Raw genomic sequence first — 144,179 nt, 5'->3', positions numbered from 1 at the left:
AGAATGGAGCATTCCTATGGTTTTGAACTTGGGCCAGGTTCCCTGAGTCTGTTGGTCTCTGAGTCCTGTAATTCCAATGCCATTCAGTAACATGTGGCCATAGGATGTTTCTCTGCACCACTTGATGTTTTTAGATGGAGCAAACGATGCTGTTACTTAGCATACTCTTCTACAAAGTTGGAGAGCTGTTTTATGTTTTCTTTTCTTCAGATTTAACTGTTAACATTTTCCCTCAATTCAACAAAACTTACGAAGTCATATTTATATTTAAATATTTTTTTCAATCAAGTGTCTATTAAATTCTTAGACACATGGGTGAGAAATATTAGGTTGCTCACTGTCTCCCATGTAAATGTTATTCTAGGAGTATAATGTTTACCTGTGGGCATAATTTCTGAGGCTCTTTTGCCCCCCAGCTATAAGATGATATAGATAGACAGAGCTCTCCAGGTGTTCTGTTATTTTAGGATGTCCTGGATATCAGAAACCTTCACTGGTGTCCCAGCCTTCTAAGGGAAGTGGAGAAAATGCACATCCAAGCAATACCCAATTTGGAATTCCCAGGTAGTGGGACAGAGGACAACCATGTGACAACCCAGCTCTAGGCCCTCACATCCCCAAATGATGTGACTTCTGAAAACATGACTTGCTTTGAAAGAGACATCTCTCTCTTCTTCTCTGATACTTGAATTTTTTCCCTACTGGGTTAACATTTGCTGTTCTGCAGTGGTATGCCAAGCTTAAATGTGGTGATCCATGGGGAGAAAACTTACTGTTTTACACTTAGACTATAGTTAGAAGGTCTCAGAAGAGAGTCTGATGGTTTAAGTGGATATTCTGGGAGGAAAATGGGTTTAAAGAAAAGGAGATATGAAGAGATATTTTAGAACTGGGCTGTCCAGTATAGGGACTGCTTGCCACATGCGGCTATTGAGTCCTTGAAATGGGACTAATTTAAATTGAGACACAGTCTTAAGAATAAAATAAACAATAGATTTCTAAAGTTTTGTATAAAAAAGTAAAATATCTAATAACATTTTGATTACATATTGAAGTAATTATGTTTTGAATATATTGTTAGATAAAATATATTATAAAGTCAATTTCACTAATTTCTTTTTACTTTTGTGATATGGCTATTAGAAAACAAACTTACATATACGGCTCGCATTTGGCATTTGCAGTCTGTTACTATTGGGTAGCACTGCTTTAGAATGCTGTCCATGGACAACCTTGCCTACCAGAGCACATTTCTGTGGCCTAAAGGTGAATTTGGCCTAAATTTAAAATTTTCCGGTTTTGCTTACATAAACAGTACCATAATTTCAAGTTCTATAAGCAGTAAATTCCAATGTAACATTAAAGTCTTAGAATAGGTGTTTCTTTTATGTAATCAAGTCTTCATAAGGGTCAGCAAGTAGATGTGGCTGTATCTCTAAAAACTTTTAAAATTAAATGCAATGTTTTGAGTGTGTGTGAATCCCACTGGGGAGTGTCTTCTGACTTTCCTAAGGACTCCTGACTAAACTCTGTGTTGTGTATTTATAGGGTACCACTGTTGCTTAGGACTGAATGGTGGTGAACCATATAGAACTGAAAAGCTGGGCAAGGTGGTGGCGTCGCCTTGATCCCGGACAGTTCCAGAGCTCTCACCCATGGCTAGGAGTCTGGGAGTGGCCCTATCACTCTTTTGTTCCTTAGTGCTACATGGCTTACTATTGCCTTTAGAATAAAGTTCCCATTTTGCAGGATGGCATCAAAGCCCATTTATATGTGAATTGTTTTCTAGTACATATCCCTGTGTGTGTACTATGCTCGTCGCTCGGTTGTGTCTGACTCTCTGCAGCCCCGTGGACTGCAGCCTGCCAGATTCCTCTCTCCATGGAATTTTTCAGGCAAGAATACTGGAGCCAGCTGCTATTTCTTACTCCAGGAGATCTTCCTGACCCAGGGATCAAATCTGTGTCTCTTATCTCCTGCACTGCAGGCAGAGTTTTTTTTTTTACCACCAGCGCCACCTGGAAGTCCCCATGTTTGTTCCACCAACAAAATCTTCTCCAAAATCTGAGTTCCATTAAAAGCCATGACTTTTCCTATGCTGTTCCCTCTTTGAAATTCCACCAAACTTTTGTACATCTAAATTCTACTTAACATTAAAATCAGCTATAAGACAGGATGGGGAGAATGTATTTACTTATTTCCTATAGAACCAATATATCAAACATGTAAGGACTTCCACAAATTAGTAATTAAAGAAATAAATACATTGGGAATATAGACAAAGATAAAAATAAATTCAAGGAATAGCAAATTATGATCAGTAACGTGAAACAATGCTCCATCAGTAAGAACACCTTATTTAAATTTTGATGTGCTAGATACTGTTTAAAACCCTTTCCATGGGCTAATCATTTAATCTCAATATTCATTCCCACTCATATTTAAATAAACACAAATAATAATAATAACAAATGCTACTATTGGTGATATAGGAGAAATGAACTCTCTCATATATAATCAGTGGGCTAAAATTGTGCAAATTTTTTGAAAGCTCTTTTGGTACTGCTTCCCTAGTGGCTCAGATGGTAAAGAAGCTGCCTGCAGTGTGGGAGTCCTGAGTTCTATCCCTGGGTTGGGAAGATTCCCTGGAGAAGGGAATGGCAACCCATTCCAGTATTCTTGCCTGGAGAATTCCATGGACAGAGGAGCCTGGCGGGCTACAACCATGGGATCGAAGAGTTGGGCACGACTGAGCAACTAACACTTCTGATCAAAAATTTAAATGTGCACATTCTGTGACTTAGAAACCACACTTCTAGGACCCTAGAATATTTGTCCTATACAAATATTAGGAGGAATGCAAAAAAGTGTAGATACAAGGTGTTCTCAGTAATGATCTGGATTGATTAAATTCTGGAATAATTCTGTTATAAAGTCATTGAAGTGGAATCAAATTGGCTAGTATGTGAACAGAGGTATATGCATTATTAATTGGAAAGCATACACAGTGTAAGATATATAGCTTGATTTTACTTTTTAAAATAAAGTATATGTGTGTATATGTAGTAGTACTACTGCTATATTTATTGACTACTTAAAACTGTGGTCCAGGAACTGTTTATATTCATTTTTTCATTTAATCCTTAAAATAGATCTAGACTAAATAACACAGAGATAAGGTAAGTAATTAGCCTAAGGTCACACAGCTAGTTGGTGGTTGAGCTGTGACTTGAAACCAGCCAGTTAGATTTCAGAGTTAGTTTTCTTAACCTCTGTGCTTGTCTTGGTAGAGAAGGTGGAATGGCACATTTATATAGGGGAGCAGCTTGTAAGTGTCAAAGCTTAGGCACTGCATTGTTAACCCTTTATAAACTGGGATTGGAAGCAGGGAGGAAGTATATAAAACTTTCTTTGTTTTATACATTTCAGTAGAAGAAAAAGAAATGAAGTCTAGATTCAGGGTGATTTTTTCTACTTTGTCAATTGAATATTGAACATGTGATGCGTTTGTCTTTGGGAGCATATCTCTAAGTGCTGGCAAAAAGTTTTAAGACTCTGTTTAGTCTTTTATTTTTAATAGTTGCTTTTTAAAATTTTTTAAATGGAGGGTATTTGCTTTACAATGTTGTATTAGTTTCTGCTGTACAACAATGTGGATCAGCTATAAGTGGGGTTTTGCTGGTGGCTCAGATGGTAAAGAATCATTCCTGCAATGCAGGAGACCCAGGTTTGATCCCTGGGTCAGGAAAATCCTCTGGAGAAGGGAATGGCTACCCACTCCAGTATTACTGCCTGGGAAATTCCATGGACAGAGGAGACTGGAGGGCTATATTCCATAGGGTCCTAAAGAGTTGGACACAACTGAGCAATAACACAAATAAACATACATATATCCCTTCCTCCTTGATCCTTCCACTCCCTTATTCCACCCCGCTAGGTCATCACAGAGCACCAGGCTGAGCTTCCTGTGTTATGCAGCAACTTCCCTCTGGCTATTTTACACATGCAGTGTATATATGTCAATGCTACTCTCTCAGTTCATCTCACCTTCTATCCCCCACTAAGTTCACAAGCCCGTCCTCTATGTCTGCATCTGTGCAGCCTTTCTATAGCCTTTCCCAATGTTTTTAGTAAGAATCAACAGTATTCTGGTCTGTACTCCCTTCAGAACTTTTCCTTGCTATGCTTTGTCTTATATTTGTTTTATGTCTTTCTCCTGCCCTAGGTGGCTGGATAGCTTCACCAACTCAATGGACATGAACTTGGCAAACTCCAGGAGATAGTGAGGGACAGGGAGGCCTGGCGTACTGTAGTCCATGGGGTCACAAAGAGTTGGACACAGCTTAGCAATGAATAACAAGCTGCCATAGACAGAAAGCTAGTTGAAGACAGGGATGGCATGTAGTAGGCATTCAGGTGTTGTTGGTTGAATGGATGGATGTCTGGGTGAATGGATAGGATGAAAAAGGCATGGGTTCCATGAGGGAGTTGCACCTAGAGCGTCAGCTTCCTTGCTGTGTTATGACCACAACAGGCAGCACGGCTGGCACCTCTCTGACTCACCGTGAGTGGTGTGCAGTCTGATGCCAGGATGAAGTAGGGCCAAATATGACAAGTGCTAGTTAATTTGATTTTCCTGGCACAATGTTGGGCTTAATAATAGGAAGAATGTGGCAAATAAATTGCTTGAAAATTTATCAGTCTTGGGTGGAGATTATGAGAAATGGCTTATTCACAGCAGGAAAAAAAAAAAAAAAGAAATTTAGGAGCAGCCTTAAAGCTCAACTCTTAAATTACAGCCTCCTCTGAAGATGAAACAATCCCTGATAAAATAAGAAAGTGTGTTGTAAGCTGTCAGTACAGTCCCTGGCACTTAGTAGGTATTCAGAAAAGGTACCAATGTATATACCTAACAAAGGAATATAGTTTTCATCAATTCTTACCATAATCCTGGGAAGGAGAGGAAAAAGTTCATAGGAAAAATTTATTAGCTTATGTGATTTGAAAATTTATTCAAGAAAACAACTATAATCTATAAGAAAGGAAGGAAAAAAAGAAATGGAACTCACTTGATTATTGATCTGCTTCTATATTCTTTCTCTGTCTCTACCCTTAAAGATAAGGGATTGATTAGTTAACTGGGGAAGCAATCATACTTCTGAATTATCAGTTTGATGCCACTGTAAACTTGGAGTGACCATTTCTTACAAATAACTGTGCTAAGTTGAAAGTACAGGCTGTGTCTACAGCCCTCAGCAACAGACTTGACTGGTGGTAGCCACAGGCAGAATTGGCCTCCTTGGCTTGCTGATCCTGGCTTAACCCTTTGAAGGCCCAGCTGATTTTTAGGAGATGTGCTGAGTGATGGTGCTTTCAGGGCTATTCCTTGTATGTATGCTTTCTGTGGGATCACTCAATTAATTATAATTGTCCTGCCCTAGAGAACATGGTCCTTGGCAGACTAGAGGGTGTGACCCTCCAGGGGTTTTATTTTAAGCCTTATTTTACAGAGGGCAAGTCAATCCACGGACTCTCTTCCTCAATATTTAATCAGTTGACAGGAGTATCAGTGTCATAGGATCTCGGTCTTCACTACAGAGTTACTGAGTCCTTGTGGTTTCCCTCAAAGAGAAGAAAGCAAGCTGTTCTTGCAGGTCAAGAGTAAGCAGGGTAGATGTTACCCCCACCCCAACGCTCCTCTCACTTCATCAAGGGCCAGGGTATTTTTTGTGGGCTAATTGTTCAAACCCAGGATCAGGAAATCTATTCGTAGCATCTGTTTTGATGTAAGTTATTTGTGGGGGAAAAACATCAATGGATGAGATGAAGAAAGAGGATAAAGAGATGGAGGAAGTGGAACACATAGTGGGGGAGGGGAAAGAGACAACTGGATGATGACCACTCTAATCAGAATCATCTCTAGATATTTTGAGCTATCCTCTGAGCAGGTACAGAGCTCAAAGCAAAAAGTGCATTGCCATCCTCTCCCCATCAGCCCCCAGATCTCTGCCATTTTACACAAGGAAAAGGATGCTGAATGTCAGGCAAGTCCTTATAAGAGACAGAGCATCAAAGGGTGGAACGTGCATGTCTGTAAGGATGGAAGAGACTTTCTTGGTGGTGGTGAGGAAAGGGGTTTCTGGATTGCTTTTGTTTATATGTATACAGGTCTTAGGTCATTTTTGAAGCCTTATGGAGAGCGACTTTCTTTCCACAATCCCTCCGGGAGCCATTCAAACTGATGATCCTCATTACTCCAGCCTTAGGAACAATTCTAGCTCTGGGCATTTGCTGAAGACCATTCCTTGGTCCTTCAGTTGTCCAGAATAATTTCCTCATAAATATAGAGATAGAGTTTATAAGGACCATCATGAGTTTTTGAGCACATCCTATATTTTTGTATCCAGATGCTGTCCAGAATATAAAAAAAGTTCAGAATCCTTGGCCTCAACTGATTCACTACCTAGTCATTAGCCAAGATTTTCCTGTAAGATAAATTCTTCAGTCATTCAAGCATATATGTTTTGGGGAGCCATTTGTGAAACACATAAATTGCCTGGTACTGGGCTAGGCAGTAAGGCTTAATAATAAATAAAGCTTTTTTCCCTTGAAGAGGCTGGTGGAGAGAGTAAATATTAAATTGTGCTGCATGCACTGTGAGACCATCAAAATTAAGAAGACTGAAGGATCAGGATAGATTTTACAAAGCCATGGAGACCAGAGCAAACTCCTAATAAATCCCCTTTGAGTGGCCCAATCTCAATGAGCATGTGCATTCTTTTGGTAAATCTTTGGAGAGTAGGACAGGTGTTTCAGCTTGAATATGACCCCCTGGATAAGAGTCCAATGGCCAGACAGGAAGGGAAACTTTAGAAGAGGGGCTACATGAATAGACAGATAACTAGGCATTCCAGAAGATTCCTGCTTATCCTCCTATTTCATAGATGAGAAACTAGGGCCAGCTAGAGGAAAAGAACTTGAATTCAGGACTGGCATCCTGGAAAACAGCAACCCCTTTCCAGGTCCTAAGGATTCCTTCTGCCTTTAGAATGGAGCACTGCACTCTCTGAGCACAGAGGAAAACTGGGGGCTTCCAGGGACAGAAACCTTGATGCAGTCCATTCTGGACATTGAAAATGATAGCAGCTTGGCGTATATCAAACAGTGGATGAAGATGAAGAAGGAAAAGAAGAGGGAAGCGAAGGAAGGGAAAGGAGGAAGCTATATGTGTATCATGGACCAGACACTCTGCTAAGCTCAATAAGTGAATTGTCTCCTTTAATCATCATATCAGTCCTGTGTGCAAGGTGGATATTGGCCCCCGGCCTTTGCACATGAAGGCACTGGGGCTCAGGATAGTTCTTTATCTTGCCCAGGCTCACCCAACCAGTGGCGAGACCTAGGACCAACCTCACATGTATCAGACTCCTGAGTTTGTGCTCTAATAGGGCTTGCCTGGTGGCTCAGTGAAGAATCTGCCTGCCAATGCAGGAGACACTTGTTCGACCCCTCTGTAGGGAATATCCTCTAGAGGTGGAAATGGCAACCCATTCCAGTACTCTTGCCTGAAAAATTCCATGGACAGAAGAGCCTGGTGGGCTGCAGTCCATTGGGTGGCAAAGGGTCAGATATGGCTAAATAACAACAACAACTGCATTGACTGTAAGAGGAGAGTGCCCAGATGACATTGTATTTTGACCCATGTGGTGCTGTCCTTCCTGCTAAGTATTTTGAAGGGATGTGAAAGTTCCAGGTGTCACAATTTCTCACTTGAAACTTCACTTAATCTTCATCTCTCTCTAAGGTTATTATTGGAGAAGGCAATGGCAACCCACTCCAATACTCTTGCCTGGAAAATCCCATGGACGGAGGAGCCTGGTAGGCTGCAGTCCATGGGGTCACGAAGAGTTGGACATGACTGAGTGACTTCACTTTCACTCTTCACTTTCCTGAATTGGAGAAGGAAATGGCAACCCACTCCAGTGTTCTTGGCTGGAGAATCCCAGGGACGGGGGAGCCTGGTGGGCTGCCGTCTATGGGATCGCACAGAGTCGGACACTACTGAAGTGACTTAGCAGCAGCAGCAACAGCAGCAAAGTTATTATTATAAGTCCTGTTTTCACAGAACAGGAAACTAGGGAGCTCAAGCAAGTAGATTCAAGTCATCCAGCTTGTCAAGGACAGAGCCGATATTCAAACCAGATATTTAACTCCAAGTCTGAGCTATCTCTTTTACAACAGGAATTTCCATGCCATGGAAGAGAAGTCCTTGCAGGTATCTGAGGGCAACTCTAGCATGTCTCCCATTTCCAGCTTGAGATGGAGCCCAGAACCTAAGAATCTTACCAGCTTTATTTTTCCACCTACCTTCACATTCTTCTCTTGTGTTTTATCTTAGAGTCAGTTTTTAGGATTTGAATATCACCCTTAATTCAAGAACAAGATTCCCAGGCTCCACATGTCCTGCTAAAAACTCAACTTCATAGAGGTGTCTAGGCTATGCAATCTGTCTGCATAGCTTTTCCTTTGTAGAGAAAGATATCAGGAAAATGATGACTCTCTAATGGCAAAGGACAGGACAGGCACCTCTGTTATCATATGATAACCATCTGCTTAAGGAGTTAGAGCTACTAATTGGTCTCTCACCTTCAATATAAAAAATGTGCCTCCAACGTGGGGTTATTGTACAGTTCACCCATCAAAATCTACATTAAATGAAACTTCAAGCTGTGGCACAGACCACAACTTCTTTTTTTTTTTTTCCCCTCTGTCATGGAAATTGAAATGACTGCCAGGAAGACATGGAGAAAGCTTCTGCGACAGATGGAGGGATTTCTGAGGCCAGGAAAGTCTGTACTTTATATTTCTTAGGGCTAGTTTGAAGCACTCTCCAAAGAGCCAGACTGAAATGCTTTAGGAGGTCAGTCAGCGAGTTGCTAAATATAGTCTGACAGCTTTAGGATGTAATGATCAGATGAAATCCTTGTCCTCATGAAACTTACACTTTTCCATGTCTTTACCTGTCTATGTCAAGATGGATTCTGAGATAACGGTTAGATTTATAAATAGGAAGACAAAATGCTATTCACGTAGAATAATTTACAAAGTCTGTCCCCCTCCAAATAACTATTCTGTCAGCTTGCTATAGTGCATGAAATTTCATCATTAGAAAATCATTGCTGTTCTGAATTTTGAATTTAAAAATTATCCTTTACTGAAATGCACACATTCTTCAACGTGTATTTCTTTGTTTTTCTTCCCAGTACAGACTTCTTCTAGGTAGCAGTGGTGATGCAATTGGAAAGACACTTTAGGGAGGTAATGATAGTAAAAATGAAATGGTTCACAGTTTTGTTGAGGTTGGACCTTCACTCAGGATTGATAGGGAGCATGTTTTTTAGCTTCTAAGCCATGTTGTAGGGACACAGCTTCATGTAGAAAACCTTACGGGCCAGAGAGTTATTAATCTATATGAAGAAGATGCCAGTTTGCTTCTGTAATCAGGAGGGTCCAAGATCACTCCCTTTCATTCTCCATTGCTCCCTGAAAATCTGTAGAATTAACTATAGTCACAACTGCTGTGACCAACTAAGTAATCACCCTGCTAAAAGTATGTTCTTGTTTCTCCAGAGCCACTTGTCTAGTGGAAATCCATTTGCTACTTAGGTCTTCAGTTTTCTATTGTTGGACCAATGAGGGAGATGAAGATCACAGAAAAAAAAGACATAAAAATTTCTACCAAGCCACGACTAAAGTAATGAACAGCAAAGCTTGCCTGACCTCAGGATTGTTTGCTTCTATTTCTTCAAGTGACTTAAAGGCAATGACCTAATTTATGGGCTCTCATCCTGACACATTCCTAGTTGAAATGTCCTTCATCATCTTTTCTAATCATTTAAATCCCCCAGTGCCTTCCATGTGTAGAACAAGATTCATGTTCTCTGTAAAGCATTCCCTTTCCATTCTTGTCTACATAGTCCATACTGCTGACCTCTTATTGCTCTTAGCATCTCCTTAGACTGTTACCATTTTATTATTTTGCAGTATTATGTATCAAGTTCACAGGCATTCATTGTATCTCTCTAACCAACTGTAAGCCCCTTAAAGAGAGGAATGGTATCTTGTAGATTTCCTGTGCTTAATGAATCACGCTTAATGGCACTATAGCACTTTTTGCCCTGGAGGAGGGCATGGCAACCCACTCCAGTATTCTTGCCTGGAGAATTCCATGGACAGGGGAGCTTGGTGGGCTACAGTTCACAGGGTCGCAAAAAGTCAAACATAGCTGAAGTGACTGAGCATGCACGCATGAATAGCACTTTTTGAATTTAATTGAATCAACCCATTTATCCCCAATTCAGCTGTGATGCTAAGTTTCCAGCCTTGAGTTGGAATGAACAGTGTCAAAAGGAAAATATTAATGTTGATCAAGTCTTCAGTAGAACAGCTCCACTAGAAACCATAAATTCCCTCTAAAAATTGGATGGAGAATGTGCTTTGAATACATAACCCTGATCAGTGTGAGACACCAAGTGAAAAAAGGTGAAGTGTGATTTAGAGGAAAGAAAGAAAAAAATTTAAAAAGATTAGGGAATCTGGAAACTATATTTTGAGACTATAACCAAGAGAACAGTTAATCATCGTGTCTTTCCAAGACACGATGTCTTGTAGTAAAGGGTGCTTTTAGAGGAAAATCACTGAGACAGAGAAGAGGTTGTTGAGTTGATGATAAATGAGCTCCTGGAAATAACTGAGACAGAAGAACAGATCTAGAACTGGATAAACACAGTTGAAGAAATGAGAAAAATGGATTGGAGACCCCTGGTCTAGAGACTGGAAAATTTAGGGCACACTTTGGATTAAAAATTGTACAGAGCCAGCCAGGGTGTATCTTAAAGACTATCCCAGAGAGTTGTGCAGTTACCCACAGTATGCATGGGCCTTTGGAGGTCTTGACTCCATTTCTTGTTCAAGAAGGAAGTGGAGAATCTCAAGGGGTGGGATGTGAGGGAAATGAGACTGTTGAGAGTTTATTTCAGTCAAGGGTTGATTATCAGCTTCCATGACCCATGTTAAGGCTCTAGTTCATCAATCCCAGTGGGGCAGGTTGTCCCTTGGCTAAAGACAAGATTGGGCTTTGGAAAAGAAAGGGCAAGTGAAGAACAAATCTTTGCCCCTCCACTCCCCAAGTCATTCCATAAGCATTCAAGAGTTTGGTTGTCCCTACAGGGTGTGTCAAATGGATTACTTCTTTTCGGTTGTATTTACCTGTCCTGAAGTTTGCTTGTTTCTAAGGATGAGATTTGTTCTTCCTGCTGGAAAGAAAATGGTCTGAACTTGGGAAAGGTACAGGAGTCCAGGTAATGCTTTCATTCTCTCTCTGGGGCTGATTCCTACCCATGTCCTTGGGCAAGACACTCTGCTTTCCCATCTCTAAAATGGGATAATAACTGCTTTAACAGAGATATCATGGGAATATATCTATTTGCCAGGCCTCTCCCTTTGAAGTCTACAAGGATGTATTATCATTGCTATAACCACCCTAACCCTCTCCCTTTGAAGACACAGGCATAAACCTGGAAGCATCTCAAATACATTTAATTGAGTCCATTTTTCACCCAGCAGAATTATAAGAAGGAGGACAAAAACATTTGAGTAGGAAGAGGTGACCATGTGGGTGGAAGAAGCATAAAATGGTAAGGGAAGATCTTTACAATCCTAAAGATAGTCAGAAGCCCAGTAATAATGATGTTAATCAGGAGCACCGCCTGACTGTTGTTTTTTTTCAATATAAAGACCCTCCGGAGGGTGTTGTAAACATCAATGAAAAATGCGAGTTGCCTTTGGGGCTGGAAGCTGAATTCAGAGGCACAGTTTACAGGTGGGGAAAAGGAGCCACTATCAGAAGTCAAATGAGGAGTGAAAAGAGGGAGAAATTTGCCTCCTCGGGCAGGTTTCAGGTTTGTAGCCCACACATCCTACTTTAGTGACAAAACGGTAATTCCAAAGCGAGTTCCAACTTTCAGCTGCAAGCCTTTATTATTCAAGATTCAACCTCAGTGCAAAACCTGTGGGTGATATTTCCCTCTTTCTCTCTCTCTCTTTTTTTTCTTTTTACTCTTTCTGGACTGATTCTATTAATTTCCCCCAATGGCACGTGCAGCCCGGCACTGACGCTGCCATTGATGATCTTCTTATTCATCTTGTAGCAGAGAGGCCATTTGGATGAATATATGTTCCCCATTTTCTTTGCATTATAAATTCAGTGTTGTGGGAAAAGGAGCGAAATGTAATGGCAAGGCCTCCACAGAGAAATGTCCCTATTTGAGAAGAGGAGTTTTATAGGGGGGAACAATTGACAGCCTCTCAGTACAGTGGGCACATTTTTCTGTACAACTGCATCACCACTAATGATAAATGATGAATGTTTGATAGCTGGCTCCGTTGTCTGACAGCTACAGTTTTGGCCAGAGGGCCGTGGCAGGCTTTAGACTTCTGTTCAAAATGAGTTAAACATATTAGGCATTATGAAGGCTTGGAAGCCTCGAGAATGAATGCTGAAATGAGTGATCCGGGTAGGCTCCTGGGTACACAACTTGCAAAGCAGATGTCATTCTAATAATGTGTGATATAGAACATGCCTGGCCTAAACCCTGCTGGATGAAATATGAAGCCCCGTTGGTGATATTTAATACCATTTTATGAGGTGCCATCTTATAAAGACAATGCCCGCCGTATGTGGAATGCTTAAGGTATTTTGCCAAAGGCACGGGGAGGTATCTGGAGTAAGTAGAATTTTTATTATTTTATAAGCCTTTACTTTGTAATATTTCTGTTTCCACATTATTGTGGGGGCTTGCTGCCCTAACCCTTCATCGAGTGAATTTGAGGAGCGGCTTGCTGGTAGATTGACAGATAGCCCTTGATGCTTCTGGAAGAAAAGGTTGGTAGCTCCTACCTAAATGCATGCTTCAGAAAGCCCTCAAGGAGGAAATATAGCTTTGCTACAAGCATTCTTTGAGCAGGGACTTTGAGGCCAGCATACAAAAATATTGCCATTTTTCAAGTGGACCATTTCAAGGGTAATAGATTAGTGTGCAGTGCAGCTGCCCAGACTCATTTCCTGCCTCCTCTAGGCATCAGCTTCTGATGCTGTGGACCCACCAAACCTGCCGATTTTGGGGTCCCTTTTAGGCCATTCTAAGGTTGATCAGGCTTGTGAATCTTAACCACAGCATCCATGTGGATCTTGCTGCCCCTGAACTCCTAGAAAATCTAAGCTTATGAACAGCGATGGCCCAGGGCTGGAAGTGATTCTTAGGACTGCAATGTGTGGTGCAGAGAGAGGAAGGTCATTGTTGAAGATCATGAAGTGATAATAAGAGTAGCAAACTTAAAATGCAGCATACTCTACATTTGTTTTCTAACTGCATTCACAGTTACAACTCACATACCCCATAAGGCATTCTAGAAGTTGTGCTAAGTACTAAGTCACTTCAGTTGTGTCTGACTCTTTGCAACTCTATGGACCGTAGCTCGCCAGGCTCCTCTGTTTGTGGGATTCTCCAGGCAAGAATATTGGAGTGGGTTGCCATTTCCTCCTCCAGGGGATCTTCCCAACCCAAGAACTGAACCCGCATTGGCAGGCAGGTTCTTTACAACTAGCGTCACCTTAAGAACCACGTATTTGACTAGACTCAGGACACTTAAGAAAACCACCACATGTTACATTTCTGAAGCAGTGTTTGTTCCCCTCATCCTGATGTTCTGCTGCTGCTGCTGCTAAGGCGTTTCAGTCGTGTCCGACTCTGTGTGACCCCATAGACAGCAGCCCACCAGGCTCCCCGTCCCTGGGACTCTCCAGGCAAGAACACTGGAGTGGGTTGCCATTTCCTTCTCCAATGCATGAAAGTGGAAAGTGAAAGTGAAGTCGCTCGGTCGTGTCCAGATCTTCGCGACTCTATGGACTGTAGCCTACCAGGCTCCTCCGTCCATGGGGTTTTCCAGGCAAGAGTACTGGAGTGGGTTGCCATTTCCTTCTCTGTCTGATGTTCTGGGAAGTGCCATTTGTTGAAGGATCTTTTAGAGAAGGGTCTCATATTCATTATTAATTAATGATAAAAAGAGGTAAAGTTTAAAATTTTTTTCTTTCTTTCTTTTTGGTGGCAGGGCTTGTCAGATGTTATTTCCTCCTACCAGGGCTTGAGTCCACACTCTCTCCAGTGAAAGCTTGGAGTCTCAACCATTGGCTGCCGGGGAATTCCCTATTTTTTTTTTTTTAATAAAGGAATTCTTTCATTTTTTTGAGAGCTTGGAGTAATAGAAACTGGATCAATGAAACAACTTCTCAGCACATCTGCAAAGTAACATAACCAAGGTTATGGTTATGTTAACCAATGTAACATAACCAATTCTGAATTACTTCAGAATTCAGGACTAGTTCTTTGGACAGATCTCTGGCTCACAGCCTGTGAGATTTAGCAGTGTCCACTGTCAACTGTAAATGGTCTGGATGATACCCACAGCCTGCTGTATGTGTGTGGCTAGGAAGACTACTCTTTCACATGCAATTCCCTTTCTGCCACCATCAGTGACACCATATGCTAACACACAGGCTGATGGGTTTGTTTTCCAATTGGTTTATGTATATATTTTCTGTTATTGTGTGATTTAGTTGAATATTTAGTAATTAATAAAATAGGACTGCAAAAAGCAGGGAGTTGTTCCTCTGTTATTGAAATGTATGCTTTGGGATCATTTGATGAAAGCAAGACACTGAAAAAAGAAGTATGCTGTTGAATTAGGCATGTGGAAGACATCTGCAAAGGATTGGGGGAAGATCATAAAAATTAAGAGCACTTTACATTCATATTGCTTTGCAAGTGTTTTAGTTCTTACCCCACCGTAAAGAAACAAATTTGAAATTGTAGCTGATGGGTGCCATTGGTATGGTTTATGCAAGAAAGATGACTTGAACTCCAAATAGCTGATTCAAAGACAAAGCTTTAGCCTAGATGAGAAAATTATCTACTTTTATAAGTTTTAAGCTAAAATAAATATTTTAATCCTATAAAGATGATTTTTGCAGTTCACACTTTAACAGACTTTTCCTTTCATCATCCCACTCTAGGTCCTCATTGAAGAGACCCTGATCTGTTTGAGTTCAAACTGTTGAAGAAATGCCAGGCATAATGATTACCTTCTTCAATGAGGTGAAGTTTTACTCCTATCTTTAGGTAAATAAAGGAAACTGGAAAAGTTTGGTATGAGAAATGGAAGGACAGTGTTACAGAGTAGGAGCAAGAACGTAAGATTTGGAACTTGATGACCCAGCTCTGTTACTTAGTACAAATAACCTTGAGGAGGTACGTCACTTAACCTTTCTGGACCTATTTCCTCATCTATAAAATGAAGATCATAATTTTCTTCTCTATCTACCTTGCATCATTGCTCTGGCTAGCAAAAGCTATAATGTGAAACCTTTTAAACATCATCTATGACTATGAGTCACCCCTGTGGCTGCTACTAATGCCACTTTTACCACTGCCGTTCCTACTGCTATAGCTACTGCCCGGCACCCAGTTATTCGTACTAGGGGCTAAGGCAACTAGGGAGAGTGGGTACTGGTTCTCCTCAATCCCCCTGATCTTTTCTGCAAGAACAGCTTTGCTGAAGAGAAGGGGGAGTGTTTGATTATGGTTTGGAAGGCCATTTCCTAGTTTCCTCCTTGCCAGTCACCCCACGTGGGACTCTGGAGAAGGCATCTCAGCTCTTACTTGTGTGAAATGAGGGGGATGCTACTAATTAGCAGTTTCAAGCAGTTTTTCTTTAGGACCTAGGTATCTGCTTCCATCCCATCATTAAGTTAAGTCGCTCGCTCAGTCATGTCTGACTCTTTGCGACCCAGTGGACTGTAGCCCACCAGGCTCCTCCATCCATGGGATTCTCCTGGCAAGAATATTGGAGTGGGTTGCCATTTCCTTCTTCAGGGGATCTTCCCAACCCAGGGATCGAACCCAGGTCTCCTGCATTGCAGACAGATGCTTTAACCTTTGAGCCACCAGGTAAGCCCCAATAATCCCATCATTATTTCATTATTATGTGATTTTATATAATATTTCTATGTAAAATGTTGTTTAAAGATGAAAATAAGTTACTATTAAAAGGGACTTAACAATCCACTGGGTTAGAGGTCCGTAATGTCTCTTTTGGGTATGAAACTTTTCCATTGGTCATTCTGTTAATAATTATGATCCCCATACCCTGATTCTCAGATGCTGTGGTTACTTAATTTCCAACTCGATCACCAGAGCCAACAAGAACAAATTGTCCAAGCAATTAAGTATTTTGCATATGTGTAAGTGCCAGCTTTCAGCATGTGGTCTGGCCCTTCCTTTGTGGACAATGGCAGGCTCAAAGTCCATATGACAATATTTTCTATGCCAGACCTCCGGTCTGTCCTTTAAATGGGACCTGATACCCCCTCACACTTCTCAAGAAAAGTCAAGGGATTGGCAGATTGATGATTATCTATCATTTTAAACTAAGGTGTTCTGAAGGTCTGTAGGCCCCTCCCCCAAATATAGGCATTAAAGGAAAAGAATGAGTGACTGCTATGAATCCCTTATTTAAGTCTCTTCGTATAAAATCCTGATTGATCGTTCTTTAACTGTATATATCTTGATAAATCAATTAGGGGAGAAATTGCTGAGGAACAGAGAAGTTGTGATTAGATGTTATCATAAGATCTAGACTTTGCCACAGAAAAAGTATTAAAAGGAATCAGATTACTTCTCTCTTTCCAACCCTTTGCTGGAAGGTTCTAAGACTGTTTCTCCAAAGCATTCACTATAGGCTGTGATCAAGGCCCTTCTGTTGCAAGCCCCACTTCCTGATGAGCCCCTTGTGACTCTGAGTACAAAATTTCTATGTCCATTGAAGACTCCCTCACCTAGAGTGGGTCACAATTTGATTACTTGGTGTGGGGAATTAGGGGGTACTGAAACTTCTTGATTGGACTCTTTCTCTTGAGTCCCATAATATCCAGCTCATTGTGATCAAAAGAATCTTACTGAGGCCAGAGAAGTGAAGCATCCCTAATTTTCATAGGTTTCTGAAACAATTTTTTTTTTATTGGAATATAATTGTTTACAAAGTGGTGTTGGTTTCTGCTGTACAACAATGTGATCAGCCATATGTATACACATGTCCCCTCTTTCTTGAGCCCCCCTCCCCTCTACACCATCCCACTGCTCTAGGTCATCACTGAGCACTGAGCTGAACTCCCTGTGCTATGTAGTAGCTTCCCCCCAGCTACTGAGTGCTGATACCAACAGGCTCATGGTTCTCAATTATGTTTTGTGAATGTTCACCAAGGATATAGGAGACTCCTCATTCTGATCTGCATTTGTAGTGAAAAAGGAAGTTTTGCTCTATTGCTGGCCAGTATAGAGGTCCCATTTTTCCTACAGTAGGGTACAGATTTTTGCCAGAAGGGTCAGATACCTGAATGAGTGAGGTAAACAATATTTTGGTTGTTGGATGGTTATGACAGGTACCACGTACATGGTTATTATTTTCAATGCTTTAGAATTCACTACTTAATTTTTGGAATAATTAATTTATGGAACATAACTGTATGAGATACATACCATTGCCAGTACTTAGGAGTTACAGATATCTATCTTTTGTTGTTGTTCAGCCGCCCAGTTGTGTCCTACTCTTTGTGACCCAATGGACTGCAGCACTCCAGGCCTCTCTGTCCCTCACCATCTCCTGAAGTTTGCCCAAGTTCATGTCCACTGAAATGGTGATGCTATCCAGCCATATCATCCTCTAATGCCTTCTTCACCTTCTGCCTTCAATCCTTCCCAGCATCAGAGACTTTTCTAATGAGTCAGTTCTTAGCATCTGATGGCCAAAATACTGGAGTTTCAGCTTCAGGTTGATTTTCCTTAAAAGATTGACTGTTTGATCTCCTTGCTGTCCAAGGGACTCTCAGGAGTTCCTATCTAGGAACATATAAATAAGAACAAAAAGAATTTCTCCTGAGGGTTAATCTCTAAAGTCAACATCCACTGGGTCAGAGCATAGACAAGTAAAACCTCCTCTTTAGACAAATGATGGAATGAATTTCTTCTTCAAAAACACCTGGCTTCAAATCAAGTCACTAAAGTGGCAGAGCTGTATAAATAAATGTTTACCAGAGAAGGGACTAATCAAATATAAAGGTAGAAAAAGAGGAGGATCCCAGCTGTAAACCATGGCTCATCAAATTGCCATCCAGGGTAGAAGGAGTCTGAGTTTGTTAATGTCATGCTGTGGGCAAAATAGATATGTTAGGTGATGCCATCTACATGCCACACATATAACTGATTTTTCTTGTTCTGTCTTATGCAAACTTCTGATGAGAGTTCACCTAACCATGAGGCTCTAGCCTTGGGAAGAATACTACCTGGGCAGTCATACTCGAGGATTTTGGTCTAAGTGAGAGTAATATTTCTCACTATAAGCGAATAAATGAACACTTAGGTTTTATAATTCTCTTGAGCTTGTCTTGCATGAGTCAGCTAGTAAAAGATGGACTGTTCTTGGTGCTGACAAATCAGCTTCCAAATGGTGTCAGAAATTCAGATTAGACCTTAATTAACCATGGATGTAGTTGCCTGTAGGCTTCCAGGTGGCTCATTGGTAAAGAATCTGCCTGTCAATGCAGGAGCCACAGGGGATATGGGTTGGGAAGAGTCCCTGGAGGAGGAAATGGCAACCCACTCCAGTATTCTTGCCACAAAAATCCCATGGACAGAGGATGGGGTTGCAAAGAGTCAGATGTGACTGAGCACACACACAGCTGCCTGTGTCCATCAGAGTAAATACATCAGCAAAGTGAATATGGCCCTGGGAGGCCTCATGGCAGACAGCTTTTTGGCCCTCTCATGTAGGCATACCCTTCTGAATATCTGCATTGTGACACCATTTTCTCTAATTGGACAGGGGGCAAAAGACAAAAGAACTATTGAGCACTCAAGTCTATAGTTTAACATCTTCAGTTTTGTTATTTGTCTTGCTTGGACCTTGAACACTGGGTCTAGCCTTGGGTTTGCCTTTTCTTTTTCTTTCTTTCTTTTTTTTTAATTTGAGAGTTTTATTGAGGTTTAATTGTCATATAAACCCACTAAGCTCTTAGGCAACCACTGATGGGCTTTCATCCCTAGCCCCTTGTCTTTTTTTTGTTTATTTTGTTGAAGCATGGTTGATTTACAATGTTATGCTAATTTCTACTGTACAGCAAAGTAACTCTGTTTTATATATAAATACATACTTTTCATATTCTTTTCTATTATGGTTTTCACAAAATGTTCAATATAGTTTCCCCTTCTATACAGTAGGACCTGTCATTTAATCATTCTATATAGAATAGTTTGCATCTGCTAATCTCAAACTCCCAATCCATCCCTCCCCAAACCCTCTTCTTTTGGCAATCAAATTCTGTTCTCTACACCTATGAGTCTGTTTCTGGTTCACAGATAAGTTCACTGGTGTCATTTTAGATTCCACATATATCATATGGTATTTGTCTTTCTGTTTCTTCATTTAGTATGATAATTTCTAGATCCATACATGTTGTTACAAATGGCCATATTCCATTCTTTTTTTGTGCCTAGCCTTGTCTTTTTATTTTTTTTTTTTTTTGTTTTTTTTTTTTTTTTTTTTTTTTGTTTTTTTGTTTTTTTTTTTTTTTTAATTTTATTTTATTTTTAAACTTTACATAACTGTATTAGATTTGCCAAATATCAAAATGAATCCGCCACAGGTTTACATGTGTTCCCCATCCTGAACCCTCCTCCCTCCTCCCTCCCCATTCCATCCCTCTGGGTCGTCCCAGTGCACCAGCCCCAAGCATCCAGTATCGTGCATCGAACCTGGACTGGCAACTCATTTCATACATGATATTTACATGTTTCAATGCCATTCTCCCAAATCTTCCCACCCTCTCCCTCTCCCACAGAGTCCATAAGACTGTTCTATACATCAGTGTCTCTTTTGCTGTCTCGTACACAGGGTTATTGTTACCATCTTTCTAAATTCCATATATATGCGTTAGTATACTGTATTGGTGTTTTTCTTTCTGGCTTACTTCACTCTGTATAATAGGCTCCAGTTTCATCCACCTCATTAGAACTGATTCAAATGTATTCTTTTTAATGGCTGAATAATACTCCATTGTGTATATGTACCACAGCTTTCTTATCCATTCATCTGCTGATGGACATCTAGGTTGCTTCCATGTCCTGGCTATTATAAAGAGTGCTGCGATGAACATTGGGGTACTCGTGTCTCTTTCCCTTCTGGTTTTCTCAGTGTGTATGCCCAGCAGTGGGATTGCTGGATCATAAGGCATGTCTATTTCCAGTTTTTTAAGGAATCTCCACACTGTTCTCCATAGTGGCTGCACTAGTTTGCATTCCCACCAACAGTGTAAGAGGGTTCCCTTTTCTCCACACCCTCTCCAGCATTTATTACTTGTAGACTTTTGGATTGCAGCCATTCTGACTGGTGTGAAATGGTACCTCATAGTGGTTTTGATTTGCATTTCTCTGATAATGAGTGATGTTGAGCATCTTTTCATGTGTTTGTTAGCCATCTTTATGTCTTCTTTGGAGAAATGTCTATTTAGTTCTTTGGCCCATTTTTTGATTGGGTCATTTATTTTTCTGGAGTTGAGCTGTAGGAGTTGCTTGTATATTCTCGAGATTAGTTGTTTGTCAGTTGCTTCATTTGCTATTATCTTCTCCCATTCTGAAGGCTGTCTTTTCACCTTGCTAATAGTTTCCTTTGATGTGCAGAAGCTTTTAAGGTTAATTAGGTCCCATTTGTTTATTTTTGCTTTTATTTCCAATATTCTGGGAGGTGGGTCATAGAGGATCCTGCTGTGATGTATGTCAGAGAGTGTTTTGCCTATGTTCTCCTCTAGGAGTTTTATAGTTTCTGGTCTTACGTTTAGATCTTTAATCCATTTTGAGTTTATTTTTGTGTATGGTGTTAGAAAGTGTTCTAGTTTCATTCTTTTACAAGTGGTTGACCAGATTTTCCAGCACCACTTGTTAAAGAGATTGTCTTTAATCCATTGTATATTCTTGCCTCCTTTGTCGAAGATAAGGTGTCCATATGTGCGTGGATTTATCTCTGGGCTTTCTATTTTGTTCCATTGATCTATATTTCTGTCTTTGTGCCAGTACCATACTGTCTTGATAACTGTAGCCTTGTCTTTTTAAAACAACCTCTTGTTTGTACTAGTAACTAAGAACCTCTTATTACCATCTTCAAACCAGTTGCCTACATCAACTTTTCAAGCTCTGTTGGAGACTAGTGCCTGCATTTCACTTCTTACTGGAAGAATTTCCTATTAAAAAGGACATCCTTGTCTGAGCTGTGTTCTGTAGTGTGCTGCTATGATCATGGTATTTCACCTTCCTGTGGGACTGTCTACCTATGAACCCTCTTGTGTCCTGATACCAACCCACCATCAACTAGTTTCCAACTTTATTGGCTACCAGGCTCTGCAAGGCAAATAACTTTGTACTGCCATTGCTCCACTATAATGATAATCTCTGGTGTCCACTTGGCTACATGTCTTTCTTGCCTGCTCCTGGAAATGTCCCTGAACAGTTGCTTGAAGCCACTGGTTTAACTAGTTTTTGGCTTTTGGTGATTCTACAACTAATCTGTATCATCATCAGTTCACTACAGTACTCCCAAGAAAGCTTTTAATACTAAAATTAAGCCAAGCTTATTTTGATTATTTCCTGATTCAGAAAGCTCCTTAGAATCACAGAGTATCTTAGTGCACCATTATGGATACCATTGGCCTGCAGGTAGGTTAAATTGTTTTACTGGTTAGTAGCAAATTCTGGGTTATGGAAAAAAGGATAAATTGTGATAGTGACTAGATTCCAGCTGATAAGAAGAGTCAAGGAAAGAAAGTCATTGCAAGAGCCATGGGTCAATTTTCAGCATGTTACCATGATTTCTATCTAGTGTTTGAATACTGAATTTTTTTTTTTAGGGGAAGAAACTCAAAAGGGCAAAAGGTAATTCCGGCTTCTGAAATTACTCTAAAAAAAATACCTGCTTGATTATTCTAGTCCCAGCAACACTCCTGGAACTTTGATGCTTCCCTCACTGGTGACAGTGGGTCTGTTTCAGGTATACCACTTAGTCAGCTCATTAGGATTGGGATGATGGGAGAAATGCTCTTCTCTGAAGAACCTGAAATTGCATGGCTTGTAGCTAGTTATAAAGGTGGCACTGTGATAAAGAATCTGCCTGCAATGCAGGAAACGAAGGAGAAGAGTGTTCAATCCCTGATCGGGAAGATCCCCTAGAATAGGAAATGGCAACCTGCTCCAGTATTCTTGCATGGAAAATTCCATGGAAGATTGAGTGAGCATGCACAAACACACACGTGCACACACAAAAAGACTCATAAAGTCTTTAGTCTCTCATTTATTTACTAGTACCCTCATTTATTATTCCTACCTATGCTACATCTGAATACCTTGAGCTGTCTCAGAGTTCCTAATGTGCCCCCAAACACAATTAATTTAAATTAATGTATCTCATAAGCTCATGCTATATAACTAAGAGAAGAGTATTGCCCGAAACTTCAAAAATGATTGAGAATGCCAATTTTAAATATAGTGACAATAGCTGATATGTATCTAAATAAGGCTTCCAATAGACAAAGTTGTTATAAGACCAGTTAGCTTAAAATAAATATATTCTGGTACTTATGTACAGCTTGGCAACTATTGTTAATAATGCTGTATTGCATATTTGGGAGTTGCTAATTTAAAAGCTGTCATTACAAGAAAAAAATGTAACTATTTGTGGTGACAGACGCTAACTAGATTTAGTGTGGTTATAGTTTTGTAATATATACAAATATCAAATCATTATGTTGTACAACTAAAACTAATATAATGTTATTTGCCAGTTGTACCTCTTTAATAAAAAAAAATGCCAGTTAGCTTTGCACAGAGTAAATCTCTATATAAATTGTAAAATTTCTAGCCTTAGTTTAGCCTTTTATTCCTTTCTGTGATGGAGTTGATTGTGTGTGTGTGTGTGTGTTTTATAAGCTTGTGTTTTGAGGAGGTGAGTGGAGAATAGACATGAAAATGAAAAAAAGTTATTAATAGTACAAATCCTCCTCACAGCTGATAATGGTAAATCAGCAACATGGTCATTACATACAAGCAAATGCATTTTGATTTCTTTACCCTTTCAGGAAATTAAATTAGTTCTCTTCTTTTAGGTTTTTCTCTTGACCAGAATTTTAGGGAAATTGGGTAATAGTGAAAGTTAGGGGAACATTACATTAATATCTCCTTGAACGATGAAATAAGAATAAAGATGATATAATAACCTGCGCAAGTGCACCTAATTATGAACCATTAGCTTGTTTCACTCATGCACTCAGCACCTGCTTACTGAGCACTGGGCACTGTTGGGCAGACACTGTGGCTGTTGGGGACTAACATGAACTTGGCAGTCTCTTCTCGCATTGTGGCCAATGATGAACCTTATTTTTTGAAACAATGAAATGATTCTCCCAGCGTAAAACCTGTCTCATAGGCTCTGTTCCATTATGTGGTTACTGAAAAAAGTCATTGTTTCCCAAAGTGTGCTCTGCGGAACACCAGCCTGGAAGTGCTCTGGGGAAAAACAATGAGGAAGAGATTCCTGGTCAAAATGTTTGGAAAATAGTAGCTAGTATTTTTATCTCTTGAGGATTCAGAAAGCACAGTTCTATATTTAAGGCTCTGAGAATTTTATTTAATCCAGCATTTCCAAAACTCATTTAATTGGGATACCTTTTTTTAAGTAAACTTAATAACCCCCAAGGAACACATGTTAGGGAATACCAGGCTAAATGAAAGTGAAAATCAATGTTAAAAAGACCTCTAATAGTTTAAACAAGGCATGGAAACCTTCAGTTCCTCCCCTGACTGCATGACTGAGGCCCCATCCCTCTGGGGCCTCATTATTGTCTTCTTGACTTAGTGCAGAAGAGAAATGTTGACTGAGTGTTAATAGTAATATTGGAATATATATACACACACACACACATATGTATGGACATATATAAAACATGCATATACACATATATGTATATAATGCATATATATGCACATACATATTCATATATATATATATATAGTTTACAAAGCAAAACATCACTAGACAAAAACACACCAGTCTTAAAAACCACCCCCATTGTAGTTCTTATGGAATCACACTTCAAACAAATTCTAGATATATTTCTATCCCAAGTCACCTCTACAATTTTTATATTATTAACCACATGAGTAGAATTTAATGGGAATAACTCAAATGAAACTTGCCCTCACACTACCTTTGATTGTCAGTTTCCTTTGCCTGAGTGGCATTGATAGGGGCTCTACTTGAAATCCTTCCGAAGTCTTTGAGGATTGCTTCTGTGTTTAAGACGTATGAATCAAGGTTAATTGAAGAAAAATGAGAGAAAATGTGTTTTTATGTTACTCTGATAAATCTGTGGCCAGGTAGTAATTGCAAAACAATACATAGGTGAGAAATAGGAGCTGACAACTCAAAGTTGTGAACGCTGACTGTATGGGATTACATTATCGCATGGATAACTCAGCCCCCTGTCTATCACATGCTTCCTTGGGAAATACTTGGAAACCAGGTGCATATTTCTGTATCTATTATTTTAGTTATACAGGTAGTTTGTTGAACAGGACTTTTATTTTTGGCTCCCAAAGTTGACTTCATTCCCTGAGCAGTGTGACTTGAGTTTCTTTCATGTATAGCCCTGTTAGAGGCTCCATGAAATTTTTCCTTTTTTTCCTTTCCTTCTGGATATTGTTGCCATCATCAAATGGGAAATACATAGAAATAGGAGATTAAAAATGTAAATTTTATAAACAGAAATCAAAGGTCCTAAATCCTTAGCAAAGAAAAGCCAACATAAGTAGAACATTAAAAAACATACATAAATAGTGCTTCCAGGCTGAATATGTTAAATAATTCAACAGTTAAGTCATAAGCGTTCTTAAACTTAAGTATAAAAATGCCCTTGACAATATTTCACAGCCGTGCATTTCTTTAAAATATTTAGCATTCTCATTAAAGAGAATGACTTTAGTTTATATATTAGTTACACTCCTGCTTGTTAATATGAAGGAATTTAGGAGCAAAAAGCATTCTTATGTATATAAGCAAAAGGCAATTTACACACAAAGTTGGACAACTATTCACTTTTTTTTTTCTCGTTTCATACATGATATTTTACATGTTTCAATGCCATTCTCCCAAATCTTCCCACCCTCTCCCTCTCCCACAGAGTCCATAAGACTGTTCTATACATCTGGATCATCAGCATCTACATATAGCTATACAGCATTTAAACAAATTTGTTTCTTAATGTGCAGTATTAATATTCTCTGCCCCAAAGTGCCATTTGCTAATGCCATTGTGAAGACAGGTTCCTTCAAAGCTACACGGAAGTCCCTGCTTTAGAAAGACTTAATGAACCTTACATTTTTTGGAATACTGCACAGTGTAATGCCTATTACATATTCATTGCTAGAATGGAAGATTTCCTTTAACTCTGAGCTTCCTGGTCTAGTTCTCTGTAAAACATTGTCAAAAGTCACCAGAGACTTTCATGGAAAATTGTGACTCTTGATAGCAGGATGTAATGGGGAAGTTTAGAGTAGAGAAGCCAGGAGCCGATTGCCCCACAGGGAGACGTTCTGACAGACAAATGGATGGATAATACAATTTTTGACATAATGGGATGAAAAAGTTTATGCCAGAAAGAACTGAATTAAAGTTATTACTTTCAAAGAAAGTCTGAAGTTTGAAATCATCAGAATTTCCAATATGTGCTTCATTTTACTGCTTATATGCAGAAAAGATTTTAAAACAGAGATGCTGTTAACTGATTTATAGAGTTTACTAACAAGGCGGCCATAAAATTTTAGTTACCTCTTTGGAAATATTCACAACAATAAATACGATGTTCCTTTTTCCTCTCTCATATTTTTAATAAAGAAAATCTAACATTGTTCTTTTATATTTCTACTTTCTCATTATAAAATTCAACAGATATTATTCAGAGCTGGGGGGATACACTTCTGGGGCATAGAAGAATGGGAGATACCATGGTGTGGCTGTTTACCTTTTTTGAAAGATGCATTATAATATGATGAGGGAATTGGAAATCAGCAGTAATGACTGGGTAGCAGGCCTCTGCAGGTGTGGTGAAGACTGATTTAAGAGTTACCACCTATCTCTCCTTTATATTTACTCTGTGTGACTCTAGGGTGCCAGCACCAAGAAGTAGCAGCAAATACAGCCACCCCTAACAGTCAGCTCTGAATAATTGGAAAGATAATGCTACCTTCATTCTCCTAATGTTCTCCGTTTTATTTCAGATGCTTTAAAAAATCACATAACCCCATAACTGGCTTTCATTATACTCTATCTTGTTCAGGTTTAAATTAGATCATACTATCTTTCATATTCAAAAAACTAAGATCATGGCATCTGGTCCCATCACTTCATGGCAAATAGATGACAATGGAAACAGTGAGAAACTTTGTTTTCTTGGGCTTCAAAATCATTGCAGATGGTGACTGCAGACATGAATTTAAAAGACATTTGCTCCTTGGAAGAAAAGCTATGACCAACCTAGACAGCATATTAAAAAGCAGAGACATTCCTTTGCCAACAAATGTCTGTCTAGTCAAAACTATGGTTTTCCCAGTAGTCATGTATAGATGTGAGAGTTGGATCATAAAGAAAGCTGAGTGCCAAAGAATTAATTCTTTTGAACTGTGGTGTTGGGGAAGACTCTTCAGAGTCCCTTGGACTGCAAGGAGATCTAAGCAGTCAATCCTAAAGGAAATCAGTCCTGGATATTCATTAGAAGGACTGATGCTGAAGCTCCACTACTTTGGCCATCTGATGTGAAGAACTGACTCATTGGAAAAGACCCTGGTGCTGGGAAAGATGGAAGGCAGGAGGAGAAGGGGATGACAAAGGATGAGATGGTTGGATGGTATCACTGACTCAATGGACATGAGTTTGAGCAAGCCCTGGGAGATAGTGATGGACGCCAAACCTGGCGTCCTGCAGTCCATGGGGTATCAAAGAGTCGGACTGAGCAACTGAACTGAACTGATCATTTCACCAAGCACAGTACTTTGTGCCTACCTCTATTTACTTCTTACTTTGTATGGGTTTTATTCATTTAGTTTCTGTCTCCTTTCTGAGGGGTTCTATGAGAGTCACACTATGCCCTTTTTTCTTATCAGTGCCCACTACCCTGGGATTAGGGAGACATATACTCTCAGCATTGAGTAAGAGAGTGTGTCTTTCATTTTGCACCCTGCATGCCTCATTTATCTCATGGGACCTTTGATCCTGGTGGTATCAGGCATATAACTAGAGCTCAATATATACTTGGCAAATGCCAAAATGCCTTTCTAGATGAGTAAAATTTAAAGCATAATATCTATTGTTAGAGTAAAAGTGTTAGTTGCTCAGTCATGTCCAACTCCTCAGTCCATGGAATTCTCCAGGCAAGTATACTGGAATGGGTTGCCATTTTCTTCTCCAAGGTAACTTCCCAATCCAGGGACTGAACCCAGGTTTCCTGCATTAGAGGCAGATCCTTTACCATCTGAGCCACCAGGAAAACCATTGTTGGAGTAAACCCCTTAATAAAATTGTTCTCTTGCCCTCAACATTTTAGAAGGTAGATAATCATCACCATATTGTGTCTACCAAAAATATGTCTCATTTAATTACACAGGAAAAGGGAACACTCCAAGTTAGTGAGGAGGTGTATCTTAAACAGTAGAAAGCATTTGCCACTCTTGGACTCAGACAGTAGAGCTCTTATGATCCAAAGTAAGAGTTGCTTCCTAAGTAGTGGCTTAAAAAGCATAGTTCTCTAAAATTAAGTATATGGAATTATGAATATCAAAAGAAAACAGGAAAGGAAAATCAAGGGAAAAAAGATAGAAAATAAAAGGATGCAGAGGAAAGAGCAAAGATTCATGAATTCATAAACTGGCTGTGTGTATGACAAGATAATCCAGTGGCATGTATGTTAGCAAGAAATATTCTGACAGTTCAGTGACTAGAAAGCACTTGTGTAGACTCACAGTGCTTACCTTTAATAGGGAAGGGGAGAAAAACGTAGATCCTGGGAAAGCAGTTCTGTTTAAAATAATATAGGAAATGATAGTGTGATGCCATTTGATTTTTTTTTCCCTATCCAAAATAACATTATTCTAGCCAAAATAACCCTAGGCTCAAAATGCCCATCAGATGAATAGATTCTAATTTTTCAATTTGAGGATCACCTGTCAACTTTGATTCTTAAGCCTTCATTGAAAAGGGGGTTTCAGTTCATGACAGTGATATTTAAGAAAAAAATGTTTTTAATATTTGAATTAGAAATATCTTCTTGGGAATAAGATGGTAAGAGTGATGATGATCAACATACAGTAATTTTTACAGTGTTTTATTAAATGCATTCTCCAGATTTACTTCATTTGATTCCCATAGGAATCCTGTGGCATGTAGGCACTGAAACAGTCAGAATAACAAAAAGGAAACAGAGGTTCGCAGAAGCCCAGCAACTTAGCTGAGGTCAACTGGTGAGTACACAGGCTCAGCCACTTAGTCTTAAAACCAAATGGAAAGAGCATTCCTTTCAGGGCTGTCATTTAAATGTATCTCAGATCACATCACACAGTTGAAACCACTATTGAGTTATTCTATAAAGAGCTACAGGCCTGCCTTATGATATTTTAATTTCATATGTGTGCCTTAACACATCATATCCATTAAAAATACTTTAGGGGGTTATTTGATGCTTGCTAGGGTGCCTTCCTGGTTTTAAAAGGACACAGCTTGTGTGAATGGAATTCATACCAATATTTGAGATGACTGAAGAACAGACAACCTAATGTGAGCTCTTTTGTATGGAAAAAAAAAATGCCATGTTCTCCTAATTATGACAGGTACAAAAACCACTGTTTTTAGTCAATGCTGCTTGAGTCAGAATGTCACAAAAGAATGGCTGGACAAGCCAGCAGCTACCAAGGAGAGGCATTGGGCATCTACTGGGGCTGGAGGACAGGTTGGCACATTGCTCAGCAGTGTACTGGGTATATTTGGATGGCATTTATTGGAAAATGATCCAGTAATGACCTGCCAAAGCCCTTAAACAAAAGTCCTTGTGCCCGGTATCAACTGTTCAGCCTCTAACTGTTCAGTGGACATTCTCTCTGGGATTAGTTTCAGCCATGTCAGCCCCCACAGTGCAGTGAACAAAACCACAAGGTGTGAGAGAGACACACAAAATCATGTGACTGCAGAGCATCAAAGGGAAGTAACACCATGAACAAGAGATTGCCAAGGGTGGCCTAACAATATAGTAAAGGCTGCCCACAGGGATGCTGTTGCTGTTCACAAACAGTTGACATCTGCCACCTAGACCAGAAATCATTTGGAGACCCCACAGCACAGTAGCAACAGAATGGTATGCCAAAAAAGTCAGGGGAAGAATCTTGGATTCCAAGAGAGAAAAAGAATTAGAAGGCTCATAGTATCTCAACAGTCTCTCTCTCTCTCTGTAGCTCTCTTTCCCTCACTTTCTATCCCCCCAGTCAGGTGCGCATATACCTGCTTGTATAAATTTATGTGTACTCAAGTATGTATGAAGAGAAAAGCATACAAGCTAGAAAACAAGTTGCACCTATCCAGTGCCAAGCAACTATGTGGTTAACTGCTTTTGGATTTCATGTCCTATGTTTGGGGAAAACTAAATCAGTTTTCACTGGATTTTTAAAGCCATGTACTACTAACAGGGAGCATCACAACCCACAAAAATCAGACTCAAAGTGGCCCCTTATTTGAAGACTTGGTCCAGTACATGGACATTATGTTGTCCACATGCAGAGATGCATCCCAATTGGTCCCTTGGCAACTCTTTACCCTTGTGGTCCTGAGAAATTTAAATTTTGTCCAGAAGGGGAATCTGGAAACCCCTTGATGTAGTAAATTATTGAAAGTGAAAGTGAAAGTCACTCAGTCATGTCCAACTCTTTGTGACCCTATGGACTATACAGTCCATAGAATTCTCCAGGCCAGAATGCTGGAGTGGGTAGTCTTTCCCAACCCAGGAATAGAACCGAGGTCTCCTGCATTGCAGGTGGATTGTTTACCAGCTGAGCTATCAGGGAAGCCCATTACCTGGTTTAGAAATAGCACTGCTTAAGATGACAAGCAATGTCTGTGTGTTGGGTTCCAGGAGTCTTTCAATAGAAGCAAGTCCATCATATGACAGCAAGCTGTTTATGAGAGATGCAGGCTAAGAAACCACACAAGGGAGGCACCAGCGACCCAGCTCCATAGAGAAAAGTTGAGTCCAGGCGAAGTCCTAGAGAACCAGATTTGAAGACTAGCATACGTGTACCTAGTGGAAATTCCATGTAAGACCTGTGTTTCACCCTTCTAATGCTTTGGAAGCACAAACCTCCCTTCACTTGGGAACTTCTGCATTCCCAAGTCTTTTTCATTCTTGGTAGGTTTTTATTTACTTTGTTGATTATTAGGTGTTTTCTGAGACCTTTACTATGATGTTAGATGACTATGTTTGGCTGAGAAGAGTGCCTAGAATCAAACTGACTTCATGAGAACCATAAAAACATCCCTGAGTGGCCTCAGTGAGGATACTGAGTCTTCTTCCTCAATCCTTGGGAAAGGGCAGGCTACTCCCTGGGCCTTAGGGCACATGCCCCTTTACTCTCTGTTTTCATCAGTCCTTCTCTATAGCAGGGATAGGGGTAAAAATTGTTCATGAGATGCCAGCTGGGCTCTGCCAGCCTGACACTGTGAGGCACTCGCTCACACTGTCTATGCCTGGGCTTCTCTGGCAGAAAATGGGAAGGAACTGTAGTTTTCTAAGCTCCTGGGTGTTCTCCTATTCTGCCTCCTATGCTATCTGAGCCAGTTTTATTTAAAACATTCCTGATACCAAATGTGTAGGCCTTTCCATACTAACAACCAATCCTCCAATTCTCCTGAATAAACTGCATGCCCAACAATTCAGTTCCATTTAGTTCTGACACTGTGGTTAGTAGATGCCCACAGGTTCAGGGCTCAGTCCCATAGACTATCCTTGCTTCTGACCTTCCAATCCCAATCCCAATACTTCTGACCAACTGACTATACAGTCAGGGGGGTCCTGTGACCCCCACTTAAGGTTTGATAATTCCTTAGAATTACTCACAGACTTCATGCATGCCTGCTAAGTTGCTTCAGTCTCGTCTGACTCTTTGTGACCCTATGGATTGTAGCCCACCAGCCTTCTCTGTCCATGGGATTCTCCAGGCAAGAATACTGGAGAGGGTTGCCATACCTTTCTCCAAGGGATCTTCCCAACCAGGGATTTAACTCACATCTCTTACTTCTCCAGCATTGGCAGGCAGGTTCTTTTTTTTTTTTATTTTATTTTTATTTTTTATTTTTTTTAAATTTTATTTTATTTTTAAACTTTACATAACTGTATTAGTTTTGCCAAATATCAAAATGAATCCGCCACAGGTATACATGTGTTCCCCATCCTGAACCCTCCTCCCTCCTCCCGCCCCATTCCATCCCTCTGGGTCGTCCCAGTGCACCAGCCCCAAGCATCCAGTATCGTGCATCGAACCTGGACTGGCAACTCGTTTCATACATGATATTTTACATGTTTCAATGCCATTCTCCCAAATCTTCCCACCCTCTCCCTCTCTCACAGAGTCCATAAGACTGTTCTATACATCAGTGTCTCTTTTGCTGTCTCGTACACTGGGTTATTGTTACCATCTTTCTAAATTCCATATATATGCATTAGTATACTGTATTGGTGTTTTTCTTTCTGGCTTACTTCACTCTGTATAATAGGCTCCAGTTTCATCCACCTCATTAGAACTGATTCAAATGTATTCTTTTTAATGGCTGAATAATACTCCATTGTGTATATGTACCACAGCTTTCTTATCCATTCATCGGCTGATGGACATCTAGGCAGGTTCTTTACCACTAGTGCCACCTGGGAAGCCCCAAACCCCTCAAAGAAGTGCTTGATTTGCTCTTCTTGCTTTAGTATCAAGGATACAAGAACTGCCAGTGGCTGGGAGATGGGGGTGGGGGTGGGAACAGCGCACATGGAGCTTCCCTTCTCATTGGTGTGCAACTCTCCAAGCACCTCACTGTGTTCACCAACCCAAAAGCTCTCTAAATCCTGTCATTTAGAGGTTTTATATAGGTTCTCTTTTGTGGACATGATTGATTAATTCACTGGCCTTTTGGGATGAACTCAATCTCCAGCCTCTCTCCCTTCCTCTGAGGTCCTGAGGTGAGGCAGAAAGGATTGGCCTTTCTCGTGACAGCCCCCATCTGAAGCCATCTAGAAGCATCCAGAGCATCTCATTCGCATATCAATGACACTATCAGTCCTGAGATTTCAAGGGTTTTAAGAGCTGTGTGTAAGGAGATGCCAAAGACAAAAACCGAATACTTACTTGTTCTACCACACTACCCATTGAAGAAACTCCTCCCACATGACTACCTTTTTCACCTTCTATTGCATGCCCTGTGTTGTTAGAACGTCCTTGAATTCAGCTACACTTCTGGGTCCTCTTTCTGAGTGTTCTACCTCAGCACTGCATTCCTCCTGTCCCCTTTGTCTCTGGGCAGGAGGACAGTGACTCCATGCCATGACTCACAGCCCAGTCTTGCAAAAGTCTCCCAGATTGGCTTTCAGAGGGCTAGTGCATCACAGCAGGAGATGGGAAAGAGAGCAATGAACAGAGGGAAGTCTTCTCTTCTGTCATTACCAGAGGCATCATCAGTCTCAAACAATTGAGAAGGGTGTGACCCTCAGTCTGGCACTACTGAAAAAGTTTCTCAAAAGCCTTGCTTCTGCCCTCTGGGGGCACAGACAACAGGTAATAGCACAAGTAACACAGATAGGGAACATACACACACAGTCAACAGCAGTTGTATAAGCATCAAATAATTAACCACATTACTAAACAGGCTTAAAATAACAGTTGACGAAACACAGGCCAAGACTCTGGATCAGGGGGTGCTCTGTGACTAAAGGGAATAAATCACTTAGCCCTTCTGTGATTTTGTGAAATGAGGACAATGATAACCCCATATCAGAGCCCAAAGATAAAGAATAAGAGCACACCAGGACAGGTGGCCACGAAGTACTAGATGATATGAAGGACATCTTGGCTCTGGGAGAAGAGTACTGAGCACTTGTGACAGGTACTGTGTTGGTTCGGAACATGGTGGGTGATTTTGGAGAAGGGCAGACATGGATACACAGGTTACTACTGTGAGGCAAGATGGGAGTCAGTCTTGAGTGGGGGATACCGAAGTCCTCTGTGTCATTGATTCGTCACCTATCTCCATCCTCCTTGGCCTCTCTGTCTCGTTATTGCACTGAGGCCCCCTCTCCCTGGCAATCTCTCTCCTCTTATTTCCATATCATGACAATGTCTTGATTTTCCTAGCTCTCACTTTCAAGCTAGGTAGTATAAGTAGTAGTATACTACTATAAGTAGTATAAGTAGTTTTTTAAAACTGTGGACACATATTCTTTGTAATTATAATATGTAAATGGGTGAATAATGCTCTGTGATGTGCATACATTGTGCTTTATGTAACCATTCTTGTGGGTAGGTATTTAGGTTGATTCTGTTTTCACTCCTTCAATAGGTGAACAGGTTAGAGAATATGCAATGTTTTGTGCAGTGCAGGGGTCTGAAACCTTTATCCCTTATGGCTAGTCACATGTAAGAACTGTTCCATCACCTCCCTAACTTCATCTATGTCATTTGTCAGTGCTTCTTGCTCCCACTCTTCTATGTCATCCCTCAAAATCTGGACCTCCATCTTATTTCTTTTTTACTGTGATTCTATTCCAAATGGACTCTAGAGGCCTCAAAAGCAACTCAGCTGAGGGCTCTCAAATATTAATAGATACCTGTCCCTGAAATCCCATTTAGCCATCCAGACTACCATCCATCCATCCATCTATCCACCCGTCAATTATGGGGCCCCACAACATACCCCATTTATGTGCTTTTCCCAGATATACCAAGATGAAGACATGGCTTCCGTCCTCAGGATATAAATTGACTAGTGGGAGATGAGGTAGGAGATAGACACACAAACATGTAATTAAGTACATTTATCTAAAGTGGATGGGTGTTCCTGGCTGGGGCTTCCAGCTTGATGTGGAAAATGGAGGGATGTGAGGGACAGTTTCTCCCGGATGACAGGTTTCTCAGGTGACATCCAGCTTGAGTTCTGAAAGATGCCTGAGCATTAATCAGGTTATAAAGGATAACAGAATGTTTTGGTCCGAAAAATAGCAAGAGAAAGAGAAAGGAAGAGAGAGAGAGAAAGGGTGTATTTGGGGAACTGTGAGCAGGTCAGTAAGCTTGTGCATGCATGTGTGTGTTTGTGTGTGTGTGTACACGTGTATATGTGTGAAAAGCCAGTAGAACCCTGAAAGGAACTGTAGAATGGAATCTCTTGTTTGTCACACTAAAATTTAGATTTTACTCAGAGGTAGTGGAAAACAAAGGGTTTTAAGTGGAAGAATAACATAGCCAGGTTTGCTTTTGAGAAAGACTGTTCTTCCTCAAATGTCCTGCAACCTGGCAGGACGGAGGCAAGAAGAGGAGTTACGTATGTGATAAAAGAGGTGATGAGGACTTAAGTTAGGTGATAGTGAGGATGTAGGAAAGGGAGGAAATACAAAAGCTATTAAGGAGATAGAAGTGAGAGAATAATTGATTGACAATTTGAGAAGACAGGGTTTGGTGAGGAATGAACAGGAAGCCTTAGTGACTCCCAGGTGGTTGTCTGGTTGGCTAACCTTCAGTATAGTTTGGACCAGCTGAGATCATTCAAGGAAAGTTGGTCAACCATGAGACAAGAGGAGGGTCAAGGGCAGAACCCTGAAGATCACTAGTATTTGCATGGCAGCTCTTCCTCACAAAGGATGCTAAATTTACAAGGGCCCCAAAACAAAAGCTTCCATCATTAATTCAACAATACCCTCTAGCATTAAATAGTACTATAGCAAATGCTAAAATTCTTGACATTTGTTAAGTGTCAATAATGGTGTAAAGCAGGCTCTATTAATCTTTTATTGATGACAAATAGGGAGGTTAAAATAACATCTTCAAGTTTATAAGCTGAGAAGAGAAAGGATAAAATTCTGGCCCATGTCCGTCTAATTCCCAAATCATGCTTCAAGTGTGTCACACTCTGGACACCTTGAGGTGGTCACTCCAGTCCAACATGCTAGCCCTGTCTATAATGCTCTTTGGCTTTATTTCCATCAATTCACACTCCAACTTTCTCCAAGAAACCACACCTCTTCCTCTAAACCATTCTTCCTGACTATTCTTTATCCTCTATTTCTCATCTCCTCCATCATTTTTTTTTTTTATGCAGTTTGTTCTTTATAGTTTAGATTTTGGAGCAATTCAGCCAGAATATATTGAATGCTAATTGTATGCCCAATGTGACATTAAGCACTTTAATATGTCACACTTTACTAGTGTGTGAGATGAGTGAAATTGTGTGGTAGTTTGAGCATTCTTTGGCATTGCCTTTCTTTGGGATTGGAATGAAAACTGACTTTTTCCAGTCCTGTGGCCACTGCTGAGTTTTCCAACAGCATCATCTTTCAGGATTTGAAATAGCTCAATTGGAATTCCATCACCTCCACTAGCTTTGTTCGTAGTGATGCTTTCTAAGGCCCACTTGACTTCACATTCCAGGATGTCTGGCTCTAGGTGAGTGATCACACCATTGTGATTATCTGGGTCGTGAAGCTCTTTTTTGTACAGTTCTTCTGTGTATTCTTGCCACCTCTTCTTAATATCTTCTGCTTCAGTTAGGTCTGTACCATTTCTGTCCTTTATCAAGCACATCTTTGCATGAAATGTTCCCTTGGTATCTCTAATTGTCTTGAAGAGATCTCTAGTTGTTCCCATTCTGTTGTTTTCCTCTATTTCTTTGCTTTGATCGCTGAGGAAGGCTTTCTTATTACTTCTTGCTATTCTTTGGAACTCTGCATTCAGATGCTTATATCTTTCCTTTTCTCCTTTGCTTTTTGCTTCTCTTCTTTTTACAGCTATTTGTAAGGCCTCCCCAGACAGCCATTTTGCTTTTTAGCATTTCTTTTCCATGGGAATGGTCTCAATCCCTGTCTCCTGTACAATGTCATGAACCTCTGTCCATAGTTCATCAGGCACTCTGTCTATCAGATCTAGTCCCTTAAATCTATTTCTCACTTCCACTGTATAATGGTAAGGGATTTGATTTAGGTCATACCTGAATGGTCTAGCGGTTTTCCCCACTTTCTTCAATTTAAGTCTGAATTTAGCAATAAGGAGTTCATTATCTGAGCCACAGTCATCTCCCAGTCTTGTTTTTGCTGACTGTATAGAGCTTCTCCATCTTTGGCTGCAAAGAATATAATCAATCTGATTTTGGTGTTTATGCTAGTAAAGTAATGCTCAAAATTCTCCAAGCCAGGCTTCAGCAGTACATGAACCGTGAACTTCCAAATGTTCAAGCTGGTTTTAGAAAAGGCAGAGGAACCAGAAATCAAATTGCCAACATCCGCTGGATCATCAAAAAAGCAAGAGAGTTCCAGAAAAACATCTATTTCTGCTTTATTGACTATGCCAAAGCCTTTGACTGTGTGGATCACAATAAACTGTGGAAAATTCTTCAAAAGATGGGAATAGCAGACCACCTGACCTGCCTCTTGAGAAACCTGTATGCAGGTCAGGAAGCAACAGTTAGAACTGGACATGGAACAACAGACTGGTTCCAAATAGGAAAAGGAGTACATCAAGGCTGTATATTGTCACCCTGCTTATTTAATTTATATACAGAGTACATCATGAGAAACACTGGGCTGGGTGAATCACAAGCTGGAATCAAGTTTGCTGGGAGAAATATCAATAACCTCAGATATGCAGATGACATCATCCTTATGGCAGAAAGTGAAGAGGAACTAAAAAGCCTCCTGATGAAAGTGAAAGAGGAGAGTGAAAAAGTTAGCTTAAAGCTCAACATTCAGAAAACTAAAACCATGGCATCTGGTCCCATCACTTCATGGGAAATAGATGGAGAAACAGTGGAAACAGTATCAGACTTTATTTTTGGGGGGCTCTGAAATCACTGCAGATGGTGATTGCAACCATGAAATTAAAAGACACTTACTCCTTGGAAGGAAAATTATGACCAACCTAGATAGTATATTGAAAAGCAGAGATATTACTTTGCCAACAAAGGTCCATCTAGTCAAGGCTATGGTTTTTCCAGTGGTCATGTATGGATGTGAGAGTTGGACTGTGAAGAAAGCTGAGTGCCAAAGAATTGATGCTTTTGAACTGTGGTGTTGGAAAAGACCCTTGAGAGACCCTTGGATTGCAAGGAGATCCAACCATTCCATCCTAAAGGAGATTAGTCCTGGGTGTTCATTGGAAGTACTGATGCTGATGCTGAAACTCCAATACTTTGGCCACCTCATGTGAAGAGTTGTCTCATTGGAAAAGCCCCTGATGCTGGGAGGGATTGCGGGCCGGAGGAGAAGGGGATGACAGAGGATGAGACATTTGGATGGCATCACCGACTCGATGGACATGAGTTTGAGTGAACTCTGGGAGCTGGTGATGGACAGGGAGGCCTGGCATGCTGCAGTTCATGGGGTTGCAAAGAGTCAGACACGACTGAGTGACTGAACTGAACTGAACTGAACAGTGACCTAGATCTTGGTCATGTGCATACTACTCCTTGATGAAATAAAAATCCTCAAGCATGTGACTTCCATCTCCTTTTCAGGTTCTATGTTAGTAACATAGACCTGATCATGTATTGTTGCTTGAAAAGTGCTCTATAGGGATGAATACAATCAAGCTTTATTAAGCACTTCATGTTTATCACTATGCTAAAGAGAGTAAAGTACAAGTAACACAGGAATAAATATATCTATATCTTTGTTTGTTGCTGTTCAGTCATTAAGTCATGTCCTATTCTTTGGGACTTCCCTGGTGGCTCAAATGGCAAAGCATCTGCTTACAATGCGGGAGACCTGGGTTCAATCCCTGGGTTGGGAAGATCTCCTCGAGAAGAAAATGGCAACCCACTCCAGTATTCTTGCCTGGAAAATCCCATGGACAGAGAAACCTGGTAGGCTACAGTCCATGGGGTCACAAAGAGTCTGACATGACTGAGTGACTTTACTTACCTCACTTACCTTACCTTATTCTTTGTAACCCCATGAACTGCAGCATGCCAGGCTCTCCCCTGTCCTCAACTATCTCCCAGAATTTGCTGCAGCAGCAGCAGCATATCCATTGAGTCAGTGATGTTATCTAACCATTTCATCCTCTACTACCACCTTCTCCTTTTGCCTTCAATCTTTCTCAGCATCAAGCTCTTTTCCAATGAGTTGACTCTGCATCAGATGGCCAAAGTATTGGAACTTCAGCTTCAGCATCAATCCTTCAAATGAGTATTCAGGATTGATTTCCTTTAGTATTGACTGGTTTGATCTCCTTGCAGTCCAAGGGAATCTGAAGAGTCTTCTCCAACACCACATTTCAAAAGCATCAATTCTTCAGTGCTCAGCTTTCTTTATGGTCCAACTCTCACATCCATACATGACTACTGGAAAAATCCATAGCTTTGACTATAAAGACCTTAGTTGGCAAAGTGATGTTTCTTCTGTTTACACTGTCTAGGTTTGTCATTGTTTTTCTTCCAAGGAGCAAGTATCTTTTAATTTCATGGTTGCAGTCACAGTCTGCAGTGATTATGGAGCCCAAGAAAATAAAAAAAACATTGATCTCTTTACCTATAATTAAATCTATATCCATCCATTCATTTGGCTATCATTTACTGAGAACATTCTGCCTGCCTAACACACCACACAAAAGTTAAAATATATCCCAAATGGCTACTCTTATCTCTAATTCAAATGGGCTTCCCTGGTGACTCAGAGGTTAAAGCATCTGCCTGCAATGTGGGAGACCTGGGTTCAGTTCCTGGGTTGGGAAGATCCCCTGGAGAAGGAAATGGCAACCCACTCCAGTATTCTTGACTGGAGAATCCCATGGACGGAGGAGCCTGGTGGGCTGCAGTCCATGGGGTCGCAACGAGCCGGACACGACTGAGCGACTTCACTTTCTTTATCTCTAATTCATAGGTGAGGAAATAGACTCATGGAAATCCTGTGTCTTGCCCATGGAAGCACAGCTTCTGATGACAACGTTGGGATTGGAACTGTGGTCTATCAGGTCCCCAAGTCTGGGAGAGAGAAAGGAAGGAAGGAGAGAGGGAAGGAAAGAGGGAGATGAGAAAAAAGGCATATAAAATTTTAAATTAAAAAATACATATAATACAGGTAATCAATTTAGGAAACAGACATTTGGACTTGCATGGGTGTTGAGAAGGGTGTCAGGCAAACACAGACTAAATGTGGTCACAGAAACTCACATTTTCTTTCATTGCCTAAAGAGAGGGAAAGCTTCTTACAAATGTGACTTGTTCTAGAGCACATCACAGCCCTTTAAAAACCTCAGTAAGAGAAATATCCTGGAAGATAAAATCCATGTAACCAATGGGTAGCCAACCTTTCTCAGAGGTACTACAATTGAGGCTTCATTGACATGGCACACAGAGCAGAACATCTGATAATAGCAGATGAGCTGGGAAACCTGACAGTCACTTGGCTCTACTGTACAAATATATAAAGGTATCAAAGTTAACAACTTATATAATAATACAGAATAAGATAACGCCAGATGTGGGAGCTGATTTACTCCCAGGTCCTGCTTTGGGGGGCACTAAGATCTCTGCTACCCTGTTCTATTAACGTGGTTGTTCACTTAACAGAACCAAATGCTCAATGCTTTCTTTCCCTGACATTCAATGTCTCAGTGAGACAAGTGGCACCCAATTTCCTCTCATCTCTGTGTATAGCAAAGCCACATGTGAAGCTGTGCTTGGCAAATTTTTGTCTCTAAATGGTCAGATAGTAAATATTTTAGGCTTTGGGGGCTATTTAGTCTCTGATGCAACTATTCAATTTTGCTGTTTAGAGTGTGAAAGCAGCTACAAATAAAAAATAAAGAATAAGTGTGTCTGTGTTCCATAAACTTTATTTATAGGCACAGAAATTTGAATTTAATAACATTTTCATGTGTCAAAAAAAAAACAGAATTCTTTTGATTTCTTGAACTTAAAGATGTAAAAACTCTTCTTAACTTTGAACGAGCTGTGGGCTGGATTTGGCTAGGGTCTGGCTGACCCCTGCACTACAGCTCAGGAATCTTAGGGTGCTCAGACTCTTCTCTGTACTTAGGACAGCTTTCCAGACGGAAGTGGTTAGCTAACTCCATTAGTGCCTCTGAGCTTCAACTATTAATTGACATTATTTCTTAATTCCCAGCTATATTTTAAGGTATGAACCTAAGGAATTTTAAAGTCATTATGTGGGTGAGGGACTGTTAAAAATAAATCCTTCAGGTTTAGAAGTGGTAGAGAGGGAATAGAAGGTGTTAGCAGATGCAGGGATTTTCAGGCAAGCAGCTCAGAAAGCATCGAGGTGGGCCACGAGTGGCGCTAAAGGTCATGGATAGCACTTTGTGTCTTCTCTTTATGTACTTTATGCCTCTCATAAAATAAAGTTAAAGCAGTTTAATTTAACAGTCTAATTAGTAATGAATTTTTCATTTTATCTTTTTGTCTACCTGACACAAAGTTGAGACCTGGATTTGACTGTGGCTGGGAAAGGATATGTATATATATTAGTTTAAATGAGGGCTTTCGGACAGCAGCATCTAGATGGAAAGGTATTTGTTTGGTTGCTAGAGAGTTGGTGGGTGGGAGGAGATAGAGCTGTATATCTTCTCCAAAGAAGAGGTCCTGGAATTGGGGTTCCTGTTGAGTCTCACTTCAACATCATGCGTTGCCATAATGATTTCATACCTGGTCAACAGACAGGGTAAAATCATGGTTGTATAGGCTGTATCCAGGTGTGGAGGTGCTGAGTTTATGTGTCTCCACTAACATTTGTTCTTCTTTGTAACACTGTTCCCTGTGGGCTAAGCATGAGTTCCTTTTCTTTTTTCTACTCTTTTACATTGGAAATGGGGCAGGGGGGAGCTTGCCCAACAGATCTAGAAATCTAACACCTTGGGATTCATTTTCTTAATTGGTTTTACACCTCTGAGCTACAGCATCAGGGGCTGGGGCAAAGATGAAGCCTGGAGTAAAGACTTGATCTTGAAACTTGACCAAGAATTGAGAGAGCCATCACCCCAGGGAACTCAGTGATACTATACAGGTGCCCTCATTTTAGAACTGGAAGGATGGGAGACAGGCTAAAGGACCATGGTCAATTCATACTTTTCCTGTACAAGCCAGAGAAGTGACTACTTTTAAATCCAACTTTGTGATTTAATCCCTCTAGAATCATTTAATCCTCTTCCTCAACTCCAAGTGATCAGCCCCCAAACAGCAAAGAATATCCTCATAGATGCAACAGTTATCAGAGAACATACAGCTTTTCAAGCTGAAAATAAGATTTTTTTTTTCCTAATGGGCAATCTTGTCAAAACACATAGTAACTCCCTCAACTCATCACAAAGAAAAAAAAAAATCCTTAGAAAGTCCATGTTTCCATTCATGCTGGAACAAATCTGTCCATTTGGGAGGATCTCTAATTTATTTAAAAATAAGGTGCCAATAATTTCCTAAGCTCTATTTTGTAAGGTAGCAGTAATAGACAAATATATTTTTTAGCATTTTAGTAAAGACAAAAAAAAATATGTCTCCTTTGGAAAACAAGTTGTTTTCCAATGATGTACATTCATTTATGTTTTGAAAAACAGTACTTCTAATTCTAAAAAGCAGACCTCTCCATACAGCAGAGTGTGTGCAGAGCTCAGTCTCCACTGGCCCTCCTTCCATGTTTTAGAGAAGAAGGCTTCCACTTCCAGCACAGGGGTGTTCGGTTTAAAGGTTCTGTGACAGTTCTGAGTTCTGCTTCTGCTCCAGCCTTAAGGTGGGCTTCTTCTTCAGCTCACTGGGGATTGCAACCCTAAAGTCCTAGAGCCAGTCAGCATCTCAGGCTAATTGTAGGAGTTGTCTTTCTCCACCCACAGAGATGAACACAGAGAAGTCAGTTTGGCAGTTACTCTGCCTCCTGGTGCCCTCCAGAACTGCTCCAAGAATCAACTAAGACAAGGGGTTGTTGTTGTTCAATCACTCAGTCGTGTCCGACTCTTTGCAACCCCATGGACTACAGCACACCAGGCTTCCCTGTCCTTCACCAACTCCCAGAGCTTGCTCAAACTCATGTCCATTGAATCGGTGATGCCACCCAAATACCTTGTCCTCTGACATCCCCTTCTCCTCCTGCCTTCAGTCTTTCCCAGCATCAGGGTCTTTTCTAATGTCAGCTCTTCATATCAGGTGGCCAAAATATTGGAGCTTCAGCATCAGTCCTTCCAATGAGTATACAGGATTGATTTCCTTTAGAATCGACTGGTTTGATCTCCTTGCAGTCCAAGGGACTCTGAAGAGTCTTCTCCAACATCGCAGTTCAAAAGCATCAATTCTTCGGCACTCAGACTTCTTTATGGTCCAGCTCTCACATCCATACATGACTGGAAAAACCATAGCTTTAACTATATGGACCTTTGTTGACGAAGTAATGTATCTGCTTTTTAATATGCTGTCTAGGTTGGTCATAGCTTTTCTTCCAAGGAGCAGGTGTCTTTTAATTTCATGGCTGCAGTAACCATCTGCAGTGATTACTGAGTCCAAGAAAATAAAGTCTGTCACTATTTCCATTGTTTCCCATCTATTTGCCATAAAGTGATGGGACCAGATGTCATGATCTTCATTTTTTGATTGTTGAATTTTAAGTGAGCTTTTTCACTCTCCTTTTTCACTTTCATCAAAAGTTCTTTAGTTCTTCTTTGCTTTTTGCCATAAGGGTGGTGTCATCTGCATATCTAAGTGATATTTCTGGTGATATTGCTGGTGATATTTCTCCCAGCAATCTTGATTCCAGCTTGTGCTTCCTCCAGCCCAGCATTTCTCATGATGCACTCTGCATATAAGTTAAATAAGCAAAATGACAATATACAGCCTTGACATACTTCTTTTCCTATTTGGAACCAGTCCATTGTTTCATGTCCAGCTGTATTGCTTCTTGACCTGCATACAGGTTTCTCAGGAGGCAGGAAAGATGGTCTGGTATTCCCATCTCTTGAAGAATTTTCCACAGTTTGTTATGATCCACACAGGCAAAGGCTTTGGCGTAGTCAATAAAGCAGAAGTAGATTTTTTTCTTTACTCTCTCTTTTTTTTCTAATTCTCTCTTTTTTTCCCCTATGAGCCAACAGATGTTGGCAATTTGATCTCTAGTTCCTCTGCCTTTTCTAAATCCAGCTTTAACATCTGGAAGTTCACAGTTCACATACTATTGAAGCCTAGCTTGGAGAATTTTGAGCATTATTTTGCTAGCGAGTGAGATGAGTGCAATTGTTTGGTAGTTTTAACAGTCTTTGGCATTGCCTTTCTTTGGGACTGAAATAAAAACTGACCTTTTCCAGTCCTGTGGCCACTGATGAGTTTTCCAGATTTGCTGTCATATTGAGTGCAGCACTTTCACAGCATCATCTTTCAGGATTTGAAATAGCTCAGCTGGAATTCCATCACCTCCACTAGCTTTGTTTGTAGTGATGCTTTCTAAGGCCCACTTGACTTTACACTCCAGGATGTCTGGCTCTAGGGGAGTGATCTAACCATCGTGGTTATCTGGGTCATGAAGATCTTTTTTGTATAGTTCTTCTGTGTATTCTTGCCACCTCTTCTTAATATCTTCTGCTTCTGTTAGGTCCATATCATTTCTGTCCTTTATTAAAGTGTCCATCTTTGCATGAAATGGTCCCTTGGTATCTCTTGGAAAGATCTCTAGTCTTTTCTGTTCAATTGTTTTCCTCTATTTCTTGCATTGTTTACTTGGGAAGGCTTTTTTTTTTTTAAATCTCTTCTTGCTATTCTTTGGAACTCTGCATTCAGATGGGTATATCTTTCTTTTTCTCCTTTGCCTTTCAGTTCACTTCTTTTCTCAGCTATTTGTAAGCCCCCCTCAGACAACCATTTTGCCTTTTTTGCATTTCTTTTTCTTGGGGATGGTTTTGATCACTGCCTCTTGTACAATGTTACAAACTTTGTCCAAGGTTCTTCAGGTACTCTGTCTATCAGATCTAATCCCTTGAATCTATTTGCCACTTCCACTATATAATGGTAAGGGATTTGATTTAGCTCATACCTGAACAGCCTAGTGGTTTTCCCTGCTTTCTTAAAGTCTGAATTTTGTAGTAAGGAGTTCATGATCTGAGCCACAGTCAGCTCCTGGTCTTGTTTTTCTGACTCTATAGAGCTTTTCCATCTTCAGCTGCAAAGAATATAATCAATCTGATTTTGATATTGACCATCTGGTGATGTCTATGTGTCAAGTTGTCTTTTGTGTTGTTGGAAGAGGGTGTTTGCTAAGACAAGGGGATACTTACCCAAATCTTGGTGGAAGAATTATTTACATAACTGGGTACTGGCTTCTCATAACTGAGTCTCTTTTTGAGGATGCAGGATCTGGGAAATGAGAGGACAGGCAGAGAAAGGAAGTGGTCCTGTATGTGAGGGGAGTGGGTGGAGTGCAGGGCAGGGTACTGCTGTGTTCTTCCAGGTGAAATTAATTGGATACTGTAACTGGCAGAAACTGAGGCTTCAGATGGCTGCACCCACTCTGGCTGAATCTTTTAATTGTTTGGACAGAGACTTGACTGTGGTTTTTTGTACCAGGCATCCTCCTGTCTGTAAGTTTGGGTTACAGTGGTCTTCCCTTTGCTGCTGGGTGGGCTCATGTGGTTCAGAAACTGCAAGGCTTAGGGACTCATTTCCAGACGAGCATGTCTTCAGAGAGACAAAGGGTAGAGGGAAATTGAGACACTGAAGTGGTTACATCCTTGCAGGCTCTTTGGGTTGCGTGGAATGGGCTGTGTTGCAGCCAAAAGGGAAACAAAGGATGGCCCAGAGTAAGCAGGTTCACTCAGAGACGAACCCTTGCTTCCTTGGGGAAGGTAAAGAAAGGGCACAGAATGGGGTGTAAGGGACCACTGGCACCTGTTATCGGTCATTAACAAACAACCATGTACTGCTAATCTGTGATCATAAAAAGGCCATCTGCTAATGCTCAAAGGTCATTAAGATGCCAGCCGTATTTACTCTGTTCTCATTGGTTGGGCCAGCCATTTCTAAGAAAAAGGGAGTTTAAATGGTTATTGTGGTGGGGCCTGCTAATGCTGCTCTAGTTACAGGCCTGTCCGTGTTTTCATTATAAACCCCTGCTCTTGGTGATTTAAAATACAGCAACAAGAATGACAGGTTGATTGTATATGCATGCATGTGCACACATATGTACATGTTCTTTTTCTCTGCACAGAGAGGAGAAAACGAGGTGTACCATCTTGACTTTATCCATGTTTAAAGATATTCATTAGAAAAGAAAGGTCATTTCTTCATTTGGAATCTTTTTTTCTTAACCTGACCCGTGGATCTATTTTAGAGATTATAGTCTGCCTGCACTCCCTATAATAAAATTAAACATCTTCCCAAAGAATAACCATTATCCCAATTTGACAGAAATTTTTGGCTCTTCCATGCTGTTGAGAGAATTGGATTACATGCGGATTGACCGAAACTGGGATTACAGTGTTGGGAATGCTCTCCATTGAGGGAACCTACTGAATTGAAGCTCACTTACTTCCCTTTCTGCATGCTTCTCTTGTCTTCCCAAAAGTTATCAGAAGGGTTACCCAATTTATTTTGTTTCTCTGACCTTTTCGAAAGGATTTGTGTAAGTAGTTCTCTCTGAGGAGGAGAGTGGAGATGATTTCCTTTTTCTTTTTTTCAAGATACTAGTGAATTCACAGGAACTTGTCAGGGTGATAGGAACATGTTGAATGTTCAAAGGTATTGATAATATTAAAGCAGCTAGCCAGAGCTAAGTAATCTAATTTTTATATATGTATACATTGCAAGTGTGATAGGTATCTCTCTAGAACTCTAAGAAACTGCTTGTTTTTCTCTTGCTCCTTCCTTCTGTTCTTTCTCTTTCTTTTCTTCTTCCTTATATATTTTCTTGTCTCCTTTTCTAGAAGTCTCCTGGAAAAGAAAAGATAAAAACAAAGCTCTGTGTGTAAACTAATGGACCAAAGGACTACAGGGCAAGTTATGTAATTCTGAAATCCCATTTGCTTGTGACTGGTGGTAAAGGTGGCTCTTATCACTGGGTAGGAGAAGCCAATGGCACCCCACTCCAGTACTCTCGCCTGGAAAATCCCATGGATGGAGGAGCCTGGTAGGCTGCAGTCCATGGGGTTGCGAAGAGTCGGACACAACTAAGTGACTTCACTTTCACTTTTCACTTTCATGCATTGGAGAAGGAAATGGCAACCCACTCCAGTGTTCTTGCCTGGAGAATCCCAGGGACGGGGAGCCTGGTGGGCTGCCGTCTGTGGGGTCGCAAAGAGTCGGACACGACTGAAGCGACTTCGCAGCAGCAGCAGCATCACTGAGGAGCCTGACAGACCATATGTTGACTACCTGACCATAGCAGGTGGGAAAGACAGAGTCCACTTGTAAAAATAGGAGTTTTAGCAATAATCTATGTGTGTGTGCATGTACATGTGAAATAAGGGGTGAAATAAGAAAGGATGGTCAGACTTTCAAGGTTATATCAACATAGACCTGTTTGCCTAAGTATGATTTTCAAAACTCCAAGCAGTTTTATGTCTTCTGAGATTCTTTAGTTACGGAGACCAAGATTGGTGTTCTGATTTTTCTTCCTTCATTTGTGATAAACCACCATTTCTCATCATATCCTTGCCTTTCATCTCTGCCAATTAACTAAGTAGCCAGAGCCTTGTTGTGAAAAGTTCTGAGTAGTTAGTAAGCTCTTTTTCTTCTGAGCCAAGTCAACGTGTCCTCTGGAGGCCTCTGAATGAGGGGTCTGTCCACTGCCCCACCCCTGTCTGCCTGTTAGTGCAGGCCTGGGCTTAATCTTTCGTATTCAGCGAGTTGCAAGGGGGGGAGGTGGTGGGAGTTATAGCATAGGGGGTGGGGTGGTGACCGCAGGTGGCTAAAGAAAGAGGGTCTTGTTCTCATGATGCTAAATGGCTGGTTAGCACTGCTTTTACTGTGAAATTCAGCTTCTGTCACTTCATGGCTAATTGCTTTATTATTCTCAGATCCAGATTGGACCTGATTTAGTTCTATCAGGAGCCATGACTCTCCCTGGCATTTGGCCAGGATCCTTTCGATCCTTTGATCTGAGGTTTTATAATCACATTACCGTTTAGACTGAGGCAGGAGGCACTGCAGCTTTGCTGCTGCTTTCTGCTTACAAGGGCACAGGTTTGCTCTGTAGGCAGATGGAGTGTGGCTCCGACCTGGGCAGGGTTTGAGGAGTGGCATCTTCTCTGGAGCTCAGTTTCTCCTGCTTGATCCTAGGTATCAGGAGCTTAATTTGCTTTCCTCCCTCCAATCAGCCCCAAATGCACTTGCCCCTTCTTCCAGGGGGTTTATTTTCGGCCATCTCAACATTGAACTGTAGGTCAGGTTTTGCTCTTCTCTCTTGCCAAAGCTTTTTCTGCCCCAGCTGGCTGGCCTTAACGTGAAACAAGTCAACAGGTAGTTAAAGTGACCTCTCGTAATTGTCCGCAGAGGCTGACTGGCCCTGGTCGACTGTTCTGGGATCCAGATGCCAGGGCTGAACACGTCCAGCGGCGCACAGGCTATGTCGTTAGAGTGCCTGGTGAGGGCGAGGGGCTGGGGAAGCTCCGGCCTGCGATTTTTAATAGGCTGGGCTGTAAAATGTCGGCCAGGCCCAAGTCCCAGATGCACCACAGAGCTGTTTTAGGCCCTTATTCCAATGCTCCACTTGTAACTATTTTTAACCTTATTAAAAAGGAGCAAACTGCTTCAGCCTCACAAGCGCATGCTAGAGTCTTGCAGTAAATTTCTTTGCTTTATAACTCCACCTTTGATTCAGAAGGCCAGCGGGCATGAGAACTTGGATAAACATAAATCTCCTCCAGATCTCCTCCAGGGATCCAGACGCCGTTAGGGACGTGCTGGAGACAGTCCCTGGGTCTCCAGCTGGAGCAGAGGGGACAGAGACGCTCCCCTCCTCGGAGTTTCAGGCAGCTCAATCTTCAATTCAATCTTGCAGAGACAGAATTTGTGGCATTTGTGTAATAGAAACACAGACAAAAGTCAGAAGCATACACCCAGGCAGGTGAAGTTTGATAACTTGAGCCCCACGTGACCAGTTTTCCAGCACAAGGTCAGCAGACCCGGGGAAGCCAACTGCGGGAGCGGGAGGTAGAAACCAGGCTAGCGTTATATGACTGAGGGATTTCTGTGTCTTTCCCTCCCACACCCACCCCCCTCCCCGTTCTCACATGGCAGCTCCTCTTCTATCAGTGCTAAGACCTAAAAATCTCATTTAGAATTTCTTTTAAGCTTTCTAGTTTGGAAAGTCTTGCTAACTTTTGAAAGGACTTTTGGGAGCTTGGCATAATTTTGGTCTGAAGTACCTGCATGGGTCTCTCTTTTGTCACAATTCAAAACAAAGAGATTCTTGCCTGCCATAATGCTTTGGGTTCAGGTACCCACTAGATGAAGAAGCCCAAACTGGACTAAGTTTCAGATTGTCAGCAAGGGGCCTGAGATGAGCTGATGTGATAGCAGAAGTTTTTGGCTTGGAACCTTAACAGTCATTGCAGAGTGTCTGTCCCATGCACTGCAAGAATGGAAGGAACATTGCAGAGGACCAATAACACAAGACTTCTGTCCTCTGGTAGCTTATCCTCTTATTAGTGATGTCACATTCAGTTATGGAACTGTGTGGGACAGTGTGCTAGACAGCTAACACCTGTGGAGATCAGAGAAGAAAATATTTGTGGAACCAAGATAGGTCAAGAAAGACTGATGAGAACAGATCAGATCAGATCAGTCGCTCAGTCGTGTCCGACTCTTTGCAACCCATGAATCGCAGCACACCAGGCCTCCCTGTCCCTCACCAACTCCCAGAGTTCACTCAGACTCACGTCCATCGAGTCAGTGATGCCATCCAGCCATCTCATCCTCTGTCGTCCCCTTCTCCTCCTGCCCCCAATCCCTCCCAGCATCAGAGTCTTTTCCAATGAGTCAACTCTTTGCATGAGGTGGCCAAAGTACTGGAGTTTCAGCTTTAGCATCATTCCTTCCAAAGAAATCCCAGGGCTGATCTCCTTCAGAATGGACTGGCTGCATCTCCTTGCAGTCCAAGGGACTCTCAAGAGTCTTCTCCAACACCACAGTTCAAAAGCATCAATTCTTCGGCGCTCAGCCTTATTCACAGCCCAACTCTCACATCCGTACATGACCACAGGAAAAACCATAGCCTTGACTAGACGAACCTTTGTTGGCAAAGTAATGTCTCAGCTTTTGAATATGCTATCTAGGTTGGTCATAACTTTCCTTCCAAGGAGTAAGCGTCTTTTAATTTCATGGCTGCAGTCACCATCTGTAGTGATTTTGGAGCCCAGAAAAATAAAGTCTGACACTATTTCCACTGTTTCCCCATCTATTTCCCATGAAGTGGTGGGACTGGATGCCATGATCTTCGTTTTCTAAATGTTGAGCTTTAAGCCCACTTTTTCACTGTCCACTTTCACTTTCATCAAGAGGCTTTTGAGTTCCTCTTCACTTTCTGCCATAAGGGTGGTGTCATCTGCATATCTGAGGTTATTGATATTTCTCCCTGCAATCTTGATTCCAGCTTGTGTTTCTTCCAGTCCAGCGTTTCTCATGATGTACTCTGCATATAAGTTAAATAAACAGGGTAACAATATACAGCCTTGATGATCTCCTTTTCCTATTTGGAACCAGTCTGTTGTTCCATGTCCAGTTCTAACTGTTGCTTCCTGACCTGTATACAAATTTCTCAAGATGATGAGAACAGGGACACCTCAATTCTCAGCTACTGTTAAGTGTAGACTGCAATGAGCATCTGGTACTTTTGACTTTAAGGATTACTTCTCTCTATTCACTTCTGGCAATCACATTCTTTTTACTGCGGGGGTGGGGTGAGGGGGTGGGGGAATAAATTCACATAATTGGTTCAACTTGGCTGCCCCACCCACCACAGGACTGGGCATGTGACTGAGGCCTTGTCAATCTCACCCTGGAGGCTGTACTGATTGGTTCAAGGATGGACACCTGACTCAATCTGACCAATCATAATCTTGAGACTTTCTTTACAGAGCTGTAGAGAAGGCTTGTTCTTTCCTCTGGATTTGCTAGACTGGGAATGTGTGAGTAAGGTGTTGTTAGCAGTTCTGACAGGGTGTGAAGAGAGTCAGTTTAAGCTCAACAGAGATAAGCAGAGCCGAGAGATGGAAAGATAAACAGACACCTTTTGGTAACATCATTTGGGCTTTCATATCTAGCTATGTCTGAAGACAGTTATATGGGATGATCATTTCTTATATCCCTGCTAACTTGAGTCAGGTTCTTTAGCTTATTACTGGGATTTGATAATAGAAATGTTTCAAGGAATCAGAGTATGGTTTCTGTGTTAGTACTGATGGCTCATAAACAGGATAACTTTACCCAAAACAAAACAGCATCAACAGAATCTGTCACTCTGGCCAGCTCTTCTCTCTTGAAGACCAGCTACATGATAATGTATAGAATCAAAGCAAGATGAAATGTTTATTAGTACTGGACCCTGTGCTTCCATTTTTAGAAATGTATTTATCAGGTTGAGTCCCTCTTCAGACCTTCCCACAGAACCCTCATTATTGCCATATATTCTGCCTAGAACACACTTTGAAATATGATACTTGGACCAGAACATTCAATTCAATAAATATGAACTCTGTGAGTCAGGCACTGTGCAAGGTCTGGGGGATATATTGATAGACAAGACAGACATGGTCTCTGCCCTCACAGAACATATGGACTCAGTAAAATAGCATAAGCTGGTATTATTTAATCAGAGAAATTTTTCTGTGGAGTTAAATTTGTTAAGCACTCAGTGTCCAAGATCTCTCTCAAGGCTTTGTTTATCCACTGGGCCTCAGGACAGACTTGTCTTAAATATTGGTGATCCCTTATTTCTTCTTAGGGTTTGTCTGCTAGGGTAGCTGTGCTTGGTGTCATAAGCCATTGGCCTTGATTAATTTAAGTGTTAAACTCCTAAAGGTTGGACCATTTCTTTTACCTTGTTTTGTACAATGCTGACTGGAGGGTTAAGCCCCAATTAAAAGGAAAAAAAAGATTAAAAAGAAAGGAAGAAAAATAAAGAAATACTGTGCCAATTCCAGGTGAATTAGATCTAATGTCCTGTGTTCCCCTTACAATATTCTCCCCATGTTCTGTATTGACCTAGAAAGTAAAAATTGTACCATTGTTGTGTGCACGTTTATACTTTTAAGTAATGCTACACTCATGGTAGCAGAATAGGCTAGGCCAGGGTCCACAGTCCATGCTGGTCTGCGTCTCCTCTCATTTGTAAGAGTTGCAGAGTCAGACTGTGATCCAAACTCTGGCTCTATCAGTTAGTAGCTGTATTCTGATAGAGCTCTATCACTTAGTAGTCCTAGGTTGAGTTGCTTAATCACTCTGAACTTCAGATTCCTCAGTAAGAATTAAATGAAATAATGCATGAAAAATGTGTATCAAAGTGCTGGCATATAAAAAAAATCTATAAAGGATGCTAAAATTAATATGTGGATGTATGATGAAAAACAGAATATTTACCATCTCTAAGTACATTCAAAAAACTAAGATCATGGCATCCAGTCCCATGACTTCATGGCAAATAGATAGCAAAACAATGGAAACAGTGACAGGCTTTATTTTCTTGGGCTCCAAAATCACTGCAGATGATGACTGCAGCCATGAAATTAAAAGATGCTTGCTCCTTGGAAGAAAAGCTATGACCAACCTAGACAGCATATTAAAAAGCAGAGACATTACTTTGTGGACAAAGGTCCATCTAGTCAAAGCTATGATTTTTCCAGTAGTCATGTATGGATGTGAGAGTTGGACTATAAAGAAAATTGAGCACTGAAGAATTGATGCTTTTAAATTATGGTGCCGGAGAAGACTCATGAGAGCCCTTTGGACCTCAAGGAAATCAAACCAGTCAATCCTAAAGGAAATTAGTCCTGTATATTCTTTGGAAGGACTGATGCTGAAGCTGAAGCTCCAATACTTTGGCCACCTGATGTGAAGAACTGACTCATTGGAAAAGACCCTGATGCTGGGAAGGATTGAAGGCAGGAGGAGAAGGGGACAACAGAGAATGAGATGGTTGGGTGGCATCACCGACTCAGTGGACATGAGTTTGAGCAAGCTTTGGGAGTTGGTGAAGGATAGGAAAGTCTAGCGTGCTACAGTCCATCAGGTTTCAAAGAGTCAGACACAACTGAGAGACTGAACTGAAGTACCTCCCCAAGATACATGTAAGTTAAAGAGGGAAAAATAGAAATTTTACATTGGAAAATCCTGATAAATAGCACCTTTATCATGTGATCAAAGTTATCAGCATAATAATGATGTTTGTTATATATGAGTGGGTCAAATCTAAATCATGTGCCTCCCGATATGATTCACTGAGAAGGACAAAGCAGCATTTGTGATACTCTTGTTTGAGTTTTATCTTCAGGAAGCAAGATTTCGGGGCAAACCCAAATTGGGGGACACTTCAGAAAATAACTGGCCTTTACTCCAAAAGTATCAAGGTCATAAATGTTAAAAGACAAACTGAAGAACTGCCTAAATGCAATATCAAATCCAGGATTAGATACTGGACCAGATAAAAAGATCTAAGTATGATTATAGGTAAAATTTGAATATAGTCTTCAAATATAATTGTAACATTGTTTCAATGTTAATTTCATGTCTTATGTAACTGTATAATGGTTTTGTAAGACGTTAAGAGCTGAGGAATCTGGATGAAGGGTGTATGAACTCTTTGTGCTGATTTTATACCATTTTGAAGCCTGAAATTATTTCAAAATGATGCAGGTAGTGGGCATTCAATAAGCCATGTTGTGACTGAGGAAATCATCCTGTATCTGGGCCAGCAATTTAGATAAGGTTGGCAGTTTTGCGGGCTTCCCTGGTGACTCAGAAGGTTAAGAATCTGCTGCAATGCAGGAGACTTGGGTCCAATCCCTGGGTCAGGAATATCCCCTGGAGGAAAGCATAGCAACCCACTCAAATATTCTTCCCTGGAGAATCCCATGGACAGAGGAGCCTGGTGGCCTACAGTCCATACGGCCACAATTGAATGCTGTGTTTGTAAATTCCTCTGTTGAAAGGTCTGGTAGCTCTGTGAGGTTTTGCAAGGATGTTCCTAGGCAGATCTCTGTCTGGTTCTCTCCCTAAAGTATGTCCTTCATCACTACAGCTCCTTTGAGGAAGAAGTTACTCTCGGACAGTTTTCGGAAATGGGGATCTCCTTTTAAGTCAGTGAGATTGTCCAGTTGACAAAAGATTCACCCAGAGCTCTCTCTGTAACTCAGCTACTAATTTTGTTCTGGAATCTGCAATCATTCTTTCAATTGCTTGACCTTGCCTCTCGATCACTGGAAATGAGAAATAATTATGGACGTATAACAATTAAAAATAGAACTACCATATGATCCAGCAATCCCACTCCTGGGCGTGTATCTGGAGAAAACCATAATTGGAAAAGATTCACACACCCCAGTGTTCTTTGCAGCGACTGCAGTGCTATTTGCAATAGGCAGGTCATGGGAGCAACCTAGATGTCCTTCGACAAGGAATGGATAAAGAAGGTGTGATATATATAATGTACTACATATATACAATGAAATACTACTCAGCCATAAAAAGAATGAAATAATACCATTTGCAGCAACATAGATGGACCTAGACATTAACTCTCAGGTGGCAGGCACAAAAGACAAGTGAAACTATGAACAGTGGAGTTATCAGTGAGGAGCCTGGCCATTCCCTAGGCATCTTCAATGTGTTTGTTAAGAGTTGCATCCAAAACGCTGCAATTTTCTGATTCTTCATTTTGCTCATGTCCATTGAACATGGACTGCCCTGTAAGTGTGAGTCAGTGGTGATGGTCTCACAAGGAATGTTGCGAGGTTAATCAATACAATTTGTAATGTGCACTGCAAGTATGAAGTGCCATAAAAATGCTAATGAATGGTAATGCCTGTCCACTCGTTAGCGGCTGGCGCAACAGGCCAAAGATAACAATAAAGAGAGACTCCTTTTGAACACACAAATGCAGTCCTATTCATCTGGCCTCATGCCTGCCACCATGGGCGTCTCCTGCTCAGCCGTCATTATTCACCCAACAACTTCCTTTCCTTCTCTGTCTGGGTCTGCAAGCTGCATTCTGAGCAAAGAAAGATTCCCTGAAACCTTTTGGTGCCATCAACAACAGCAGCAGCGATGAAAGTTTGGCTTGAAAAATATATTCAAAGAATGAAAAAATGAAATGGAAATCTATCATTATGGATGTTTGGGAGAGAGAAAGGGGGGGAAAAAAAAAAGACCTGGGCTTTGTTTTGCATTTTGGTAAGAAATGATATATAGCTACATGGTAAAAACAGTTTTATTAAAAAGATCCTCTAGCCCTGAATTCCAAATACGAATTGTACCCTCTTATCATCCAGTCACTTTAGAATGAAAGTTAAAAATGCTGATACTGTGGAACTAGCCCTTGGTATTATATCTCATAGCTGATATATTTGTCTAATACTTTGGTTTTTGAAGGCCCATTACTCAGGCCCAGTGCGCAGGGCTGTTCATTTTAATCCTTTCTGGTTAGTGAAAGCAGGGATGCTAGGAAGAGCTTATAGATAAGACTGCATCCTCTTCTTTTGTATGTAGGTAGGTAGTGGGGTATAAACTAGATAGCAAAACAAAGGGAATTTTCATCACCCTGAGAAAAGGGTTTTGACCTCAGATTTGTGGGCTTTTGTTTAGGGGGACCCTGCTAAAAATGAGGTTCTATGTTGGTCAGAAGGAATCCTTGCTTTTGCAGAGTGGAAAAACTTAACAGCCCAATAAGGGTTCACCTATATGTATAACTGAGAGTTCAGGGACTTTGATCACTTTAGGTTTGCAATAGAGCAGATGTAGGATTGTATCATGTTTATTCTGTCCTCTTAAAAGGATCCTCTTTTTTCATTTAAGCAATATATCGAGGACCAGTCAGAGGGCTTGGGCTTCCTGTGCTGTCCTGTGCTGTGAAACACGGGACAGTTACAGGGTTTTTACTCAATGGTTCCTTCTGGGCTCCATGAATAGTTCAAAAGGAGGGTGGCTAAGTGATCTACACTAAGCTGTTTAACAGGGCTAATACTGGTTTGGTTTACACAAAGCCGTCCAGCAATTATATTGATGCTTGACAGTGTTATCATCATTATTTATTTTGCTATAAGCTAGATTTATAGCATTTGTAATACTAAGCATAAGAAACATTAATAGCTTTACTAATTATATCACTACTTTACAGATATAAATAGCGATAAAAATGCCAAGCAAAGTGAACTAGTAAAACATTTTTAAGAGAATTTTAAAATCGGTTGCTGATTGACGACTTCTTTGGTGAGCCTTGAGGCTTAAACGGAGAAGAGAGCCTTCTTTGGAGATTTAAGTCCACTTTCCTGCCTGTTCATAATGACCAGAAAGTAATTCTGCCTTAACCTGATTGTAATCAACTGAATCATGTGTTTAGGGTGGGGTCAGCAAAATAAATTTTGTTTTGGATCAGAGCAAAATGAAAATCCAAGTATGGAGAAGGAAAGAGTGAGGGACAGACAGACAGAGATGATCACATGTGGGGTGGGGGATTAAAGAGAACAGAATAGCTAACATCATGCATCTCCCCATTCTGGTATTGACCTCGCCCTGTGTTCTCGCCGTGTTCTCTCTTGTAAATGAGGATATCAAGTAAAGGAGTTAAATCCACTGCCTTTGCCACAATTGCTAGAGGAAATCCATGAGCAGTTTAAGTTCTGGACAAATACAAAGACCAAACTGAGAATGGAGGGCCTTGTGGATAAGGTTGGGTAGGCAGCATGTCTGATCTGCGAGCTGAAACAGTGGGCAACAACATGTGATGCGTTGCACCTTTTAGAATTCCTGAGGTCCTGTCGATTTACATAGCAGTTCTGCTCCCAAAATGCCTCAGCCTACAACAGGGGCTGCCTGCTTTTGTAAAGTTACTGGAAGGTAGCCACACCCATTGAAGTATTGTCTATGGCTGCTTTTGTGTTACCACATGGAGTTGGGTAGTTGCAACAGAGGCCTTATGGCCCACAAAGCTGAAAATTACTATTTGACTATTAAAAAAAAAAAAAAAGATTGCTCTAAAGTGTCCATTTTTCTAATTAATTTTCACTGGAATTCAATAGATGTGCCTGTTTCAGAAATTTTCCTTGCCTATCCTAAGGCTATCTGAGCATCAGAAGACTAAGATGGAGTTGGTGGGTGGCTATGAAAAAGAAGCCCCTTCTGTTTGTGCAAAACAAGAAGTGTGATCCTTCAAGAAAGGGCCTTAGGTTGCATTAGATAATTCTGATTTTTAAATGTCTAATCTTAAAGCTATAACTCAGGGATAAAAGAGTGTGAGTATTTTTATTTGTGGTTTGTGGAGGGTCTTATTGCATTTCTCCATCTTCTTAGAGCTAGCCAAGAGGTTCATAGTAGAGAATAGCTCACCTAAGCCAATTTGAATGAATTCTCCATCACCACCTCCCCGAAAAAAATTCCTAACATGGAAATTCATTTCATCAGGAGAGGTCTCTACTTTTGAAATGTTTTGACCTGATTTAGAGGCTAGATATAAATAAAAAGGAGGGAGCTGTGTAGTCACTAAACTTATGATAAAATATTGGAGAGCTCACACATACTGGATGCAATCTAATAATATTTGCAAAGTAGACATTGTATTTCTCTTGCTTTCATTTTCCTCTTAACAGTTGTTGAGTTTTGCATCACACCTGATCTCACGGTTGCCCCTGTAGAATTCTGAACTCTGTAAAGTCTAGTTGAAGTTTTACTGCTTTCATGACTAGTCCTTAACCAACTCAGCTGAGGATAGTGTAGAACTTTAAGGCTTTGCAATCCTCTAGATACTCCAAAATTCACATCCTGGTTTATCCATGGCTTGGGGTGGGCAATGAACAATTGACTGATCTCATCTAAGTTTTCAGTTCCTTCTTTGTAAATGAATAACAAGTTCAAGTCTCAGAGTTGTTATGAAGATTAAATGCGGTGGTGCCAGAAAAGGGTTTGGTGTTGTGTGTGTGTGTTTTTTTAGTTGCTTAATTTATGTATTGGCTGCACTGAATCTTCCTTGTTGCCTGAAGGCTTTTCTCTAGTTGCAGTGAGTGAGGCTACCCTTGGTTGCATTGTTCTGGCTTCTCATTGCAGAAGCTTGCTGTGGAGCCTGGGTTCTAGGGCACCTGGGCTTCAGTAGTTATGGTGCATAGGCTCAGTTGCCCCAGGGCATGTGGAATCTTCCCAGACCAGGGGTTGAACCTGCATCCCCTGCATTGACAAGTGGATTCTTAATCATTAGACTGCCAGGGAAGTCCAGGCTTGGTGGTTTATAATGAATGATGAGAATAAGTATCCATTTTTTTAGGTTCAGAGCTTCTGTTTTAAATGACAATTGCCTGTACCAATTAAGTGACACTTTCTGTATACTGCACTATGTTTTTAGTTTCTCTTTTCATTTACCTATGTCTTCTACCTAGTTGAATTCTGAGCTTTTAAGAATAAGCGTCCCATTTGTGTGTCTGTTCAAGTGTGGTACTTAATGTATATTTGGGTTGATTCTGGGTCTTTTATATATTGGATGAATGTGGTGGGAAACCTAGCAGAGACTATGTGTATTCTGCAAGCTCTCTATATTGAGACTGCCCTGGTGATGGTCAGGGCACAGAGAGCCCTGCCTTGTCGAGGTGTGATGAAATAGTCAGGTGTCTACATTTGCAAAATGGGAGAGATGTATAAGATGGAGATCATTTTGAAATGTATGGTCCTAGTAATGAGGGCCTGAATCTCTGGTCTTTTCTCTGTCCACAGCCTGGTGAAGATACTGCTTTCCCATACAACCCTGAGATTAGGCTATCAGTGAAGATAGATCACTTAACAAATTAATTATTCCTTCAGTAGGGAAGACAGTACTAAAATTAATTTTTAAAATCTATTATCTTTAGATTCCCATTCTCATCCATGAATATATCAATATTTCAGTAAACATCTTTTGAAATATAGCTTACATATAATAAAATTCACTTTTTTAGGTATATAGTTCTAAGAATTTTGACAAACTTATGCAATGCATAACCTTTACTACAATTAAGATAGAGTGTTTCCATAATTCCCTAAATTTTCTCATTCCTCTTTGTAGCCTGTTTCTCTCTTTCCATCCATGTCTCTGGAAGTCTCTGATCCTATTATTGGCCCTGTAATTTTGAGAATGAATCACACATGTGTCTTTTTGAATCTGACTCCTTTCAAGTATTTCAGAAATGCTTTTGAATTTGATTTATTTATGCATTCACCACTTAGACATTTGGGTAGTTTCCAGCTTTTAATAATTATAAATGAAAGTTGCCTTAAATATGTGTGCACAGGTTTGTATATGTTCCTATATGAAGACATGGGTGTGGAATTCACTTGAATCTGGGTATATGAGTCTGGGTATATGACCCAGCATACTGGGTCATAATGTAAATGTATGTTTAATTTATAAAAACCTATAAAATCATACTCCAGACTGGTTTTCACATTTCCCATTTCTTTCAGAAATATATGAACATTCCAGTGGCTCCACATCTTTCTTAGCATTCTGAATTGTCAGTTAAATTAAAAAAAAAAAAAGAGCAGTTATAATAAGTGTCTCAGTATCTCATAGATTTAATTTGCATTTCCCTGATGGCTATTACGTTGAGCAACTTTTCATGTGTTTCATTTCATATGTCTTCTTTGGTGAAGTGTCTGTTCAAATATTTTGCTTATTTTTTTTTTCTTTTTTTGTTTTATTTTGGGGGGAAGGAGGAGAGTGTCATTTGTGTTTGCAATAGGCATGTTTAATTGTACCATATTTTTGTAGTCAAAACATACAATTTCATAACAAGAAATCACAGCAAATCAGTCAACCCCCCCACCCCACCCCTCATCCCTTTGGAATCTTCCTTTCAGTACTCCATATATGTAAACTTCATTAGAAGCAAATTACCTAAACATCTAGGGTAAGTTACCGCTAAGACTTTCTTTTTTTTTTTTTTTGGTTAATTTTATTTTATTTAACTTTACAATATTGTATTGGTTTTTGCCATATATCAAAATGAATCTGCCACAGGTATACATGTGTTCCCCATCCTGAGCCCTCTTCCCTCCTCCCTCCCCATACCATCCCTCTGAGTCGTCCCAGTGCACCAGCCCCAAGCATCCAGTATTGTGCCTTGAACCTGGACTGGCGTCTCGTTTCATATATGATATTATACATATTTCAATGCCATTCTCCCAAATCATCCCACCCTCTCCCTCTCCCACAGAGTCCAAAAGAATGTTCTATACATCAGTGTCTCTTTTGCTGCCTCATATACAGGGTTATTGTTACTATCTTTCTAAATTCCATATATATATGCGTTCAGATCAGATCAGATCAGATCATTTGCTCAGTCGTGTCCAACTCTTTGCGACCCCATGAATCGCAGCACGCCAGGCCTCCCTGTCCATCACCAACTCCCGGAGTTCACTCAGACTCACGTCCATCGAGTCAGTGATGCCATCCAGCCATCTCATCCTCTGTCGTCCCCTTCTCCTCCTGCCCCCAATCCCTCCCAGCATCAGAGTCTTTTCCAATGAGTCAACTCTTTGCATGAGGTGGCCAAGTACTGGAGTTTCAGCTTTAGCATCATTCCTTCCAAAGAAATCCCAGGGCTGGTCTCCTTCAGAATGGACTGGCTGCATCTCCTTGCAGTCCAAGGGACTCTCAAGAGTCTTCTCCAACACCACAGTTCAAAAGCGTCAATTCTTCGGCGCTCAGCCTTCTTCACAGTCCAACTCTCACATCCATACATGACCACAGGAAAACGCATAGCCTTGACTAGACGAACCTTTGTTGGCAAAGTAATGTCTCAGCTTTTGAATATGCTATCTAGGTTGGTCATAACTTTCCTTCCAAGGAGTAAGCGTCTTTTAATTTCATGGCTGCAGTCACCATCTGTAGTGATTTTGGAGCCCAGAAAAATAAAGTCTGACAGTTTCCACCATTTCCCCATCTATTTCCCATGAAGTGATGGGACCAGATGCCATGATCTTCGTTTTCTGAATGTTGAGCTTTAAGCCCACTTTTTCACTGTCCACTTTCACTTTCATCAAGAGGCTTTTGAGTTCCTCTTCACTTTCTGCCATAAGGGTGGTGTCATCTGCATATCCGAGGTTATTGATATTTCTCCCGGCAATATTGATTCCAACTTGTGTTTCTCCCAGTCCAGCGTTTCTCATGATGTACTCTGCATATAAGTTAAATAAGCAAGGTGACAATATACAGCCTTGATGAACTCCTTTTCCTATTTGGAACCAGTCTGTTGTTCCATGTCCAGTTCTAACTGTTGCTTCCTGACCTGTATACAGATTTCTCAAGAGGCAGGTCAGGTGGTCTGGTATTCCCATCTCTTTCAGAATTTTCCACAGTTTATCGTGATCCACACAGTCAAAGGCTTTGGCATAGTCAATAAAGCAGAAATAAATGTTTTTCTGGAAGTCTCTTGCTTTTTCCATGATCCAGCAGATGTTGGCAATTTGATCTCTGGTTCCTCTGCCTTTTCTAAAACCAGCTTGAACATCAGGAAGTTCACGGTTCACATATTGCTGAAGCCTGGCTTGGAGAATTTTGAGCATTACTTTACTAGCGTGTGAGATAAGGGCAATTGTGCGATAGTTTGAGCATTCTTTGGCATTGCCTTTCTTTGGGATTGGAATGAAAACTGACCTTTTCCAGTACTGTATTTTCAGCTTCCTGATAAAATGCCCTACATGATCTAGCCCTTCATCTATTGTCTCAAATACCATCTCCCCCTTCAACTCCATGCTTACTCTTCCTCATCCTTGTCTCCTTCTTGGAGATGAGGACACATTCCAAACATACTCTTGCCTCAGGGCTTTTGACATAGGGCTCACTTTACCTGGTGAACTCTTTCCTTATAAAACTGCATGATTATTGCATGGCTCCCTCCTTCACTTCCTTCAGGTTTCTTAAGTTCTTGCATGTGTGCTTAGTCATGTCCAACCCCTTGCAATCCTATGGACTCTAGCTTGCCAGAGTCCTCTGTCCGAGGCATTTCCCAGGCAAGAATACTGGAGTGGGTTGCCATTTCCTTCTCCAGGGTATCTTCCCAACCCAGGGGTTGAACCTGCATGTTCTGTGTCTCCTGAATTGCAGGCGGATTCTTTACTGCTTGAGACATCGAAGAAGCCCAGTTTCTAAACTAATGTCACCTTATTGAGTAGGCCTTCACTGACCAGCCTTGGTAAAATACATCTAGTTCCTCCATGTCCTCTGCCTTATATTACTTTGCAACATTTATCACTACCTCATACACTAAATTTTATACACTTATTTTATTTATTGCCTGTCTCCTCCCACTGAAATGTAAAATCTGTGAAAGTAGAAACATATAGAAACATGACCTGTTTTGTTTCTCTGCTCAATTCAATAATCGGGAAAACTACCAAGGATATAGCAGACATTCAATAAATTGTGGGTAAAATGAATAAATCTTAAGGAGAAAGGTAAGAAAAATGCTAATTAGTTTGAGTTTTCAGACAGGCCCGTGTATCTTTCCAGATCTGGTCTGCTCCCGGTACTTAAAAGTTTATTAAGCTTTTCTGTCTTGGCCCAGGTGAGCTCCTAAACTGAGCTTCCTTAGCCTAAAGCTGTGTAGCATTTCCAAATAGAGGCAATGATCCTTTTCAAAGCAGCCCCAAGATGGCAGCAAACAGAGGTGGCAGTGGCTGCCTTTGTTTCAGGCTCACTGCCTGGTTTCTTTTGCTTCTGACTGGTTTATTGATACCAAGAAGCAAAAGGCTCCTTGAATCTGAGGATTCTGGCTCAGGTACACTTTGTGCATGGGTTCAGACTCCTCTTTCTGGGGCTACTCCAGGCTTATATTTTACTTGCCCTTGCTTTCTCCTGTTGCACATTCAGACAGGACATTTAACTGCTTGCTTTTCCCTAGGGCTTTTCTGAGTAGACTGGAGGAGCCTTGAGGAATGGTGGTTTTCCATCATGCCGTTGGGTAGGCTGTCCTTGATCGATAGTTCTCCCAGGTGAGAAACTTTAAGAAGTGCCCCTCTTCTCTGGGGGGACTTAGATCATAGTGGAGTCAAGGTGGCTTCTCCATTCTTCCCCATGCTTCTGTGTTCCTGCTCATAAAGTGTTTTCCATACCTGGTTCATATCTACAGACCTTCCTGAGTGTGAATATGCCAGAACCTACTCTGGTTGGGACTAATTGGGGGAAATAGAAAAATTCTTAGGAAAAATAATCAACTATAATCAACAGATCAAATGAACAACAACAACAAAAAGCCACAAATCTGCTTTTAAATGAAGAATATTTTATAATTATCAAAAAAAGAAAAAAATGGTTTCTAGAAATGTAATGTTTCTCTTTTTTATTTGATATAGATATTCAGATTTTCCAATACATTTTCAGCTCAAAAATTATTGGAAGAAAATGACAATCTAACCTCCATTAGTGAAACACAAAACAGTATTTGGGCCTTTTTATTGTCAAGACTTCACAAATAGGAAAGGGTGTATTAAAGAGCATAGATACGCCGTCTGGAGCATCTCCCTTGGGCTGAGTTCCTTTATAAAGGCCTTGCAGATTCTGGTTTTCAGAAATCTTTTAAGCTGAGCATGTTTCAGAACTGATCTTTGCCTCCTCAGTGATCTTAAGCAAAATTATGAAAATCTTCCCAAATCCTGATTTTATAACACAAGAAATACTGACAGTGATGCTTCAGGAGGTTAATGATGGTCTAATTATCTTGCACCAATAAGGAAAAAGAGTCAGCCTTTTGGCAAGATTGTGTCAGAACTAGTCAGATAATATAGATATTTCTACCTCCACGCATTTTCTAAAGGGGGATGTAGCCGCTTTAATTAAATGTTATATGAATACATTTCAAACAGATCCAAACACAGGGCAAACTCTGTATCAGAACTGCTGTTCCTACATTTAAAATGTATTTGAAATGTAATTAAAAAAAAGATAATGGGAAAGAAAAACTAAAATAACTCGAAACGAGCAGAATATAGTAGCTCATCATTACACTAATATATCAAACAATGTGATCTTAGCTTAATTATCCCCTTTGAGAGTTGAGAAAACTAAGCACAACCTTCAATTTACAGCTGTTTGGTGCCGGGAACCTGAATTATTATTGAAGGAGAAGGGGGGAAAAAGTTTATTTATTGTGACCTCCACTCAGTTTTTATTCATTGTGGAGAATCTGTATATTCACAAATGAGGGCTATTCATCCTTAGACCACAGCATTCTTCAGCTGTCCAGGCCTCCATCAACTGCACATCTCCAGCTTTTGTGTTCATCTCGAAGGCTCTTCATCCAGATTGTTCATCATCTTGATGGTTGAGCTTTATCTTGCTTTTGTGCAGCTGCATTCCGCTTATCCAAAGTGCTGAGGGAGACAGGGAGAAGGGGAGAAAAAAGAGCGAGCAAGTGAGCGAGCGAGCAAGCGGAGAGAGTAAGTAGGAGAGAGCAGGAGAATAGAAAGGAGAAAAAGCAATGGCCGGTGCACATATGAGGATAATTTGTAGTTTCTCAATAATAATATTAAAAAAAAAGAGGACAGGCTAATTACTGGCTTAACTAGGGCAGCCTGTGGATCTTCATGTCAAAAGGACTGCCGTAATTATTTGCCATCAAAGCACATTCATATTGTGGCACAAAAGAAGGGCCTTTTGCAAATGGATCTTGCTAATAAACAGGGCTGAGAGGAGCATTATGTGTCTCCCTGGTTGCAGGCACATTAACACAGTGACATGGAGCATAACTCGGGGCCTGAGGAACAAAACACCAGAACGATAATTATGCCCATCCCCTCCCCAGCCTCCCTCGCCATTCCCTTTGTGTTGGATGAGGAAGCAGAACACGACCTATTGGAGGGCCCAAGGCAGGCTATTAGTGACCCCTGAGCCCTGACAAGGTGCCTCTGTTCTTTTAAAAGCCTGCCTCTTGATGTCAGGAGGGTCACGTGGACCAGCCGGCTCAGCTCGAAATGGTCCAGCAAACACTTCAACCTTAAAGACACCTGGAAGGTCATGACCAATTTAATGCAGATGAAGACAGCAGACACAAGGCTCTGTCGAATCCTGAAGCGGAAGTTTCCCCCTCGCTCTTTTCTTCTTCTTTGTCCACACTTGCTCATGTATTTAAGTCCTCAAAACTAAATTCAGGGGGAGAAAAGTTCTCTCTTTCTCTTAGTGCGCGAAAAGGGTCTTAGCTGGGGCGGGGTGGGGGGTGGGGGTGGGGGAGGTGAATGCAAATTCAGCCCCGTGGATTAACCTACTTCTTCTGGCAGATGTAAACACACTGATTTCCCACAGGTAGGGGTCACTGAGGGGAGCAGAGTGCTGCCTTCCTTGCTTCTTGCTAGGCAGGTGGTGAGAGGTTCATCAGCAATAGAAAGTCACCTGTGAGCCCGGTCTGCCAGATTCTGGCAGCCACGGGAGCTGCAAGCCATCTCTGAAGGCTCCTGGCTTGCTCTGGTTTCACACAGAGCGGTTGATAATAAGGAAAAGAGCCAGTAATTAGCTTGGAAAATGTACCTGAGACCATCAGGATTCCCTTTCCTTCCTCTTCCCTTTCCCTCTTGCCACTTTTCTGTGAGAGAAGGCTGTTCTGAAATGGAGGGGCCATCCAGAACCCAGCCTGTGGGGGAAACTATTCTATTTTACATGCACTAGAAGCAAACCGGATCCCTATTAAGTCTTATTTTACCAGCAGAGAAATTAAGGGTGACAATTTGCATTGCAAAACGATTCTCGCTTCGCAAATGTGGGCTTTCCTGAGTATTTAAATATTTAATTATTTGAAAGGTTGGAGGTTGATGAACTTCAAGTTAAAAATGTTATGAGCCATTTCTAATGAAGGCTCTTCTAGGAATGAGAAACAATGAAAGATGTGTATCTGTGAAAAAAAGGATTAAGGGCTTTTAGGATTTGATTTAACTGCGCAACAGTGTGTCCTCTGTCTGAAGCAGATTGAGTTTAGCGAAGTAACATTCTTAGATTGTAAATCTCCCAATAGTTAATAAATCAATCAATTTCTCTGCTTACTTCTCCCCTCCTCTCCCTCTTTCCCTTCTTTCCCCCTTTCCATCTTTCTGCCTCTTTCCCCTTGCTCCCCCCTCTCTCTTTCTCCAGATAATTTTCACATAAAGGGATTGGGGTAGTGATATACTAATTACAAACTTAAAAATTTCGAACAACTATTAAGGGTAAAGCAAAAAAAAAAAAAGTTGACACCACACTGTTCTTTTTATTTTTAACCCTGACTCTTTCTCTGGAACCTTAAACTCCTATATCCAACTGCTGTCAAGAGACAAGACCTCTTTTATATCTAGTAGACATCTCACTCAACATATTCAGAATGGAACTCTTGATCTGACAATGCTCCCCCTCTTCGCCCCCAAATTGCTCTATTCAGTTTTCCTAACATCAGCGGATGGCTACTACAACCTTCTGAGGCTTCCGTCAAAAACCTGGTATTCATTCATATCTCCTTTCTTTCTCTTACTACATCCAGTCTGAGCCACCATCACCTCTTACCTCCACTATTTCAGTAGCATCCTAACAGGTCTCGTGCACCCTTTCCTCCCCTCCTAACTTGCCAACCAGAGTGGTTCTTCTAAACTTTCCTGATTCTTCTAAATATGTCACAAGTTTGTAAAAAATGTCATGCGGTTCTGACTTGATCTCCTACTTTTCCTTCCCTAGATCATTCTGTTCCAACCATGGTGCCCTCTAATTTTTCCATGAACACATAGTGAGAGTACACCCCTCTTAGCTCACTCAACTCGCTGACCTCCAAGTCAGCTGTCAGAACTTACTTGCTCAGTAAAGACCACCCTAAGTACCCTGTTTAAGCCTGCACCTGCCCACTACCTCCCTGGATCCCTCATGCCCTGGATGCATTTTTTCAGTCAAATTTGAACATACTATGTAATTTTTATTTAGTTAGTTATTCTTTTTGTTGTTCATTTTTGTCTCATGAGCTTTAAGTTGGTAAAGACCTGTTTTTTATTCAGTTATGTATCACTAAGTACCTAGAAGAGTGTCTAAAATAGTAAATGCTCAATAAATATTTGTGTCATGAATATTTAATAAATGAATTGGTAAATTTTAAGAAAATAGAGACCTAGAGTAATGATTTAAAGGAAAATAAAGAAAACCTCAGAAATTTTCAGAAGGAAGAGCAGATCTTGCTATAATAAAACAGATCTAGAATGAGAACGCAGGTCACTAGATTACCTTTAATATATAGTGTTTATAGAGCTTTCATCTTCAGTTCCTTATCAGGGGTTGAGGGGGAGCTGCAAGTTCCAACCCTCCAATCACTGGGTCTCTGCTGATCAGCCCCACCTGGGGCCTCCCAGGGGCCTCACCCTAAGCCACCTCATTAGCATAAACTCAGATGTATTCACAAGGAGCACTTTATGTGTAACATTGTTCCCCACCCTCCCAAGTCATCCCCAACAAGGGCTGCTGTTCAACTGCTAAGTTGTGTTCAACTTTTTGTGACCCCATGACTGCAGCACTCCAGACTTGCCTGTCCTTCACCATCTCCCAGAGCTTGCTCAAACTCATGTCCATTGAGTCGGTGATTACATCCGATCATCTCACCCTCTGTTGCCTGCTTCTCCTCCTGTCCTCTGTCTCTCCCAAGGCTACTTCTACTCTGTCACTGAAGCCGATAGAATGAGACCTAGTTCAGCACAGAAGGAAAGGATAGGTTTATTCTTTTATTAGAGAATGAACGGAGAGGTGGTAGAACAGGGTCTTCCTCCCGAAAGCCGTAGGCAGGCGGGACTGCTTTACCAGGATCTCAGGACCCGGGGAGGAGGGGAGCGCTGTCAGGGCTGGCGCAGGTGTGCTCACTCTCGCGGTGCTGTGTGTAGATTTTCCGCACATGGCTCGCTGCTGCCATCTTGAAATGAGGTATTAAGCACAGAACTTGTTTGCAAGACTGGTGAAGCTGAGATGTCAGCCAAGTCATTTTGCACCAGGAGCTCTGGACTCCAGTGCTGGGTACAAGGCCTCTACAGGCAGCCTCCTGTGAACAAGTGAAACTAGACAGAGCACAAAGGAAAAAAAGGTTAGACTTTATTGGGCTGGAAAATCACTGCAGATGGTGACTGCAGCCTTGAAATTAGAAGACACTTGCTCCTTGGAAGGGAAGCTATGACAAACCTAGACAGTGTATTAAGAAGGAAACACATCACTTCGCCAGCAAAGCTCTGTATAATAAATGCTATGGTCTTTCCAGTAGTCATGTATGGATGTGAGAGCTGGACCATAAAGAAGGATGAGCACCAAAGAACTGATGCTTTCGAACTGTGGTGCTGGAGAAGACTCCTGAGAGTCCCTTGGACTGCAAGGAGATCAGACCAGTTGATCCTAAAGAAAATCAACCCTGAATATTAATTGGAAGGACTGATGCTGAAGCTGAAATTCCAATCCTTTGGCCACCTGATGTGAAGAGCTGACTCATTGGAAAAGACCCTGATCCTGGGAAAGATTGAAGGCAGGAAAAGGGGATGACAGAGGATGAGATGGTTGGATGGCATCACTAACTCAATGGACATGACTGAGCAAACTCCTCATGGGAGATGATGAAGGACAGGGAAGCTTGGTGTGCTACAGTCCATGGGGTCACAAAGAGCTGGACATGACTCAGTGACTGAACAACAGGAGTGGGGAAGGAGGGGAGTTCCTTCAGGGCTGGTGCAGGTGTGCTCACTCCCACAGTGCTGGCCACACCATCTCTGCGCATGACCCGTTGCCTCCATCTTGAATCAAGGATGAAGCACAGAGCTTCTTCATAAGACCAGTGGAACTGCAAAGTCAGCACGGTCATTTTTGAACCAGGAGCTCAGGAGTCAAGTGCCCGGTACAAGGCCTCTGCACCCAGCACCCTGTGAGCAAATGAAACTAGACAAAGCACAAAGGAAAAAAAAAGGTTAGATTTTATTTTATTATCTGGATTCCATTTTTATCTCCTGGGAATTGTTAATGGGCTTTGCCAGTGACACTGTCACTCAGGAAAGGGATTTAGGAGCTTTGTGCCAGAAATGGGGGGGGGACAAAGACTAAGTGTTTCTTACTGTACCCCAGCTCCTGTGTAACTGCAGCCTCTGTCAGCAACCTAGAGAACAGTAGCAACTTCGTGAATTAGCTTACTCTGCTATTGCGAAGGAGAAACATTTGTTAGCTTAAGTAAAACCTGAATTAATTACAACTGTTTGTGAAAATATTGACTAAGGAGGCCTTTAGTATACATTTGTGAAGGTGAAAATCTCAAAGACTCATGAAATTCAAGCCCCCTTTTTGTTCATCAGTATTAGTTGTAGTAATAAAAGCAGATGCTTTGGTTTAACTGAATGATGATACAGGAAAAAATAATTAAGGTTTCAAATGAATGCTTTTGCAAAATTTGGGCTTTCTTCTGAGTTGTCTCTGAATAAATGGGGTGTGTGGTTGGGTGGACAAGCAAGACTAGAAAATGCAGCTAAGGGTGATTCTTCTGTGAAGTTGTTCTTTCATTTTTCCCTCTTTTGTATGACTTCAGAAGAAGCAATCCTAGAAAACATTATAGGAACATTTTGAGGGAAAATCTAAAAATCTTTACTTTCTTTGGGTTAACATATTACAGAATGGGGATTGGTGGCATGTTGTGACATGTGCTTAATACTGACCCTGTTTTTCCTAAAGTTTGAGTTTGTGTTTGGTTCTCTGTTCATGCTTTCAACTCCTGGAAATGTTACTGTCCAAGGTCATTTACTTTGGTTTAAAATCATGATGTCAGTTATTAACTTGGGGAACACGCTTTGATTAAGGTGTTTATTGATACTAGCAGGAGCAGAAGAATCTTTGTTGAAGAAACAATAGGATATCTTCTTTGAAGGTTTGAATGTAGAACTAATCAGGGCCCCCAGTGTGGGCCTGAGCATCTTCAGCTGGGCTAAACAATTTTCCTAGGCTGTGTTCAGAGACCCTCCCACAAACAAAGGGGGGTTTCGTTCCCCCTTCTATAGCTTTCCTATAGCCAAGTGGAATGTGTCACATAATTGTTTCCATAAGGAGAGGCCTCATTCTGTGTCTGAACCCTTTATGCCTGTAAGTCCCTGAGCTTGCTTTTCTAGAAAGTAATGTCCAGAAAGTCAGTGACACAGCCCAAAACTTCCCACAAAAGACAGAAGAAAATTAGAGTTCCAACATGTAGTGTGTGGATCAAAAATGAGTCACAAGGCATAGTTACATTTAGATACATAGATGGAGCTACTCATTAACATCATCAAGCAATATGGCTGTATTTATTCTTTAATGAAAGCTGACGCCCACAGAATTTGAGAAAGACTATTATTTAGCTCAATATTTTAGGGTAAAGCTTTTTGTTTTTGTTACAGTAGTGGATAAAATTAATATTTACTCTTTTCTTAGAGGGTGATATGTACATCTGTGTCCTCTTTGCCCATAATTAAACCTAAATATACATACATGCCACATATATACACATACACAAATGTGGATATACAGAAAGATGTATGTATATTAGTACATATGTGTGTTTATACAGAACACTATATGTATATGTGTTATGTGCTATATACATATATATATGCATTTATATTTTCAACTTTTTAAATTTAAAATTTTTTTATCATTTTAAAAATAGAAATGTAGTTGATTTACAATGCTGTACTATTCTGTATATTTAAAATATGACAATTCCCAGGACTTTCAACAAAGCCTGCAGAATGCTTATAATTTGTATTGTTTTTTATGCCTGTAGTGTGATAGAAAACATTTTTTTCTTAAAACATTAGCTTTTCATATGCAAGTGATATATGTTTACTCTAGAACATTTGGGAGGTATAGGAAAGTAGAAAGAAGGAAATAAAAATCACACAAAAACCATGTAATATCACTATTTAAAGAAAATCTCTATTACTTTTTTTTTCTAAGCATGCTACTTTTTAATTTTGATTGTCTTCAACCTATTATTCTCTAAGATGAAAATGATATATCTGTATGTGAAACAAATAAATTGTTGTAAAATTTGTTTACTTATTTTGATATTCTAAGATAAAGCACAATATTCTGTTGTTCAGCAAATTTCCTTCTCTGAAGCACATGCCCTTTCTCTCCCTAACATTCATCTACCAACCATCCATCCATCTATCCATCTATCTTTCCCATTGATACTTACAGATATTCAAGAATTTTCCTCAGTTTTCTTTAAGATTTTGGCCCAATAAGTTTTATTGTCTAACCAGTCTCCTGGGTCTTCTTAATCTCCACTTGATAATATACTAAAATGCCGCTGATATATTTTTCCTCGGTGTTCTTTTATCCCACTATCTTCTCACCTTCAGTCCTTAGTGACTCATTTGAATGGCTTGGATTTTCATGTTACTATTAAACCTTTTTAATCTGTTACTCTGAGTTTTTCCTATAGTCCACACCTCCCATGCCTTCATGTTAGTTGACTTCTATCAAGATCTTTTCATCCTAACACCCATCTTTAACCTCCCTTTTACAATCACTTCCCACCATCTGACCTGGGCACAACAATCATTTCAAATGTAGTTGAAACTACATTTCAACTAAGTGATTCTATCTCACAACTTCAGTTTATTATTGACTTTGTCCCCCTCCAAGTCTAGATCAACCCAAACACTTTCTCTCTTTTCTTGCCAATGCTGAGGGAAATCTTGTGATTTCATTGGTTGATTAAAATTTATGATTTCCAACCTCAGCTGAACTTTTAAAGCTGCTGAAAATAACTTTTTTAATGGCAAGTTAACTTCTTTCCATTCCTTTCTCATATTGTTGCTCCTCTGTGTCTGGGAGTATTGCATCTGAGGATACAACTGACCATGGATGGAAAATATTTGGGGAAATATTCCAGAAAGTTTCATAGAGCACAACTTGAGTCTGCTGCATGCTGCAACTGTTTGCATAGTATTTACATTGTATTAGGTATTGTAAATAATCAGGAGATGATTTAAAGTTAATGGAAGGATGTGTATAGATTATAAGCTTATACCATTTCATATAAGGGACTTGATTATCCAAGGATTTTTGGTGTCCTGAGGGTGTCCTGGAACCAATCCCTGGACTATTTTATCATTTCTTTAAGCAACAAATACTGTCCTTAGCCTCCTTTCTTTTAGTGGGCAGCCTGCAAGGTCATGGGTAACAGTCTGGTATGGTGGAAAAAATGATGAACTCTGGACTTTACTAAGTTAGAATTCTGGTGTCACCATTTACCATCTGTGTGAACTTGTCCAAGTTGACTTTAGTCCTAAATTTTAATTTCCTTATTTTGAAAACCTTACTTACGTCATAGGACTTGTCAAGGAAATTCAATGACAGTCTATGTTTAAAGAACTCAGAAAACAATAGATCCTCTATTGTAGCTATTACAATTTTTATTAGGTAGCAGGGCTTCTGATAGATATCCTTCTCCATTTAAAGTTTATTTATATCTTTATCCTTTCTTACTCCTTCCCTATTTGTCTGGAGGAAGATATAGCAGCTCCTTAGCAGATTAAGCCCTGGGGACAGCAGCCTGCATCCTGGACCATTTCTCCAACTATTCTCAATCTTTCTTGTGTCTTCAGTTTGGGTGGCCACACGTCTTCCTCCTGTAAACATCCAGTCTCTCTCATATTTTCCTTTTCAATGATACTTTTGAAAACAATCCTACTTTCTGAAAACAAGTTTATTCATAGCTCACAAATGTACTCTTCTTATTCTCAGTTCCCTGTTCCATGGCATCTCCTTAATTCTTTACTGAAACTGCTTGCAAAAGTTCCCAGTGTCTCCTGACTGGCAGTTCCAGTTGGGGCTGGGCCTCAGTTTTCAGCCCAGCTCCAAGACTGCATTCGCAAGAAGCATGGTAGAGAGGGGCACATCACCATTACCATGCTCCATTAGACTTTATTTCAACTCATACTACAGCATTATCACATTCTATTGTTATAAGGTTCTGTCTGTCTCACTTGCTGGATAATGCATGTCTTGAAGAGAAGGACTGGACTTTGGTTTTATTCCTGAATGCAGACTAAGGGATACACAACACACACACCGATGTTGACTCCAAAGAATATCATCTTGAAGAGAAACTTGACAGAAAAAGATTGCCCTTATGTACACCCTGAGGTTCCTAAATGCTAAGAATGGGCATCTTTTCATGTTTAGTGAGTGTTACCAAAACATTTCTGACATTGCTATATAAGCCAGTCAGTCAGCAAATATTTATTTATTGACATTGCTAGGTACTGTCATGAGTAATGGGAATTTGGTTCTGAATAAGACCCAAGATAGAAATAGCCCCTGCCTTTTGGGGCTGGTTGAAAATTCAAGGATTTGAATTCTGTACATGTATCCCTCCTCATATGACATATTAAACATTTGAATTTTACAGCTTCACAATTAGAACTCTTTGGAGAAGAGAATTACACTAGAAATTTTTATAATTTTTCACTTGGGTAGAAAATATATTTCTTTCCAAATTCATCTGGAGCCAGGGATTGATTTAGTGAATTTGATTTAAATTTCAAGATTTAAATTATTTTTGACTTCCACGTAAAAATGACAGCATAATATGGGAAGATGTGTTCTTATTATTTAGATACTGGATACCTGTAAACTTAGTCAAGCCCCTCCATTAAGGTTTTGTGCAGATGGCATAGGTCTAAAAAGAAGTCATAAGCACAGGAAAACATATCCACATTGGAAAGTTTTACTTTTTTAAGGTCTTCTGTTTATAACAAATTATGGGGGAAAAAAATCTCCACTCTGAAAGGATGAGCTTTAAAAATAGTCTTTAAAATATATATGTATAAACAGAAGTAGTCTATCATTGCTTCAAACCTCAATATGTGATTTTCCATTCTGAGGTTTTTATTCTGAGATTCCTGTATATATGTATGAGTGTATATGTATGTGTATATATATATATATATATATATATATTTTATAATGCAGTAGCCTGCTATTTATTGAACAAGAGATACATTTGAAATATCCTTATCAAGATTGTTATGTAACTTGTGAAAAACTGAGTACCCTACTTTGAAAATGTTTAAGACGATGTAATGCATTATCAGTGCAAGATGATACTGCAGTTTGTTCTGAAACAGGTGTTGTTGCTGGAATACAAAACATTAATCATTGCCACTGGATTTTTAAAAAAAATATATATAATCAGAAAGGAAATATGATAGGATCACTCCCAGCCAGAGTGTTGGAAGAACTGAAGCCACCTGTTATCTTCCAGTTGATAAGTTTGAATGAGTGTCAATATTATCAGCTCTTGGTACACTTTAAGCAGTGACCCTTTTTACCATTTTTTCTGTGTTGCCCATACTTTTATTGTCTTTTTCCCTGTCTTTGCTTTTCAGTTTTTCTTTTTCAACAGCTTGGGAAGAGCAAAGTCTTATGAGACTTTGGCCATTGAGATCCAGGGGTGATGACTAAGGGGATTGTATTTTTCACTTCTAATTTTACAACAGCTTGAACAAAGTCAACCTTGTAGATGCTCAACAGATACTTGTTGTAAGAGTGATTGGAGGGGCATGATTGCTTTTAAGTCTGCATAATTCCTGTGGACTGAATTGATGGTGCATTCCCATTTGAAGTTTACCTTCTCCATTCTCCTCCTCCTATTCTCTAAAGAAGAATGGCCATCCCATGATTCCATAGAGACTGTCCAAGGCTCTGAGAGATGATCCTTAGAGAAGTCATGGCTTTGATAAAGTGTATTTTCAGTCTTTGTAGACCCATTCCCTGTCCAGCTAGGCTCTCCTTTTTTCCCTGTGTTTTCTGCTCATTTATTTCTTTTACTTCTTAAGATGATTTTGCAGGAAATTTTGAACTGAACTAAAGGAGGAGCTATCTAACTCGGGTAATTTCAGGTATTGGTCATCAGATGGGGAAGAAGATGATTGAGGCCAATTGGGGTTTCCTGGAACCTCTTGAAATCAATCAAATTATGCCACTGCTCTTTCTACCAACAGGTTACTCAAGTCCTAAAACTGAGGAGATACTGTTTGATGCTGGATCAGGGAAATTCCACAGGGACATGGATTGGGATTTTCATTATTTATTAAAATAAAAAAAATAACTATGGCAAAGAATTTTTAAATTATTTGGACAAAAGTTCATTTTCTTTCTGATTTAAAGGTCCAGACTGTATTACCACACCCACACTTAATCTCACACAGGCATATACTTCTTAAATATATCTTATAGCAACTCTGTATTCTGGCTCCCTATTAAGCCTATTCATATATTTGGGCAATGGTCCAGGTTGGAAACTCACCCTTTACTCAAGCACCCACAATTTATTGAGTCAGGATTCTCAGACCAGGGGCTGTTTGTCTCTGATAGCAAATGGCAGTCAACAGGCCCATGGTGTACCCAGAAAAAGCTGGGAAATATACTCCTCATGTAACTGTCTTGTAGAAAATAATTTGCCCAGACATGTTCATCTTTGAAAGATTTATAGGCTTGATGTCTTAATCAGGGTGAACTTTTGTTAATGTTTCATGGCTAGCATATATATGGTCGTGCCATGGACCCAGTGGTGATATTAGTAATAAAGACAATATTATTAATATCACTACATCAATATAAGAAGAGTTATAGAGTTAACATTTGTGAGATGAGAAAAAAGAAAAATCCCAGGTTAATAGTTGCCTTCATTGCCATTAACTCACTCGTTGGCAGTATTTTATACACTCATATAGTTTACATATCAGGACTAGTATTTGGTGAGGGTAATCAAAGACACACAAAAACAACCAGTTGCTTCTTTTTCTTTTTTTTAGCTTTTCATTTCCCCACCTTCTTCTTATGATGGAATTTTATTATTTCTTTGAAACTCTGAATCAGCCTCTGGCAGGGGGCTGTGTCCTTTTAGAGCCAAAGTGCGGTATTTGAACTTTGCTATCACATAACACTTTCTGAGGCTGCTTGTCTGAAATGACTTAATTTGCACTGCAGGACCAGGGCTGAATCCGCAAATACTCCAAAAAGCCACAGTGAGCTGGGGCAGCAGACCTATTACTAATTTTTTATTAAAGTCCCTGAGGCACCCAACACAGGGCCCCAAAGCAGCTTTAATAATAGACAACATACAGCACATTTTTCTTGTATTGCCATGTAATCAAATCTGAGGCTGCTGTTCACTTTCTTTGTTTTACCTAGAGGACCAGCTTCCAATTTAGTTGTGGCCTACTCTAAACTGATTTTTCATTGTAATTAATGCCTACTTTGGCCTCAGCTACTTACACAACTTTCCATTAGAGGTTTGCAGCCATCCGCTGAGTATTTTACTAAGTCACCCTCACAGACCTGCTATAGCTGCAATTTTGGTAAAGTCTTTCTTTTTATTATTATTATTATTTTGCAAAGAATTTTTAAATTGCTTAGCTAAATAGTTAAAAAAAAATTTTTTCCTCCTCTCTATAGTATACCTATTAAAATATTTGGGCAATGGTCCACACATACGCGCAACGGTCCAGTTTGGGAAAACACACACACACCCACACCCCCCCACACATACACACCTACACGCACCCCCACACCCACACACCCCCGCACACACCCTCCCTCAGCCTTTAAATGGTTTCAGAAAGGCTAGTGGAACTTATTTAGATCCAGGGTCTGCTGTGGCTAATTTTCTGTCTGTGTTTTTGCTTGTCCATTTCCTCTGAAATAGTACCTGAGGTTTAAAGTTCCTCGGCAGAGGATGTTGGGAGACCTCTGCAAACATTCAGGCGGTAGCCTTCCCACCACTAACCTTAAAAAAGATTATGGCATTGGTCCCAGGGTCAGATTGAATAGATGAAAAAGAATATGCTGTGCCTTTGCTACCCTCTGAACCTTTCCTCTGTTGTCTGGGCTGACATTTTCAGTGACTTTTCCTAGAGCCTTGTTTAGACTGTCTTCCTAGAAAATTCTGGATCTATTTACTACCCATCTTTTCTCACCACCACCCACCCCCAACCCTTGGCATTACTGCATCATGGAGAACAACTGTCAGAAATTAGAGCCGTCTGGCTCTTTGGATGTTCCTCTCTCAACCTGAAGATGTTTTTAAGAGGACCTGTGAGTTAGTGGCAAGTTTGTGGGACAATTCCTTTAAAGGCGTTGTCTAAAAATAGCCTGAAAAGAAATTACGAGATGTTTGTGTAGTTTTTAACTTTCACATTATAAGCATCAGTAGTTTACCCTGTGGGACTGATAGGGGAGATCTACTTTCTGGTAATGAGAAGTGGATTTCCTTGTCTTAGCTGATGCAAGCTGATTACAAAAATCCTGCTAACCAGGCTGGCACGATAATTCCCTTTCAAATCTTTGCTGCTGCTAAGTCACTTCAGTCGTGTCCGACTCTGTGCGACCCCATAGACGGCAGCCCACCAGGCCCCGCTGTCCCTGGGATTCTCCAGGCAAGAACACTGGAGTGGGTTGCCATTTCCTTCTCCAATGCATGAAAGTGAAAAGTGAAAGTGAAGTCACTCAGTCGTGTCCGACTCTTAGCGACCCCATGGACTGCAGCCTACCAGGCTCCTCCATCCATGGGATTTTCCAGGCAAGAGTACTGGAGTGGGGTGCCATTGCCTTCTCCCAAATCTTTTGTAGTCATTTTTCCTTGGATAACAGTTTGCATTGTTGGAGGATGCTGTCAGCCTTTTAAGTAGCATTTATGGGCTCTTGATCACATCTATCTACAATTTGAGTTGAAATTGAAAAGTACACAAAGACTTAATGAAAACCTCTATCTAGGCTGTGGTTAACTGTCAACAACTGGGTAATGTTTTATGAAGGAGAACACATTTACAGGTTAGGAAGGTAAGGTCCAGGTCTGCTTCTCACTCCATTGCTTGTTTATTGAACAAATAAGGCCTGCTGGTCCTCAATAGTTGGTGTGGCCTCATCAAATTTAAGGTAAGTCCTCCTCTGTTTTTCCCAGCCCAGATCCTCAGGCATCAAAAGACAACAGAAGTGCCCATATAAGGCACTTGATAGTTTCATTGGTCATCATTTACATGAGAAGTGAGACTTAAAGAGACTGATTTGCATGTGAGGCTTAAAAAGTCAGGTGGTGTGTCTGTATTCATACCTCATGCATCTTATGTTTGTGTTCATACCTATAAATCATCTAAACTAATTTAAATATAAAGTTACACTGGGAGGTGAGTAGATTTGTAATGCATCAGGTGATGTTTTCCTTCTAAAGTAGATGGATCTTAGGTAGGGTAGAATGTGTTGTTGGTTTTGAATGCTAAAACGACGGAATCTCAACCAAGATGGAGAACAAAAGTTCTAAAAGTTTGGTTAAGAAAAATTCTATTTCATTGTGAATGTTACTCCTCTGTTTTCCCCAGAGTCTTCCCCTTGGCATACATGATCGAAATGATATCTCCTGCCTGCTTTCCGGCTGGGATAGCCCAGGCATACCTTTATTCCCTCAGCAGTTTCCTCTCCCACCTGCCTTTAGCACCCTGCCACCTTCTCACCTTGGCCCAAAGACCCCTCCATCCACTGCATACCAACTGGCTCCAGTTTTAAAGAATTGCCTGGCAGTGAGTATCAGAGACTGCCTAGTGCCCATTCTGGCAAAGGGAGACAGCCCTCTTCCTCTTTACTTTACAAATATCAGGATGATTTTATTATTCTACCCTACTTTTATGTTAAAACAGGTACTGTGTCTATCTGGTTTTAGAGCCTCTTAAAAAAATAATTGGTGATTCCTTTTAGTAGGTTTTCCCAAAATACGTGTGTGTGTGTGTGTGTGTATGTGTGTAAGATGCATGTTGGAGGGACTTTTTGTTTGAATCATTGGCAGATATCTAACAGTCTAAGACTGTCTAACAAACAGAACAATTGTGCATCCTACCAGGTGCCCAACCAAAATATTCCTTACGGCTTCTAAGTAGAATCAGATGAACTGAGCACAGATGCATTTTTAAATGTGAATGGAACATTTTCTTGTCTTTCTGACACAAGAGAAGATGCTCAGCATTAGGCCGGGGTTTGTTTGTGACTGTGGTTGGCCTGAGCCACATGACGTGAATGCTGGGCTCTTCAGAGTCCTTTAATAATTCTAAGTACAACTGCAAGGGCTCTTTCATGTTCATTGCCATGGAATTTCATGTTAATGCCAGGAATGACCTGGCATCACAAAATATCTGAGCACATAGGGACCGTAGAAGTAACCTTAATGCAACATGCTCACTTCACAGATGGGGAAAATGAGACCCATAGAAATTAATAAAATTGTCAAAATTCCCGAAAGTGTCACCGAGTCATGGATTTTTGTAGAATGTAGATTGTTATAGAACGTAGACTCTTGTAGAATGTAGATTCTTGTAGAACATAGATTCTTGTAGAATATTCTCTCCCTCAATCTGCACAAGGAGTTCTGAGGCTTCCCTTCAGAGCCTAAGCCTAAACTAGAGACAGAAATACTGAATTTTAGAAAAGCAGTTTAAGGTATCACTTAATCTTCAACTAAGTGAAAGACCATTATGACTTTCTGAATAACTATTCTGCTAAAGTCGCTGTTTGAAATAGACTAACCATTTAAAAACTGCAGCTTGATGTGAAAGAGAGCATACTACCAGGAGCCAAGGGTGTCTGCCAAGCTCTAGCTAAAAGGATTAATTTTCTGGGCTGTGAAACATTACTGTGCTTTGGGATCATCTAGAAAACTATTTAAAATGCAGATTTCCAGGCTGCTGCTCCTAGATAGGAACTCTGTAGGTCTGACATGGTGCCAAGTAAGCTGCATTTTATTGAATAATTGCTTTTCACTGTTTTCTGTTATCTGAATAAGACAGATTATTGCCTTCATGAAGCTTTGAGTCAAATGTTAAGCGTGTGTTTGAGAAAGAGGAGAAGTAACTGAACACATCATAAATAAATGTTAAATTCAGAGATTTCTAAACAAGATAAAAAGAAGATAAAATAAGCAGGTACACGGTGGTGTGGGGCTACATTTGCTAGTGTGGAAAGAGATGGCTTTTCAGGGGCTCCAACAGGGAGGAAGAATCTGTCATTTGGAGAGGTGAGGGAAGAAACTTCCAAGTAGAGAGAACAGTTATGCAAAGACCGAACACAGGGATACCTTGCGGGTGAACGATGGCCAAGAAGAGAGCGTGGACAAGGAGCAGCCATGGGATCTGAGGGGCGACAGGAACCCGCCCTGGGGTCTGTGGCGTGGACTGTGGAATCTGAATATGGATTCCATTCTAACTGATGGGCAATTATTGAGTGGCTGTTAGTCGCGGATGATACCGTCTAATGTATGCTGCAAAAAGATGCACTTGAATAAGCGTCCCGGGTGATCCTAATTCAGGGGATCCTCAAACACACTTGGAAATTCTCAACTCACCTGTGATCTTTAGTAGTACTCTACCTTTCTGGGCTTCCAGTTTTCTTGTTTATAAAATTTACTTTCTGACCATCCCCGTGTCACAGGAACATAAAAATTAAGTGTTCCCTTGGTGACATTGTGCAAAGGTAAATTAAAAAAAAAAATAGGTTTTCATTTTGCTTTTTGTCTTGATAGCTAAGCTGGGAGACAGTTGACTAGGAGATAAATCAGAATTTGGCCACTGGGTTGGAAAAGTCATATGCTGCTGAACACCCACTTGTAACCAACTTATTTTTCTTCTTTCCAGTTTTCATTGTAAGTGGATTTCCCTTTTGTGTATGTGTGTGTTTGAGACAGATGGCAACTTTACAGCATGATGTTAGAAGAAAAAGTGTTTGGAAAGGGAAGAAGGAAGGCAAACAAGAAAAGCAAGCCTTGAATAAGCAATTTTTCTTAAAAGGAATACATTCTGGGACAGTTTATTTTTGTGATCTGCCTGGAATTTGGGGACAATGTGCTAGAATTCTCTTCTTGCCTTCAGCTGGCAGACAGCCTAAAAAAGGTGGGGACTTGGAAGAGAGACACAGTGTTTCTATTAAAATAAGACTTTATTGAAAGCAGGACCAGTGGCTAAAGTTAGTCCTTGGCTTTTTAAAGGCACTATGGCTGGGTCTACGTGAACACTGAAGCGGAGAATGGAAACTATTATCCAACTAGAGCACTTGAGCTCAAATATCTAAATACATATCTTCAAATCATTGCAGGCCAAGTAGTGTGCTGTTTTTGGAAGAAAATATAAGTTATTTGGATTACTTCCTTAATTCCCCACTTTATTTATGGAGTAAATATGGTCTATATTTGAGCTGAGGATGAGTTTAATGTATCCTCCTCTTCCAGAAATACTTCTCTGTAGTGTATCTTCCATTCGATTTGGGGTTGTTACCGCTAATGGTTATAGGAAAAGCTTTCTGTGGCCTGGGGATCATCCTGGGGTCTGGTCACGTCAAGCTCTTTCCCAACATTGCAACCCTCCCCTAGGTGTATGGGGCTTGCATCTAAGCCAAGTTCTGGTTCTTACAGGATCCAAAAGCAAATACTTCTCTGTCACAATCAATAGTTGTTATTTTTAAATTTTCTATTTTAGTCAACCTTAAAACTTTAGACTCATGATCAGTTCCTCATTTTCCCTATGCTTCCATCTCTGGCTGCAATTTATTGATTCTTCCCTTAATACACTTCTCAGATAACCATAGTATTCATGAATATTTATTGGGGCTTAAGATATGTAAGTTGCTGTTTTAAGTTGATGAGTTAATCCCATTAATTCTCATGATAAATTTGTTAGGTTGATACAGTTATTTCACCATTTTCAGTGGAGGAAACAGAATTTAAGACGTTCAGCCACTCATTTCAGGTTGCTGAGCTCGTAAATGGTAGAGTACAAGCTTGAACCTGCAAATTAGTTACTTTAGGAGAAAAATAATTATTGTTTCTTTGGGCTAGGGATTTGCTAGACACTGGGAGTTCTGTAGAAGGTAGTACAAAGGGGAAACTATATGAATTAAAGCATAAAACTTTACTGAGGCGCATTAAGCACTTAATGTAAAGATTTGACTTATTCATGGATGGGAAAGTTGTTTAGTGTAAGGATGTCTATCTTCCCAAGTTATTTTTATTAGTGCACTGTCAATAAGGAGATTATTTTAATTAACAACATAGTTGTAAAATTCATTTAAAATAGTAAAAAATACACAATTATTTTATAAAGAAAGAGTAAAGAATTGTTTGATAGCAAAACCTAACTACTAAATATAAATAATCAAAAGAGTATAGCTGATAGATACATGGAGTAAAGTTGATAGCCATGAACCAGAGTCAAATTCTATGAGAATGTAGATGTGATACATAGAATATCACAAATCTCCAGAGAAGGAAATAGTTGACTAATAAATGATGTTAGAGAAATCACTTTACAATTGGGAAATATAAAATTAGAATATTACCCTTGACCTTATGCTAAAATAAATTATTAATAGTTTAAAGAGATTAACTTAGAACTATGAAGTCATTAAAGAATATGTACGTAGATATTTAGCATATTTTTGATGGGAAGAGACTTTCTTAATATAAAAGCAATCACAGGATTTAAAAATATATATGTCAAAAATAATAACAAATATAAACAAATTTGGAAGACCTATGACATACTGAGGTAAACTTTTTGCAATAATTATGCAAGACAAAAGGCATACTTACTATATAAAAAGTTCCTGTAAGTGGATAAGAAGAAGTCCTAGTCTGCTTTTATAACATGGTAAAAGTAAATATAAGTAAGCATATATATGTGTGTATGTATCAGTTCAGTTCAATTGCTCAGTCGTGTCTGCAATACGTGAACCGTGAACTTCCAGATATTCAAGCTGGTTTTAGAAAAGGCAGAGGAATCCAAGATCAAATTGCCAACATCCGCTGGATCATCAAAAAAGCAAGAGAATTCCAGAAACACATCTAGTTCTGCTTTATTGACTATGCCAAAGCGTTTGACTGTGTGGATCACAATAAACTGTGGAAAATTCTTCAAGAGATGGGAATACCAGACCACCTGACCTGCCTCTTGAGAAACCTGTATGCAGGTCAGGAAGCAACAGTTAGAACTGGACATGGAACAACAGACTGGTTTCCAAATAGGAAAAGGAGTACATCAAGGCTGTATATTGTCACCCTGCTTATTTAACTTATATGCAGAGTACATCATGAGAAACGCTGGGCTGGAAGAAGCACAAGCTGGAATCAAGATTGCTGGGAGAAATATCAACAACCTCAGATATGCAGATGATACCACCCTTATGGCAGAAAGTGAAGAGGAACTAAAAAGCGTCTTGATGAAAGTGAAAGAGGAGAGTGAAAAAGTTGGCTTAAAGCTCAACATTTAGAAAACGAAGATCATGGCATCTGGTCCCATCACTTCATGGAAAATAGATGGGGAAACAGTGTATGTATATACGTGTGTGTGTGTGTGTGTGTGTATATATATGCATATATATATATAATTACATTAAATTTATTGAAACTTAAAACCCACCAAAAATATGCTAATAAAAAAAATAAGATGCCACATTTTTGTTAAGTCAGCCTTATCTTAAGCAATGGATTATATTGCTCACCATGGTCATGAATGTGGGCACAAAGGCTTTGCTCACTGAGTGATATGGGGATATAAATTGTCAGTATTTCCACACAGCAGATTTTTAGTATGAGCAAAGAGCTTTAAAATTTTCAAACTTATTACTTGATAATAGTCTAAGATTTTATCATAAGATAATAAGAGTCATATTCAAAAAATCACATGCAGACATACTCATAGCACTGTTATTTATCAGAGAAAAGAGTTTAGAAATTACACAAATATCTAACATAAGGAAACAGTTAAATTGTGTTATATACAGCAATATTGTAAAATATGCAGTTATTTAAAGTCGTATATTAAAAAAACTATTTTGGGTATAAGGAAATACTCATAATACAAAAGATAAGGCACAAGTATATATATTTCATCCCTTTAAAAAAATCTCTCGTTTCTTTTTCACTGAGTAGGCATGCTAAAATATTAAAAGCAGGAAAATGAATAGTTTTTGTGTGTAAGGTGGATAATGGGCACTCTGCAACATATATATCTGTATTTTTCAGGTTTTTTAAACTTGAGAAAATATTTTTTTAAGAGGAAGAAACTGACCCTAACATTAGATCAAGTCAGTTTCCTAGCCTAAATGGCAAACTATGCTTGGACAGTATTTTCCCTGAGCATCTAAGTCTCTCATAAGATGTGGCAATTCCTATTTCATCAATAGAACCTTCCTTTAAAAAAAAACAACCAGGCGAAACTTGAGTTATCAGAAGACTTAAAGGAATGTTTGGCTCACATTGTCATTCAAATTGGTTTAATTTCATTGAATTTTGTTTTATCTCTAGTAAAACATTTTGAAATGGTCCTATGAAAGACCCTCTACAACCAAGCTATTGGCTGATCAATTTGATTAGCAGTTAGGAATTATAAATGGAAGATAAAATGAGCCTTTTCTTGTTATACAGCCCTGGTAATAAATGGCAAGTACATATTTTTCTGAGGCTTTTATTCTTAGAAAGAAAGCAAAAGGATATAATAGGTTTTTTAAATACATGGCACATAATTTATTCTGACAAACAGATGTATTTTGTTGTTGCTATTATCATTTGATGAAATACTTTAAAACTAGTCCAAGGTGGTCCATTTTCAAATATAATACATACAGTACATCTAGCAGTTAACAAAATTTGGATGTGTAGCATAGAATGGTCATTATTTTTTACTGAAAAAAAAATAAAGGCACTAATTACTTACAGACAAGATACTTAGCACAAACAGATAAGCTTCAAAATGAAAAATTCTCAGTTTATGATAATTATGTTCTCTGCTTTGTTTTCAGAGACTGATAATTTGAGGCTTTAAAATCACCAGGAAGCCATTAATTGGAATTCTTCAATAAAAAATAAATTACATAGAAGTTCATGATGAGTTGTAAAAGCAAGAGAGACTGTATTATACAGTGAGCGACATTGCTTCACTATTTATAGCCTTGTACAGATATGTCTAACAGAAAACTGTAAAGAATTTGAGATGTGCAGATAGCAATTATTCACAGGTCCAAACTATCTGCAGATATTTTAAATAACAGATTTAGCAGATCTCTGCACCAATAAAGGCAGGCCTTTGAGGCAGGGATTTGCTAAACACATTGCTTCTTATTTTTGACATCATCCATACCTTCCTAAGGGCTTCGCTGGTGGCTCAGTCGGTTAAGAATCTGCCTGCAATGCAGGAGACATAGGTTTGATCCCTGAGTCAGGAAGATCCCTGGAAAGAGAATGGCTACCCACTCCAATATTCTTTCCTGGAGAATTCCATGGAGAGAGGAACCTGGTGGGCTATAGTTCATGGGGTTGCAAAGGGTTGGACATGACTGAGTGACTAACACACACACACACACGCCTTCCTAAGTCCATCTCATATTCCTTACGGAGAACAGGTCTTCACATCACATGCCCAGTACAGGACCCCATATAAGTGTAAAATATCCCTGTGTCCATTTTAGAGATGTGAATTTGGAAATGGTACCTATCCCTGTAGGTATGCATTGCACTATCCATACAGGTTAGCTGAGCAGTCTCAGTTTTAAAACATAATCTTTTTAATCTGTCTGAAGAAAACCAAATCACTGTAAATCTTAAACTACCATGCTCAGAGGTAGAGGTGAGAGTTAGGGAGGAGATGGGGGTGCCAGGATAGACTCTTTGGGATGTTCCAAGAGAAAAGCAGATCCACTCTGAGTAAGGGAAACAAGCAGTTAACAGTGATAACATATTCATCCTTGGGTGAAGGCCAAGGAGTAGCCCATGTGTAGCCATCTATAACTGGATAGTTAGTGTGACTCTAATACTGAGATCTGGTTGCTTTGGGCTCCCTGTTCTCTGTGTCAGCATGGAGACACTGGCCTCAACTCAAGTCCATTGTATGAAGAAAGAGAGGGATTTTTATGATGGAAGCAAACAAAGAGCATCCTCTAGTGAAAAGAGAATGGTGGGGCCTGGGGGTATAAGAAGGAAGTTGGGGCTCCCTTTCAGTTTTTTTTGTGTGTTTTGTTTTTAGGACGCCTAAATATGCCTACAATGCAGGAGACCTGGGTTGAGAAGATCCCCTGGAGAAGGGCTGGCTACCCACTCCAGTGTTCTTGCCTGGAGAAGTCCATAGACAGAGGAGCCTAGCCAACTACAGTCCACAGGGTCACAAAGAGTTGAACACAATTGAGCGATTAACACTTTCTCTTTGCCTTAACCATTTAGTTGACAATTCCATAGGGCATACCATGGTCTGCTCAGAATTGTGGGAGATTCAGGTAAAAACTATTTAACATATTAGGAATACGATGGGAGTTTGGGAAGAATAGTCAGATGTACATGGAGATGGCATCTTGGTTCTGTGAAACAAAGACAGATTTTGTAATCTGTGATTGTCAGGATAGGCTTATGATAAGCTTCACTGGAGAACAATTCCCACATCTCAGAGGCTTGATACAACCACGGTTGATTTCTTCCTCCTGTGTATTTAATATAGGTTGCCAGGAGAGTCTGCTCGTCATAGTCTCTGAGGCTGAAGGAAACTCTCTCTTGACCACAGAGGTAAAAGAGAGTATGATGAATTGTGCATTGACCACTCAGAATTAACATGTCTTTCCTGCTCACATTTTATGGATCAGAGCAAGTCACATGGTCACTCCTAGCTTTTATGTGAAACAGAGAAATACAATCTTATCATGGATTTGGGAAGAGAACTGGAATATTGTGAACCATCCTAACCAGTGGCTACCTTAGTTTCCTAGGCCTACAGTAGCAAATTATCGCAAATGTGGTGACTTAACACAACATAAGTTCATTCTCTTGCATTTCTGGAGGTCAGAAATCTAAGATCAGTTTCATTTGGCCAATATCAAGGTGTCGAGAGGGCCATGTTCCCTACATAGGCTCTAGGGGGAAATCTGTCTCCTGGTTTTTTCAGTGTCTGAAGTTGTATTTCTTGCATTTCTTGGCTGTGGTCTCTTCCTTCATTTCCAAAACCAGCAGTAGCCTCTTATTTCAGTCCCCACACTACTGCCTTCTCTGTAGTCAGTGCTCTGTCTACATCCCTCTTGTAAAGACATTTGTGATTCCATTTGGGAAGCCCCAAGATAATCCATCGGAGAAGGCAATGGCACCCCAATCCAGTACTCTTGCTTGGAAAATCCTATGGACAGAGGAGCCTGGTAGGCTGCAGTCCATGGCGTCGCTAAGAGTCAGACACGACTGAGTGACTTCACTTTCACTTTTCACTTTCACGCATTGGAGAAGGAAATGGCAACCCACTCCAGTGTTCTTGCCTGGAGAATCCCAGGGACGGGGAAGCCTGGTGGGCTGCTGTCCATGGGGTCCCACAGAGTCGGACATGACTGAAGTGACTTAGCATAGTGTAGCATAAGATAATCCATGATACTCTCCCCATTTCAAGATCCTTAACTTGATTCCATCTGACAATTCATTTTGTCATACAAGTTAACATTCAGAAGTTCTAGGTATAAGGACCTGGATGTCTTTGGGGGACATTATTCAATCCATCAGAGTACCATAGAGTCAGGAGTCCTAGATATGATTCCCATATCCATAATTTTTGTCTCCTTAACCCTATGAAAGTATAATTCTCAGGCTCAGGTTTTTTCATTTATAAAAGGAAGGTTGAAAATGCTTCATGGGAGTTGTAAGGATTAAATTGTTCATCTACATGTAAATTTTCTATAATGATTTTTTTTTAATTTTAAGATTTTCTTTCTGTAGTCTAAAAGAATTTGTATACCTATGAATATGCATATATTCAAATTCATCTGGATCACCTGGATGACTGCTCTTAGGTTCAATATCTGGGTTTGCATTTATTTAAAATCATATAAGCATTCATGTGCATACATGCTAAACTGCTTTAGTCATATCTGATTGTTTTCAATGCTATGGACTATAGTCCACCAGGCTCCTCTGTCCATGGGATTATCCAGGCAAGAATACTAGAGTGGGCTGCCATGCCCTCCTCCAGGGGATCTTTCCAACTCATGAATCAAACCCTTGTTTCTCATGTCTCCTGCATTGGCAGGTGGATTCTTTACCACTAGCACCATCTGGGAAGCCCATAAGCACTCATTATCACCTCTTAATATTGTTAATATTGTGCTTCTAAGACTGTATTGTGCAGCAGGTAAAGCTGCTATATTGGTAACTAATGCAGATCCCAAGGACCTAAGCTCAGAGATCTGATGAAGGAACTCAGGAGAAGAGCTCAGAAGTATGCATTCTTTTTACCACTAAAGCTGATTTTCACTGGATGTTGTTCTATAAACCTCCCTTTGAAAAATAGCATACTGGTAGGCATGTCTGGGTGTTGTTAGGTTATTATGTCCTTGTATCGAAATGAGAGTTCAGCTTCCTCCATGTCCATGCTCATATACTCAGAGCCCATGTCAAGCTCTACTTGATAAAGGAGAGGATTTATATATAAAGCAGAGGATTATTGAGGTTAAAAACCTATACAGCACAAAATAAACCAATGTTACCTACTTATGTGAATCAGTATGGTCCTTCATTCACAATTACAAATGGAAAATCAGGATGTGCAGATATATTTTTTACAAAATTAAGTGAATAACTACAAAGGAAAAAACAAAACAACTGATCTCAAGGGGGAACAGAAAAGAAGGTTAAATATACAAATTAATATGTTTAGAATGATTTAAGAAGGCACTGCATCCATAATACATAAAATCAGGCTACTATTAAAAATTAACAGAGGATGAAAAAGGGTTCTTGAAAATTAAAACTATAATTTTTGAAATTATAAAAGGGAAGCTAAATAATTGACTGGGATCACTTGAATTCATGATCTGGATGAGAAATCTGCATGTATCTCTCAGACGAGAAGCAAAAAAAATAAAAGATGAGATGGAAAACATGAGAGAAAAGTAAGAATAATAGAGAATAAATCCAAGAAGCTCAATACATAAATAATAGTCGATATAGCAGGAGAAATAGAGAAAATCTTTTTAAATTTCTGAGCTGAAGAATATGTTTTCATTTTGAAAAGATTCATTTTCAAAATGAAGTTTCGCTTTGAAAGTACCAAGCAGAATTGATGAGTTAAAACCTATTGAAACATATTCTTAAAATTGCAAGATTATAGATATAAAAATTCTAGAGTCTTCTGAGGTGGTAGGCAGAGGACAAGAAGAAAGTCATACATAAAGTGATGAGAAGCAGATTGGCATCAGGTTTGTTACTTGCCACACTAATAGAGGACAACGGGACAATGTCTTAAGTGTATAGAGGTAAACCAACGTTCAAGCAGGACAGTGAAATATAGACTTTTCAGTCTGTGCTTAGAAAATAAATATTTTCTAAATATTTAGATATTTAAATATTTAGAAAATAAATCAACACACGTGGGAGTAGTAGTTGACACATATACTAAATGAGATAAGATCACAGTATGCTGGTGGTGAAGTAGTGAGTGAGGAACTGGTGGTTTCTGATAATGAAAAAAATAAAATCCTGCTAAGAATTTTTTGTTTTGGTGTGTGGAAAGAGATTAATTGTGATAAAATCTACATGTTGATAGAAAACTTTATATTTAAAAATGTGGCTTAAGTGTTTGATGGTTCATTTCAGTCTCTCAGTCGTGTCCGACTCTTTGTGACTCCATGGAGTGCAGCACGCCAGGCTTCCCTGTCCTTCACCAACTCCTGGAGTTTGCTCAAACTCATGTCCACTGAGTCAGTGATGCCGTTCAGCCATCTCATCCTCTGTCATCCCCTTCTCCTCCTGACTTCAATCTTTCGCAGAATCAGAGTCTTTTCAAACGAGTCAGTTCTTCACATCAGATGGCCAAAGCATTGGAATTTCAGCTTCAGCATCAGTCCTTTCAATGAATATTCAGGACTGATTTCCTTTAGGATGTACTGGTTGAATCTCCTTGCAGTCCAAGGGACTCTCAAGACTCTTCTCCAATACTATAGTTCAAAAGCGTCAATATTTCAGCACTCAGCTTTCTTTATAGTCCAACTCTCACATCCATACATGACTACTGGGAAAAACCATAGCTTTGACTAGATGGACCTTTGTTGATAAAGTAATGTCTCTGCGTTTTAATATGCTGTCTAGGTTGGTCATAGCTTTTCTTCCAATGAGCAAGCGTCTTTTAATTTCATGGCTGTAGTCACCATCTGCAGTGATTTTGGAGCCCCCTGAAATAAAGTCTCACTGTTTCCATTGTTTCCCCATCTATTTGCCATGAAATGATTGGACCAGATGCCATGATCTTTGTTTTCTGAATGCTGAGTTTTAAGCCATATTTTTCACTCTCCTCTTTCACTTTATCAAGAGGTTCTTTAGTTCTTTGCTTTCTGCCTTAAGGGTGGTGTCATCTGCATATCTAAGGTTATTGATATTTTTCCAGGCAATCTTGATTCCAGCTTGTGCTTCATCCAGCCCAGCACTTTGCATGATGTACTCTGCATATAAGTTAAGTAAGCAGGGTGACAATATACAGCCTTGATGTACTCCTTTCCCAACTTGGAACCAGTCTGTTGTTCCATGTCCGGTTCTAGCTGTTGCTTCTTGACCTGCATATAGATTTCTCAGGAGGCAGGTAAGGTGGTCTGGTATTCCCAATCTCTTTAAGAATCTTCCACAGTTTGTGATCCACATAGTCAGAGGCTTTTGCGCAGTCAATAAAACAGAAGTAGATGTTTTTCTGTAAATCTCTTGCTTTTTTGATGACCCAAGAGATGTTGGCCATTTCATCTCTGGCTCTTCTGCCTTTTCTAAATCCTTCTTGAACACCTAGAAGTTCATAGTTCATGTATTGTTGAAGCCTGGCTTGGAGAATTTTGAGCATTACTTTGCTAGCATTTGAGATAAGTGCAATTGTGCAGTTGTTTGAACATTCTTTGGCATTGCCTTTCTTTGGGATTGGAATGAAGACTGACTTTTTCGAGTCCTGTGGCCACTGCTGACCATTAGGAAAAGGGTTTAGAACTTTGAAAGCATTAGCATAAATGAAAAATGGAGCAAGAAAATGTTATCATTTTAACAAAAGACAAAAGAAAAAAACTAAAGAAAACTAGAATATATGGCTCATTAAAGTATAAATGCAATGAAAGGGCTATATCTCAAAGTATCAATAAGTACATTATATTTGAATGGATTACATTTACCTTTTAAAATAAAATTGCTTTCTAATTTTCTAATAATAATGATCAGCTAGATGTTATATAAAATAGATATATCAAAACCATATAAGAGAAGAATAAAACAGATTGAAAAAATACCAGAAGAATGTCAATTATAAAGGAAAACATTTCAATATTAATATAAGATGAAATTAAATTAAAAATACATGCTTTAGATCCAACAAAGAAGACTATCATATATTCATTCAGCAAGGATATCCAATAATCATGAATTTTTGTGCATCTGAAAATATACCTTTGAAATATACATAAAGAAAAACTTTTTACCAAGCAAGGAGAAAGTGGAAATCTGTAAACAGAGATAAAAAAAATTTAACATATCTCTCTCTTAAACAAAAAAAAAAGTGGGCTAAAGTTACGTGAAGTTATGGGATTTAAATAATATAATAAAAAGTTTGGTTTTATATCTCCATATAGATGTAAAATTATTTTCATGTTGGGTATAGGTGTACTGGATATAAATGATAACACTTAATAAATAGAAAATGTATGTTCTTTTCAGATTCAGTGAAACATTTAAAAATTTAATAATGTATTCAGTTCAGTTCAGTCATTCAGTCGTGTCCGACTGTATGTGACCCCATGAACCGCAGCACGCCAGGCCTCCCTGTCCATCACCAACTCCCAGAGTTTACCCAAACCCATGTCCATCAAGTCGGTGATGCCATCCAACCATCTCATCCTCTGTCGTCCCCTTCTCCTCCTACCTTCAATCTTTCCCAGCACCAGGGTCTTTTCAAATGAGTCAGCTCTTTGCAAGAGGTGGCCAAAGTATTGGAGTTTCAGCTTCAACATCAGTCCTTCCAATGAACACCCAGGACTGATCTTTATGATGGACTGGTTGGATCTCCTTGCAGTCCAAGGGACTCTCAAGAGTCTTCTCCAACACCACAGTTCAAAAGCATCAATTCTTCGGCACTCAGCTTTCTTCACAGTCCAACTCTCACATCCATACATGACCACTGGAAAAACCATAGCCTTGACTAGATGGACCTTTGTTGGCAAAATAATGTCTCTGCTTTTTAATATGCTGTCTAGGTTGGTCATAACTTTCCTTCCAAGGAAGTAAGCGTCTTTAAATTTCATGGCTGCAATCACCATCTTCAGTGATTTTGGAGCCCAGAAAAATAAAGTCAGCCACTGTTTCCACTGTTTCCCCATCTATTTGCCATGAAGTGATTGGACCAGATGCCATGATCTTAGTTTTCTGAATGTTGTATTTTCTCTAGAGAAAAATCTCAATAAATGCTAAATCATAGAAATAGCTAGTCTAAATTCTCTGGCCACAAAGAAATAAAATTACGTCTTTAGGTCAATTTCTATAGACAATTTCTATAGTAAATACTAAAGAGTATTTACTCTGTACTTAGAATTAAGAATTGTAACAAGTAAATGTTCTCATTTACTATAGGAAAAACTGACAGATGTAAGGTAAATTGTGGGGATTGTGAAAGAATGTATGGCTGTTAATATTTCTATAAATTTAGAAATTTACTTGAAATAGACTTTTTTTAGAACTGATCCAATAAAATTAATCAAATAAAATTAGAAAATTTTAACAGACATATAATGTTAAAAGTAACAAAAATGTGTACATAATTTGGTTCTATCAAATCATTAGTCTCAGAAAATTTTAGAATGTCTTCTACCAAAAATTTAAGAAACAGATAATTTCTCATGTTTTATACATTTTTCTAGAGTGTTAAAAATGATGGAAATCTACCAAAGTGATTTTGCTAAGCTTATAAGTTTGGCACACATGAGTAAAACTATAGATTAGTATTTTTCTACTATTAGATGTAAATACCCTAAATAAAATGATAAAGCAAAAAAAAATTAGATTAAGTAATACTTCAAATCATACATCATTACTTGCTAGTGTTTATTGTGGTAATGGCAACCCACTCCAGTGTTCTTGCCTGGGGAATCCCATGGAAAGAGGAGCCTGGTGGGCTACAGTTTGTGGGGTCACAAAGAGTTGGACATGACTGAGCGACTAACACACACTGAGGATATATGTTGTTTGGAAATACAGTAATGAAATTTACTGTATTAACAGATCAAAAGGGTAAACTCTGTTAATAATAATATAATGAATAATGAATATAATGAATAATATAATGAATTCTAGAATAAGAACCAAGTACAACCATACAAATGACTATCATAAAGGCTATCCAGGAGATACCCCAAGACATGGAAAAATCAAAAAAGCATTTTATTAAAAAGATAAAATATATATATAAGCAAATGCAGAACAGTCTATATAGTATGATACTTATGTTAAAGACACAAATTAAGCCTATGTATATAAATAGAGAAAAACTTGAAGGAAACATACCAAAGTGATAAATGTGATTACTTTGAATGAGTGAAATGGGATTGGAGTGCAGACTCAAGGATATTACTCTATATGCTGAATTTTTGAATAATCATAACTATAACTGTATGTGCTTTTTAAAATCACCAAATTGCATTCAAATTTTAGTTGCATAAAATAATTAAAACATCAAACAAAGAGGGTCTTCACTTATAAAATCCTTTCACTGATCCTGCTACATCAGGTAGAAATATGTATTTCCTCTGTGGAGGAGGGCTATTTGTCAGTTATTCAGGTCATGTGCAAACCATTCCTTCTGAACATGTAGCTGCCTTTACTGGGATTCTGGATCCAGGAACATCCTTAGATGTTTGTTTGAGTTTCTTTAGTAATTTTTCAACCAGAATGAAATGCTCTGTTCAGTTGCTTGGTTCTTATATCAAGTTTATCTCTATTCTAAAATGATTAAACTAGCTACTGATTGGTTTATATAATGAATCCATGCAAGCCAAAGTCATGGTCCCTGGAATTCTCAGTATTGAACTATTTTGCTTGCCACCTCTTCCAATGCCTCGGTCTGCAGAACACACCCAGAAGCTTTTCATAATATTTAAAATGTAACACCAATTTTTCCATAACTTAAATGTGACAAATTCATATCTTTTTTGGGAATGACAGAGCTAGTCTGATTTTATGGAGACAGGGTAATGATGTCAAGATAAGATAAAACAATATTGGCCAGCTTCTGTGAACATGTTTTAATGTCACGACAGACTGGGGCAGAGTTGGGGACAATGCCACACAATAAAAATATTGGGACTCTGCAGGCACGGAAACAGCTCATAATTCTTGGTGAATAAAACCCACAGTAAATCACATGAAATCAATTGATAAGAGATTCCCCAGCAGATTAAAAATTCTCTTCCCCTTCATTAATGAGCGGCTGCAGCCCAGAGTTGATTGTTGACAAGGCTCATTTTGATAAATGTCTTCTTAGTCACTGAAAATAAATTTGCCATAATGAGACATTATCTTCTATTTCTTCTATTAAGTTTATATTTCTGTGTTGCCATCTGGGGAGGTGGAAGACAGAACTGATAACTCTGGACCAGGAATTTCTTCTGAACTGTAGACAGAAGAAACTGCCTTAGTGTAGACATCTAAACCGTCTACACTATACTCTGTCTTCCTTCACAGATTTTACCATCAGGAAACTAACAAAATTACATGCACACAAACCCATGCAATCATGTATTATAGGATGCCTGAAACATTGGACTAGGGATAGCAAATAGACACCCTTGGACTTTGAATTCTGTTTTAGATGATGTTCTCTATGAAGCAGGCTCTGAGGTGGAGATTAGCAGGAAGGAAGTTGATTGGGGAATCAACTTCTCAGAACAAGACATAGAAGAGGGAAGGCAGCAGGGCTGGTCCAAAGGAGTGGCAGGACTACAACGCGGTGACAATAAAGGCCTCATCTGATCTCTTTTGGAGCAGTCTGCAGCTGGGATGGTCCTGGAGAGTGGTCTCCAGTTGGTTCAAGGGGAAGACTCTTTAGAGCTTGTCTTGAATGTGGGTGTTTCCCGGACAGGACTTGATTGCTGCTGCTGCTGCTGAGTCACTTCAGTCGTGTATGACTCTGTGCAACCCCATAGATGGCAGCTCACCAGGCTCCCCCGTCCCTGGGATTCTCCAGGCAAGAACACTGGAGTGGGTTGCCATTTCCTTCTCCAATGCATGAAAGTGAAAAGTGAAAGTGAAGTTGCTCAGTCGTGTCCGACCCTCAGTGACCCCATGGACTGCAGCCTACCAGTCTCCTCCATCCATGGGATTTTCCAGGCAAGAGTACTGGAGTGGGGTGTCATTGCTTCTCCAAGGACTTGATTAGGTAGTCCTTTTCAGCCAGGGACTCTCAGAAGGGATTTCCAGCTGTCACTCACCACATCCCCAGCAGCTGGAGAATTTTGTACCTCAACATAGAAGGCAAGACCTGGCCACCATAGAGTCTACTCATTGCCTAGTTAGTTAATGCTTTTGCTAACTCCTCCTGAGTTCTTACTTGAATGTTTATTGGAATACCATTGCATAATCTATTATCTCAGTTAAGTCACTCCACCTCTATGTAGAATGCAAAGGTGGAACTCATGACTAGATCATCCTACCTAGGAACTCTGTGTACTAAGGATATTATTGGGCTTCCCTGATGGGTCGGATGGTAAAGGAATTGCCCGCAGTGCAGGAGACCCGGCTTTGATCCCTGGATTGGGAAGATCCCCTAGAGAAGGAAATGGCACCCCACTGCAGTATTCTTGCCTAGAGAATTCCATGAACAGGGGAGCCTGGCAGGCTACAGTCCATGGGGTCACAAAGAATCGGACACGACTGAGCGACTAACACACACACACACACACACACACACACACACGAGGATTTTCTTACTGGAGTGTTTTAAGCATGACAGTTTAAAATAGAAGTGCAACAGGTAATGTAGTTTTTCATGTCTTTGGTGGACAAGCCCACTTCATTCCTTTTAAATGCTTTTGTTTAAATCTCTCTTGGGTGCCTGGGATGAAAGGAGGTCACAGGCATCTTTGACAGTCTGAAATTATCAGGAATAGTTCCAAAATTTATTTAAGAACTGATTGTCTTCTATGCACATGAGAGAGAAGAAAAAAAAGTCTTCAGAAATAACAGAATTAAGCATGCTCTATTTTGTAGCCTTGTAATGACCTCCAGCAAATGCCTGACCTACTTCTGAAGGCCTTGAGTCCACTTGCATGAACATGATGTCTTAAAAGCTGACTCGGAAATCAAAGTCAAAAAACTGGCACCGTCCAAGTAATGGAGCAGGGAGGGATGTCCTGTGCTATTTGGTAAAAAAGACAAAATTTAAAATAGAATAAAAATTGCCTCCAGTCATTTAATTTGGAGGGAGCACAGGAATTGTACAGCATTTGAGTCTGATAGTAGCTTGAATTAAAAGAACTAATCTGCAATGGATTTTCTTATGCTGATCCTGTTGGAAACAGATATTTCTCCAGCTATATTAAGGCCTAGAGGCAGTAACTCCTGCCTGCCCACAAGAGGTTAACTAGTAAGCAGTGCTCTGTGAAGATCCCCAAATGTTCTGTGTCAGATTCTTATTCTTCCTGCTGCAACTGATGCTGTCACTGGTCAGCAGAAACAGGGTTTTTGCTGTTTTACTTTAGAAGGTAAATTTCACAGCAAGAGGCCAAGAAGAGATTATGTTAGAGAAGTCTTGGACTTACCTGATCCAAGAGTTATTCCTTTGCACTATAAGAGAGGCTCAGGGAGAATGACTTTTCTACCCTCTCAGTCCTGGTGTAAGTCACTTATATGCTCTAGCAACATTTCCTACTCTGTGGCTTTTTTAACACTAGTCTTGTGTCTGACTTCAGTAAAAACTCTTTCTGTTAAATAAATTTGGGGAATACAATTAATATTTCCTATACCCCTTTCTTGCAGATTCACAGCGAATATCAGCATGTGAAAAGAGCATGTGCTCCTGACTTTAGAGAAAAATCCTGGTGAATCCATTTTTCCAATCTTCCTTAATTTGTGGCCCTCCTTCCTCTTCCCTCATTTGGTCACACCTTCATAATTCCCACAAAATGTACTGCAGACCAGTTTGGGAAATGCTGTTTGAGCTGAACTGTCAATCAAGGTCAAAGGACACTCCAGTGCTCTTCTTACAAGTCTAACTTGTCTGCCTCCTCCAGGAATCCTCTAAGCACCCTGTGAAGGGGACAGGTGTAGTGACTTCCCAAGGCTGGTAGTCAAATCTCCTCTTGCCTTCCTTCTTTTCCCTTCCCTTTCCCAGCCTTCTCTTCCCTTTCCCACCCCTCCCTCTTTTTCCTTTAAGCCACAATAGTACTTTCACAGCAGAGGATCACCCCAACTTGGTTATAAACTCTTAATATGTCACAAAAATCTTAGATCTCCACTCTGCTGTGCTCACAGTAATCTGTCAATAAATATTGATGGATAATTGAAGAACTCAAAGCAATGGATTAGACGACAGAAAAAATTGAAAGAATTCATCCCTAAGAGTGTGTGTGGTTGAAAACAAGGCTGATTCAGAGGCAAGAGAATCTTGAGGATGGGCAGTAGCATTGGGCAAGGTTGTATCATCTTCCTGGAGCTCAGTCCAGGAAGTATTGGATTCATAGCAGCACAATTGGGATCCACAGTGACGTCAAACTCAGTCAATACCTATGGATAATGATGTATTCCCCTGGAGCAAATCACAATCCGTTTGACTACCTTTGTTCTTCTAGTCAAAAAGTTACAAGAAAATCTCATTACTTTCATCCCACCTCTAGTTTTTTTTGTCCCCCAAGGATGCTATTCAATTCTAAAAGCCCTTGAGAAGCTCCCCAAGGTATACTGTTTCTTGCTTTTACTACATCTCCTGATTATAACTTTTTTTTTTGATTCCTTGAAAAATGCTATAATAGCCTTTTACTGTAAATAGTGACTACTACCCTCAGATTTAATTCTCCCAAAAGAAAGACACAAAAGCAACTCCAGTATGAGGGTATAAGGAGGAGGTGGTGGCTATTATACCACTAGGATTTATATGGTATTATAAATTTCTATAAAAATGGGAATTACAGAGAATCTACTTGCCTTCCTGGTTACAACCTGGTTGCCTTATAGAATATTCCACTTCTGTTCACTGTAGAGCATGGACAGGTTAAGATTTCTCTTTAGATGAATAGATCAACAGATAGAGATGTATAAGTTTTATATAGTCTAGGATTATTACATCAGCTTTTACTTTGTAAATATAAATGATATTTACTATAAGATCTGTATTTATTTAAAAAAAATTGAGCCTGTGAAAGCACTTGCAAATAGACACATGAAAGTATAAAGTGTTCAAATTCCTTCAATATAGTATTTTTGTCACAAATATGGTTATGAGAAATTTTAGTTTGTACTGTTCACCGTAGAAAGGACATTTAACAAAGAAGATGCAGTGTTAGGGAATTCAACTCTGGATTCTGACAACAAAGGACCAGCATACCCATCTAATTTTTTTTCATTCTTAACATTTCAATCAGCCAAATGACACATGTTGCCTGCCATTTAATATAGTCTCTGTATTCAAGGATCACTTCAGACTTTCAGGTTTACTTGATGAAGAGTTTGGACTGATGTCATCAGGGAATGCTTCCTGGTGGAGGCAGTATTTGGGCCGTGAATGGTGGCTAGCATTTGGACAGACATTTTCTCTGTGGGAATGAGTAAGGAGTGCTTTTAGGCTTTCGGAATACCATCATGAATGGTGCAGAAATGACAAGAGCACTACCTTTGTCAGGGTAGTGCTCCAGTCACGGACTGAAGTGCAGTCCCTAAACAAAAAAGCAATGGAGAATAATGCTGGGCATGTCCACTTTGGAAATTGCTGAATGGTGATTTTGCTATCTTCCTATGGTCCAGCCTCTTTTACCTTAGTATTGTAACGTGCTGACCTATCCTAATCCATTGCGAGATATATCAGTAATTTGACTCTGGGGAAAATAACAAGTAGAGATTTTGTTGACCTACATTTGTTTTATGTAAATTAAAGCTGCTGCTTTTATAATCATGTTTTAAGAATCTTAGTATATCATGGAGTCTCCTATTGTCCGCTGCTGCAATTTAGGTATGACTGGGCCAACGTGGCCAATTAGTGGGACAGAATGAGTAACATGCAGTACCATATCCACTACATCCATCAGCATGGGTTCAAGCTCATCAGTCTGAGGGTCAATAAACTCAGCACAGAGAGAGACTGTGCCAAAGCCTTCATCAGATGGGAGCCTGCGGTCTCATAGCTGCTCCTGGACTGTTCTCCTGATCCAGCCCTGATACATATCTGGGCCCTGAGATAACAGAGGCTATAAATTCCTATATATTACATACTGGGTCTCAAAGAACATTGACTTTATTGTTCAGTTGCTCAGTTGTATCCGAATCTTTGCGACCGATGAACAGCAGCTCACTAGGCTTCCCTGTCCTTCACCATCTCTCAGAGTTTGCTCAAACTCATGTCCATTGAGTCAGTGATGCCATCCAACCATGTCAAACTCTGCTGCCCCCTTCTCCTCCTGCCCTCAATTTCCCCAGTATCAGGGTCTTTTCCAGTGAGTTGGCTCTTTGCATCAGGTGGCCAAAGTATTGGAGCTTCAGCATCAACCCTTCCAGTGAATATTCACAATCAATTTCCTTTAATATAATGCAACACAAGATGGAGAGAATGCTTTGCCACATCTCCCTTCACTAGTAAATGGCAGCTGAAAAATTACTGTACTTAATAGAGTAGCTGGAAAAACTGAAGCACAAAGAACAGCTCAGATACTGTGAGATACTCTGGAAGTTTCCAAAAGTACTTGAGGCATGGGCTTTAGCAGATGAAGAGGATATATATATATCTCTCTCTCCGTCCATATATATAAGGGACTTTACTTCCTATCCAAGCAGGTAACTGATTACTTGGGTAAACAGTGTCGCTTGCATTCTTTTGCATACCGGTGCAGTTACAGAATTACTGGTAAGAAAGGAAATGGCCTTATAGCCACAAGACTCATTGTGTCAACATAAGAAATCCTGTGTCATATGCATGAACATCACCCTCCAGATATACAGGGCCGGGGGAAACATCTGAGAATCTCAGCTGTAGGTAACTGGTCATGGAGCCATCGAAATATCAAATGGGTGATGTCTAGAGGAGTGTGATTTTCTGTGATGAACCTAGTATCCAGGTGAAGCAAGGATTAGTTAGAGCATATATTACAGGCCAGGAGGCCAACTTAAAGGGTGGAGTTTAATGCAGCCAGTGTTGCAACTGAAATCAGAAAGCATTATGTTCACACTCTGGCTCTCCCAATTAGCTGCTATGTGGCCACAGACAAGTTTCTTTACTTTCTGAGCCCACTCTTCACATACTAAGTGGCCCATGAGATAAGAGTCTTGCTTTACCTCTCTTCCTTTTCAGTATCAACATTGCTAATTCTACTCAAATGTATTTCTTCCTTGTCCAGGCCTTATGAAATATTCTTACCTGAATTTGATCTGTCTCCAGCTATCCCTTTGAAAATAGGAAAACCTTGAAGAATATTCTAAGTTTTTCACCTATTACCACAGGGAGATACACAAGGAGGAAAGTATCAAGTATGTGAAAGCTTAGAAAGCAGTATTTTGTAAAAGGCTTTTCAGTAATTATTTAGTCTCATCTTCAAACTTAACTTTCCTGGCACCCTTACAGGTTCCCTGGGGACTCATCTATTTTTCCCCCGCAAGTCAGCCCTGCCCAAGCCTGTTCTCACCGATATTAGTGTTTATGTGTGTTTCTCCCTTTTTTTTGCCCTGTGGGCTTTTTTTTTGTTTTTTTTTTAAGCCACTAGACGAGATAGGCCAGAGAAGGCAATGGCACCCCACTCCAGTACTCTTGCCTGGAAAATCCCATGGATGGAGGAGCCTAGGAGGCTGCAGTCCATGGGGTCGTGAAGAGTCGAACACGACTGAGCAACTTCACTTTCACTTCTCACTTCCATGCATTGGAGAAGGAAATGGCAACCTACTCCAGTGTTCTTGCCTGGAGAATCCCAGGGACGGGGGAGCCTGGTGGGCTGCCGTCTCTGGGGTCGCACAGAGTCAGACACGACTGAAGCGACTTAGCAGCAGCAGCAGCAACAGAAGAGATAGGCAGTAAGTGCTCATAGTGTAATTATGGCCCAGGAAGCTCCTCCACAGGGAGCTCTGGGTTAGGCAGTTGCCTGGTCATATCTTCCTTCTTTGGGCAAGAAGCATGCAGTCCTATGCAGGGCAGTCATTACAGCAGTCATAGAGTAGTTTCAGAAGCAGAGCTTATCACATCCCCCTCCTATGGCCCTTGGAGTATTCTAAACTGAAATCAACTGAGTGTGAGCTGTGCACAAGAACATAAAAAAGGAACCTGAACCTGCAATTGTGTCTGCATGCCTTTAGGGTTGTGATGATACATATACATGTGTATGTGTGTATGTATAAGTATATATTTGATGGAAGTATTCAGAAAATGTGTATGTGGGGAATGGAGAGAAATGTTTCTAAACCTATATTTCTACTCTTAGATAATGTAAGATAATCAGGCCAAACACACAGTTGGGGGCTAAGGAATGTTGGTTCATTTCCTGCTGAAATTAACCATAAATATGTGAGCAGGTCATATATATTGGGATTCCTGTTACATATTGCAATATATAATACAAATTCTAGGACAAAATATTGAAACGTTATACTCAGTTCAAATTCTCAGGTTCCTCTTTTCCCCCTCTCTTTCCCCTCTCCCCTACTCTTTTGATGGACTGGGGCTGATGCAGTTCCTGAACATAGATCGTGTTGTGTTCTCTCTTTTCCCTGTCACTGATGCATTTCCATTTTTGTAGAGTGTGACCTGCTTCTGTATGTTGGTTAAGTTGCTTAGAACTTCATGGCCATGTGGATTTTCAGCAGGAAGTTATTTTTCTCTCCTTGTTTGACATGGTGGTGGTGGGTGCTTGGCAAAGGAATGTGAGAGCTCATTAGAGTTTATTGTATGGTGCAGCAGGGGGAAGTAAAATTATAGAAGCCAGGGGGTGTTGGGGGAGAGGCAATTGCTAGACCAGGGCTGACACCAATAACTTTTTACGAGGGTGAGTCAAAGCATCGGGGAGGCTGGAACCAGGTTTCCACCTCTTGAACCTTTTACTGTAGATCATGACACAGAATAGAAGGAAGGCAATCCTCTCTCAGGCTGGTGCAGAAAAAGCCTAAAGTTATGGAGACAGATGTCAAGGTATTTGAACTCAACTATTGGTTAGGGTGGATGGGGATACTAGGATAAACCATTAGTGCAGCAAATATAGTGAAAGTCAATACCTGACTGCCTAGAATAACAGGGGCAGGGCACATCCTTAGTGAATAAAATAGCTTGAGTGGGTGATTTCCAGACACTTGAGATGGTAGCTTCTTCTGTCTATTTTCATTTCCTTGTGTAAACAAGGAATTAGTGGAATGCTCAACCTGTAGAGAAATATGATAAATCTTGGACACAGAAAGCTTGAAAACTACCCCTCTAAATGGAGACACTGTGATCCCATCTTTATCAACTCTTTGGCCTTGAGAGTTGACAGCAAAGTGACATGAGCTGACCAAGATATGATCTACATCGTTGATGAGGTTGGTCCAGCTTAACAACTCTCTGCCAGTTCCTATGTGACTCATTTCTTCCATCCTGGGAAGAGGTCACAGGGAGGGAAAGCATGGATGGGCCAAAACTTGGCTCTTCTCTATGCCAGTAGCACCTGGATTTTTGCATTTCCTACAGGTATCACTGACCTAGAACAGTTTTAACCCCTCAGGTAGACTCAGTGTGTCAAGCACAAAAGAGAGAGCCATTTTCTTCAAAGAAACAGGGATAGAACTACATAAGTGAAAACTTCTGATGTGTGTCTTTACACTTCATCTCTCCTGATGTCAGTACTCTATGCATTCTTCTATTCATTTGCTTACTTCTTGCTAACAATCATATTTTCCTGTGGATATTACTAGTAAAAAAGTCAAGACCCCTTAAGTAAGATCTCTTAATCCAGAGATCCCCAACCTTTTTGCCCCAGGGACCAGTTTTGCAGAAGACAGTTTTTCCACAGGACCGAGGTGGGGTACTGGCCTGTGGCCCAGGGGCTGGGGACCCCTGCCTTAACCCATCTGCATTGCCCATTTTATAAAAAGTCCCAACAGCAACCACAGACACAATGGAGAGCATGTCTGTGGCGTAGAAGGTGACACGTTGTTAGCACTTATCTGCCACTGCCAAGTTGGCATGGCCTGTGAGCCAGTGTTCTAGCTGTGGTCAGCTTCAGGTGGACACTGGCAGAGGGTAGAGTGTGAGAAGAGAAGGGCTCTCTGAAATTTCTTGGAGCAGCACCCTGTCCTGTATCAAAAGAAAGCTGCATTGTATGGGAGCATAGTGAGGTTCCAGCCACCCGTTGGGACTGGATGGCAGGCCTCTGCCTTCCACGTGGTCATCGTGCCTGCCCGGTGTGTGGTCACAGCGCTGCTGCTCCATTAGGATTCCTAGAGAGTGAGGACTTCTTGGATGGCACTCAGTGTTCTTTTGTGCTGACCTGGAAACCAGCCTTGGTGAGGTTTTAATGCATGTGAAGAAGTGGCTGTGTGTAGAGGAAGCATTGAAATGGAGCCGATTCCAAGGCCCTGGGGTCTAGATCTTTTGCCTTTCACCTTCATTGACTTGGCATTCAAAAGTCTCAGGTGATAAGTCTCCTGGAGACAGTGGTGGATTGGGCCCCTCTGCTGATTATCAGGAAAGCCATTTGCCCCCCAGCAGTGCTCCCGCCTGGGTTGAGGGCAGTGGGAACAATGCACATAGACTTGGCAGCGTCTTCTCACTGAGTACCAGACCCTGCTCTTCTCATCCTAGGCTTGGGACCTTTGCTTTGGGCATGCTCCCAGACAAAAGGTTTTCTCTTGTGGTTGTCATAGACAAAACCAGCAAGGAAGGGCGTCCCCTGGAAACATTTATCCTCAGACGGCCTTGTTTGTCTTCAGGCTGTCTCCTCTTCTAGCTACTTTTCCTACAGAGCAACATGCTATAAGATCCTTTTTTTCTAGGCTCTCTCTGACCTTTATTTTAAGTATCTTGTGACATGTGTACATGTGTTTTTATTGCAAACTGCTTCAAATCCATTTGGATATGGATGGTATACAAATTATAAATAAATAAATACATGATAAAGAGAGGATCTCTTCCCTGCCAGCTCGTCGTTGCTTAAAAAGCAGCAAGTTTGCACTTGCGTGACTCTGCTTTTGCTGGGCCCCATGCCGGCAGCCAACAGGAGTGAAAACAAAATCTGTCCCTTTCAGCACCACACATTCCTCTCCTGAGCCTAGGGGAAGAGGTGGCAAGTATCATTTGCCAATCATGAACCAGATAGCCTTTCCTTGACTGAATCCCACATCTTTAATGAAATTCTACCCGCTAAATAAGATACCCACAGCTTTTCCTAGCAGGTACAAAACATCTCCATCTCATCCCACGCCCACAGTTCTACCCAGCTCCCTGGCTTCCTGTCCTGTTCTGCTCCTCTGCCTTTTCCCTAGGAACCTTGTTTTTCTCATAAGCAATGAGAAAAACAAGTATCCTTAATTTATCCTACACGTGAATCTCTCAATGCCTGCTTTAATGAAATCGTCTTCCCTTGAATTTCCATTACTTCCAAGAGGGCATTTGTTTATTGTTTTGATAGTTCCTTTATTCTTCTCTTGCTTACTTCTTATCTTGCAGACTCTCTCTTTCAAATGATTTTTTTCTGCCTTTGAACCTCGAAGCCACTTCTACTCTTTTCATTTTCATCAGAGGACAACTGGGCCTGTTGAATTGAGGCTGTTGAGGTCGTTCTGAGCGATTCCTCCATTGAAATCTTTTATTTGGGCTTTCATTTCTCCTGTCTCTGTTTTCGTTGTTGTCTTCCTCTTCCCAAGGCTAGAGATTCAGCCTTGTTAGAGATTCAGCCTTTTACTCCACTTCCTTGCCCCCATCCGTTAGCCCTTTTCTTCCCATGACTTGATTTACTTCTCTAAGTTTTACTTCTACCTTTAGTCTTAAAAAATATTAATAAAATAGTAACTCATTTTGCCTTGTTACCTCCACAGGCTATTTTTCTCAAGCTCTTTTGCTTTTCATTATTAGCCTTTTGGAAGGAACTGACTATATGTTGATACCCCTGCCTACTTCATCACCTTCGTGCCATTGCTGTGTGGCTCCCAATACCATAACTACAAAGAAATACCTTTCCTAAAAATTCTTCATAATCCCTTATCTGGCACATGCAAGTGACTCCTCCCACCTCATGTTCTATGGAATAGTTTTCACCCCTTACTCTGCACTTGCCTTCCATGCTGTCCTTTAGGTCCTGCTACCTCTAAAACTGGTCCTCTTCCATGTCATTTGCTGCTTCTTTGAGTCCTTTGCTCTGTCTTCTTTTCTGAAATTTTCAGTTTTTGAATCTCAGTGTTCTACTTGAAAATTCCTATTTAAGGTTCTATCCCATTAGAACCTCAAACTCCCTTTTCCTCCATTCTTTACTGGAGGGAAACAATTGGCTTTTTTTTACCTCCTTTCAGTTTCTGTGAGCTTTGAGGTCCTTTCTTCCGTATTTCTTACATTGATAGATATTGTGGATATCCCTCACCAGTGTCTCGTACATTCCTTCTCTTTCTTTCTTTTCCCATTGTCAACTCTGTTTCAGATATCTCTGCCTCTCCCTGAAGGTATCCACTGAATATCATGGATATTTGGAGGGCAGATTTCATTTGCAGCCTGAATCAGTGACATACAGATGATTCTTTTCTACACCCTGCTACATAACTATGCATATTTAGACCATGAAAAAAGCAGTTTTGCATTCCTGATGATGGTGTTGTGTGGAAAGATAAAACTTTATTTTGCTTATGTTAGGTTTTACGGGAAAATGGTATTTTTTTACAGTGAGGTTGTTCTGTGCTACTGTGTTTACTCGGAAAGAACAAAGTTAATCAAGAGTAGTTTGGAGTAGGCAGAGATTGGAGTTTGAACTCATGGAGAAACCCAGAAAAGGAAATGCCCTCAGAAGACAAGAGAATGCAGGAGATATTTCACCAGTGGTAGGCTGCAAATAATACAGGGAAGAAAATCTTAATGGAGTTCATTAAAACACTGCTTCTAAGCCACAAAATAGTCTTCATGTCATATTTAACATGTTAACACTATATATAAAGTAAATAAGGAAGAAAAAAATCGTGGAAATATTAGAGACCATATGTGTTAAGGAGCAAGAAGACTCATGCAAAATTGTATATAGCACTGTATATAGCATATCCAAAATCTAGCAAAGTTCTCCTTAAGCTACCACAAAAAAATCTATGGAAGAAGTGAACACATATATGTATGCACACATACATATATATATATGGATATATATAGATACATACTATACATATAGTGTACATACATATATACATTATATATGTGCACTGTTGTGTAGTGTATATACATACATATATGTATGTATGAATGTATATATGTTTATCAGAGAAGGTAATGGCACCCCACTCCAGTATTCTTGCCTGGAAAATCCCATGGACGGAGGAGCCTGGAAGGCTGCAGTCCATGTAGTGTGTGTGTGTGTGTATATGTGTGTATATATATATATATATATATATATATATATATATATATATAAAAGTAGGCATGCATATATACATACTTCTGCTGCTTCTACAGATTTTCTTGTGCTAGCTTAATGAGAACTTTGCTAGATTTCTGGACATGCTAAAGAGGCACCACTAACCCAGTGATACAAAACAGAAATAAAGGTGAAGCACTAAAGAATAGTAAATGGCCTCCTTAAATCTCTATTAGAATAATAGAGACTGTATTAAATTTAGGGTCCTTGCTGCTACTGCTAAGTCACTTATTAAATCTTTTTATTGGTAAAATTTGCCATTTTAATTATTTTGAAGTAAATAATTTATTGGCATTAATTACATTCACAATGTTGTACATTCATTTACTATCTATCTCCAGTTTTTTCCTCAATCCAAATGGAACCTCTATAACCATTAAGCAACAATTCCCCATTCCTCTCTCCCCTCCATCCCTTATAACATCTAATCTATGTTCTATCCCTATGAATTGTGTATTTTAGATATTTAATATAAGTGAAATTATACAATATTTGTCTTTTTGTCTCTAGCGTATTTCACTTAGCATCTTTTCAAAGTTTATAATGTTGCAGCATGTATTTGAATTTACTCTTTTTATGATTAAATGTATTAATATTTCATTGTTGAGTATACAGTTGGCATTCCATATCTGTGGGCTCTACATCCTCGGATGTATCCAACTATGGATCAAAAATACAAAGAAGGAAAAATTCCAGAAAGTTGAATTTGTTGCATTCCCTGATGGCTCAGTGGTAAAGAATCCACCTGCTAATACAGGAGATGCAGATTCAATCCCTGTGTTGGGAAGATCCCCTGGAGAAGGAAATGACAACCCACTCCCGTATTCTTGCCTGGAAAATTCCATAAACAGAGGAGCCTGGCAGGCTATGGAATCCATGGGGTTGCAAAAATTTCAGACATGACTGTGACCGAACAACAGCAAGTAACTATTTACATAGCATTCACATTGTATTAGGTATTATAAGTAATCTAGAGATGATTTAAAGAATACAGGAAGTTGTACATAGGTTATGTGCAAATAGTACTTCATTTTATATAAGAGACTTGAGCATCAGTGGGTATTGCTATCCATAGGGTGTCCTGAAATCCATCCCCTGAGGATACTGATATGTCATATTTTTAACCCATGGATGAATATTTTGGGTTATTAAATAACACTTCCATAAACATTGACACATAAGTATTTGTCTCAGTCCCTGTTTTGAATTCTTTTGGTCTATATATTAATACTTAGGAGTGGAATTGCTGGGTCATATTTCATGTTTAGCTTTTTGAAGAACCACCAAGTTGCTTTTCATAAGCAGCTGCACCATTTTTTATTTCCATCAGCAATATATGAAGATTCCAACTTCTCCACATCTTTGCCAACACTTGTGGTTTTCTGAGTTTTAAAATTTAATTAATAAATTAATTTAACGTATATGAAGTGGTATCTCATTGTCATTTACATTTGCATTGCCCTGCTCAGATGGTATGACACCCCACTCCAGTACTCTTGCCTGGAAAATCCCATGGATGGAGGAGCCTGATGGGCTGCAGTCCATGGGGTCGCTAGGAGTCAGACACGACTGAGAGACTTCACTTTGACTTTTCACTTTCATGCATTGGAGAAGGAAATGGCGACCCACTCCAGTGTTCTTGCCTGGAGAATCCCAGGGACGGGGGAGCCTGGGGGGCTGCCGTCTCTGGGGTCGCACAGAGTCGGACACGACTGAAGCGACTTAGCAGCAGCAGCAGTAGCAGCTCAGAGGTTAAAGCGTCAGTCTACAATGCGGGAGACCTGGGTTCGATCCCGGGGTTGGGAAGTTCCCTGGAGAAGGAAAAGGCAACCCACTCCAGTACTCTTACCTAGAGAATCCCATGGATGGATGAGCCTGATGTCCATGGGGTCGCAAAGAGTTGGACACAACTGAGCGACTTCACTTTCACTTCAGTGATTAGGGATACGGAGAATTTTTCCCGTGATTAAGTATTTGTATATCATCTTCAGAGAAGTGTCTATTCAAGTTCTTTGCCAAGTTTTGTATTGGACTGTTTGTCTTTTTGTTGTTGAATCACTTTTTACTTTATTAATATTGTCCTTTGCTGCATACTTTTTAATTTTAATGAAATCTGATTTATTTATTTTTCCTTTTGTTTCTCTTTTAGTATGATAAGAATTCATTGCCAAATCAAAAGTCAGGAAAATTTACCCTATGTTTTCCACTGTGAGTTTTATGCTTTTAGCTCTAGTATTTGGAACATTAATTCATTTTGAGTTAATTTTTGTATGTGATGTGAAATAGGGGTCCAATTTTCTTTATTTTTTTGCATGTAGCAATTCAATTGTGCCAACAGTATTCTTGAAGACTTCTTTTCCCTACTGAGTGGAGTTGGCTTCCTTCTCAAATTTAAGCAGCCTTAAATGTAGGGGTTTATTTCTGGAGTCTCATTTCTATTCCATTGGTGTGTATGCCTATCCTTAAGCCACTATCAAACTGCTTTGATTACTATAGCTTTATAATAAGTTTTGAAATCAGAAAATTTGAATCCTTTGACTTTGTTCTTTTCAAGATTGTTTTGCTATTTGGGACCCTTTGCACTTCAACATGAATTGGAGTAATATGCTTTTCCATTTTTACAAAACATGCTTGTTGTAATTTTGAGAAGAATCACATTGAATCTGAGGATTGCATTGAGTAGTATTGCCATCTTAACAGTATTATCTTTCTACCCATGAACATAGGATGCTTTTCCTTTTCTTTCAGCAATGTTTTATAGATTTCAGTTTACAAGTCTGTCAAATAAATTCCTTTTTGGATTGATAGAAGTGATTATGTTTTTCTTCCCCTATTCATCAATGTGGTGTGTTACATTGATTGATTTTCTCATGTTTAACCACGCTTGAATTTCTGGAATAAATCATATTAGGTCATGATATATAATTATTATGCTGCTGGGTTTGGTGTAATATCACTGAGGGCTTTTGCATCTATATTCATAAAGGATAGAGTTTTCTTTGCTTTTAATGTCTCTATCTGGCTTTTGTACTGGGGCTTCCCTGGTAGCTCAGAGGTTAAAGCGTCTGCCTGCAATGCGTGAGACCTGGGTTCGATCCCTGGGTCAGGAAGATCCCCTGGAGAAGGAAATGGCAACCCACTCCAGTATTCTTGCCTGGAGAATCCCATGGATAGAGGAGCCTGGTGGGCTACAGTCCACAGGGTCGCAAAGAGTCGGACACGACTGAGCGACTTAATTTTGCTGGACTGGTAGATGAATTAAGAAGTATTCCATTCTCTTCTGTTTTTTTCATAAGTTTGAGAAGAATTGGTGTTATATCTTTAAATGTTTGGTAGAACTCAGCAGTGAAGGCTTTGTGGTTTCTTCTTTGATCCAGTGATTACTTAAGTATATACTTTCCATATATTGGCAAACTTCCCAGTTTTCCTACAAAACTATAACTTCATTGTGGTCATACAATATACATTGTATGATTTAAATGTTTTAAAATTTGTTTCATGGCCAACTAATGTGTCTCAGTGTATGTCTTTGAATTTATCCTCCTGGAATTTGTTGAGCTTCATGGATTCATAAATTCACTTTCTTCACGAAATCTGGGAACTTTCCAGCCAGTATTTCTTCAGGTATTTTTTTCTGCCCCTTTCTTTCTCTCATCTCCTGCAATCTGGAAATCAAATGCAGTCCTTTTCGTTAGAGTTTGATGATTTTTGTTTGTTTGCTAAATGCTCTAGTAGATCATTTGTTTAATGACTTATCCAAACTATTTTTGAAAAGACTGTATTCCTTGTTGTGTGTGGCCACTGTAGTCTTTGTACCTTAGTTTATGTTCAGCTATAAGTTTCCCTTAAATGCCAGTGTTGAACAAATTCCTCTCCCAGTATTTTCAGATTGACTCTAAGCCAGGGCACTCTGTAGAATGTAGTCAAGCTTTCACTGCGCATAGGGATCAGTTTGAGGTAAACAGCTTAGTGTATTCTCAGGTCTTCTTTGAGCATTCATCATGCTCTGGGGATACACATGATTCTGTGTATTTCCCTGCATACATGCCTGCTTTGACATGTTCTAACTTACTGAAGAAACTCTCTCCAGCTCTTACTCTCAGGCCTTAGCTGGTCTGTTGTATGTTGTGACTGTAATCCTTTGCCCCAGGCAACTGAGGTGTTTTAGCTTTGCTTGCAGTGTTTTTGATCAATACCAGTTCTTTGCAGCCTGAGTTTCTAGTTAGGTGAGACAGAGGTGAGCACCTGGCACTAGTCCTGCAGATCCCACTTGGTCAGAACAAACATACGCAGTCATTTATGAATAAGCTCCACTCTGCTCCCTCCAGCCAGGGACCAGGTGGAAATCTGAACTGCTGCTACTTTGATATTACCACTATTCTGGGGCAGGGCTTGGGGCATGAGCAAGTAAAAAATGCCACAAAGCTTTCCTACTGTCTTGAAGTTGCCTTTTGTTTTTTTTTTTTTGTTGTTTTTTTTTTGGTTCAACATCTACTTAGTTGCTGTAAGTCTTTGGCTGTCTTCCAGAGCTCTGATAAAGTCAATTCTAACAATTTCTGCTTGTTTTTCTTTGCTTTTTTCCCTGTAGAAAAATGGAACTTAGAGTTGTCTACCTGCCATTTTACTGATGTCACCCTCATTCTAAAACTAACCACTTCATTCTTTTGGCAAGGTTTAAGAGATTCCTACAGTTTCAGAACTGAAAGATTTGAGGTCATGTAGTCTGGTGAGAATTGATGTTTTTGAACTGTGGTGTTGGAGAAGACTCCTGAGAGTCCTTTGGACTGCAAGGTGATCCAACCAGTCCATTCTAAAGGAGATCAGCCCTGGGTGTTCTTTGGAAGGAATGATGCTAAAGCTGAAACTCCAGTACTTTGGCCACCTCATGCGAAGAGTTGACTCAATGGAAAAGACCCTGATGCTGGGAGGGATTGGGGGCAGCAGGAGAAGGGGACGACAGAGGATGAGATGGCTGGATGGCATCACTGACTTGATGGATGTGAGTCTGAGTGAATTCTGGGAGTTGGTGATGGACAGGGAGGCCTAGTGTGCTGCGATTCATGGGGTCGCAAAGAGTCGGACACGACTGAGGGACTGAACTGAACTGAGTCTGGTGGTTTGTAACCTGTCTCCCTAGAGCACCAGGGATAGTGTGAGATTCCCCCAGAAGCACTCAGTGTTTGAAGCTTTTTACTATGGTCTCCCCCATTTTAACCTAGAATCACTCAGAGTATGTTATTGTTACTTTTAGTTTTTTAATGGTACGTTTTCATTTGAATCAAGAATGTTCAGCTTAAAAATTCATTAGAAACTATTGATTCATATCAAATGCCTTGTTCAGAGCTAGGCAAAGAGGATTCCTCATTCAAAATAATCAAATTTCCCTGCTATTCCTCCAGGTAGCTGGACTATAAGACATGTAGGCATGCTTGGCAGAATAATAGCTTGGAGCCTTTGCTCCACATTTAACTAGGGTGAAGGCACTATGGTATGTAGGGGAAGGTGGGAGAAGGAGGTTGCTGTGGCGATTCTCTATCCTTTTCTAACATCCTGACAGAATCCAGTCTTTGCTCCGAATTTGCATGCTCTCTCAGCACAGCTCGGTCGCTGTTGACTGGATTCAAACCTTCTTAGAGGGTAGCTTGTCAGCTATCTATTGTCACTGTAGAATGCCTGCTTTACTTCTTCCACCATCATCCCAAGGGTTAGCAAAGTATTTTTTCTTACCACATATAATTCTCTCCCCTAGAGGAGATCTAAAAAATAAAATATGCACTGTTTTTGAGCCGCAGAAAGGAGCTTAAGTGATTATTGAACAAGACGTTGGTACCCAGGAAGGACTTGGGGCACCATACTTAATATCAAAGTAGAAGTCAAGAGAGGTTCTAAGGTTGGAGAATATTCTGTAGAGAAAAAATAGCAGTCTTTGTTTGATTAATTTCACCTTAGTTTTCAGCAAGTGAGCTGATCTGCTCCACTTAACCTCTCACAGTCTCTCAGAGCCCTAAGATTTCATCTTTTATAGTACAGATAATTAAATAATTTCTGATTCTGCATATGTTCTGTATGATGAATTTTATTTTATTTGGTACAATTATATATATTTATAGATACAAATTTGTTATATTCATGCATACACACATATTTTTATTAGTTGGTTGTATAAAAGTATGAAAACATGGTAATATCACTCAGAAGTTTGTAGGAGCAGCAAATTTCAATCCATGGAATATTACATCTAAATAGAAACAATTGGCTTGGAGGTTTTCTTGCTGACTGGTGTATTGACATGATTGTAATACCTCCAGCTGGCTTTTTCACACTGAATGACAATTACATGCATGCCCCATGATACTTGATGCTCACAGAGCATAAAGAGAAAGGAAAACAGTGATCTTAGGTCCATGAGGGAAGGCTATAACCACGGACAAAATAAGCAAACAGAAGCCCAGCTAATTGAAAGGGAGGGTTGAAAGCAATGTTGAATTGGGAATAGCATCAGTGTCAAAGGGAACTTGAATTTAGCTGAGTGATTGAAAAATAACATGGTGAATTATTTCATTCTCTGAATTTATGGTACTTAAATAAGGCAAAGATTTTTCCCCCTGTGTCTTAAAAAGTGGGCATGTGGAATGAGTGGATAAAAGCTATTATTTTCTGACATCAGAAATAGATTTAATCTTGTATGTTTTAACTGTGACATTATGGATATATGGCCACGTAACATGAGCATTGGTGGCGTCTATTTGAAAGTCCTAAGTATTTGACCCGGAGAAAGCAATGGCACCCCACTCCAGTACTCTTGCCTGGAAAATCCCATGGACGGAGGAGCCTGGTAGGCTGCAGTCCATCCTAAGGGTTGGACACGACTGAACGACTTCACTTTCATGCATTGGAGAAGGAAATTGCAACCCACTCCAGTGTTCTTGCCTGGAGAATCCCAGGGACGGGGTATCCTGGTGGGCTGCCGACAGGGTCGCACAGAGTCAGACACGACTGAAGTGACTTAGCAGTATTTGACCTCTTTATACCATGTAACTCCCTCCCTCACCTGCAGTAATAATACTTCTGATATTTAAGGTAAGGAATAATGGGCATGTATACATCAATAATAAAAAATCACAGTGACATATTAAGGCAAAAATACTAAAAGTCCTCCTTTGCATGCTTCTCAGAGATAACTGAGAGTGAAAGGATCTTGAATTGGGAATTCAGAAAAGTTGCATTTGAGTGTGCACTCTGTCACTTACCATGTGATTTTTGTCAAGTTACTTTTCTTCTCTTATCCTTCTTTCTTCCAACCATATGCCCCCAATTTGCATTATGGAGACAGGGTCTAAACCCTGGGTTGTTTTGAAATAGATAAGATCTAATCCCTTGTTTATTTTGAAATAATGTGTAGAAACCATTTGAAGAAAACAAGTGATATGCTAATGATATGGATGGTGATGGTCTCAACTAGAAAGTAATATTTTCAAAAATTGTTATTCCTTAGCATTGAAACTTATTCAATACCATGTGTAAGACAGATAGCCAGTGAGAGTTTGATGTATAGATATATGACACAGGAAACCCATAGCCGTGCTCTGTGACAACCTCGAGGGGTGGGATGGGTTCGGAAATTGGATGGAAGATTAAGAGGGAGAGGGCATATGCATACCTATGGCCAGCTTATGTTGATGTATGGCAAAAACTATCACAATATTGTAAAGTAATTATTCTCTAATTTAAAAAAAGCTAGATGATAACAAAGTTCACAGAACTTGTGAATAAATATAGAATTTTAAAAAATATTATTCTTATATATTATTTTTATTTTTTTAAGGTGAAAAATGACCAATACAAACCATGTTTTTACAAAATAGCCAACATTTAATTACTGTTTTCACATGAATTGGAAATGGGAAACAGTGAAGAAAGAGCTCAGTAGAAGCAAAGTCAACTAACTGCTGTCAACTAAGAGAACTTGTGTATGTTGCTTCACACCCCCCAATTTTTCCTTTTATTATTCAAATACAAGTACTCTATTCTCAGTTCCTTTAAAATGTTAGGATTTGGTAAGTTTTATCTTCTTTATCCAGGGCTTCTTAGGTGGCTCAGTGGTAAAGAATCTGCCTCCAGTGTAGGAGACATAGGTTTGGTCCCTAGGTCTGGAAGATCCCCTGCAGAAGGGAATAGCAATCCTTTCCAGTATTCTTGGGTGGAAAATCTCATGGACAGAGGAGCCTGGCGGGCTACAGTCCAGGGGATGGCAAAGAGTCGGATTCAACTGAGCACGTACATCATATTACCATCACCCCACCCCTTCTCCTCTCTACCACTGTTTCATTCTCCTGGCTAACTTGCATAAGGTCTTTGAAACTCAACTCAGATGTCATGTTTTTCAAGAATTCTTTAATTTCTCTTGGCCACAAGAAGCTGACTTAACTAAGTCTCCTCGTTGTTATCTTAACACCTTCTTGTTTGTTGTCTAGTCACTAAGTCATGTCCCACTCTTTTGTGACCCTATGGACTAGCCTGCCCGGATCCTCTGTTCATGGGATTTCCCAGGCAACAAAACTGGAGTGGGTTGTCATTTCCTTCTCCAGGGGATCTTGCTGACCCAGGAATCGAAACTGAGGCTCCTGCATTGGCAGGCAGATTCTTTTTTATGGAGCCACCTGGGAAGCCCATCTTAATACCTTATACCTACCTATATCATTGGACTCTACTATTTGGTGTTTAAAGTGTTTATATATCTTTTACCCCAACTAAAATCTAACACTCATGAAGATAGAGGTCCTGTTTTACTCATTTGGAGGCTGGCATTTAGTAGATTTTTAATGAATGTTTCTTTAATGAGTGAACAAATGAATGAAGGTATAATATATGAGAAGCTGTTAGAAAAGAATGAAAGATAATTCGGAATATGGTGTTTTCCAAATATAACTACAGAAGGAAGAAGCATTTGTCTCCTTAAACAGTACTATATTTGGAAATCAGCTATTCGGCCATCTCTTCTAATTTGGTAAGTTACTCCAGGAAAATCACTTATGTTCTCAGCACTCAACTTCCCATCCAAAATATGGGACAATTTGCATTTCCTATTGCCTGCCTCATTAAGAATGTCACAGAGACCAAAATTAGAGCAATTACATGATGTCTGGTGATTTTTTTTTTAAATGAAGGTATGTTGTGTATTCTTGGATGATACATTAAAATTAATACCTGTTTATAACCCAATTGCTTTATACTCAAGATATTCCTGAAGTTTTCCCTAAACAATTTAAATCAAATAACATTTTAAATGGATTGTGGAGATTTATATTTAAAGCATATTTTTGTTCTATACCAGTTTTGTACAGTACAAAATCTTCTTGAAGTGGAACAATTATTTATAATTTATATTTGTGATTTGTAATTGTTTTATAATGTAGAATTTCATGTAATACCAACCTCTTAAAGCCATACCTCTTATATTCTTCTATTTCTCCTGTTCTGTTTAGTGAGCCATTATTGACTGAGAGTGGAGAAGAAATATCCTCCACTGAACTGCCTTTCTTGTTTTTGGGAACCTAAACTTCCGTTCATAAACACAACCTCTGTCTTGTAGACAATAATTTTCAGAATTGTGAAGAGGTATTTGTGTCTTTGAGAAATATATAAAGAAGAATTAAGGTGATGGTCCCAAGGGGTGGGAAATCTTAAACTAAGACAAAAGGTGTACCACTCAATAATTCCCGAGAGAATTAGGGACTTTATTTTTAACGAAATATTTTTTTAATTGACCCAAATAGAGTAATAAGTCCAGAGTTAGTTTCTCATGTAATTATAGTGTTAATTACCCCCACTTTTTCAGGACACTTCTTGTCCTTATCTGGGCAAGAATGTAATTTAGGCTTTGCTTATTCTCCGATTAAGAATACAGACTAAAAAGTGTTTAGATTTTCCTTGTTATGAAATTAATTTGGGGCTGGGTTCCTTCTTAGGTGTCCCACTCTGTTTCTCTATGATATTCTATTTCACGAGAATATGACATCTCTGACTAATTACTTATTTTCTTTTTGAGTCAACTTGATTGAATATATTGTAGGTGCAATAAACTGTAAACCCATGTAATATCCATGTAGACATCACCACAATCAAAGTGCAGGGCAAATCCAACCACACTGCAGAAGATAACTCATGCCTCTTTACAGTCATTTACCATTTCATTCCACCCCAGGCAACCATGGATATTTCCATCACCATAAATTAGTTTGCATGACTCTTTTTTTTCTTGAGGTTGAGTTCTTTTATGGGGAGATAAACTATATGGTTGGGAGGAATGAGAAGGCAGAGCTAAGGCATTTACTCAAGAAAATTGCTTCAGATCTGATAAGCACTAAGCTTTGTGGAAGCAAAGTTTATCTGAACTCACAGGCTAGTAGGTACCTTTAGAACATTGCTAATCAAGAACAACAGAAATGGAATGAAATTTACATCTGGGCCATTTAAGTCAGAAACATCTGGGAAGAAGTTCAAGGTTTGCAGTCATTTTGATGAAGTAAGTTTTCCATTCTTTGTAGGAACTTGGTCCCATGCTTTTAGCCATCACTAAGTGACTATGCCAAACCTCTGAAAGAGATGGGAATACCAGACCACCTGACCTGCCTCTTGAGAACCCTATATACAGGTCAGGAAGCAACAGTTAGAACTGGACATGGAACAACAGACTGGTTCCAAATATGAAAAGGAGTACGTCAAGGCTGTATATTGTCTCCCTGCTTATTTAACTTCTATGCAGAGTACATCATGAGAAACGCTGGGCTGGAAGAAGCATAAGCTGGAATCAAGATTGCTGGGAGAAATATCAATAACCTCAGATATGCAGATGACACCACCCTTATGGCAGAAAGTGAAGAGGAACTAAAAAGCCTCTTGATGAAAGTGAAAGAGGCGAGTGAAAATTTGGCTTAAAGCTCAACATTCAGAAAACTAAGATCATGGCATCTGTTCCCATCACTTCATGGGAAATAGATGGAGAAACAGTGGAAACAGTGTCAGACTTTATTTTGGGGGGCTCCAAAATCACTGCAGATGGTGATTGCAGCCATGAAATTAAAAGACACTTACTCCTTGGAAGGAAAGTTATGACCAACCTAGATAGCATATTCAAAAGCAGAGACATTACTTTGCCAACAAAGGTCCATCTAGTCAAGGCTATGGTTTTTCCAGTGATCATGTATGGATGTGAGAGTTGGATTGTGAAGAAAGTTGAGCACTGAAGAATTGATGTTTTTGAACTGTGCTGTTGGAGAAGACTCTTGAGAGTCCCTTGGACTGCAAAGAGATCCAAACAGTCCATCCTAAAGGAGATCAGTCCTGGGTGTTCACTGGAAGGACTGATGCTAAAGCTGAAACTCCAATAGTTTGGCCAACTAGTGTGAAGTGTTGAGTCATTGGAAAAGACCCTGATGCTGGGAGGGATTGAGGGCAGGAGGAGAAGGGGACGACAGAGGATGAGATGGCTGGATGGCATCACCAACTTGATGGACATGAGTTTGAGTGAACTCCAGGAGTTGTTAGTGGACAGGGAGGCCTGGCATGCTGTGATTCATGGGGACACAACCGAGTGACTGAACTGAACTGAAGTTAAATTGGGCTGTAATATCTATTTTTTAAAACATGTTCACCATTCAGAAATGAAGTGGTAATTGTCCTTTGACCATCTAGATTTATAGAATATAAACTCTTATTTTTAGGAGTGCAGAACTTTGTTCTATTCACATTTTGAAAGTGGTGAGGGTACAGGCCCAGACTTCTCATGTCTATTTGGCCTTTACATGGTAGTTCTGACCACTGGACATTTGACTTTTATGGCCAGGAGTCTAGTGCTGTTGGTGAAATGTTTGCAGAAGTATTGGTAGAAACTGCCTGGCTAGTATTTTATGCTTATACTACAATCCATAAATAAACATTATATTTCTTTCTGTAAATATATTTGTGTCCTGGATAGCCAACTGACAACTATTTTTTTTTTTTTTTTTTTGTCTTCCAGTTAAATAGAAATTGTTCTGGATGATGGAATGGCACTGTTTAAGACACTTTCACTCTAAGAGTCTCTTGGGTAGGAAGGAAAATAGATTTCCAGGCTTAAGAATTAAATGGCCCTATTTAATGTCAATCCTATGACACTCCTGCCCCCACATTAAAATTTTGTTAAATTGGGCTCTAACTTGTTTCAAAGCAAAGTTGAGATGCTCCTATATCATGACTGTCCTAGACACAGGTAACTTGCCACCATGTGAAAGTGAAAGTCTCTCACTTGTGACTGACTCTTTGAGACCCCGTGTCCTGTAGCCTGCCAGGCTCCTCTGTCCATGCAGTTCTCCAGGCAAGACAATTGGAGTGGGTAGCTGTTCCCTTCTGCAGGGGATCTTCCCAATCCAGGGATTGATCCCAGGTCTCCTGCATTGCAGGCAGATTCTTTATCATCTGAGCTACCAGGGAAGCCTGAAAACTACTTCCACCTTATAGAAGTACCATTCTCTTGATAATATGTAGTTGAAGAAGTTATATTTAACCTTTGGATGCTAAGGTTTCCTTTAGTCTTTTCAAGGAGGTTTAATTAACCCATCTATTTTTCATGTTCCCTATTGTTTAGAAATTTCTGGGAATAGAATTTACTTAAAGTAGTTAAGTCCGATTTTTTTTCCTTTCTGCTCTCTTTTATTCTTCCATAGGCAGGAACTGTAGTATATGCAGATTATTGAGAGAAGAAAAATAATATCTGAAAAGGTGGCTTTCTTAAAAGGCTCCAGTAGCATTAGTGTCGTGTCTGAAGCACCCATTTGTGTCAACTGTACAGACCTTTCAATGGAAAATTGTGCTGTGCTACCTTTTAAAGTATGAAATGCTAATTTGGGATTTACAGTTTTTGAACTGGAGGGCTGCATTTTGCATGGGATTTTGTTTAATTTCCCAGTGAAAAAAGGCATTTGAAACACAACTGCCTACAGCCAACTGTCAACAAAAATCAACTGTAATAGCACAGAGCCTGTCACTGATGTATGTGGTGATGTGGTAATCTTCTCAATTTAGCTGGATATTTCTCCTTCATACAAAACAGCTGAAAGTCTTGCTAGGCATTTATGAATATCGGGAGGTATTATTAGGCTGATAATGGGGCCAGATTAAGGAAGTGTACAGTGGTTCAAAGTGTCAGTTAAAGAGACACAAAATGGAATGATGCTTGGCCCTCAGTATAAGGGAATCTTCACATTTCAGGTTTGCTTAAGATTTGGGCGATAGCACGCTGAGTTCCATCTGCTGTGAAAGTGGCTTTCTGGGGAAAAAAATAAAGTTGTTATGCTATTTTTCCTCCAGAAATCTGTTTTTGTTTATCAAAAGAGTGAAATAAAAAAGTTCTAAAAATGGAAGTGAGGAGGGCAAACTAGGGAAATCTCCTGGGGTGAGACTGGTCAGTGTTCTTCTCTCTTAGGTGTTGAGAGCCAGTGGTTGAGGGCTGGCATCTTTCCCTCTCAGTCATGACTCTAGGAGCTGGAAGAAGATAATTCTTTTTGCAGTTTCTCTATTTTAGTAGTGGGACCCGTTTGGATTCTAAATAACAACTGGCAAATTTTGCAAGGCAAAAAATAAAGCTGCATATAACCTATTGTTTGACAAGGCACAAAGTTGGCACTTATTACAAGTTGTCATCAAAACACGGCATTAGTGAAGCTTCTCATATCAAAAGATGATTTAGAATCAAATGGCACTTTATGTTATCAGCTACTATTTTTTTTTTAACTTATTTATTTTTGGCTGTGCTGGGGCTTCAGTGCTGCATGGGCCTTTCTCTAAAGGCAACAAGCAGAGGCTGCTCTTCATTGCACAGGCTTCTCATTGTGGTGGCTTCTCTTGTTGCAGAGCACAGGCTCTAGGGCACATGGGCTTCAGCAGTTGCAGTGTGTGGGCTCAACAGTTACGGTTCCTGGGCCCTGGAGCACAGGCTCACAGGGTTAGTTGCTCCATGGCATGTGGGATCTTCCTGGATCAGGGATCCAACCCATGTATCCTGCATTGGCAGGTGGATTCTCTACCACTGAGCCACCAGGGAAGTCCAATTACTATTTTTTTATTTCAGTATTTAAAATGAGTCATAATCAGGTCTGGTCACATTATTAACTAGCTCCCTGGTAGCCCAACTCTCTGTGATTAAATTTCTTCATCTCAAAATTGGATTAATAATCACACCCACTTCATAGGGGTTTTGTGAGAGTTATCTAATAGATATAAAGAGCTTATAAAATGGATTGACATATAATAAGCCTCATATGACTGATTATCATCATCATCAATACAAGCAACATATTCACTATTATCTAGTTCAGTTCAGTTCAGTTCAGTCACTCAGTCACGTCCAACTCTTTGCGACCCCATGAACTGCAGCACGCCAGGCCTCCCTGTCCATCACCAACTCCTGGAGTTCACTCAAACTCACGTCCATCGAGTTGGTGATACCATCCAGCCATCTCATCCTCTGTCGTCCCCTTTTCCTCCTGCCCCCAATCCCTCCCAGCATCAGGGTCTTTTCCAATGAGTCAACTATTCGCATGAGGTGACCAAAGTACTGGAGCTTCAGCTTTAGCATCATTCCCTCCAAAGAATACCCAGGGCTGGTCTTCTTCAGAATGGACTGGTTGGATCTCCTTGCAGTCCAAGGGGCTCGCAGGAGTCCTTTCCAACACCACAGTTCAAAAGCATCAATTCTTCGGTGCTCAGCTCATGCAAAAAGGATGGAAAGTGGAATATACTAGCAGATAAACTGCATAACCTGTTATGAAAAGTATATTCATTTTTAAAAATGTTTATTTGATTTGGCTTCACTCAGTCTTAGGTGAAGCATGCAGGGTCATTGCTTCACTGTGGCATGCATGATCTTTTAGTTGCGGCAGGCAGGATCTTAGGTTGCAGCATGCAAACTTTTAGTTGTGATGTGTGAGATCTAGTTCCCTGACCAAGGATTGCATCCTGGACCCCTGCATTCACAGCGAAGAGTCTTAGCCACTGGATCACCAGGGAAGTCCCTCATTTTTCTTAATCATTATGTTTTTATATGTTGATGGAATACAGGAGTGAACCACATTATCTAAGCTACATGGTAATATGTTCTAAGATATGTATAAATGGCACCATAGCTAATAGGGACTTGATAGTGTGCCCTGCCCTGTTTTGTGCACTGCCTGCCTTTCTCTGAAGCTCTGCCCTTTTGCGGCCCCTTCTTCTCATACGACCCTGGTCTGTTATCTTCCTTGCTTGTCTTGGCCAATAATGACAGACCAAGAATAGACGTCTGATGAAGGGATGTGGCTCCAGACAGGCATGTCAGCAACATGTCTTGGTAAACCTCTAAGAAAAGCTAGACTGAGCCAATCCAGTCCCTTTCTCTGCAGTTCTGTGATTGTGCACTGAGGTAGCCTCATTGATTATCAGTGAGTGCTTGAATTAAAAAACTAGGCAATGGAAGGGAGAATAGGGTGAGATGTGGCCATGGCAGTTATGTACAAATGAAAGCTATGATAAAATAGAACAAAAAGGAAAGCACCACACCATGAATCTCGGAGGCTGAATGTTTTTCTGTGTTTTCTGAGCTGTCACAACTGGCTCTGTAGTTTTTCCAGATTCCATGAGACCTCTTTCTTTCCCTACAACAAAATTCCCCTCCTCTTGACTTCCCACTAGCATGGGAGTATTTCTGTTTGTCACAACCAATTAGGACACAGAGGGTCTAAGATTTCTTGTATGTGTGTTAGTCGCTCAGTCGTGTCTGACTCTGAGATCTCATGGACTTTAGCCCGCCAGGCTCCTCTGTCCATGGGATTATCCAGGCAAGAATACTGGAGTGGGTTGCTATTCCCTTCTCCAGAGGATCTTCCCGACCCAGGAATTGAACCAGGGTCTCCCACATTGCAGGCTACCAGAGAAGCCTTCTTGTGTGAATAGGGAGTCAAGTTTTCTGCTGACAAGTAAAAAACACTGCATGCAATAGAAAGAATTAAAATAAAACTGAGAAAGTGGTCAGGGAGGGAAATTTTTATTTTCCATATTTGAAGTCTTAAGAGTGAAGGAGTGCTAGAAATAAGGGACTTGATAATTACTCTAAGTTCTAGTGGACTGACAAGGTCTCTGTACATATGGTGATGACTTTTTAATGGAGTAGACAGACATTAATAATCAACAAGAAAATACAAAGATGATAGCATGATAATTACAGACTGAGAGGACTTTTATGAAGGAAATACAGAGTAAAGTTAGAAAAGCCATTGGAGGCTTAGTGAAATATATTCCTTAGCACTAAATTATTTTGTTGGGTAACAGCCAGTGATTTCTGAATAAAAAATTCCCATGTGACCTTGATTCATTCCCTTCCTCTGCTTTGGTTAATGATAAAGGACCAGGAATGGATCTCTGATGGAAAAGTGTAGCCCAAGACACACATACGTATAGATACAGATAAATACTGGATCAACATATTCTCTATTCCTAACAAGAAAAAGTTTTTTCTTTTATCTCAAAGATGATACCAAACCCATCAACATATTATTGAGTTTTTCCTCTCTATTTGGAATAGATTTAAATGGTGGATATTGGAACAACCATTTAATGAGCCTATCTCCTACCAGGTAATGTGCAACATCTTTTGCACAACTTTCTGATTTAATGGAAAAGCCACCCACTCTCACCTTGTAGTCATTGACATTTACGTGCAGTGAATACCTGGGATTCAGGCTTCTGTCTAGATCTGGAAGAGACCATTTATCTCTGGGCCAAAGGGTGCTTTAATATGCTGCCTGTTTCTTCTAACATCAAGTTCTAGGCCAAATCCAGATTGTTATGAACAACCTATATATAAATAATTAGTATAAAAGAGGAATTAAATAATTAGTATAAAAGAGGAATTATCTATAATTACTCAATTGCTTTTTTTCTTTTTAGAAATTATTTGCTTTTCAGTTTAAAGTTTGCCAACTATTTTCTTGGTGATTCAAGTTAGAGAGAAGTGTTTCTTTATTCTCATTATCACTTCCTGCTAAAATTTACATAATTAATTTGGAGAGGTAGACATCCCCTTGAGTACTCATCATAGGAGGTAGAAAGATTAATGCTCTATGGCTTCAAGATTTCTGAGTATCCAAAACAAACCTCCTACAGGGCACCAGACCCATAAGTGTGAAAGCAAAGAGAGATCTAGAGCATTGGAAAGCACACACAAAGCACAAGTTTGCAGTTACAAAGCAACGGAATTTATTGAGCATGGAAAATTCTGTCACTAAGTAGATGAACAGTCCTCTGAGCCCTTCCCAGGATGCCAGACAAGTGGTCTCAGCAGGAACTTTCTCTTCTTCAGGGTTTTTATTTTCAAAAGAAAAGGTTAGACATATACAAGCACACTGACAAGTAAATCTTTGGATGAAGAAGTGAGGCCAGGGGCCCCGTGGGCTACTTCTCCAGAAGATGAGCATTGACGGCTTATGGTGTTTCTCCAGGGTGTTGACCTTGACATCCAGATGGGTCCTTTGGTGATGACGTTCATAGTTGTTCTTTACTGTTTACTTTTCCATTCAAAGGTACTTAGGAATGACAATAAGGAAACGCAATCACCGCCTCCCCCACTGTCTGTTAGAAATGACATGTTGTGAATAATTATTTCAGCTAAAGTGATGATACTTTTTCCTCTCATGTTATCCAATGTGGCGCCCACCAAGCTCCTCTGTCCATGGGGTTCTCCAGGCAAGAATACTAGAGTGGGTTGCCATTTCCTTCTCCAGGGGAGCTTCCCCTCCCAGGAATTGAACCCATGTCTCGTGCATCTCCTGCATTGGAAGGCAGATTCTTTACCGCTGAGTCACCAGGGAAGCCCTGTGTTATCCCAAGGAGGGCTTCTCTCCATAGAGTTAGACTAGTATGCATTTTTCTCCTTCTGAGCTCAGCATTCTCTGATGTTCAACATACATTTATTAAACAAATACTGATCCCGAGCCTAACTTGTGCCAGAAACCACTGGAGATGTAGCAATAAACAAGGCAGACAAGGTCTTTGCCCACATGGGAGAAACCACAGCCTTGTGCTTGGTTCCCTTTCCAATGCTCTAGTGAGGAAGGCAGACCATCAAGTAAATATAAACAAACAATGTAATTATAGATTGTGGTGATTACAGGAAAGAAAGAAAAAGTAGGATTAGAGTCTCCTAAAAGTTTATCCCACTGGTGCTGATGCCCATCCTCTGCTCACACCAAACCTCTAATCTGCTTCCTTAGTCTTTGAAACAAACTTTTATTTTTCAGGTTTACATACACAGCTTGAAGTAGTTGCAACTTCAAGCTCTTCTGTCCTTTCCGAATTTTTATCCTTAGATCTTTCCTATGTAGACATTTTAGGACTGTCAATAAGCCCAGTATTAGCAACTTCATTGGCAGAAAAGACACAAGATATAAATTCTACATTATCAAAGTTTGGAACCCAAAAGGACAAATAACTGAGTGGCAGTTATTTGCATACGTCTGTCTCTCCTATTAGACCTCCTTAAAGCTAGACACTAATCTGTCGTGTGTGTGTGGTTTTTTTTTTTTTTTTTTGGTCTCCTGTGGTACTCAGCATCACGCCATGCACATCATAGGGACTCAGTATATTGTTCACTGAATTCAGTTGAATTAGCAAAAATACAGACATTTGCCAAAGGTATTAGAGAATGCATGTTTGAAGAAAATTAACTAACAATTAAGATAAAAACGTCAGTATTCGCATGGATTTTGGCTGAGCAGATACATTTCCTTACTGGTGAACATAAGGCTTTTCAGACCAATGAATCTGGTACCCTACAGTCCCTTCCAACAAGGCATGGCAGAGATGGAGAAAAGGGAGTATGGGCTGAATGCAGACTTTGGCACATGGCTGGCACTTGAATCTCTTCTGCCAGAGTCATAAGCTGTTGGTCTATCTGGCAGAAGGCATGAGAGAGAAACTGAGAGGTCCTAGGGTAAGACCTCCCTGTGAGGGTTCTGAGGCTGTTTCCATTTTGGCTTGAAGTTTGTGAGAAGGTTACTCTGCTTGCCCCTGTTGAATGATTTCAGGCTGCTTCTCCTCTGAGCCCTCCCTTCAGGAACCAGGTTCAAATGATCCCTTTGTTGAGACCTTACAATGTGCAAGTCCTCTCCATAGACCTGGGGATATGAAGATGGACAATGAAGATCCTTTCCCTTGCTGCTGCTGCCAAGTCACTTCAGTCGTTTCTGACTCTGTGTGACCCCATTGATGGCAGCCCACCAGGCTCCCCCGTCCCTGGGATTCTCCAGGCAAGAACACTGGAGTGGGTTGCCATTTCCTTGTCCAATGCATGAAAGTGAAAAAATAAAGTGAAGTTGCTCAGTCATGTCCAACTCTTAGCGACCCCATGGACTGCAGCCCACCAGGCTCCTCCATCCATGGGATTTTCCAGGCAAGAGTACTGGAGTGGGGTGCCATTGCCTTCTCCGATCCTTTCCTTTTCCCTTAGGTCACTACTATTCCAAATCATTGGAGAGGAAGAACTTACCATGTACCCAGTAAAGGAACGCCAACAATGATACTCTCCCAGCCGTGAGAGTTCACCTTTGTGCTTGTGCACATGTACACACACACACACACACACACACGTACTTTACCACATGAGATATATCAGTGCAATGACTTTACAACACACATTTTGGTAGTGGGACTTTCCAGGCTATATCACGGAGGAGGTTCCAGGGCAAGGACCAAAAAAGACAATTGATATGGAAGAGGGATATGGTTTTACTAGCTGGTCTGGGCTTTATGGAACAAAATCATTTCATGATACAAATTTCTATGAAATGAGCAGTGGGAATACATAGTCCATTCAATCTTTCATTTGTTATTCATTCAATAAATGATTGTTGAGTATGTACTATGTGTTCAGGAGTAGAGAAGCCACAGGAGAGAAAAGAAAGATGTAATCTATGGGAGAAATAGACATTAATCAAATAGTTTGACAAATGTAAAATTGCAACTGTGATAAGGACTAAGCTACTTAGTGCTGTGAAAGATTATCATGTGAATGAGTGAGTGAGTGAAGTCGCTCAGTCGTGTCCGACTTTTTGTGACCCCATGTACTGTAGCCTGCCAGGCTTCTCTGTCCATGGGATTCTCCAGGCAAGAATACTGGAGGGATTGCCATTTCCTTCTCCAGGGGATCTTCCCAACCCAAGGATCAAACCCGGGTCTCCTGCATTGCAGGCAGATGCTTTATCCTCTGAGCCACCAGGGAAGCCCTATAATCTGTCGGAGAAGGCTGTCTTTAATTTACCAGGTTTTGCTCATTCAATGCTCTTTGGGGGTTAGATTGGGAAGACTGAGTTTGCCTTCCACTTTGTGTTCCACTGGGTCAGTCTTCACATCAATCTGTGAATGCATGCACATGCTTTAGATAAACTGAGTCTACCTTTTCATCTCTTTACTTTTCATTTTACTTATTTATTCATTCATGTAAATACATACAGACACAAACCATTAGAACTGTTTTTAATAGAACCATGTGTACTCATCATCTTTGGGAGACTGTGGGAATTGAGTCAAGATGCAGTTTATTCAGTCACCCACCAGACATGGGAGGATGTTTCCAATGAACTAGAAAACAGCTGAGGAGTAATGTATCGCAAAGCTTAGCTTTTATGTTGAATGATGCTCTTTTGAATTGGGGTATATTAAAATGGAATGCACTGGAGGCAGCATGGTATGTGGAAAGAGTAAAGGCTTAGAATCAAGAGGCTCGGCCACTTGTCCTTGGGGAGCCTTGGGTAATTTATTGACCTTTCCTGAGCCTCAATGACTCCATCTGCAAGATGGGTGTGATAATAAGCACCTCAGTTTTTTGGAGAGGATTAAGAAAGAATATCTGAAGGCTCTAGGATAGTATCTTGCATTGGTATGGGCCACCCAAATAGTTTCCATCCCTACATTCAGATTCATGGGCCCCTTTATCATAGCTTTACTCGGAGGCAGCCTGTTGATTTCAAGGAAGGTTTCCTCTACCCTGGAAAGGGGGATACAGGACAAAATTCAAGAGGGATTCCCATCTTGACCTAGGGAAGATGAGATGCTCATACCTCGGTTTATAACAAGATTCCTATAGAAACGGGGACAGAAGATGAATGTACATTAAAGTCATTCAAAACACGAGCTGACTCTGTGAGTGTGATGCACAGATGAGTTAATTGTTTTGCCTTAAATATATTTCCTGAAGAACAGAAGCCTGATCACAGCACACATCGTTATGTATTTTAGACAAACAGCACTTTGAATCAAATTATAGTACATGCATAAAATATTAAAATAAGACATTTATAACAAATCTTTCTAAGTTAGTGCTCAGCTCTAAAATAGATTTATATGTGGATAAGCAATAGGTGCGATAAATGTGGTACAGATACCACAATTTAAATTGCAAATCAGTGGGGCATCATGGGAAAAAGGAATGCAGACTTGAAGTACTAGGGGAAAGATCTAGCCTTCTGCCTGATTTTGTCTTGCAATGTCTGTATCTGGACTCCACATTCGATACATCCCAATATCTGCTCCCTAATATAGTTTTTTTTTAATACTCGTAACTTAAATGATCTAATTAAAGCTTTCATTTGTTGTTTTTTTTGTTTGTTTGTTTATTGTTGAACTGTTGCCAATATACAGCACCCCTGAGTCTTCAAGTTATTTTAGTTAGTTGGGCAATTTTGGAAGAATGTTACTGTTTCTCAGTTACCAAAATAGGCAAATGAAATGGGGAATGATATCCTTGCAGATGCTGGAGTGCTGCCGGCTTCTTCAGATCACTTGCACTCGCTTCCTACCCTGTGATTTGTCAGACCACGTGTGCTGAATGTGTCAACAACTTGTCTACAAGAATGATCCCTGCCTGAGAATGTTAAACTTGTTTCATTTATTTTAGAGAACTTTGGGGCTAGCAAGTGAGATGGCTACAGAGCTGAATGCTTGTAGGCTAGCTGGCCTGCTATCATTCAGAAAGATTCCCTCATATCAGAGGCCCTTGGAAGAGCTCTAAGGAATAAGCTTGTATCGTGAGTTTGGCAGGGTATCCAGTTCATGTTGGAGGACTAGACCTTTGATCCTGGAATCAAGTCACTTGATGTAGATAAATAGCTATGCCTTTTGAACTGTGGTGTTGGAGAAGACTCTTGAGAGTCCCTTGGACTGCATGGAGATCCGACCAGTCCATTCTAAAGGAGATCAGCCCTGGGATTTCTTTGTAAGGAATGATGCTAAAGCTGAAACTCCAGTACTTGGCCACCTCATGTGAAGAGTTGACTCATTGGAAAAGACTCTGATGCTGGGAGGGATTGAGGGCAGAAGAAGAAGGGGACGACAGAGGATGAGATGGCTAGATGGCATCACTGGCTCGATGGACGTGAGTCTGAGTGAACTCTGGGAGTTGGTGATGGACAGGGAGGCATGGCGTGCTGCAATTCATGGGGTTGCAAAGAGTCGGACATGACTGAGCGACTGAACTGAACTACCAAGAGTGAGGAGAGGAGGGGCAATCACAAAGAGTTAGTGGCCATATTTCTGAGTACTGATAATTAATTTCTTATAGTAAAAATTGTACATGCAGCTATAGAAGTGAAACATCTATCTGCAGCATGAGGTAAAACTGTTTTACTTGGAAACCATTCTTCTTTGTATATGCTGGAAAATTTCTCTTCCCATTGTATATCTGTAATATTAGCTTCCCTTTAAAGAGAGAGTCTGTCTAGCCATATTTCATTTTCTTGTTATGTATCAAGTTTTTAATACTTGGGTTCCTGGTGTAATTAAGTCACCTATCTCTTTCCCATTCTGCTTACCATGATTGTTTCCAACACTGTTTTGGAAGTTATTGCATTAATAAAGGAAGAAATAAATGCCTTCAACTCAAAGATACAGCTGGTGAGATTCAGTCATATTTTGTGTAAACCAGTCATGCCAGAAGAGAAAGGTATGGCTACATTCCTACAGGAAAGTTGGGTTCAAAAGACTATATCTGTTAGTGCAATTGGGATAGCTCTTAGAGAATAAGACATTAACTATATGTATACAGATTGCTCCTAGAATTAAGGTTTTCAATGCTGCTAAGTCGCTTCAGTCGTGTCCGACTCTGTGCGACCCCATAGACGGCAGCCCACCAGGCTCCCCCGTCCCTGGGATTCTCCAGCCAAGAATACTGGAGTGGGTTGCCATTTCCTTCTCCAGTGCATGAAAGTGAAAAGTGAAAGTGAAGTCGCTCAGTCGTGTCTGACTCCTAGCGACCCCATGGACTGCAGCCTACCAGGCTCTTCCATTCATGGGATTTTCCAGGCAAGAGTACTGGAGTGGGTTGCCATTGCCTTCTCCAAGGTTCTCAATAGTCTGTCCCAATTAAGAGCCAAGTGTAACCTTAAAATAGACAAAGAGTTAGATCTTTGCTATCTAGTACCATAGCCACTGGCTGAATGGGGCTATTGAGCACTTGAAGTGCAGCTAATGTTAGTTAAGAAGAACTGTAAATATAAAATATATACCAGATGTTGAAGGAAATACAAAAATGTAAAAGTGAAAAAAAATCTCAATAATGTTTATATTGATTATCAAAATAATATTTTGGATATATTAAAATATTAAAATCAAGTTCACAAGTTTCTTTTTAAAATGTTTCTACTATAAAATTTTAAATTATATATGTGGCTCACATTTTATTTTTATTGGACAATGCTGAGCAATGTTGACGTAGGTAATATTGTAACAAACCGGCTTAAAAGACTGGTATTAGGCGGCTTACTTCATTCTTTATAGTATGCCTGAAATTCATTGTAAATGGAGTCCTATTTTAAGTGTGCCTGGAGATCTTGCTGGTTAAAGTAACCCCATGGTGAGAACTGCCATCTCGTGAGTAATTACTCCTTAATATACCTGATAAATAGGTTTAGATTTTAATAGGGCTTTCCTAAAGCAAATTCCACCAATTTTATCATATGCTTTCCAAATGACCATTATTTATCTTCGTGTGAAGAGTCTCTGGCCTTTTATGAGATACTGTTTCTTGTTTATTCATCTTTCACATCACTGCTTCTTTGGAGGGAAGTACTGTTGAGTCATATGTGCTTTGATTCTAAAGGTAGACTGCCTGGGCTCAGCACCAACATTTACTAGTGACCTCTGCCGTATTCACTTCTCTTACCTGAACTTTTGTCATCTGCAAAATGGAACAATAACCCAAAGCTCATGGGGAGTAATGCGCATTCCATGAGACAGTTGTTATACTGGGCATATGGACTCAGTGAAGTAAGTCCCCATTCACTTCCTCTTTGTTTTATGAGTGCCTAGGGGCCTAAGTTTCTAGGACACTGAGTCTATATTGCTTATCACTGATATTTTTTCCCCAAGAGAAGGCCAGTATTACAAGTACTGTGTACTATATGAAGCATGGATATGCTCATGACCAATTATGAAGGGAATCCCAATAAGTTCTTGGCCTCTGTGTCTTTTACCTGTGATGTCCAAACTACCCGCCTTTTCCTATGATTTTGTTTTCTTTTCTCGTTGTCTTGTCTATCTTTCAACGTCCAGATGAAGTACCACCTCTTTCATTAAGCTTTCTTTGACTACTCGAGACATCACTAATTTATCATCTTAATACATCTTATTGCCAATACAATCCAGTTTAAATCAAGTACCAAATATTCATCTGGTGTTTCATATTCTAAAGCTTACTGTCAAATGATTTCAAGCCTATTCATTTGATTTCATCTCTTGAATGGCAGGTATTTTGAAGACATTGGCCATGATTTATATGCCTTTCACGGATTCTATATATCTTATTCAAAAAATACTTTCTGGTTAATTGATTCATTGATTGACTAGGGCTTGACCAATAGAAAAAACTTCAGTTGCAAGAGTAATTATTCATGATAGGGAGTGACTCAGCAAGAAAAAATAAACACATATCATCTTTATTCATACATGTCAAAATTTAAGAAGATTATCATCATGTAAAATATCTTAACTGTTGAGTTCTAGGAGATACTTGAGTTAGAAAAAGATGACTTAAATAAGTTTCTGATTCTGTATTTTTATGTCAATACATCTCTATATATTCTCGACCTTTTAAGATACACACTCATATGTAAATATCAGTCAGTTCAGTCTCTCAGTTGTGTCTGACTCTTTGCGACCCCATGGACTTCAGCATGCCAGACTTCCCTGTCCATCACCAACTCCCAGAGCTTGCTCAAACTCATGTCCATTGAGTTGGTGATGCCATCCAACCATCTCATCCTTTGTTGTCCCCTTCTCCTCCTGCCTTCAATCTTTCCCAGCATTGGAGTCTTTTCCAATGAGTCAGTTCGTTGCATCAGGTGACCAAAGTATTGGAGTGTCAGCTTCAGCATCAGTCCTTCCAATGAATATTCAGGACTGATTTCCTTTAGAATTGACTGGCTGGATCTCCTTGCAGTCCAAGGGACTCTCAAGAGTCTTCTTCAACACCACAGTTCAAAAGCATCAAAGTGTGTAAATATATATGCAGATAATTCCCTGGTGGCTCAGTAGTTAAGAACTCACCTGCCAACGCAGGAGATGTAGGTTCAACCCCTGGGTCAGGAAGATCTGCTAGAGAAGGAAATGGCAGCCCACTCTAGTGTTCTTATCTGGGAAATCCCATGGACAGCAGAGCCTGGTGAGCTAAAATCCATGAGGTCGCAAAGAGTCGGACACTACATAGCGACTGAGCAGGTGCACCTATATGTAGGTAGATATATTGACAGCTGAGATCCCCAGTTTCTATTTGCAGATTTTCTCAATAAAACTACAATGGAAACATTGGTGTTTTCAAATGAGCTTAGAGATGTTGAATATGACATTCACGTCATTAAAAATAGTTACCTCTTCTTGACTACATTCACAGGGAAGTCCCCTAATGCCTCTTTTAATTGGCAGGGTCCACATACATTGCTATCTATTTTGCAAAGGCACCCTGCACCGAGCGGCCGGAGCTGTGTACATGTCTGTATATGTTCTCTCTAGGTGACACTACACCCTAATCAGACAATTGGTACTAGGACATACTGTATGCAGACAATGCCTCGTCTACCACTCCCTCCCCCCACTTTTTTTTTAAGCCCTGAAATATGGTTGATATGGTCCATTGCAAAATGAACCTATATTGGAAATGGCAAAATTGTAATGTAAAATATACTGGGGTCAGTGGGGTGTGCTGTTTTTTGCATATATTTTTTCTCCCCTGACCCATGCCATTCCCCTGCATACAGGGAAAAAAGCTTCATCTCACACAGAAATGTGATGTCCTTTACTGCCAGAGGCTGTTGCTTTTTTAAATGAGGAAAAAGCACAATGCATGAAGAAGGAAAATTAAAGCATATTCATTTTGGAAATTAGATATGGTGTCAGGAGACTCTCAGAAAATAGCCCCGTTTGAATGGAACCCCATACTACAAGACAGTTCACTGAACTTTTGACCACTATTTATGCTACAGAAGCTTTTGAAATAGGGAAGAGAGCAAAACATTTTATAGCTGCTTAATAGCTGAGTTCATATTTCTTTCTTTCTTTTTTTCCCACCAGGCATTTGTCTCTCCCTTCGGTGTGTATAAGATATGCAAACACCATGTAGCTTATTGGCAGGCCTTTGTGTTAATGTTTCCAGGTTGGTTGCAAAACACACAGCTACCGGATGAGAGACTCTCCTGGCCAACCCAGTGACCTTCCTTACCCTCCATGGCACAGTCTGCTCTCTGCCTGTGGCTGGTCTGGAATGGCCAGCCCTGCCAGGGTCACACAGGCCTTGGGAGTGACAGTGACCTCCCTAGAGGTCATTCTGCAAATGCTAAGAGAATAATACCTATCAGAATGCCCAGGGATTCCTTATGCAAAATGGGACAGGAATGGAGAGATGATGGAAAAGACACTTTGTCTAATTTCTCCCTTTCTGTTATTTCGAGGAACAGTTCTCAGTTTGTGATCACCCCGTTCTGCTTCATTGCTTCCCTCTTGCAGAGCACATCACACCAGCCAGGTTAAGTGGGATTCAAGGTCCCTCTGGGAAGGGCAGCCTCGATTTTTGACTCAACACTGAATAAGGAAGCACCTGCAAAAATGAGGTAGAGGAAGAGTTAATCAGGAGTAGAGGGTGGGGTCAATTAGAGGCAGAAAAAGAAATCCAATTTGTATTGGCATTAATGAAAAATATGCTTTAACTTTTATACCAATATGAAACGTGGAGCTACATATTACAAATTACAGGTTGTGAGTCTATGTCAGCTTTATTATTGTTATTACTATTAATGCAATGATATCAAACCTAAAGGGTCACTATGTTTGTTTAATTTATTTTCTGGGAGAGCTTAGCATTTCATTTCCAAGTGAGGACCTTTTATCTGGCCTCTTGGTGACTTGCCCACATTGGCACAAATTGGGCCCCGCCTCTCTCTGGATCTGAGAGCTCCCTAGATTTCTCTCCTTTTGATCATTACCAGGCATATTCTCACAGCTTTACCCTCACTCCATGCTGCAGTCAACCATGGGTCTCACTTCCATTAAGAGTTGATACAATGCTGAGATTTTAATGGTGGCTTGAGGTGGTGTGAAGACAAGGGATGCTGAGAAAAGGCTTAATAGTAATGGAATCACTCTGTGCCACAAAATGCCAAAATGTGTCTCAATCCTGACCTTTTGTGTGTGTGTCCTTGGTTTGGGAAATAGGGACAATTTGTCCCCATACATGACCATGAGCTCTTTATATACTCACATTAGGACAAACTTCAACAGGGAACACATTTTTTCTTCTGCCTTGTGCTCTGTGATTTTAACTTGAGAGAGTGAGAGTGAGCAAGTGGGGGTGGGGAGAGGGGAGGGCTGTTGAGAGAGGCCACCACTCCCCTCCCCACCCGCAGCATTATTCATTAGGAGAGGATTTTGTTCTCCCTTGGAAGGGAAACTTCTCTCCTCTCAGTAACCACTAACAACCCTTCTGTTCATCCTTATGTCAAACCTTCACAACTGCACTAATATGATCTCTGACAATTGGAAAGGAGCTAGGAGCACGTTGTAAGGACCCCTGTGAAGTCAGGAGTAGCCCAGGGTCTTCGCAGGGCAAGAACTCCTCCTGACCACCTACTCTCTGCCAGGACCGAGAGACTGAGATCTGTGTGCTGACCTCAGGCCACAGGCTGAGAGAAACCTGAGAAGTGCTTTAATCAAAATCTTCTTGGCTTCAGAAACTACCCGCTTTGTTTCCTGTTCTCCCTGAGGCTTCTTGGCACTGCCAGTAGCCATGTTGCTTTTGCTTTGGTTTTGTGAGAGGAAAGTCCCAGGGAGCCCTGGGGAGCTGCTTTGTGCTCCTGCCCAGGCTGCCCACCCACTTTCAGTCTATAGCCCGATTCAGCGAGCTGATATAGGATGTGAGGGACACAGAATGGGTGAAGTCATGCTGGCCATGTTAGCTATTGGCAAAACCAGGCACCAGAAGTGAGAGATTAGATAAGTAAGCATTTTACAGTTTAGAGCTGGAGGTGGGGGAATTAAGGACAAAATTCTCAAGCCCTCTTGGACTGCTTCACCCTTCTCTCCCTACCTCTGAGGACTCTGCTGAGGGGGACCCATGGACAAAACTGCCCTGCATTTGTCTGTCACCCCTGCCGTGGCAGCAGATCATGCCCACAGTTGTCACACCATTTGGGGTGGCCTGTAGCTCTCCTGCCATTGTGGCTGATGGGGACTGGGCATTTCACATGATGAAGAAAACAGGAGACAGTGATCAGATCCAGCAATACTAGTCATAATGATTTTCTTTTCCTCTGAGGAGACAGGCCTGGGCTGGATTTCTGCTCTGTTTAATTACAAATGGACATATTATAGCAAATATTAATGATTTAATTAGGAATTCCAAGTCTGACTCAAGTCTGAATATCGTGTTATGATGACCAAGCTTTGAATGAAAATCCATCTCAGAAGAAAAAAAATTCTAGTAGGTACAGTGTTGGTGAGATGACCTCATTGCACACTGGGCATATGATGGTGAGGTGTTTCTGGGTCACAAGGGGTTTTGATGCTAGTTCCAGGGTGTATCTTTCATATTTATGATAGTCTATGAAATATGAAAATATTTTAAATAGTTAAGCCAATCCTTTCTTTATAATGTTGGGTTTTGGATAAAGGTTCTATGGCACAGTAGACAAGTAAGGCATTGTGATGGAATCAAGAGGGCAAACTGGGGTTCAAATCCCAGCTCTGTTACTTAGCTGACTTCAAGGCCTCGGGCAGGGCACACTTTCCTGACTCTCCTGGTCTCAGCGATCTCATAAATAAAATGGGATAGTGATCTCGTAAATAAATTGGAATAATGATGTCTACCATGCAGCACTGCCATGAAGATTGAGAGTAGTTCTTGCATAATATTTACTCAGTAAAAGTTAGATTGTTTATCATTATTATCACTAAGAGATGTTAGAGCTGGAAGACATCTTTAAGATCTATATGTTCACCAAGATCTGTATGTTCTCCACTTCCTACCTCATAGAGTAAGAAACTAAGTTTTCAAGAAGCTAAGCAACTTGTAAGCCACATGCAAAATGGTCTCAGAACTGTGATCCACATTCACTGACGCCTGGACAGGCGAGCTGTCTGAGTCCATTCTGGCTGCTATACCAAAAATTAAACATTTGTTTCTCAGTCCTGGAGACAGCAAGTTCACGATCAAGGTGCTGGCAGATTTGGCATCTTGGAGAATACTCTCCCGGTTCATAAACTGCTGACTTCTTATTGTGTTCTCATGTAGCAGGAGGAGGGGGAGGAGCTAGCTCTCTGGGGTCTCTTTTATAGAGGCTCTAATCCCACCATGCAGAGAAGGCGATGGCACCCCACTCCAGTACTCTTGCCTGGTAGGCTGCAGTCCATGAGGTTGTGAAGAGTTGGACATGACTGAGTGACTCTACTTTCGCAAAGATGACTCTTTGCGACCCCATGGACAGTAACCCGCCAGGCTCCTCTGTCCATGGGATTCTCCAGGCAAGAGTACTGGAGTGGGTTGCCATTTCCTTCTCCACAGGATCTTCCCAATCCAGGGTTCAAACCCGGATCTCCTGAATTGTAGTCAGACTCTTTACCGTCTGAGCCACCAAGGAAGCCCCATGTTGTTGATGATGACTGCTAAATAAGATTTTCTGAAGTGTTTTAATTTTTTTTTCTTTGTTTCCCATTGGGTTTTTTTTTTTTAATTTTATTTTATTTTTAAACTTTACATAATTGTATTAGTTTTGCCAAATATCAAAATGAATCCGCCACAGGTATACATGTGTTCCCCATCCTGAACCCTCCTCCCTCCTCCCTCCCCATTCCATCCCTCTGGGTCATCCCAGTGCACCAGCCCCAAGCATCCAGTATCATGCATCGAACCTGGACTGGCGACTCGTTTCATACATGATATTCAGGTCTTGAAACTTGCATATCACTTGTTTCTCTAATGTCACTGTCTTTGTTGGTCTAGCCCTCTGATTCCCTTTAGCTGGAATCTTTATTATGTTTTTGTCCAGTGATTCGTTGATTCTTTCCCATCTTGGCCTTGTTTTCCCCAAAGAAAATAGAATACCTAAGCAAAAGGGCCATATAACTCATTTTACCTAACCTTGCGGTTCCCAGAGTTTTGCTTTCACTGATTAGTAAAAACTTTCCTCCCTCCCTCATTCTTTCCTTCCTTCCTTCCTATTTTCTTCTTTTTTGTAATGGATATAAGTTTGTCAACATTTTAGTTTTCCAAGAGCTTTAAAAAGGCTCCCTTTATCTATGGATATCACTTCATGAATATAAAAGACCTTTGAATAGGATTAAAAATAGAAAGAACATAAATATTAGACTTAAGAGTTTTTCTCAAGGGAAAAAAAAATCAGATATTGGCACTGTCTGTGTGAATCACTTTAAATTTTGTCACAGACCAACAGAGATCCATAAGTGAATAAATGGGAACTGCTAGTCTAAGAGACAGGAGTTAGACTGTGATATAAACTGGACAACCTTAACTTATCAGGGCTTCCCCAATGGTTCACCGGTAAAGAATCTGCCTGAAATGTGGGAGACCCAGGAGACATGGGTTGGATCCTTGGGTTAGGAAGAACCCCTGGAGGAGGAAATGGCAACCCACTGGAGTATTCTTGACTGAGAAATTTTATGGACAGAGGAGGAGCCTGGTGGGCACAGTCCAGGGGGTCTCAAAGAGTCGGACATGACTGAGCTACTGAGCATGTACATGCACACAACCTATTAGAAGCCTAGAATGGGGACAACAATTTTGAACAATTTGAATTTTGACTTCACAGGACTGCTGTGAGGATCAAAGTGACATGGAAGATGCTTTCTATTGTTCTGTTCAAATATAGTGGGTTATTATTGTCATATCAGTAAGCATTATGGCCCACCTAATTTTATGTCTGTATGTTTTACATATATAAATTTATCTATTTTCTATCTAGATAGTTAGCTATCATCTGCCTAATTTTTTATATATATATATATATATATATATATATATATATATATATCTGTACATGAGAGTCTGTAGGAGAGTCTGTAGGAAAATAGTTCATCAACAGAGGGACAAACAATGGAAGTGACAATAATCCTGGCTTCCAGTCATAGACTAGTGAGCACAAAGGATTTTGGGAGCACAGAGGAAGAAATTATTGTGGCCTCTTCCTAACAGAATTTACATGAATACAGACACCATCTGCACTGACTGTACTCTGGAAGAACTTAACTCAAATAGTAGACACAGCTTCACAAAGAACTTTGGACTGCCTAAAATATATGGGCTAGCTCCCCAGAATGGGATCTTGCTGGCAAGGCAGTGATGCTAGAAACTAAGTAATATGGAGCTGGAAAGAACCTTTAAGAAGAAATACAAACTATTTTTCTCTCATTGTTGTCACATGCCTGTTTCCTAAGCAGATGCTGAGTCATGTTCTTTCCTAGCCCATAGATGATGGAGCATTTGTTGATCGTGGGAGCACACACGTTTCAGGCAACTGAAGCTGGACAAATATCATGCTGAGCCATTACTGCAGATTGGAAGGCTAAGATGCACAGAAACTCATTAATAATGCATGGCACATGACTGCTAGGGCCACCGTTTAGAACAAATCCGTCCAACCCAACTAAACTCATGGTCTTTCCCACAAACATATAGTCATATCTGTATGACAGCTATATATCTTAATGGATAGAATGACTGAGGTTAATATGAAAGTAATGGACTTCTGTTTTCCTCTCTTCCCCCAAATGACCTGCCTTTCATCTTTCTCTTGACTAGTTCCCTAACTCTAGTCACAGTTGAATTGCTTTTTCCAAGCTCCAGAGACAGATACTAATTTGGGGGGCAATTAGTTCAGGTGTTACGTGAGGCCCTGCGAACCTATGCTTTCTCAGATATCAAACAAGTCAGGTTATCCAATTATTTCTGAAAGTATTACTGTGTTTTCACTTTAGTACATTTCTACTCTTTGGCCCATTGTTTACCTCAGAGAGGAGCAAAGAATGAATTCAAGTTACAGTCTGACATTACAATGAGATTGCCAATAGAAATCAATGACTTGTCCCATGACAAGCTAGGGTTTATGAGGCAGCCTAACGGTGTCCTTATATCTTTGCCTACCTCATTGTATTGCCATTCAAGCGGATTATATAATTTTCCTGTTATAAAGGGGGTATAGTCAGGGCAAAAGAAAGTCTAGTTGAGTTTAATAAAGCTGGAAGTAGTGCTACAGAAGACTTACAGAAAAAAAGAATATTACAAATAGGGTATTCCAATAAGAGTAGTCTGGGTTGTCTGTTAAGGTTGATATTTATGTCCACACTTATTGACCTTAGAAAGGAAATATAGATAGAGCAGATAGAGGTTAAGGAACTTAACTTTTCAGCAGCAGGAGCCTAGATCTCAGTGGAATTGAAAAGAGCTATATTCAGTGTAGTGAAATATCATTCATCCACTTTGTACTTATGAAAACTTCTGCTTATTTGGGTAAAATGGCTAAAAAAAACCCCACACCCTTTTCCAAACAATGCAGAAAAGGCATAATGGAGACCATGGAGTCACTGAAGATGTGCATAGTTCTAATGCTGTGCTATCTGATATGGAAGCCACAAGCCCCATGTGGTTACTGATGTCTTGAAATGTATAGCCTGAAATGCTGCTGCTGCTAAGTCACTTCAGTCGTGTCCAACTCTGTGTGACCCCACAGACGGCAGCCCACCAGGCTCCCCTGTCCCTGGGATTCTCCAGGCAAGAACACTGGAGTGGGTTGCCATTTCCTTCTATAATGCATGAAAGTGAAAAGTGAAAGTGAAGATGCTCAGTCGTATCCGACCCTCAGCAACCCCATGGATTGCAGCCTTCCAGGCTCCTCCATCCATGGGATTAGCCTGAAATGAGATGTGCTTTAATTATAAAATATATACCTACTTTCAAGGACTAAGCATAAAGAAATAATGCAACATATCTCACTAATAATTTTAATTTTGCTTACATGTTGAAATGATAGTATTTTGGATGTATTTGATTAAATAAAAAATTAATTTCACCTGTTTATACTTTAAAATGCAGCTACTATGTAAAATTACATACATAGCTTGCATTATATTGTTAGTGGCTAGTAGTGGTCTAATGCAACACCTAAATGAGATTATGTGAGCAGCAAATTTCTGTAATTTGTCCTTATTTAAATTAGAATGTCAATATGCATTCTGCTTCTGTGGGATATGGATTTGCATCCACGAGTATGATGTGTGTCTACACACACATCCATATTCATGCAAGTGTGAAGAATCCCATCACCTTTGGAATGAGAGAAATCATCTCAAGAAATCCAAAGTTGTTTTCACACACAGAAATGATATTTTTCCCCCTACATCTCTTTGTTTTAATAAAGCCAGCAGCCCCAAAGAGCACAACTTGGAAGAGGCTACTGGAACAATTTATTATTTCCTCTCCATGGATTAGAGAGGTGGTACTTGGAGCAGCTTGTTAAAGAGAAGAGCTTGGCCCTTGCCCTTGCTCTGTGTTAATGACCCTCTCTTCATGTGCCACCTCTCTAATCTGCACAGAGATAGGTACAAATTGTATCTATAATGCTATATTACTTAACAGTAAAATGTATGATAAATCATAGAATTGCATCTTTACCTTGTAATTGGTGAGATGTGTTGCATGAGAGATCCCCTAACTCAGTAGAGAGTGGTCGCTCTCATACAAAACTGCCTCTCTTAAATGAAACCAATTCAGCCCACAAGTGATGAGGGGAGAGTTAAAGCCCTTTTAATTAAAACAAGTAAAAATATGACTTACAATGATTTTAGAGGCTTCTGGGTTCAAACAACTGCTTAATAACCCTCTATTTGAATGGAGCCTCTTCTTTTCTTTCTTCTCTAGGCAGCAGGGCTGGACCATCTGTAAAAAATGGGTACCTGAGAGGACATTTGGTGAATGCATGTTCTCATCTATAGTAATCGTCACTTTTAATTTGTTCCCCTTAGCCAGATGCATTTATTATTTTTGAAACTTGTAGTCTCCCTACTCTTACCACATACATATGTTTCATTCACAACACTTTTTGTTTTAAATCTGTTTTGTTTTGTTTTGTTTTTTACCTATATAACCTACTCCCTAATTCTTCAGAGTTCTTGTATCATGTTTTGTCTTATTTTCTTAAGCTTCTGGGCTTACTTTTCTTTTTTTTAGCACAGCCTGTTTTTGTGTCCTCTCTCCCTAACTGCTAAGCTGCTTTACTTCCCAAGTATCAATGGCAAAGCAACCAGCATCAGGGCATTTATTGCTGCAGAAAGTTGGAGTCCAAATGATTGTTACTCCATTCCTATGAATGCATGGAGGTTTTAGTAGTAATATACATAATGTAGAAAGAGATAGGGACAACAACATCTAGATCAAGATTGTAAACAGTCATATCTGTGTTCTGGATACAGAAAATCTCTGACCAACAATATATATAATTTGATCATTGACTGTTCAGAAGTTAGTTATGAAGACAACTGAAATGAAATTTGACAGACAAGTTTAAATTAAACTTGCAATTGCTGGCTTATACAAATTAGACTGTTCCAGTTGAATGAGGCCATAGACATGGCTAATCTTTCAGAAAGAGCTGAGCGCACTTGAATGCAATAAGTTGTTGTTGTTTAGTCACTAAGTCATGTCCGACTCTTTGTGACCCCGTGAAATACAGCACACCAGGCTTCCGCCTCCATCACCATCTCCCAGAGTTTGCTCAAACTCCTGTCCACTGAGTACGTGATGCTATCCAACCATCTCATCCTCTGTCATCCCCTTTTCCTCCTGCCCTCAATCTCTCCCAGCATCAGGATCTTTTCCAGTGGGTCAGCTCTTTGTATCAGGTGGCCAAAGTATTGGAATCTCAGCTTTAGCCATCAGCCCTTCCAGTGAATATTCAGGGTTGATTTCCTTTAGGTTTGACTGGTTTGATCTCCTTGTAGTCAAAGGGATTCTCAAGGGTCTTCTCCAGCACCACACTTCGAAAGCATCATTTCTTTGGATGCAGTAAGCAGTACTAGCACACTGGTGCCTTGAAGGAGATCTGGATCTCCAGCCAGTTTCCCTGCCACCAGTCATCCTTCTTGCCATTCCTTCAGAGTCAATCTCAGAAAGCTTCTCTTTAGGAGCTAAATTCTGGGACTCATTGTTTGGAGTTGAAAAATATCCAGTAAAAGTTGTTATATACTTGCTGCTTATGTTTTCTATCTATTACTAAGCAAATGAGTGAGCTTCCATGACGTGATTTTTCATTTAATTTTTTATATGTATGTTCTTAAGAATGATAACATAGATTGTGTGGTCTCAACTTAATTCAATCCCCTTTCAAGTCCGACTTTTTGAAAAGAGTAGAAGGGCAGATTTTGGATATGAGTCAATGATTCTCTCCAAGCAGACATAGGAATATTATCAAAATTGCAGCCTAGCACAGCCTACTTGAAAAAGTGGTGGGTTTGGAGGTGGGGTTGCCTTATGGTTTTCAGTTACGTCTGTATTGCTTTTCCTGCAATCTACTGTTTCACATCTTAGTAAAGAGAAACAATTCATTTGGTGAATAATCTATAATACAATTTCCAGAAGCTACCCTGCCATTTCTCAACTGCCAGATATTTTTTATTTTTACTCTGCCTGTAACCAAGGAAAACAAGGTTGCAAAATGATGCCAGCTTATGCTTTTCAGCTATGAGATGTCAATAGCCCTTGATTTTGTTGCTGTTGTCACTAATTTCTGCAAGTTCACAAAAAAGTGTCATAAAAACAAATTGCTTTTAAACATCTTATCGTTATTCATCCAGTATTCTTATGAAATATAAGAATATATTTGCCATAGTTTTTGAAATCACTTTTAATCACCAATATTCATGCCTGTAGAAAAGACTACTTAGACTCTATTTTTTATTTTCCTCTCAGTTTTTTTCCTTCCTTGTGTTTTCATGCTGACATTTTTACTGTGAAGTCACATTTTCATCTAGGACAATGGCATCTTGTTTTTAAAGCAAACAAACATGAGACAATTTGTTTTGAAAATATGTGGGTTGATGACAAAGTCATAAGAATTTCAGAGAAATGTCAGCGCAAGTGTCAGGAGATCCAGTGCTCATGTATTTCTTATATGAAAATGGAATTTGGTGCCTTATGTACTGACAGCCTCCACAGTGCGCAGAAGTTTCTTTGTTTTTACTCAGCACTGCTTTCCTCTTGCACTCTAAGCCCACTTGATGATTTCGAAAGATCAATTCTACTTTGCAGTGAATGTGTCTCTTAACCTTTTTTCCTAGAAACTGAAACATTATATGAGTCCCACAAAAGGGGAAACTCTAAGATGAACAGCAAGGAAGCAAAGGGTTATATTATAATTCACATAAAACAGAACACGTTCACTAATCAGTACTCATATCATACATTTGTAAAAACGACTGCCTGACAGGTGAAAAATCTATTTTTTTGAACAGCATATTTTAGTCTTAAATCAATCCAACACAATAGTTCCTTTTTTCGCTTTACACAAACTCTCTTTCACCTTTTGATAAACTGTACCCCTGTGAGCCATAGAATGTTTCAGATTCTTACTCTTTTCTGTGTTGCAGCAGTATTTTGAGGGCAACACAAAGCAGATTCATTTGGCAGAATGTTTTTATATGCATATCAATGCAAAGGTAGGATTTAATGATTTTGAGGATTAAAGGCTCTGTCCGAAACTTTGTAATGTGCTGTGAAATACTTGCAGTGCAAATTAGACTCCTGACCCGCTGAGGCCTCTCTGAGGTATTCTATTTTAACCTGGTGTATGGAGCACAATAGCAATAAATCTTGAAGTAGATTAAGTAATTTCCCCATTGTAGTGTGTCTATTGGAGTTTCAAATAACCCAGCATAGAGATGCAAAGTCTTGATACATTTGGATATTCCAGACTGTAGCCCCTCTGTATTAAAAAAAAAAGTTTCTACAGGACAGCATCCTATACTTTGACACCCTTTAAGAGTATACATGGATGTCCTACTGAGTTGAGTGAATGCTGATTATTTTGCTGCTCCTGAATCCTTAAAAATAAAATAAAAGAAAGACCGGGAAGAAAAGATGATCCATTTGTATGTTTCAACTATGCTGAACATT

The 144,179-nt window shown here is 40.1% G+C and overlaps 2 long non-coding RNA genes across 2 annotated transcripts; one reads left to right on the top strand and one right to left on the bottom strand.

Annotated features, from left to right (window-relative positions):
- Positions 1-63,030: 63,030 nt before the first annotated feature.
- LOC129623112 (uncharacterized) lies at positions 63,031-64,628 on the bottom strand. Its single transcript, XR_008700357.1, has 2 exons — positions 64,490-64,628; positions 63,031-64,011 (listed from the first exon to the last, which is right to left on the bottom strand). It is a non-coding gene; the product is annotated as an uncharacterized LOC129623112 (long non-coding RNA).
- A 2,537-nt stretch (positions 64,629-67,165) lies between these two features.
- LOC129623111 (uncharacterized) lies at positions 67,166-100,276 on the top strand. The gene is made up of 2 exons (XR_008700356.1): positions 67,166-68,573; positions 96,672-100,276. It is a non-coding gene; the product is annotated as an uncharacterized LOC129623111 (long non-coding RNA).
- Positions 100,277-144,179: the final 43,903 nt, after the last annotated feature.

Source organism: Bubalus kerabau, chromosome 11 (genome assembly GCF_029407905.1).
Source record: "Bubalus kerabau isolate K-KA32 ecotype Philippines breed swamp buffalo chromosome 11, PCC_UOA_SB_1v2, whole genome shotgun sequence".
Taxonomy (NCBI): domain Eukaryota; kingdom Metazoa; phylum Chordata; class Mammalia; order Artiodactyla; family Bovidae; genus Bubalus; species Bubalus kerabau.
The sequence above is the reverse complement of the archived record's forward strand: the minus strand, read 5'-3'. Positions and strand labels throughout refer to the sequence as shown.